General features: G+C 39.2%; 1 protein-coding gene across 1 annotated transcript; it reads right to left on the reverse strand.

Moving 5' to 3' along the window:
• Window positions 1-25513: 25513 nt before the first annotated feature.
• HORMAD2 (HORMA domain containing 2) lies at window positions 25514-120835 on the reverse strand. The gene is made up of 14 exons (XM_057492288.1): window positions 120706-120835; window positions 120510-120573; window positions 114750-114822; window positions 114214-114300; window positions 109009-109150; window positions 97886-97949; window positions 97415-97451; window positions 93584-93604; window positions 92849-92875; window positions 87550-87617; window positions 85501-85509; window positions 84424-84572; window positions 84013-84263; window positions 25514-26396 (listed from the first exon to the last, which is right to left on the reverse strand). Exons 4-14 carry the CDS (start codon window positions 114262-114264, stop codon window positions 26292-26294), a joined length of 924 nt encoding a protein of 307 aa, XP_057348271.1. The 5' UTR covers window positions 114265-114300; window positions 114750-114822; window positions 120510-120573; window positions 120706-120835; the 3' UTR covers window positions 25514-26291.
• Window positions 120836-121896: the final 1061 nt, after the last annotated feature.

Raw genomic sequence — 121896 nt, forward strand, 5'->3', positions numbered from 1 at the left:
ATGCAAGAGGACTGAGGGTGTATAAGTGTGGACATGTGTGCACAGAGTGTGTTTGTGAGGACGCACATATGTGTGAAAATGTGAGAACGTGTGTGGCCTTTTTTTTCTGCCTCTATTGGTTAATTTAGCTTTTTGGTTACTATTATTTTTATATTGAGGTACATACAATAAAATGCACAAATCTTAGTGTACAGCTTGTTGAATTTTGACACATGTATACACTAGAATGTGTTATTGTGTGGGAGGGTGGATGTGTGCACACGCATGTATACGTGTGTGTCAGGATGTGTTGGATGTGTGTGTGGAAGGGTGCAGCATAGGGTGAATGCATGCACAGTGGTGTGTATACACGTATGTGAGTGTGCGTGGCGCATGTTCACATGTCTGCATGCATCTGGAAGCAGGGCACAGATGGATGGTGGGGGCGGTGATGGTGATCATGGCCAGATGGAGACTTTGTTTTGCCAGACGACCTTGGTGTTGAGTACCAGGTGTTTCCCAGCACCCACGAGAGATCTTTCTTAAAAATGTCTTTATCTTCTCATGTGGTTAAAGCGTAGCATGCAAGCTGCCGGGTTTCTTTTCCTGGAGGACTGGAAAAGTCCTGCTCGACTCTGGCATCACGGTGCAAGATTTCCCTTGGCTGAGGCCTGCCTGCAGACCCAGCCACCGTGCTCTGGGCCTGCTCCCTCTCCACCTCGGGTTTGGCCTCCCCATCTCAGGGCGGATTAACTTCCCTGGCACCGGCTTTGCTTTGGCTCATCAAGGAGAACGGAGGCCTCTCCCTCCCACCCCTGGGCCTGGTTCTGCTGGAAGCCCTTGGTTTGGAGCCTCTTGCTTTGCTTTCCCTGGCTGGGTGTCTTGTGCAGAAGGGGAAAACCTAGGGCCTCGGCTGCTGAGACTGGGGAGAGGGATTCGGTTTCCCCACTGCGGTGGCCCCACTGGAGCAGCCGCGGTGGGCCTGGGCTGTTTGTTGAGCGTCTGTTCCTCAGGGTGGGTGGAGTGAGGCTGAGAAGGTAGCTCTAACGGGAAGCGAGAGAGTGCAGCCTCTGGCTTGTACAGCTGAAGTTCTCCTCTGCCGTAGACATGGCGTGGGGCCTGCCTTCCAGCCTGTGTCCTGCCAGGGAGAGCCCCTCTGGGTTCCTTTAAGCCCTGGGATTGTTTTGTTTTTAAAATTAATTCCATGCCCGTGCTCCTACCCAAAATCTGCACTTTCCTTTACATTTCGTCTGTCAGGGATCCTAAGACCACAGTGCCTTAGCTCTGATTGGACACGGTAGTCATCTGGCCATGCCCTCCCCATAGAGAATCTTCTCCAGAACACCTCCAGCACCCTGTCCCTTGAAGCCTGCGTGGACCCTTCTGGGGCCAGTAGGCTGTAAGCCTCCTGAGGGCAAGGCCTGGATCTCTCTGGAGCCCGTCATTGCCTGATACCGGTTGCCTGGCACATGATAGACATCAGTATGTATTTGTCAGACGGCTAAAGGCTGAGGTAATTTGCTATAGCTGCAGACAGACAGTGCTTGGTAGACAGCTTTAATCCAAAGATCCCTTAGATCTCTGAGTCAAATTATATTAAGCCAAAATTTGCTTCCCTCTGAATGCCACCCTCCTGGAAATACAGAGATTAGGTGTACCCCGAAAGTCCCATAATTAAGTGAAGGCACTCTAAATACCTCCAAATGCCTCCTGGATCCAAGCTGAATGTGGTTCTCATAGCCATTCCTCCTATCACACAGAGAGGAGCAATTTTTTCAGTGGATATCTTGAAATATGGTTCATGAGCTAGACCCCAAAATTCTAGATGGAGTCTGGTCAGAGAAAAACACATCAAGTGTCACAGGATTGAGTTCCCCAAAGAGATACATTGGAAGTCCTAACCTCCGGGACTTGCAAACACGACCTTGTTTGGAAATAGGGTCTTTGGAGATGTAATCAGGTTAAGAGGAAGCCATACTGGATTAGGGTGGGCACTAATCCAGTGACTGATATCCTCATGAAGAGAGACTTGGCGACACACAGACACACACTCCTGGGGAACAAGGCCCGTGAAGGCCGAGGCAGAGGTTGGAGTGATGCCTCTACAAGCCGAGGACTGACAGGGATCCCTGGCAACTGCTGGAAGCTGAGAGACGTCTGGAATAGATCCTCCCTCGGAGCCTCCAGAAGAAACCAACCCTATGATACCTGATTTCAGACTTGTGGCCTGCAGAACTGTGGGAGAATACATTTCTGTTGTTTTAAGCCACCTAGTCTGGGGTACTTTGTTACAGCAGAGCCAGGACACGGTTACACGGTTACACCACTACCCTCCGTGACTCTTACATTAATACAAAATTGCATTCTTTGCTACCCTGTGGTTGCATCCTTATAAAACTTAGGGGGACCAGATACAAACTACCAGAATTAATAATAAAAATATTTAGAAAAATGACTGGACACAAGCTAAACACACAAAGGTCAAGGCATTCCCTTGTGCCAGCAAGCCACCAAGAACCCTAATCACGATATCCCTTTCACAGTAGCACCTGAAGCCATAAACCACTTCTGGATAAATTTGCATGGGGTCTTGAAAAAAAATACTATACAATTTTATTGGGACATCTTAAAGCGATCTGAATAAGATGGGAAAATTCAGTTTGGAAAACTTCTTTAGCCCCAGATTAATTTGCTGATTTATTGATTCCAATCAAAACCCCAGAGGATTCATTGATTTGAATTTTTTAAAAATCCATATTTAATGAATGAAGGAAAATAACAGAATTTTGAAAAAGAGGGGTGAGGTGGGGTTGGGAGAATCTGGTCCTACTAGATGTAGGAACACACTGTTAACTAAAACTACGCATGTGACACAAAGCAGTATCGTCAACTGACAGACGCTGCTTCGATGTCTGTTCCTGCCTTCCAGAAACAAGTTCGAAGTGAGATGTGATGGGCAAGACGGCGCCCAAAGCAGGGAAGGTGGCAATGTGCAGAACTGGGGGCACCTACACAGACGGAAGGAAATACCCCTGTCTGCCATTTACAGCCTACAGTGTGGAGCATGACCCCTGCCCAGAGGGGTCCTGGTTTATAACTCCATCAACCAACAGCGTAGTTGTCCCCGGGTCCTGTTTCTGCAAGGACAGGAAATGCTGAACCCAGGAAAGACTCCTGAGGGGGAGAGTCTGGGCAGACAGACAAGGTGCAGATGGCATCTGCTGACAGCTGCTTTATTTCCTTGGCCAGCCTGCCCCTGGTGTTCTCTGAAAGGGCCGTGCGTAATCAGCAGGACGTCGTTTTCGCTTGAATTTCCAGAACCAGATTAGGTTGGGGAAGCACCCCGAATGCTTTCTCAGTTTCATCAGAAGTGTGCTGAGCAGCTCTGAGGGGCCAGGCTCAGGGCCCTTCAGGCTCATGATGCGTGTTATTTGTGCCATGCTCTGGCCCCTTAGGAAGCCGGGGCTCGGCCTCCCCAAGGAAGGGTCCAGCCAGGTAGTCAGGTGCCTCTGAACACAGCTTGGTATTTCTCACCTCATTACATAAGAATGACCAGATGTCCTGGAGTCTTTTTTTTTTAGAGTCATTTTTTACTGAGTGTGAACAAGTAAGTTAGAATGTTAAGTTACACTAGAGGGCATTTTCAGGAGAAATTTTTTGCTGTGGTGATGGTCAGAGGGGAGGCCAGGTCCCTAAGGCAAAGCCAGGGTTGGGACCAGGGAGAGAAGACTGGCTTGGGGGAGGAGGGATGTTGTGCAATTTGCTGGCAAGTGTGGCTGCCCTTGTGGGCCAGCAGAAGGAGGCTGTGCTGGGGGTGCCTGGCTTAGTTGTGGCTAGTGGCCCTGGGGAGCTTTAAAAAATCAGTGCCCAGATCCCAGCCGACCCAAATAAGTCAGAATCTCTAGGATAGACACTCAGGCGTCGTGTGTTGTGGTCTGCAGGTGATTCTAATGTGAAAGTGGTCTGAGAACAGAGCTACGGCCAGGAGGGAGGTTGCTTGTCTTGCTTGATTGTATTTGACCTAGTGCAAATGAAAACACAGACATATGCAGACCCATACACACATGTAAAAGCCCTGGTCAATACTGCAATTTTAAACAAATAAGAATACTTAGCATATATGCTGTCAGGTATCATTGTGACTCTTGGGGACATGTTGATGACAAAGCCATGTGCAGAAGATAAGTGCAATGGTATTTCAACTTCAGACTAATTTTTAGTGCTTATGCAATGTGCTTGACTTTTCTTCTTCCTTTTCCTTTTTTTTTTATCCATTATTGGTTTCTTTTCAGATACATAGGAGAAAAAAAAGATTCAGGAAATACAGAAGCAAACAAATTATGGCTTACCCATCTTACAAGGTCAGTTTCCCTGTCATTTACTTCTTTGTCATCCTTATCTGATTTCCTCTGACTAAACACAGTTGTGTCTGTGAACCTCTTTTTTCTTTGAGCGTCTCTCTTGGCCAATCCCTTGGCTGGGGGCATTGGCAAAAGGTTCAGAGAGTTCTTCTTATGCCTTTTAAAAAGAGTTTGTCTACAGAGGATGTCAAGAGATGGGGGAGACTGCAAAGCTTTTTCTAGGAGTTTCTAGCCTTCTCAAGGATTTGCACCAATGGAGGGTTGGGTCATGGTTCTGAGTTAGGAATCTTCTTGCTGATGCCGGTCGTTGGGCCCCCTCTGGCTTGAGAGTCTCAGCGCAATGTTCCAAATGCGAGCTGGTCACCGTGTGCTGCATCCCAAGAAAAAAAGCATTATAAGATTTGAGGATGGGGCTTCCCTCTGTGTGTGTGTAAGAAACAAACTATATCCAGATCAGAATTGAAGAAACCGGAGAGAAAAACTGAACCCTTTTCAGAAGATCTGACCCTTCCTTGTCCCTGGTGCTGGGGGAGGGGGCGGTGGACCCTGAGCCCATCACCCAGTGTCACCTCCAGGGAAAAGCCTTCCTAACACTCTGGTCCTAAGAAAACCCCTACTCTGAGAAGGAACCTGGACAAGACTGCTGGGCCTCAGCCGCTCCCATGGAAGGGGCTGACAAGGCAGGCCTCTGTGAACATCTTCCGAGGAGGTAAGGAGAAAAAAAGTAAAGATTCCTCATTTACATGCAGAGTAAACTTCCTGTCCTTTTGAACAATGAGGCATTCAAGACCTGCCTGAGTAAAAGTCCCCAGATGCGATGAGAGGGTGAGCAATTTCATGTCAGGCTGTTGTTACGGGATTTGTACATGTCCTAGCGAGGGCTTGGGGTGAAAACCGGAGCCAAAAACAATAGCCTGAACCCCACATGCACAGAAACCTCATTCCAGTGGAGTTTCCTTAAGAGGGAGCACAGCAGACTTTTCACAAACAAAGTGACTTCAAAGGTAGGCTTGCATCACTAGCCTCTCCCACTTGACACTTCCCTTTAGCCCAGACCTGGCCCCTCTGCTGCTTGGTTTACTTTATGAGGTTCTCACACACGCATCACAAAACAATTATCTGGGCTCACAGGCCAACAGGGAAGTGGCTGTAACTGAGAGCTTCCTTTGTCCAGCCCCAGCGCCGGCTGCTGCAATGGTGCTGGCAGCTGTGCGGGGCCACTGAGCACGCAGCGACGGGCGGCCCGACCCGACCCGCGGCAGCTCGACCCGCGTTCCCCGGGGGAGGAGGACGCGGTGGGAAGGGGAGCGGGGAATTTTCTTACATCACTTGACGCGCTTGCTTTCACTCCTCAAATCCTGAGTCATGCCTGAAGCCGATTGCCTCGGGTCTCTGGGTGAAACCAGAGGTTAGAGATTTGGAAACCTGACTCCATCAGCTGACTCCTGTCCTATTCATCAGAGGAAATGTGTATTATTTCAGTTGCCCCTCTTCAAGCTGAAGTGCCGACTAGTGGAGGGGATTACGTGAGGAAAGCGGCTCTCCAGCGGCTTAGTAAGCCATTGCCATGCTAGTGAACAATATTTGACGTTTGGTGAGTTTACAAAAAGGGCAGTCTCTGTGTTTGTTTAAACCGAGATTAAGTGAAAGGAAAAGTTTTTCTTTCCCATCCCAGCACAAATGTGAAACACATGTTCTCCCTTCTGACTTTGTAGTCCGAGGCTCAGACAGTTCTCCCTTCCCACCCCCCATCAGCTCTGAGTTTTCAAGGGCTGTTGGTCAAAGCCAATAGGAACCTGGATATTTCTGGGCAGTGGAGCTCCTGGTGATGGTCCTGTAGGTTCCAGGTAGTCCTGCTGCGGGGGTGGTAAGCGTATTATGGGAAGGTGGGATGGTAAGATCTAGTACCCAGAATCCCAGGAACTGGGCTCAAGTCCTAGCTAGGCCTTTGCCTGGGTGACCTCACTAAGCCTCACTTTTCTCATCTTTCCTGCAGAACGAAATTGGTTGAGCTTGAAATGCCATGGGTAATGTCCAATTCCGGAAAAACCGTTGGTTCAGGTTGGTTTTTCTGGTATGTGGGAGACATTCCTACTTGAGGCACCCCCAGCATGGGGTGGGGGCAGTGTGGGGGCCCTCAGTCAGGAGCCTGCCCTGCCACTGACTCACCGTGACCTTGAACAATTCACTGGCCCTCTCTGGGAGTCCTTCTCCTTATCCGAGAGCAATGGTTTGATATTCTTGACCCTGACATAACAGTTCAGATATGTGACAAGCCTGAATGAGGCTAGAGTGTAAAGTACTTTGAGTTCCTTGGTCTAAAAGGATCATTCATTTTGGGAGATAAGTTAAAAAAAAAATCCTAGCTCCAAAATATTTTTTGGATTATCTCAAGAATAAAGTAATGAAAATCAATATTCTTTATTCCTGGTTTTCCTTAAATTGCTGCTGGTTCAGGGATGCAGGCACCAAATGACCCGGGCTGTGAAAAATCAAGATTTGTCCTGCTTGTTGGCCAGTCATGTTCCTTACTTTTATCATGTTCCTCCTCTGCTCAGAAACCTTCGATATTTCCCTTGCCTCCAGCTTTCAATCCAAGCTGACATTCAATTCCCATGATGACCTGGCTTCAACCTGCGTCCTTTATTATCTCTCCTACCTAAAGTCCTAGTTGCGAGAATCTCCACTGAATGATGCCAGAATCACCCCTGTGAATGTCTGCTCACAGGTGGACAGCCAGACTGCTTGGATACGATGGCGGGGAGAAGCCTCTGCTACTCAAAGCCATGTGGAATTTTCAAATCATCCCTTATCATTAGAAACTTCTCCCCCACACTGAATGAGAATCTGCCTCATCATGAATTCTGACCCCCCGCAGGCCACACAGGAGCCACCACAGCCCTACTTCATCGTCCTCAGTGTTTGAAGATGGTCATCCTGACATCCCTGAGAAATCTCTTTCCAGTCAAAACAACCTTAGTGTCCTTAACAGATTTTCATAGACTTGATTTTCCAATTCGTAAACGTCATTGTCCTTTCCTTACCCCGGAGATACTTCCCATAGTCAGTATCTCTTTTTTAGAAGTACCTCTTTGAACTAAATGCAGTGTCCTAAATGTGGACAGGTTGGTGGAGCTTCTCCTGTGTTTCTGTAACGGTTAGGTAAGTGATGTGACATTGATTCAGGGGCTTAAAGAATACAGAACGTTTTTTCTCTCCCAAGTAACTGTCAGGGGTGAGTGATACGGGTTGGCAGGGGTGCTGCTCTCAGCAGTCACTCAGGGGCCCAGGCCCTTTCCCACCGAGGCTCTGCCGTTCCATGGGGCGGTTTGGTCCAAGCTGGCTCGCTGCCAAGTCCCGGATGCTGCCAGTAAGAGAACAAAAGAGCAAGAGGAGGGGCGTGCCTGCCTCTGAAGGGTGCCAGCTCCCAGCACGGACCGTTTGTCAGCGTGCACTAGGAGCACTCGGCCCCAGGTCCATAATCAACCACAAAGGAGGCTGGGCAACGGCAGCCCAGCGCCATGGACGACTGGGATGGTGGAGGTGGCCACAGACATGAAGAAGCCTCATTGGTTTTTCAGTTCTGGGAACACATCAGGCCCCTCCTGCACTCAGGGCCCTTGACTCCCTGTCCTGCTGGAACGTCCTGCCTCTGTGCCTGTCCCTCCCTTCACAGGGCCCCAGGGCGGCCTGCCCAACCCCTCCAGGAAATGCAGGTCCCTCAGTGCTCTCCTTCTGACCTGCCTGTGTGTCCCTCCAGGTCCCCGTCGCAAGTTGTGATTTTTTTTTTCTTTTTTTTGAGTTTGTGTCTTTGCCCTAGTAAACTTCAGGCTATATGAGGGCAGCGACTCTGCCTATCCTGTTGCAGTGCATTCACTGCCCAGCCCAGTGCCTGACACATACTGGGGACTAAATAAGGATGTGTTGAATTAGAGAATATGTAGACTATAGACACTCTGTTCTACTAAATAGGGTCTTCATCACCCAGAGCATCGCACTGTTAGGCCATAGTGTGGTGAACTAGAAGATATCTTTTCACCTCTACTGTTACTGAGACATATGTCTCATCTGCTTCTTGAGAAGTTGATTTTTTGACCCCAGGTACAATATTTTACATTTGTACCTATTGTATTTCAGCTACTTGTTTTCATTCTAGCCCCAAAGACATTTTTTTTGTTAAGGTATCATTGATATACAATCTTATGCTCAGGTTTCACATGAGCAACATTGTGGTTACTACATCCCCCCGTGTTATCAAGTTCCCACCACATACAAATCCTAGAGTCACTACTTGTCTTCTCTGTGCTGACTGCCTTCCCCGTGCACCCCCCCTACATTATGTGTGCTAATCGTAATGCCCCTTTTTCCCCCTTGTCCCTCCCTTCCCACCCATCCTCCCCAGTCCCTTTCCCTTTGGTAACTGTTAGTCCTTTCTTGGGTTCTGTGAGTCTGCTGCTGTTTTGTTCCTTCAGGTGTTGCTTTGTTGTTATACTCCACAGATAGGTGAAATCATTTGGTACTTGTCTTTCTCCATCTGGCTTTTCACTGAGCATAATACTCCCTAGCTCCATCCATGTTAATGCAAGTGGTAGGATTTGTTTTCTTCTTATGGCTGAATAATATTCCATTGTGTATATGCACCACCTCTTCTTTATCCATTCATCTACTGATGGACACTTAGGTTGCTGCCATGTCTTGGCTATGGTAAATGCTACGATAAACATAGGGTTGCATATGTCGACTGATAGATTTACTTTTCCCTTCCAGTTTCATATTATCTGAGACTCAGGTGGATGCGTCCTGTGTTTTCCTTATGTTACTGGCAAATGTCGGTGAAGATGAAAAAAAGAAATGGGCCAGACATGGTGCCCCTGTCAGTGCTGAGGCCCACCCTCCATCCCGTCATCAGTGCATCACCAGCTTGCTGTGGGGATGAACGTTTACTCATGTGAACCACGCTCTTCACAGAAGCCTCACTGAGCGTTGCTTTGCCACATGCCCTGCCGAAATGAGATGCACAGTACAACTCCGGGCTTGCCGACCCACCCCTGAACATTTCTGTTCCTCCAGAAACTTCCAGCCAATCCCAAGAATCCCCTCGACAATATCCTCTAGTTTACCAGTTTAGTAACCTTATAAAAAACAGGAAATGAGTAGTTCTTAGTGAATCCACGCTTAGTGACTCCTAACAATTATTGTTCTCTCATAAGTGTTTCCAAACCTTTCATTCATAATTTCTCCTGAAACTTTTCCAGGAACTACCCTCCTCTCCTTGCTGGAAACCCCACCACATGGGTCCACCTTCTGTCCCCAGACCCTCCTCCATCCTCACACCTCTGGGCAGGTGCTCCTTTGCTACTCCTGCTGGGAACTGCTCCTCCTGCCTGACTCGGAGTATCTGAACCCCGGGCTCCCCTCAAGATTGAGCTCAGGAGTCACCCTCTCTGTGAGGCAGTCCCTCCCCGTTCCAGGCTTCTCTGGACTCTGAGGCCCTGTGGTTTTTGCTGACCCTGTTCCTCCTGAGGGTTTGGTTCTGGGCTTGGGCAGACTTTCTGAAATGGTGCATGCCTTCCGCCCCTGCTGCCCAGCCTGTGCCTTGCATGAAACCCTCTCCACGACATGTGCAGATTGAGCTGACCACCGGACATCAGCATCCACGTACGCCCGGGGCCTAGCCCTGCATTCAAACTTCAGCCTGACCTGTGTTCAAAGGCCAGGTGACGCAGTCTTCCGGTGTGTTTAGAAATTTTGTAAAAAGCTTTTTTTCTTGTAGAAGGGAAATTGGTAAAATATTATAAAGTCCTAAGGGAGCAGTAGAATTATTGGATTTTCCACACTAAGGGAAACCGGTCTGTTTGATACAACATTCTGGGAAATCAAGATGGGTAATGACAGATGATTAACCTCGGCTACAACGTTTGCAACATCCTGAATGTTCCAGCAGCAAAGGAGACAAATAAAAATACAGAGCTACAAGCAAAATATTTTCCAAAGCTTTTCCTCATCTTTCAGAAACATATTTAGATTTACAAAAGATTTCAAGTAGGCCTTCTTTAACTACCTTTGTAGATTTAAAACAATTTGGTTTCCATATAACTTTGCAAGAGTAAGTCCATGCCATAAATGAAGCCCACGGGTGTATAACGTCTCCCAGGCAGCGCCGGGATCTGGCAGAGATACTGACGTCACATCAGACCATATTTGAGAGGGAGAAGTTAGCCCTATTACTCACCCACTCCAATCCTCTCAACTGAAACTGAAACTTTGTACCCTGGAGGGGAGGGGGCTCAAAAGGAATGATTCTGCCACTGCTGGGGTCCCCAGAACTGCCACCTGATTCACAGAGGGAGCCCCTTCCTCTTCCCCACCTCCTGGGGTCTGCCACCTCCTTCAGACCAGAGGGAAACTTTCCTTTCTATCGAAATGCTGATGACTCTCCTTATTTAAAAAATCCTCTCTGCTGCTTGCTCGCTGAGCTTTAATAAGTCCTGGATTAGTCCAAAAACCACCCAGGCACTGACTCTCCACATTTCCCAACGAGCAGTCTGCAGTTGGTTGCTTCCTCATGAGTAACTTCCCCAAATGTCTGGAAAATTGCCCAACGCCATGAACTTACAACCACCAATAAACTTCTCAGAGCAGGGAAAGAAAACTCATCACAAAGCCCGTCTTGAAAGCCAGCACTGACCTCCCCTTTCTTTTTTGCTCTTTCCCCGCTCTCTTTTCTTCCGTGGCCATTCATGCCCCCCTTTCAACAAAGAATGCAGTTTGGGTTCCCAGCTACGACCAAGAGCTTACAACATGTGGCTTCTCAGTCTGCTCCAGCTTCACTTTTTCTTACAACTTTCCGTGATAGGACATGCAGAGATGAGGAGGAAGCCTATTTTCCAGTTATTTCCATTCAGTGCTTCACTACCTTCAAACATGTCCATCCGTATTTCTAGGAAATGGCGATGTGACAGCTGTTCTCGCAAAAGGGCCACGTTCAAGTTTCTGCTCTAACACCTTCCCTGGCTTTTGCCCCAAGTGAACCCCGGGCCACTTGCACCATTTCCAGAGTTGCCTCCCAGCCTCAGCTTTCCTTCTCTTGCTTCCTTCTGTTCTTCTTTCCCTCTGGAGCGCCTCAAGCCTGGCCTGTTGCTTCTGTCACCCCCTGGGCAGGTGTTAGGCTGAGGCGTGAACAGGGGCTGCCTTGAACTCCATAACAGGCACCAAAAGGCGGCACCACGGGAGGGACCACAGATAGGACCATTCTGTGGCTGCCCGAAGGCATACAATTGAAGCCGCTGGGTGAACTCAGTGTCTAGAACCCACAACCAGAAAGCCAGCTGATTTGTAAATGCGTCTTCCCAGCTGCAAAATGGTAAATGAAATCTGCTTCAAGGGCGGAGAACATTGCGATGTTTTCAAAAAATTGCAATGTACTTAAAATGTACTATTTTAACTATTTTTAAGTGTACAGTCTGTGACATTAAGTACATTTGCATTGTTTGCAACCATCACCATGGTCCACCTCCAGAACTTTTTCATCTTCCCAAACTGAAGCATTGTATCCATTAAACACTGACTCCCATTCCCTCCTCCCTTGGTCCCTGGTAACCACCATTCTACTACCTTTATGATATTGATACTATAAGTACCTCATACAAATGGACTCACAATATTTGTCCTTTTGTGACTGGCTTATTTCACTGAGCGTAATGTCCTCAGGGTTCATCCATGCTACAGCACGTGTCAGAATTTTTTCCTTTTTAAGGCTGAATAATATTCCATTGTATGGCTAGAGCACATTTTGTTTATTCACTCACTGTTGACTGATTCTGCCATTTTTGAATAGTGAAGTTTGTATTTGAACAACAGGGAAGTTCAGGGGTCAGTGGACTATGGTGGGAAGAGCGCCGATCTGCGTGTCAGGAAACCTGGTCTGAGTTCTGGTTCTACCACTGTCCTTGGACAGACGGCGCCCTCCAAAACAGGTGGAAGGAACCCCCGCATCAGAACCAGCTGGGCTGCCTGGGGGAATCGCAGACTCCTCACTCCATCTCAGAGAGCGGAGCCTGGGAATCTGCATCTCCAAGAAGCTCCCCAATTGTTTTCCTATATTCAAGTCTGAGAACCACTGCTCTGGGCCTCATTCTGCCACCTGGGCTAGACCAGAGATTTTTCAGACAAAGCTGTATCCTTGCTCAGAAGAATGCCAGGGTTTCAGAGAGGGACAACAGGGACTCCCGGGTGGGTGGGCTCAAGGCCCAGGGCGAAGGGGAAATTCAGGAGCAGGACTCAGGCCCTTTCCCTGGCTTGCTTTATCTCTTTTACCTCTAAGAGTCTATAGAACTCTTAAAATCAAATTTAAAACCGACAGGATCAATATTAAGAACTACTTCTACTGAAATTAAATGAATTTCAAAATCACTAAACGTATTTTTGAAATTACAGAGTTTTAAACATACTTGTTATATGAAATTAATTGGTTTTGAATTCTCTTGTTTAGGATTTAACATAAGGTGGTTTTCATTTGATTTTAAGCTCTAGCAAAGGTTTCCACAGAGCCTTGGGTATCCCTCCTGCCAAGCTGCCAATAGGCCATTTCCACAAATGGGCACTCAGCACCCACATTCGGTGCCACATGGACACAGTACAATGCATATTTTGGCCCATATGTCATAACTATGCTAAATCTCAATATTTCTGATTTTTGATTGTAAAACATGATTGCAAACCTTGGGCAAAGCCGGTGCCTGACTCTACTCTCATTTTGGCGGCACCTGGGCCTCCTCTGCTCTCAGACAAACCCCTTAACCTCTTCCTAGAGGGGATCCTTTCCTCTGGGAGTCTCCCTCTTCTCCCAGCCACTCTCCCCATTGCCTCAGGGTCAGGAGAACGGGACCCTGCTCAGTGCAGTTCCCACACTGCCCTGTCATCGCAGTGGCTGCCTGGCCTGACTCAGCTGGGCCATCAGACCATCTCCCCTGAGGACCTGTGCTCCGGTCCAAGGGCAGCTGGTCAACCTCCCCATGCGGCTGGGCCTGTGACCGCCGACCGTGAGCCATGGACAGCCATCTCTGGCCAATGAACTGGGTATGAGAAAGGGGCATCATGAAGAGAGAGCAGAATGAGTTGCAGGAGTGGAAAGAAGCAGAAACAAGACCCGGGAGGCTTTGCAGCTTCTAGCTGCAGGCCCCTCCCAATGACTAACTACACACCTTGGGTTCCATGAGACGCCCCGGTTATAACAAGTTCTCTTCTTTTTTTGGCTTAAGCTTACTCAAAGTATGGTTTCTGCCACTTGCAATTATACAGTTATAATTAACTATAAAATATGAGCCCAGTCCAGTTCACAGGAGTATTAAAGAATCAACTGAGATATCAAAGAGGAGGGTGGGGATTTTGAAATGCAAATATTTTCAAGTAAATGTAACATACTTAAAAAGATAATTGAGCACTTTATGTGTTTCAGGAAAGGTGACCAGTATATTCATTTACTCCTTTCTTGCTTGCCTTGAGTCAGGAGTGGGCCTGGGGACCTGCACAGTTTGGGCCCCCAAGAGCTCAAAGGCGAGTGAGGGGTGGGCAGCCAGGTGGTCACAATGCACTGGGATGGAAAGACAGGAGAGGGCCACCAAGGAAGGCATCTGACCCAACTCAGGATGAGCCCCCGGAGGAAGTGATACTTACAGAATAAGGAGACTGAAAAGAATGAATAGAAATTAGAAAGTCCACTGGGAGAGAGAGTGCTGTAGAAGAGAAGACAGCCTGCTCAGCACCCCAAGAGTAGAGGACAGTGTGACATACAGCAGGTGCTGGGCAAGGGAGGCCCAGTGAGGCGAGCAAGGGCCAGAGCCTTCAGGGCTCATGGGCCACGCCAGAGAGTCTGGACTTGACTCAGGCCCTGGGGAGCTGCTGGAGTTTTTGGGTAGGGTCATACTTACACTCTGGAAAGGTAACTTTGGCCAGGGTAGAGAATCTTCATGACGCCCCTTTCTCATACCCAGTTCATTGGCCAGAGATGGCTGCCCGTGGCTCATGGCCGATGGTCACAGGCCCAGCCGCACGGGGAGGTTGACCAGCTGCCCTTGGACCAGAGCACAGGTCCTCAGGGAAGCAGGTCTGCTGACAAAGACACTGGCCCAGGCTCTGTAGTAATCTGGGTGAGAGGGTGGTGCCCTGAAATTTGCTTCAGGAGAGAAAGAAGGATTTACCTATCAGGTGATATATATAACATTCCGAAGGATTTCACTTGACCCTCACTTGGAGAGAATTATTCTCTCTTTACAAGTATAGGTCAGTGGGGCTGAATTGCTTGCCTGAGCTCACACCTAGCAAGTGGTTTCAGGGGGCTTGGGGTATTAGAATAATATGCCATTGCCCCTCTTAGTCTCTTAGCACAAATTGCCCCCCTAGAGGACTTGGAGAGATGAGACTCAGAGTGAGTTTAATTGTGGGAGAAAAGGTTTAGGTTCAAGGTTATCCTGGAGAGCAGGCTTGGCTGTGGCCTCAAGGAGTCTGGGGAGATGGGGGGAATGGGGACAGAAGGCAGCAGAAGTTTCCGGAGAGGAGCCTGCTGGACAGGTAGAGGGACACCAAAACCAAATGTGACCGTGGAATGATACACATTAGAAACGCTTTGTAAATGCCACAGAAAGGTAACTTCTATTTTGTCCTGAGTGTAAATTATCTACTCAATTCCTCCCCGGAGACCCGTTGTTAGTCTGGTTCTGGACCCTGGCTTCTCCCGGGTCTCCAGCCTCTCCCTTGAAGGAGTCTCCGTGGAATCTGAGAGAAGTGCTGACCCTCAACAGCTCAACAGGCTGTTAGTAGGAGAGTCGATCCCTTCCCTGCCCCTGTGCCTTGTCGTCCCCCAGGACGAGAAGACTCAGACTGAAAGTAAAACTAGTTCTCAGAAACACCTGTAACAAAAAGGAAGAGAAAATAGATATGACCTTAGTTTTATGACCTTAGGGTCAAAGAAAATTTTCAATTTATCCATTTAGCTGCCTGGTTTTTCATCTTAAATTCCCAAGAGTTCTTGCCTGCAACAGCTCCATGGGGACTTGGACCCAAGTGACTGTGAGTAAAAGGTAATGTAAAGGCAAAAAAGGCAGGGGGCAGTACATTTAGGGGCTCAAGTTAGTGAGTTCTGGTTTCTAGAAAGAAACAAGACTGACTTAGCAATTGAGATACACCTGATTTTCTGGTAGCACAACTCAAGTTAGAATATTGGACAGGAAGCTTGAAAGAGCAATTCAATTGCATGCAAACTCCAGAAGGTACTTATTGTGGAAATGTATGTGCATATGAAACTAAGTCCCCTCTGGAAACTTGCAAAAGGTTGGCCCTTGGCCCTCCTCCTTTCCACTTCCTCACCTGCAAATGGGTAAAACAGCTCGAGAGAGGATTGAGACAGCTGTGTTTCTAATGGCTTGATGACTCAGAGATGGGGAATCATTCTTTGACTTTCCCTTTTGAATATTGTTTTCTTTCTGCCTCTTTAATTAGAGCTAGAAATTCAATTAAAAAGGAGGAAAAAAGAAAAACAGTCTCTTCAATACAATTTCCTTGTGCTCCCAAGAGGTTCTGAGGTTAGGTCAGCACACCTCTATGCTGTTTACCTCTGTGGCTGTTGCAGGATGGCATGTGACTTGGCCAAAAGCTGTCGCTGGCCATAGCAATGACCTTACAGTCTTGGCTTCAGGGAGCACTCTTCAATGTCTTGGCATATAATAATGGTTTTGTTTACCAGGTAAATGGTTTTCTCAAACATTTGTTTTTATTATTTTTGCATCACCTATCAAAGAAAGAGAAAGCAGCCGTGCCAGGGTATGATCAGAGGCCACCTTGCTGTATCAAGGATTTCAGGTTTCCTGTTGACTAGCCTACATTTTTCTTTGCACCCAGACTCACCACCCTCCCTCCCCTGCCCTGCTGCTAAGAAAACCGAACAATGTGAAGTGGACATCACATGAAATGCTTTGTAGGGGAAAGTCACGCTATGTTTCTAGGCTACAACACTTTTTTCGGGTCTGTTAAAAGAAATCATGTGGAGTCTATGTTCAGGAAAGTTCTCTGAGCTTGGGGAAATAAGTCATCTGCCTAACCAGCAGCCCTCCTACCCCACCCCACCATTCGTAAGTGCTTGCAAACTTGGCTGGGCTGGTATTTACAAAGTAGACTAAGAAAATTGTTTGAATACCAGTCAAATTAATACCTTGCTATGGTACAATGTTCACAAGATATAACTAACTGAAAAAAAAAAGAGTGATTCCACCAAATGTAATGCTTTTGTACACACACGGGAAGGAAATACACTAAAATGAGTGGTAGACTCTGGGCAATTTTATTTCTTCTTTATGTTTGTCTAATTTTTCCAAACATCCCCCCATAAGCAGCTATCATACTCACAGAAGAGCCTGGTGTTTAAAAGTACAGACCAGAGTCGGACTGCGGGGTTCAAATCCCGGCTCCACCACCTCCTGTGGTGACATTAAGCAAATTACTTGATTTCTCTATGCCTTATGTCCCTCTCATAGGGTTGTTAAAAGAATTAAAGAGTTAATAGGTATAAAGTGCTTAGAAAATGTCTAGTTCATAGTAAGCACTATCGTGGTGTTTGTTAAATGGAGAAAACAATAATTTTTAATTTAGTCAAATTGTGGTTGATTTTCTCTGAAACGCTATTGGCCATGTTTCTGTGGCAATCCTATTTTATGATACGTGTTGCTGAAGAGTGGATACATATAAACCCAATGCCTACGTTTGTCCTCAACTAATAGAGTTGGGGTGGCTGCATGACATTTGATGGGTGGCTGAAGTTCTCCAAGTTATTTGCCAGGCCGTGGCAAAGAGCATGGAGTTCCCAAGGGTATACGATGACTGCCCCCTCCCAGTCCCGTCATAGCTGACTGTGGCAAGCCTAATTCTCTCCTAAACCACAAGTTATACTATCACAATTTGACTCATGACGTTCACAGAACTGGAAGGATCCTTGACCTTTGGTAAATTATGCCCCCTTGCCCAGGTTGAAATGCCCTGGGTAAACCTGTGTGCAGGGATACGTGCTTCTTCACTTCCCCACGTAGGCCTGGGAGGAGCAGAAAGAAATGAGAACTGGCTTTGTGGTGGATAGTCAAATAATTGTGAAATTGTTAATGACTGATTGGGGGAGACAAACAGAATCAGTTGGGAAGGATCTTTTTCCCCACATTAAGGGAGTATCCACACAAAAGCAAATCCATAAACATATACTTAGATTGTCTTGCAGACCGAAGAACTGACGGACTGAACTCGTTTTTCATTTTGTAATAAAAAATGTGCTGGTGAGGGATAGCCCAGGAACTGACAGAAATAAATAAATTGGGAGAAAAGAGACAGAGAGAAGAGAGAGTGAGACAGAGACAGAGACAGAGCAGGAGAAAGGAGGGAGGGAAGAGTGGAGGGAGGGGAGGGAAAGAACGGGCAGAAAGGGAGGGCCTCCGCCCGGATGCGGGGCACCAGCGCACTGAGAATCAGACAGAACAACACGAGGCTGCCTCCTTTCAGCCAAGGGAAAAATATTCTAGAAAAAGGAAACTCCAAATCTCTTGCTTACCAGTACAAAGTGAATTATTCATGATTAAATGTGAATAATAAACCTATGCAAATATTTGTTGTACTCTCAATTTTGAGGAGGTTGGGGAAGCAGCAGGCAATGAAGTCACTTTAAAATGATTTAATTAACTATCTTTTTTAGAAATATGTCCAGAAAAGAGATTTTTTTTTGTTATTTAAATATACACTCCCAAAGAAAACAAGGTTTGGTTTTATTTTTTTTTTAAGGAGGCTATGTCCTATTGGAAGTGACAATCTAAAGCTTTTCTCTTAGTATTATGACAGTTATATAATTTCCTTAGAAACTAATTGTGAAAGTTTTTTTTTTTTAATTTCTGACTTTAGAGAGTTAAAAAGCTTACAGCAGAAGTTCTTCTGTAATGGGAAACCTTAACTGACAAGTTTCCAAGTACCTGCTGCTGACTGTAAATTCTTACCTATAAATTTCAGTTACAGGTTTTTGATAAAGGGACCATTACAATAATACTGATACCTGGCAGTTTTAAGCTGTTTTTATCTTTTTGGTTACAGAATTGGTTTAACAGTTTCCATCAGAGCTGTTAGACTTTTAGCTAGAACTAGGTTGGATTTTATGTAGCTTGCCCATTCTAAGAAACACTTAAAACGCAAGTAATAGCAAGATAATGAAAGGTATTTTATCAACTTGTAACCTCTGTAACTTTTCAAAGTCACTTTACATAGTGTGGCATCACCATAATCTCTTAAACAGTGTTTTACAGCACGCAGATGCCTCTTGGGTATATACTGTTATCATAAATGAGTTGCATTAATAAAAAAAAATCAACATTCTCTTGAGCACATCCTTAAAGCTGAGTTCACTCTGAGGCCCGCGCTTCCGTTAGCCATAGACTAGGATCAGATGAATTTCACTTCTGCCCAACAATCACCTCAGTGTCCCGAGGAGGGTCCCGAGGACTGCCCCGGCCTCCCCGGGCTCTCTCTAGAACCATGATGAATGGGCTGGCCCTCCCCGGCAGCTCTATCCCTGCCCCACCGGTCCCGGAGCCCACACAGAGGGAGGGATTCCAGGCACCACACAGGTCGAGAGCAGACTGTCACGACCCACTGCTTCTACCTCCTGGTGGTTAAAAACCCTAGGTGGGTTACCATCCTTGTTTTGCAGCTAAGAAACAGAGGAAGAGGAGATAAACGACTTGTCCAGAAATAGAGATCCAAGGTTAAGATTAAAATGCAGACTTTGACTGAATTTCAGACAAACCATTAGTTAAATCCCCCGGATTACAACACCCGGCACCACTGTCCCCAGTCTAACTAGAAGCCAGCGAATTGGCGGTTTACCAGTCACTAGCATAGCTCCTAGCCCTGCAGTTAATCTTCTGCCATTATCTTTTTCTTCTGCTATTGTCATTTCTGGAGGTTTGGCCTGTGACAACGGGCCACACAGAGGAATCAGAGACCAGGAAGTCATCTGCTCGCCAGGTTTACATTAGCACTGTGTTGAAACCAATCTAGACTCCCAGAAAAGATGATTCTACCACCTTCTCTCGATTTTGAATGCCACCTAATGAATGAGTCCAAAGTCCATTTTCTTTTATTCTATGTTGACCAGAGATAACTATCTTTCTTATTTAAAAAACATATTAAAATTGCATTTTAAGGTTAACTGGCAATATTAATAAGTTGCAAACATAGGCCTCAAATGAGAGGTGGTAATAACTTGAAATTTTCGGAAAAATATGGTCTATATTTACTAAAACCCCATCAGTGAGTGAAAATTGGTTTCAGTGTGAACATTTTTTCACTATCTTGTTTCTCTGAGAGTCTGCAGTTATCGTAGTAAACTTGCCTCTCACTTTATAGGAACTTGTCTCCATTATGATTTAGTTCAGTGGTTTCTTTCTCATAAGATTACAGCTGGAGAGCCGTTTCCTTATGCTGGGAAGTTTCTGAATCTGTGATGTAATTAATTCCTTTAAAAGGTTCCTCTTTCAGGAGGCCCATTAGTAGACATCACTATGAATTAACATCTTAATCCAGTAGAAACGCTCTTCGGAGGCAACAGTGGAACAGATCAATCTTTGTTGTGAGATGGGACCAGGGGACTTAACCACATTCCTTGCGGTTTCAGAATGACATGCACACTCTGCGACCCACAGATAGGCAGAGATAGTTGTGTTCTCAGTAATGCCCTGACCACACTAGTTCCTTAACATAAAGAGATAGTTCTAGATATTATAATTTCTTAGAAGAAAGCAGCATGGCTGGTGTGCACACTGAAGGCAGGGGAGTGAAACTCTGCCCTCCGACTAAGGCCTGCAAAGAGAGGCTGTGGGCCACTTAAAGCCCACTTGAGGGCTGCTGGACAAATCCATTCTACAAGGACCTACTAAGGATTTTTCTTTCTCCATTGGTCTTGTTAAATAGTAATGAAGTCTTCTGGTTGGAGCTCAAATATTTTCTTGATTATTTTCACATGTGGTCTCTGCAAGCATGTTGTTTGGGGTTCAAAATTCTGGCCTTGCTATTTACTAGCTGTGTGACCTTGGGCAAGTGATTTAACTTCTCTGTACCTTAGCATCTCATCTGAAATCAAGATAACAGCAGTACCTGACTTCTGTGGTTGTGGAGAGGATTAAATGAATGGGCACAGGTAGGCGCCTGGCCCAGATTAAACACCCACTGATGTCGACTGATACCACGATTAGCTCTGCTGAGTGGAGGTCCTACCAAGACACGTAGGCCTGAAACACGTAGACTGAAATACTCAGACCAAGCAGAGGAGCAGGTGTGTGGGCCCGGGGAGGGGCTCTGGCTACAAAGGGACACAAGGGAACATCTGAGGGTGACAGGAACGCTCTGTATCTTGTGGTGGCAGTTACTCTGGTGTAAGCTTAACAAAAACCCACCCAACAATTCTTTCCGATTACCCCCCCTTTCATATACTTGTCCAGGCCCTAATCACTTTACATCTGGGTTAATGCAAAAACTCCTGGTTGATTTCCCATCTCTGAATTCTTTGTTTCCTAATTCCTCCTCAGAGCAACCATGCTCACCCCGCTCCAGGGACCACTTCAATAAACATGCCTTGAACAGCGCATGTTGCCATTTGTTTAAAAAATAGAGAAAGAAATGAATGTGCATATACCAGTATGTTTACTTATTTATGCCTAAAATAGCTCTGGAAAAGATATATGAGAAAGTTGGTTACGTATGGGGAGGGGAACTGGGTGGACAGGGTGGGAGGGATGTTTTTCACTAGAAAGCCTTTTGTTCCTTTTGAGTTTTAAATCATGTGAATGTATTACCTAATCAAAAATAAATAAATAAAATGTGGGAAATAATAAGAACCCTGCCAAGTTCATCTATTCATTCAACAAATATTTACTGGGCATCTACCACTTGCCAGGCATACATCAGGGTTAAGGTGTCCGCAGCCATGATTGTGTTTCATCAGCGGAATCCTTCATAAACAGTGTGACACGGGCCTTGTCTGCTTGGTTAGCTTTCAAGCTTGCTTACAGGAGATGGAAAGTGCACTGGTTAATTACAATGGCCATGGCGGGCACATGATTTAGGGAAAAAACAAGGTCAGAGTCAATTAGGCTACAAAGGACCTCCTTCCACATACTGAAAAGAGGTTTAGAAGCCCTAGAGTGGCAACAGGAACAGATGATACCTCATAACTAGCATGCACTGAGCATTAACCTTCATAACTAGCATGCACTGAGCATTAACTTTCTGTGGGCCAAGTGTTTGTCTAAGTGCTTTACTTCTATTAATTTAGTTCTAGTAATAACTTTGAGGAAGACACTGTTATTGCTCCCATTTTACAGATGGGTAGATTAAAGTAGAGAGAGAGCAAATAACTTGCCCAGAGTCACCCAGCTAGTAAGTAGAATGATCAGGGTTTGAATCCAGGCAGTGTCTAACTCCAGAACTCTTGGCTTTCACTGCTTCACTCTATTGCCTTTTGGGAAAATGATTTATAAGATGTTCCTTTGTTCCAAAATATCTCTATTGAATTTCTACCATTAACAAAAGTGTCACTGAATTTTACAAGCTGGAAGAGACCTCAGTGTATTCATTTGATTCAATTCTCATCCAAAGGGACACATCCTAGACAATTCAGCTTGAACACCTCTTGTGATGCGGAACTCATTACAGCCAGAAGCAGTCACCAGCCGACAGCCCTAACGGCTAATAAAAACAGTAAACTGTTGACTGCCTTCCATGTGCCAGGCACTTTGCTAGAGCATGGGCGACAAATTCTTCAATATGTTGAGTCCAAATCTGCCTCCCTGCACCTTCTTGCCACTAGGTCTGTGCTCTACTCTTGGGAACAGCACCGATTGTCTGTATTCTCTGCATTTCCTGACAGTCCCACAGGTACCTGGAGACAGCTACAGATGTTCTCCTCCTACTTTCCTCTTTCCTGTTTATTCAGTCTGTTCTCGTATCGCATTCTTTAGGTGAGATTCATTTTTCTTATTAACAAGCTTCTGTTTTAAAATGCAAATATGGGAGGGCATCACAGTCAGCTTGATCTGTGGCTGCCCTTCTATCACACCATCTTGAGGGAAAGGAAGTTTCGATTTGGGGAAAGGAGTGGGGAGGGTGCTGAGAACAGAGACAACTGGGAGTGTGGTTCAAGTGTGAGCCCAGGCTTGAAGAGGGTGTTGATGTAGGACCTCTGGGCAGGCAAGAAGCAGCACAGGGATCCTGAGCTCCTAACACTAAGGAAGGAGACATAAAAAAGAGCAGAAATGATGCACACCTGTTGAGCACTGACCATATCCATTCTGGGCCCTTAGCTTGAATCACTTCACTTAACTTTCACATCAGTGTCACCAGGTAGGTACCCTCATTAGCCACAAGCTATAGAGCGAATATTCTGAGGGATGGAAAGATGAAATAACTTGTCTAGAAAATGGCAATCAGGTTTTGAAGCCAGCAGCCTAGGCTTTTCCTCAATTATCTTGCTAAAAGGAAGAAGAAAACCTAACTTTGCCTACTTACCCTTGAGTCAATTAGTAATTATTCAGATGGAACCCAGAGGCCCCAGACTTAACCAGCCTTCAGGGGACCTGCAACACACAAATAATGACCCCCAAAGGCTACTCATTTACCATGTTTCTGTCTGAGTATTTGAGCCCCTCAGGAATGTTCCAGGCTTACCAGCGTTGTCTCAGGTGTATTGGGCTATCTCAAACAGCCTCTCCACCCCTGCTATGGGGGAGCTTTTGTTTACTACCTCACGGGCACAGTTAACACCAGACTGAAGTGTTTAGTGAGAGTTTTTCCCAGGGCCCCCTGTTGAGCAAATCTCACAGGCAACTTCCAGCCAGGTTTAAGGGATCAGTTTACCCATGCTTGTGGCAGCCAATTCTACTTGTGAGCCCAACACCTCCTACGAGAATCAGTCTCAACAACTTTGATGGAAGGTAAGACCCAATTTGCAGAGATGTAGTGCACCCAAGAGGAAGTTATATGAGCAGATTGGTACCTCAGGTCTCTTCGTTTTTGGATAGGACCTTGGCTTTACCACGGCATACCCAAAGAGCCCATTAACGAGGGCCCTCAATGGTGCTGTCACCTCTGCAGAAACTGGAAACTGCATAGTGGGTCTCAGCCAGGGCCCCAAGAACAAACATACATCACATGTAAAATATTGCCTTTTAAAAGAATGTAGACTAATAATTTCAAAAGAGGATACCTCTGGGACAAACAAAGGCATTTTCTGACTTGTATAGAATCTAGAATCATACAGTGTGGAGGATCTTGCATTAACTCTTAAAAGCACAGTGTGCTTAAGTCTCATTTTATCATCTGGATCTTCCTTCTGAATGATGATTATTATAACTGAGAATTATTTATACTATAAGAATCTGTGGATATCTCTAAAGATTTGATACTGTTGGTTTTGACCCATAAATTGACAATTTTAAGTCACATTGAAAACTGCCTCTAATGGTGTCATTTTAAAAACACACACACAACTTTGAACTTGTATGAGTGCAGCTTTGACACTGACGAACATTTCCAGCCTCTTCCTGGCAGAGGCGAACTGGGGATGAAAGAACCGAGACACCAGGGGGACCGGCAGGAGGGGAAACGAAGGCGTGGTTTCGGTGTGTGGCTTCAAAGGCTGGTGGCAGTCGTAAGCCTAACCCATCTCTTTCTAGCTAGACCAATTTTCTGTAAAGACAGAAAAAACCCCAAACAGCCAAAGTCAAGTTTCCCCTACATAATTTTTAATTTAATAATGTCCCAGTTTCCAAACTATTGTTACCTGACCTTTGTAAGCACACCGAAGAGCCGGGCACAGCCAGCTCCCTTCTTTTCACTGAAGTTACAGCCCCTTGATGAATTTATGTTTACTCATTCCTATTTATGTTTGCTCATGACTATTAAGGACAGAAATGAATAAAGAAAAGATTTGGTTCCTCCAAATAAATCCTTCAGTAAATAGAACTGAATACCCTCCATCTTGAGAGCTGGTTGCATATATGGGCTCTGCTATGGCTCTGAGATCCTCTTGCTAACAGACCTCCTTCTCTGGGCGCCAAGCAAGGGCGCAGGCCCTGCAGCTTGTCTCTGCTCCTCATACATGTGGGGCACCAGGCACTTACATTCCATCCACTGACACCAATAAAAGGCAGTTTCACTGGAAGGAGGAGGTGTTGACAGAGACAGTAAAATCAGTATAAACATTTTCTAGACAGATTCAGATTCTAGACTTTGACTTAAAGGATCTGTCAACCTTAGGATAAATTTATGAAAATTTTAATTATAGATTGAGAGCTGAATTTTAAACAAAATCGTTCCCCCTGAAGTCCAGATTGATAAACTACTCAGTATAATTAATTTGCTTTGAGAGTCAAGGCCCCTGGAGTCTTTGTAAAGTCCTTTGTGTTCCAACACTTTTAGTGGACATATGCTCACTACCCACAAGGCAGCCATTTCAAAATTTTCGCAACCTGTGGAGTTAAAAAGTTCCTCCTTAGACTGAGGTAAACTGATCTCCTGAAGCTTTCACCTATTCAGTCTCAGATATACCTTCTGGAGAGACACAAAATAAACCTAATCCCTCCAGGAGACAGCTAATCTCTTTATATGATTCTCTTAAAAGAAACTGTGGTGACTCAGGCTACACTTCTCTGAAGGGTATAATAAACCAATGCCTTTCCCCTCCTCCTTTCAGTGGCAGAGCCACCTTGTATGAGCAAACCTACTGTGCCGGGAGAAGGGACGGTGCTCCTCAGCGGGGGGCCCCTGTGAGTCTGGGGGTTGTGGACAGGTTCCTTCAGACTTTCCTTTGTTATGATAACCCACAGCCTTCTGCTGGTGAAGGTGCCTATCTGGTCCCAGAGATACTCCTCTTAGTCTGGGTCAAAGGTCCTGGTTCTCGATCTTTGTATGCATTAGAATTGAGGGAGTTTTCCACAGCCCTCCTCCCCAAAATTTTGATTTGGTAGAAATGAGGCAGCCCAGTAATCCCTGTTTTAACAAGCCATGGAAGTACTGGTGTCCTTACCACACTTGAAGAAAAAGAGAGGAGCATGGAAATACCTTGCATTTTGGGTTTATTTAGCCAGAAAGCACACACACTTAACATTTAACTATTTAAATTAAATTACTAAATTTCATACTAAATACAAAAAATGGCACTTTAAATCACTGAGAGGTGACTAGCAGCAGCATCTGCAGCTTACAAACAGATAAACTGAAGTGTTTCTTGGGAAACATTCAACATGGGCCTTAAGGGAGGTGGGCTCCAGCATTGCAACCTATTCCCTGTCTCAGGTTAGCCAGCAAAACAGGGCCTAGGGCCAGATTTGAGGAACTTTACAAGGAGAGTACATTTTGGTCCAACACTTAGCTGATTAACCTCGTGATTGAAGTTAACACAAAAAACACACTTGGATAAGCACCACCACACCCATCCTATGCAATTTTCTGTGGGAATTCTAATTAAACTCTAGAGGGATTCCAATACATGGGTTACAAGTTGAAATATTCCACAGCAATCTAGATACCTTGGTAATTTAATTGTGCAAAGAAAACCCTCTTTCCTTTGAGAACAACAGCTTATTTCTTTTCAAAATAGTTGTGATTTTTTAATAAATATAAAGTGTGTCTCCTCTCTAACTCAGGCTTGAAGTGATGCTATCTCAAGGCAGCTCTTGTGACCTTGTTTTCTTTGTGGCAAAGTGAACCCATATCCTACCCAGAAATTTAGCACTTAGTAAATTGACTAAAAAGTTGAGCAACAAATTTAGTAAAATGTTTTGGTGATAGGAGCTTACTTTCCTACTAAGACACTTCAAGAATGTTTGTTGCAAAATAAAATTATTTTAGTAGAAATGTAGCGAAGCCATCTAACTTTCATTTTCTGTTAGGGATGAAGACTTTCACTGGTTCGCTGATCTTCCTCTTCTTCCTGGAGCTCTCAGAACCTTGCTGTCTGTGCACAAAATTCATCCTTTGAATCTGTGAGAATCATCAGAGAGGTACAATTCAGCAGAAATTTTTTTTTTTGAGAAACATTACTAGACTCCCCCCTTCACCAAGTCCCCCCCACATACCCTATTACAATCACTGTCCATCAGTGTAGTAAGATGTTGTACAATCACTATTTGTCTTCTCTGTGTTGCACAGACCTCCCCGTGCCTCCCCCCACATCACACATGCTAATTGTAATGCCCCCTTTCTTCCACCCCCTCTTATCCCTCCCTTCCCACCCATCCTCCTTAGTCCCTTTCCCTTTGGTAACTGTTAGTCCATTCTTGGGTTCTGTGATTCTGCTGCTCTTTTGTTCCTTCAGTTTTTTCTTTGTTCTTATACTCCACATAAGAGTGAAATCATTTGGTACTTGTCTTTCTCCACCTGGCTTATTTCACTGAGCATAATACTCTCTAACTCCATCCATGCTGTTGCAAATGGTAGGATTTGTTTTCTTCTTATGGCTGAGCAATATTCCATTGTGTATAAGTACCTCATCTTTTTTATCCATTCATCTACTGATGGACACTTAGGTTGCTTCCATTTCTTGGCTATTGTAAATAGTGCTGTGATAAACATAGGGGTGCATCTGTCTTTTTCAAACTGGGCTGCTGTATTCTTAGGGTAAATTCCTAGAAGTGGAATTCCTGGGTCAAATGGTATGTCTATTTTGAGCTTTTTGAGGAACCTCCATACTGCTTTCCACAATGGTTGAACTAATTTACATTCCCACCAGCAGTGTAGAAGGGTTCCCCTTTCTCCGCAACCTCACCAACATTTGTTGTTGTTTGTCTTCTGGATGGTGGCGATCCTTACTGGTGTGAGGTGATATTTCATCGTGGTTTTAATTTGCATTTCTCTGATGACTAGTGATGCGGAGCATCTTTTCATGTGCCTTTCATTGGCCATCTGAATTTCTTCTTTGGAGAACTGTCTGTTTAGCTCCTCTGCCCATTTTTTAATTGGATTATTTGCTTTTTGTTTGTTGAGGTGTGTGAGCTCTTTATATATTTTGGATAGCAACCCTTTATCAGATCTGTCATTTATGAATATATTCTCCCATACCGTAGGATGCCTTTTTGTTCTATTGAAGGTGTCCTTTGCTGTACAGAAGCTTTTTAGCTTGATATAGTCCCACTTGTTCATTTTTGCTTTTGTTTCCCTTGCCTGGGGAGATATGTTCATGAAGAAGTTGCTCATGTTTATGTCTAAGAGATTTTTGCCGGTGTTTTTTTCTAAGAGTTTGATGGTTCCATGACTTACATTCAGGTCTTTGATCCATTTCAAATTTACTTTTGTGTATGGGGTTAGACAGTGATCCAGTTTCATTCTCTTACATGTAGCTGTCCAGTTTTGCCAACACCAGCTGTTGAAGAGACTGTCATTTCCCCATTGTATGTCCATGGCTCCTTTATCATATATTAATTGGCCATATATGTTTGGGTTAATGTTTGGAGTCTCTATTCTGTTCCACTGGTCTGTGGCTCTGTTCTTGTGCCAGTACCAAATTGTCTTGATTACTGTGGCTTTGTAGTAGAGCTTGAAGTTGGGGAGTGAGATCCCCCCCTCTTTATTCTTCCTTCTCAGGAATGCTTTGGCTATTTGGGGTCTTTGGTGTTTCCATATGAATTTTTGAACTATTTCTTCCAGTTCGTTGAAGAATGCTGTTGGTAATTTGATAGGCATTCAGCAGAGATTTTGATGTCTGCACAAGGCATATATGAGACAGGTAAACCAAGCATTAATCCCTGCAGCAGAGTAATGGATCTAAACCTGCTTTCCTGTGGGCTGGGCTGGCGCTGCACAGGGGCCCTGCTGCCAGTATCTGGTATTCCAAGATTTAGGAGCTGAGGTCCCCTGGAGGCAGCCAGTTTCAGGAACAGCTTCTTGGCTGTTTTTAGTGAATTCAGTACGTCCAACTCTTGAGGGAAGAGTTGTCAAGGTGTGGGGCCAACAAGGAGCAATTAAGGGTCAGGAGAGATCTAGAGCACTGATTGTTTTAGAGGCAAATATAATTTAAGTCCCAATTTCAGTTGGCAGAAACATAGAACCTTATCTTCTCCATCATATGTTTCAGATTAACAAATTAGGAAGGACCATTTCTGCTTAAAGAGAAGTATGTTACTGATTAAAGGGAAGTTGATTAGAGAATCATCATATATATGTATTTCTCCATTATGCTTAGCTTTGGTAAAGATTTTAGAACTTATTTTTTGCCTAACTAAGTAAACAACTGGATGTATTATTATCTGTCAGACAATCCCTAGTGCCTGGAATTCCAAGAAACACACAGAGGACATTTTTTATATTTTCTAACCACTAGATGGGAGAAAAGGTTTTTCCATGTTCTCTGTTCTTTCTTTGGTAGAAAAATGGAATAATATATATGTTTTTAAGCAAGATTTGTCAGAATATCTATAGAGGTTCCAAAATTATTCTTTTTTTTGGTTATAAATACAGGTTACTATTATGCTATTACTAGGTAATAGTGGGTATGTCAATAAAGCATTTATGTACCATTTAGAACCAAAAATTGGGTCTACAAATGGCTAATTTAATCACCAATTTTTCTTTTAGCTTCAGAAAGCAGTTGCATTTCTAATCTCAGAAACCGCAAATTCCCTGTGGCTTAAACTAAGACATCAACTATGTAGTATAGTAAAACTCTGAGAAAGTCAATAGACCTGCTGATCAAATAACTGATTTGCTTAGATATGTAAAAGTTTGAAATGGTCTGTTGTAGAGGAAAGGAAATAGCAACATAAAAACCCAAAGCACAAAAACCAATTTCTTCATCTAGGAGATGGATTTGTTTCAGTGTGACTGCAGGAAAAAGTACTTGGTAAAATTTAGCTTTTCAAGAAATGTTGCATTGGTATGCTTTCCATTCAGATGAAATTATCCTCACTTCTATAAAGTCTGGGTACACTGCGAGGAAAAGAAGATGGATGTACAAACACTCAAATGACAAGCTGGCCAGATGGTTCAATAGTTTTGCTCTTTTTCTTCTTTGTTCAAAAGTAAACCAGAGTTTCATTACAAGTTTCAGAACTCTAATTTTATTGCAGTGGCTTAATCAAAATATCTTTAATAATGTGGGCACTCTCAATGGCTTATAGAACTCTAGTGGGTACAAAAGCAAGTATGTGATCAGCCAGGGGACACTTCCTTACACAGAGGAATAATCTATATAAACTATATAAACCAGCGAATTTATCCATAAAAAGGAATTATTTGAGAAACATTTTTCAGGTGTACTCCAACTAGCTGAGTTTGCATATTTGATGCCAATCCAATGATTTGATGCTCAGTCCAATGATCAGACAGGCAACGCAGATTATCTGTGATTTGAGCAACATCAGATGATCATCAAATGATTTCTAATGTGTGTCATATTGTATTTAAGACACATAGCTTTTAAAGTGTTTCCTGTATACAGATCAACAAGATGCTACCGTGATTCACTTACAAATGGAGCTTCAGGAGTCGAGTATCTACATATATGTCTGCAAAGGTTATATACTTTCTGCTGTGTGGTATTTCCTTACTTTCCAGTTTTGAATTGGTAACATCATCTCCATTTGAAAAGACAAAGAGCAGGTTTTTGCCTTAAGCACAGATAGGACAGCTGGCTAACTTGGTAGCAGTATTTGAACAGCACTGGAAGGGGTCTTTTCTTCTACATGATGTCATTTATCACTTATTCCTCTATTCTAAAAAATGTTTGTTACTTGAATGTTCTACCAGAGTTTTGTATTTGGCCATCTATTCTCTTTATTCTCCATACTCTCTCTGAGTGTGGCTCCTCGGAATCAGTTGCCATCTATAAGCAAAGACTCCCACATGTATATATTTAACCGAGATCTTCCTTTGGAACTCCAAATCCATGTGGATAATCAATCACCTGCTTACTAAGTCTCCACATGGATGTTCCAAAGAAAACTCATGTGCAATGTGTACAAACTGTAATTCATCATCTGCCTCTCTAAGGCTGCTCCCCAATCTCTTTTCTCACTCTCTGTGATTCCCCTAGAGAATTTCCAAGTTAAAAATCTGGGAGTCATCCATGGCTACTCCATCATTCTCACCGTAACATCTAACTAATCACCAGTTCTTATTGATCCTACCTCTTTAATATCTCTCAAATCCATCCATTTTTCTCTGTTGCCGCTGTCTCTATTTTAGCCCAGACTGACATCATCTTTTCCAATTATAAAGCATTCAACTCCCACTATTACTTCTTCTCCAACCCATTCTCTACTCTTGGGCCTAAGTAGTCTTACATTAAATCTAACCATATCATTCTTCTGATTCATCATCTATCCATTAATGACTTCCCATTGTCCTCAGGATAAAGCCCAGACTCTCTGGGGCCATGGGCCACCTCCGCAGCTGCATCTTGCCCCCCAGACTTGCTTAGCCACTTGCAGTTCTCCACATGGGCTCTGCTTGCTCCCCTCTGGACTTTGCCTTTAATGCCCACTCCTGTGTTGCGCTCCACACTTCATCACCAGGCCCAGGGTCAGCCCTGGAGTTTCTCCTGCCTACTGGCCTTCCCTGAAACCCCTGGGGCTGTGCTCTGTTCTTACCCTTGGATGTGGAAGTTCCCAGATCAAAGGATTTTATGATTCAGAGAGGGTCTATGCTCTCAGAAGTAAGTTATATAGCAGTGATGTTAGTTTTGATTCATCTCCCTTAACATTTATCTTTCTTGTACAATGAAAGGTAGATCATGGGGGTTGTAAAACAAGTGCTGTTAGCTAAATGTAGCTCATGTTAACACTGTGATGAATGGGTAAGAAATCAGATGTTTAAAGAGGACATATTCCTTCAACTCTATTGGCACTGTGAGCTCTCTGGTATGTTGGGGAGTATCTCGTGTTTTACAGGGATTTATAAAGAATTTGTCTATTCATTTACTTCCTTCATTTTCTTTAGTTTATGACAGGGTTCTGACCCATGGCCATCTCTGTTTAGGAGGTAAAAATGTATTGTCTTTAGAGTCATAACCATGTATTTCCATTAATCTCCAAAAGTTATGATATCCTCCATATTTTATGATCCCTCCATATTTTCTAAGGCATAATATGGCTTTAAAAATTCTGTAATAATTCATTATTTGACAAATGTTTTGAGCACCTTCTCTGTGCCAAACATTGTGCTAAGTGGTAAAGATCCAAAGCTGATCAAGACATACTCCATGTCCTCAAAGAGACTCTGTAGGGGAAAACAAACTTATAGATGGAGTGATACAGTCAAGTATAAGGTACAGCGGAGGTTCCGAAAAGGTCTTATCATCTCTTCCTGGGGAGGTCTGGCAAGGCTTCAAAAGGGATTTGAAACTTGAACTAAGTAGTGCAAGATGAGCAGACATTAACCAGGCAAATGGCATTAGGGATTGAGGTTGCATGGAGAACATTCTAGACAAAAGGAGCACAGGTACAAGGATGGAAAGCAGGATCCCTCTGAAGAATTGGGAATAGTTCAATGGGACTAACAGGAAAGGCATAGGGTGGTGGTCTGGGTCAGACAATGTCATTCTCTGAAGTTTGGACTTTGGGCTTACTATAAGGGGTGCCACCAAAGGGTTCTAAGTGTTACAGAAGGGTCTCTGTGGCAGGAGTCTGAAGGGTGGACTTCAGAGGGTGAGATGAAAAGCAGTGAGGCTACTTGAGAAGAAAACTGACCAGAGCAAGAATAAGAACAGCACTAAGGTTGGAGAGGAGAGGACTAGTAGGGCAGAGGGTTGAGGAAAGAGAATGAATGACTGACCCAAACCCTAACATGACTTGATCATTAACTGGAATGGGTTCAGGGATGACAAAGGAAAGAAAGGAGTAAAAAATGACAAAAATTACCCAAGTTTCTGATAATGCCATTGACTAAGACTGGAAATAGAGGAAGCTGAGGGGGATGGGAGTGGGAACATGGTGGGGAGGATGGATGGAGAAATGATTGACTCTCTTTTCAAGATGCTGAACTGGTGGTGAGATTTCCAAATGAAGATGTCTACCAGGGCATTGACTATGTGACCTGGAGCTCAGGATGGAGGAAACTGCATCAAGAACACATAAAAAGATGTGTTCACTTTGGATAAAATATATGATATTACTTGACGTCTGGCAGGAAGGAGGTAGAAGTGGATATAGATACAGGCACATTTTTAAAAATGGGGGCAGGAAATTGATGATTCATACTGGATGGCCTTAATTATTTCTGTGAAGTGGAGTTTAGGTCAACTGCTTAGAAATGGGGGGAACTGGTCTTGGATGGTGCTTAAGATACTTTTGTGGTGGAAGTATGGACAGTGGAGAGAGAGCCAATAATAGACTTTGGTTTTCTTTTTTTCTTTTTCTTTTGTTACCATTAACCTACAATTATATGAAGAACATTATGTTTACTAGGGTCTCCCCTTCACCAAGTCCCCCCACAAACCCCATTACAGTCACAGTCCATCAGCGTCGTAAGATGCTGTAGAATCATTACTTGTCTTCTCTGTGTTGCACAGCCCTCCCCATTACACCCCCACACATTATACATGCTAATCGTAATACCCCCTTTCTTCTTCCCCGCCCTTATCCCTCCCTTCCCTCCCATTCTCCCCAGTTTCTTTCCCTTTGGTAACTGTTAGTCCATTCTTGGGTTCTGTGAGTCTGCTGCTGTTTTGTTCCTTCAGTTTTTCTTTGTTCTTATACTCCACATAACAGTGAAATCATTTGGTACTTGTCTTTCCCCGCCTGGCTTATTTCACTGAGCATAATACCCTCTAACTCCATCCATGCTGTTGCAAATGGTAGGATTTGTTTTTTTCTTATGGCTGAGTAATATTCCATTGTGTATATGTACCACCTCTTCTTTATCCATTCATCTACTGATGGACACTTAGGTTGCTTCCATTTCTTGGCTGTTGTAAATAGTGCTGTGATAAACATAGGGGGTGCATCTGTCTTTTTCAAACTGGAGTGCTGCATTCTTAGGGTAAATTCCTAGAAGTGGAATTCCTGGGTCAAATGGTATGTCTATTTTGAGCTTTTTGAGGAACCTCCATACTGCTTTCCACAATGGTTGAACTAATTTACATTCCCACCAGCAGTGTAGGAGGGTTCCCCTTTCTCCACAACCTCGCCAACATTTGTTGTTGTTTGTCTTTTGGATGGTAGCCATCCTTACTGGTGTGAGGTGATAGCTCATTGTGGTTTTAATTTGCATTTCTCTGATGACTAGCGATGTGGAGCATCTTTTCATGTGTCTGTTGGCCATCTGAATTTCTTCTTTGGAGAACTGTCTGTTCACCTCCTGTGCCCATTTTTTAATTGGATTATTTGCTTTTTGTTTGTTGAGGTGACTTTGGTTTTCCTTTAATAATAGACTTTTAAAACTAATGTTAAATGTTGCTCAGGATTCAGATAGTTCTATAATATATCACCTTAAAATTTAAATACTTGTTTGACATATTAAAAAACTTGTTCTTCTTTTTAAAAACATTTGAATGCTTTCAATAGAGCATATACTGTGTTAAGAACATCACAAATGTTATCTCATTTATTCCTTACAATAACTGTGTGAGAGCAGGAAAGGAGTTTTCATTCCTCTTTGATAGATGTGGAAACTAAGCTCAAAGAAGTGAAAATGACTTGCCCAGTTCACACATTCAGTAAGCTGAAGACTTGCACCCAGGTATCCTGATTTGAAATTTAGTGGCCCTTATAATTTGCCTCTTTAACCCAAAGGGGAAAAAACAAAGGTGGGAAATTGCAGGAGAGGTGATGAGAACTCTATATTGGGTTCACAGTCTTCTATCTGGGTTGACCTTTTTAGGGCATAGCCTGCTCAGGCCTCAAACTAAACAGCCAAAGCTGAATTCATTGTTTTTTCTTGGTAACCAATTTTCCTCATGACTTTTCAATTTCTGTTGATCACCATTCCCCAGTCATCAAAGGTAGAAAACAGAGTCACCTTAGATTCCTCTCTCGTCTCCTAATGCCCACACAGAGCTCTTGTAATGAGTAAATGGAATAGCAGAGATAGAGCACCTGGTACAACACCACACATATGCAAGTCATTCAGTACAGACAGCTGTTATCGTTCCTACTGCTGCAGGTATCCCCTACTATAGCCAAACTGGATCATTGTGGTAGGCTAAAAAATGAGCCACTAAAAGATGTCCACATCCTAATCCCTGGATTCTGTGAATGTTACCTTATATAGCAAAAAGGGGGGTGGTCTTTGTAGATGTGATTAAGAATCTTGAGTTGGAGAGATTATCTTGGATTATCCAGGTAGACCCTACCTATAATCACATGGATCCTTATAAGAGAGAAGCAGAGAGAGATTTGAACACAGACAAAAAAGGAGAAGACAATGTGACCACTGAGGTGGACTGGAGTGATGTGTCCACAAGCCACCAGAAGCTGAACAGGCAGAGAACAGAAACTCCCCTAGGGCCTCCAGAGGGAGTACGGCTCTGCCTACATCTTGATTTCAGCCCAGTGACACTGATTTTGGACCTTTGGCCTCTAGTGAGAGAATACATTCCTGATGTTCTAAGCAACCAAATTTGTGGTAATTTGTTACAGTAGCCCTAGGAAACTAATACATTCCCCAAACATACCTCATTCTTTTCCCTCTTCTCTATTTCCTCCATATTTCAGAAAACAGAAATCTTCTATTACTTACTCTTTCAAATTTTGAACAATTCCTAAGGCCAATCTCTAAAAGTATTTCAACCAACGTCTTTCTTGCTCCTTAAATCTGATATGAGGTTTGTTTCTTGGGCAAATCCTCACAGCACATTTTTGTGATTGTGTTTGTCTGACAGCATAAATATTTGTAAATAATTTGTCCTTTCCCTGGGACTGGGTTTTAAGATCCTTAGGAATTCATTTATATTAGTACTATAGTCTTTGGACTTTCTGTGATGCCTTATGCAGTGTCTTTCACAAAGCAGGTATCAATAATTATTCTGCTACTTACCTCTACTACCTTCAGAAGTGTTGAGTTGTACTTATTCACATATCCTAAAGCTGCACTGTTACAGTGGCCATTAGCCACATGTGACCATTTACATTTAGATTAATCAACACTAAGCTTAAAACTCAATTCATCAGTTGCATTAACACATTTAAGGTGTTAAAAAACTACATATTAGATATCATAGCATAGCACATTTTCATCATCACAGAAAGTTCTATTGGACAGAACTGCTTTACAGAGGAAATCTAGTAAACAGAAAGTTTCCTAGGAGTCATAGTAATAGGAATACAAAAGCAAGAAATAATTTTCACTCAAAATACAAAGATTTATTGTTGTAAAAATATTGATTTTCCCAAGAATATTTTATTAAGTCAATGAAATTGCAATAAAAATTCTAGTACTATGTCTGTGGGAACTCATTAAGTTGTATAGGAAAATATTAAAAATACTGAAAAAGAACTATGAAGGGAAAAGAGTTGCCCTTTCAGATAGCAAAACATAATGTAAGTTAGAGTAAAATAAATAAATAAATACTTTAGAATAAGTAAAACAACCTAGCAGTAATATAGAAGTAGACATATGGGTAACTAAAATAGAATAGCAAGTCGAAAAACAAACCAACATATGAATGGGATTTTACTTTATGATAAAAGTGGGATTTCTTTGTCAGGGAAAAGGAAGATCATTCAAATGGTACCAACACAATGGGAAAATGTTCTCACATGGGAAAAAAGGAGTCAAATGTAAAAGGCAAAACTACAAATTTATTAAAGAAAACATGGAAAAATTTTGTTATAACTTTAGCACTGGGAAGACATTCTTAAGAAAGATATAAAATAAAACCATGAAAGATAATTCTGTGTTCCTAAATAGGAAGAATTAATATCATTAAATGTCAATACTATCCAAAGCAATCCATAGATTCAGTACAATCCTTGTCAAAATCCTAATGACACTTTTTGCAGAAATAGAAAAGTCCATTCTAAAACTCATATGGAATCTCAAGGGACCTTGAAATGCCAAAACAACCTTGGAAAAGAAAAGCAAAGTTAGAGGCCTCACACTTCCTGATTTCAAAACATATTACAAAGCTATAGTAATTAAAACTCTTGTGTTACTGATACAAAGAGACATAGACCAAGGAGTAGAACAGAGAGCTCAGAAATAAACCCACACTTACATGGTCAAATGATTTTCATTTTTCAAGAGCATTTAGTGGGGAAAGTCTTTTCAACAAACAGTATTGGGAAAACTAGATATTCACATGCAAAAGAATGAAGTTGGACCTCTGTCTACACACAAAAATTTACTCAAATGGATCAAAGACTTAAATATAAGAGCTGAAACCATAAAACTTATAGAAGAAAACATAGGAGGAAACTTTATGACATTGGATTTGGCAAGGATTTCTTGGATATGACCAAAAACACAAGCAGCAAAATAAAAAATAGATAAAATGGACTTCATCAAAATTAAAAATGTTTGAAAGTATCCACCCCAAAATTACTAGAATAACTGAATTCAGCAAAGTTGCAGGATACAAAATTAATACACATTCCTCTATACTAATAATGAACTAGCAGAAAGAGCAATCAGGAAAACAATTCCATTTACAATCGCATCAAAAAGAATAAAATACCTAGGAATAAACTTAACCAAGGACATGAAAGACCTATACCATGAAAAATACAAGACACTCATGAGAGAAATTAAAGAAGACACCAATAAATGGAAATCCCACACTCATGGATAGGAAGAATTAATACTGTCAAAATGGCCATCCTGCCTAAAATAATCTACAGATTCAATGCAATCCCTATCAAAATACCAATAGCATAATTCAATGAACTAGAACAAATAGTTCTAAAATTCATATGGAACCACAAATGACCCCAAATGGCCAAAGCAATCCTGAGAAGAAAGAATAAAACTGGGGGGATTATGCTCCCCAACTTTAAGCTCTACTACAAAGCCACAGTAATCAAAACAATTTGCTACTGGCACAAGAACAGACCCATAGACTGATGGAACAGAATAGAGAGACCAGATATAAACCCATATATATATGGCCAATTAATATATGATAAAGGAGCCGTGGATACAGCCTCTTCAACAACTGGTGTTGGCAAAACTGGACAACTGTAAGAGAATGAAACTGGATTATTATCTAACTCCATATACAAAAGTAAACTCAAAAAACCAACAGTGTTCTTCAATGAACTGGAACAAATAGTTTTAAAATTCATATGGAACCACAAAAGACCCCGAATAGCCAATGCAATCCTGAGAAGGAAGAGTAAAGCAGGGGGGATCTTGCTTCCCAACTTCAAGCTCTACTACAAAGCCACAGTAATCAAGACAATTTAGTACTGGCACAAGAACAGACCCACAGACCAGTGGAACAAAATAGAGTCCAGATATTAACCCAAACATATATGGTCAATTAATATATGATAAAGGAGCCATGGACATACAATGGGGAAATGACAGCCTCTTCAACAGCTGTTGTTGGCAAAACTGGACATCTACATGTAAGAGAATGAAACTGGATCATTGTCTAACCCCATACACAAAAGTAAATTTGAAATGGATCAAAGACCTGAATGTAAGTCATGAAACCAACAAACTCTTAGAAAAAAACATCGGCAAAAATCTCTTGGACATTAACATGAGCAACTTCTTCATGAACATATCTCCCCGGGCAAGGGAAACAAAAGCAAAAAATGAACAAGTGGGACTACATCAAACTGAAAAGCTTATGTACAGTAAAGGACACCATCAATAGAACAAAAAGGCATCCTACAGTTTGGGAGCATATATTCATAAACAACAGATCCGATAAAGGGTTGACATCCAAAATATATATAAAGAGCTCACACACCTCAACAAACAAAAAGCAAATAATCCAATTAAAAATGGGCAGAGGAGAACAGACAGTTCTTCAAAGAAGAAATTCAGATGGCCAACAGACACATGAAAAGATGCTCCACATCACTAGTCATCAGAGAAATGCAAATTAAAACCACAATGAGATATCACCTCACACCAGTAAGGGTCGCACCATCCAGAAGACAAACAACAACAAATGTTGGCGAGGATGTGGAGAAAGGGGAACCCTCCTACACTGCTGGTGGGAATGTAAACTAGTTCAACCATTGTGGAAAGCAGTATGGAGGTTCCTCAAAAAAACTCAAAATAGAAATACCATTTGACCCAGGAATTCCTCTCCTAGGAATTTACCCTAAGAATGCAGCAGCCCAGTTTGAAAAAGACAAATGCATCCCTATGTTTATCACAGCACTATTTACAATAGCCAAGAAATGGAAGCAACCTAAATGTTCATCAGTAGATGAATGGATAAAGAAGATGTGGTACATATACACAATGGAATATTATTCATCCAGAAGAAGAAAACAAATCCTACTATTTGCAACAACATAGATGGAGCTAGAGGGTATTATGCCAGTGAAATAAGCCTGGCAGAGAAAGACAAGTATCAAATGATTTCACTCATCTGTAGAGTATAAGAACAAAGGAAAAACTGAAGGAGCAAAACACCAGAAGACTCACAGAACCCAAGAATGAACTAACAGTTACCAAAGGGAAAGGGACTGGGGAGAATGGGTGGGAAGGGAGGGATAATGGGGGGGAAAAAAGAAAGGGGACATTATGATTAGCATGTATAATGTGGGGGGGCACAGGGAGGGCTGTACAACACAGGGAAGACAAGTAGTGATTCTATAACATCTTACTATGCTGATGGACAATGACTGCAATGGGGAGTGTATGGGGGGAACTTGGTGATGGGGGGAGTCTAGTAAACATAATGTTCCTCATGTAATTGTAATGATACCAAAAAAAAAATAACACACACACAAAAAAAGTAAACTCAAAATGGATCAAAGACCTGAATGTAAGTCATGAAACCATAAAACTCTTAGAAGAAAACATAGGCAAAAATCTCTTGAATATAAACATGAGCAACTTTTTTCAGGACACATCTCCACGGGCAAGGGAAACAAAAACAAAAATGAACATATGGGACTGCATCAAACCAAAAAGCTTCCATACAGCAAGTTAGAGTAAAATAAGTAAATAAGTTGGAGTAAGTAAAACAACCTAGCAGTAAATAAGTTACATTAAGTAAAACACCACCAGCAGAACAAAAAAGGTATCCTACAATATGGGAGAATATATTCATAAATGACATATCCAATAAGGGGTTGACATCCAAAATATATAAAGAGTTCACGCACCTCAAAAACCAAAAAGCAAATTAATACAATTAAAAAATGGGCAGATAATCTGAACAGACACTTCTCCAAAGAAGACATTCAGATGGCCAACAGGCACATGAAAAGATGCTCTACATCACTAATCAGAGAAATGCAAATTAAAACCACAATGAGATATCCCCTCACACCAGTTAGGATGGCCAACATCCAAAAGACAAGGAAAAACAAATGTTGGCAAGGATGCTGAGAAAGAGGTACCCTCCTACACTGTTGGTGGGAATGTAAATTAGTTCAACCATTGTGGAAAACAATATGGAGTTTCCTCAACAAACTAAAAATAGAAATACCATTTGGCCCAGGAATTCCACTCCTAGGAATTTACCTGAAGAAAACAAGATCCCTGACTCAAAAAGACATATATACCCCTATGTTTATCACAGCACTATTTACAATAGCCAAGATATGGAAGCAACCTAAGTGTCTACCAGGAGATGAACAGATAAAGAAGATGTGGTACATATCTGGAATATTATTCAGCTATAAGAAGAAAACAAATCCTACCATTTGCAACAACATGGATGGAGCAAGAGGGTATTATGCTCACTGAAATAAGCCAGAAGGAGAAAGACAAGTACCAAATAATTTCACTCATTTGTGGAGTGTAACAACAAAGCAAAACTGAAGGAACAAAAGAGCAGCAGACTCACAGACTCCAAAGAAGGGACCAGTGGTTACCAAAAGGGAGGGGTGGGGTAGGGTGGGTGGGGAGGGAGGGAGAAGGGGATTGAGGGGCATTATGATTGGCACTCATGGTGTGGCAGGTCACGGGGAAGACAGTGTAGCATAGAGAAGACAGTAGTGATTTTTTGGCAACTTACTATGCTCATGGACAGTGACTGCAAAGGGGTGTGAAGGGGGACTTGATATGGGTGAATGTTACCACAATGTTGCTCATGTGGAACCTTCATAGGATTGCATATCAATGATACCTTAATAAAAAAAATGTTTGCATCAAAGGACACTACTAAGAGAGTGAATAGAAACCCATGGGAGAAAATATTTGCAAATCATTTGGTAAGATATTAATGTCCAGAATATAAAAATGGCTCCTATAATTCAACAAAAAAAAAACCAAACAACATGATTAAAAAGTGGTAAAAGGACTTGAATAAATATTTCTCCAAAGAAGATATGCAAAAGGCCAATAAGCAAATTAAAAGATTCTCAATATCTCTAATCATTATGTAAATACAAATCAAAACCACAATGAGATATCACTTCACACACATTAGGATGGCTATTATATAAAAAAAAAAAAAAGAAAGTATTAGGGATGATGTGGAGAAATTGCAACCATTGTTCATTGCTGGTGGGAATGTAATATGGCACAGCTGCTATAGAAAATAGTATGGCAGTTCCTCATAAAATTAAGAATAGAATTACCATATGGTCCAATAATTGCACTTCTAGGTGGAATTGGGGTATTTGCCCCAAAGAACTGAGAGCAGGAACTTGAACAGATATTCGTATACCCATTTTAAGAACAGCATTAAGTCACAATAGCTAAAAGATGGAAGCAACCTAAATGTCCATCAATAATGAATGGATAAACAAAATGGGGTATATACATACAATGTAATATTATTTAGTCTTAAAAAGGAAGGAAATTCTGACAAATGTTACAACATGGACGAAACCTGAAGACTAGGCAAAATAAACCAGTCAGAAAAGCACAACTATTGTATGACTTCACTTACATGAGATAGAGTAGTCAAATTCATAGGCACAGAAAGTAGAATGGTGGTTGCCAGGAGCTAGGGAGAGAGGTGGGGAGTTGTTTAACGTGAACGGAGTTTCAGTTTGGGAAGATGAAAAAGTTCTGGAGATGGGTGGTGGTGATGGTTATACAAAGTGTGAATATACTTAATGCCACTGAACTGTACCTTAAAAATAGTTAAAATAAGAAACTATAAAACTTGTAGAAGAAAACACAGGAGGAAGCTTCATGATATTGGATTTGGCAAAGATTTCTTAGATATGACACTGAAAACACAGGCAAACTGTGTTTACATTATATGTATTTTAACACAATTAAAAAAATAAAAATAAAATTGTCACATGATTTAAAAAGATGCAACTATAAAGGAAAACATTTCCTGTGGTGGTACAGTCTTTGAGCAGGACAATCTGGAGTAACTACAAAAATTTCAAATGCATGTATCCTCTGACCCCTAGCATCTATGTACTCTAGAGAAATGCTCCCATGTGCACACTCACAGTCTATTGAAGGACATTCCCTAAAGCAATGTCTCTAAGGAAAAGTGAAAACAACTTAAATCTTTCAGTAATAGCAGAAAATTGAAACAAACCAGAGCACTTTACTACTAAGGAAAACTATGCAATAGTTGAAAAGGAGGTTAATCTAAAAATATTGACAAGGAAAAAATCTCTAGGACAGATGTTAGCACCTTTCTGAAGCAAGCTTCAGAAAAAGACACTATTATCCCATTTATGCTTTTTATGTGTACACAAATTAAATATGTGTACATATATGTTTGTGTATATATGCATATATTATATATTTGCATATATATCTATACATAATACAGTGCTGTCCAACAGAAATAGAATGCAAGACACAATTATAAGCCACATATAAAATTTTAAATTTTCTAGTAGAAACAGTTTAAAAATTAAAAAGAAACTGATTAAATTAAATTTTAAGAATTATTTACTCCAATATATTGAAAATATTATCATTTCAATATAATATGTAACCAATATATTCAATATACACATTCAATAATATGTAACCAATATAAAAATTATTGTGATATTTAACATTGTTTTTTTCATATGATGTCCTCACAATCCAGTGTATATTTTACACTTACAGCACATCTCAACTCAAATTAGTTACATTTGAAATGCTTAATAGCCACATGTAGCCAGTGGCTACCAAACTGGACAGCATGTCTTATGTGTTGTGTGTATGTCTTAAATACAAAGTCAAAGGTATGGAATAGCCTTATTGATAGGTTTTGAATTATCCATGAGAATGTATTCATGCAGAAAAAAACACAGCAGAAAAGATAATTGCATAATTAAAGTTGTATTAAAAATGTAAAGTTCTGTATTAATTTGTTTAATAATTGTTAAAATTATGTCTTTTATTACTTGATATGTTTATAATCAACATGCTTATTACTTCCTCTCTTTGTTTTCCCTTATTTCGATGAGATAAAAGCTTTATTATGAAACTACTTTTATTTGTAAACTAGATAGGTAATAAAAGAACATAAAAAACCTGGAAGTTTATTTGGCTTAACATTTTTCAATTAAAAAATATTCTAAAATAGATACTTTTCAATAGAAAAATGTCAGTTATTCTACTTTCAAATGCTTGAGAAATTGATTATTAATTCTGTGGAAGTTAAGGTTAGACATATAAAACACATATAAACACTCAAGCACATACTTTTTAATTATAAAAATAAACAGTTGTTTCCTGGTTTGTGACATGTAGGAGGAAACCTACAGGCAATGACATGATGGCATTATTAGATCTGCTGAACTTGACATAGGTTTGCTGATTCTTCAAAAAGAGAGATGAACAGATAATAGATACGGATTTGGAAATGCAATACCCTGCTTCTTACAGACTTGCTATGTAGGTCATTTGCTTGAATCTGAGTCTTTATAAAGTGCTCTAGTAGGTGTTGAAAGTAACACAGTATAACTGTAAGTACAGAAATGACTACAGAGATAGTTCCATAAAATATATAGAAAAAGACCACTTTGGTATGAAGACTGTCTGAGATGGAAGATCTCTATCAGTGTGATACCCAAACCTCAGGTCTTTCCCGCCTACTCTCACTGGCAGAAAGGAGAGGGCGAGGTAGAAAACACTTAGGAGCTCCGGCCTCCCATGAATTCTTCCATACAAGATGGAGTCAGAGCGGCAAAGCCACATTCGCTAAGAGGTCAGGTTTTCACTTTGATTTGTTCCTCAGTTCACTTGAAGAGATAAAGAAAATCCATAAAAAGAAGTAATTGGGTATTTAGAGTGAAGGGTAAGTTTTACAGGAGGGGACAGACACTTAAACTTAATTTTTATTTTACTTTTCCAGCAGATGGTGAAACATTTTCAGTTTCTAACATAAAATTTAAAAAAAATCTTCTCTCTGTTCTACTTTATTCTTAAATATGTTTGAATCCTTTCCTATAATTAACAGAATTTTCTATTGCATCACTCTAGTTCACATCTAATTGTTTAATTGCCTGCTTCCATTAAAAAAGATTTTTTAAATTAAAGTATCATTGATATACAATTTTATGAAGGTTTCACATGAGTAACAGTGTGGTTTCAACACTCAACCATATTATCAAGTGCCGGCCTGCCCCATTGCAGTCACTGTCCATCAGCGTAGTGAGATACTATAGAGTCATTACTGGTCTTCTTTGTGCTGTACTGACTTCCACCATTTAAAAAATTTTATTATAACTAACTAATACAGTCACATAATATGAAATCCAAAAGGTAAAATAAAGGTGCACGGTGACACTATCCCTGCCACCCCAGAGCCACTCAATTCCCTGCCTTGAAGACAACCAGTTATGTTTCTTGTACATTCTTTCAGAAACTGTTCTGTTTTCATTTTGAAATCAACTGCACCACTAAAAAATTTAAACTGCTATAAATTCACAATATCACTGTCTTCAAGTCATTTTACTAAAACTGGACCAGGCCTGGCCACAGTAATAGTAAATGAGGAAGTGGAGAATCGTTTTCAGACCTATTTGCAGGCTCACGCCTTGTCTCACAGGGTATGGAGGCGGGCTTTCTTCCCATTGCCTCCAGTTATCTTTCCAGTCTAAAGACCACATGTTTTCCTCCTGACTAAAGGAAATGAAAGAGAACCAAAGAATGGAACGGTAAAAGAGTAGGGTCAGGAAAGCAGAGATTCAAGGTACCATGCTCAGTGCCATGGTGTGATGGGAGCAGCAGGGAAGCATGGCAGCAAGAATGTTTTAAGGTAATGAGGACACAGATGTGCAAACAACAAACTCTAACTACCATCTAACACAGAAATCTGGACTAAATGAAAGTACAAGCAGTGTGCTGTAGGAATGTAGAGGGAGAAGGAGAATGGGGGGAAGGACTTATATTAGTCCAGGGCTGGTTGAGCATGTCGGACGAGCTTCTCAAACTGCATGTTTTCCCTGACTCATGAAAACCTAGAGCTGGGAGAATGCCAAACCAGCATGCTGAAGCTCAGTGAGTACGGAAGTCTTTTGGAACCAATATGGAGAGGAAGAATGAAGAACTTTGCACACACACAAAAAGGAAAATCATGAAAGGCGTATTGCAGCTTACAACTGGTCTTCAGTTGTGAAAACCACTGACTCAGAGAAAAAACATAAGCATTTGCAAATCTTTACTATTCAGTTAAAATCAGGTGAGCCAGGTATTGCTCACCTCCAGGGTGTGCCATTCACATTGTTTTCTATGTTTTAGGGATCCCTAGAATTGTGCAGTGCACAATCAACACAACCATGCATGACAACCTTACTAAGGCGAACATCAGTTTTTTGATTATCACTTTTTTATTTTTCCCATCACTAAAATTTTACTCAGGATACAGTGCTAATACATTGGCTAATATTTCCTACAATAAGGTAAACACATTTAGGATGTTATGAAAATATATTTTCTTAAAAATCTAAGGTATTTGAGCATAGACTGTATTATAGCTATGCTACAGAATATGGCTAGATTATATACCTGAAATATGACATACTGTACATATTTTCCGACCTATAAAGATTTTCCATGATGGGGTAGGCTGCTCAGTTTCAAATTAAACACCATTTACTTAGAAATGTAGGACTATTTCAAACCAGGCTGGGCCAGAGAGCAGAGTGGAATAGTATTACTGCTGCAGGGCATCTGGCACATTTTCACTCTGAGGCTTTCAGAGTTCAATGATTAAACATTGAAAGTTTCTCCTTGTTTTAGAAGAGTTTTTCTCATTTTTTTCCAAGTATCTCTCTTTTCACTGACATTATCTAATTCAGCAATGTATAGACATCCACCAATTTGGAAAACAACATGACAGTGTATCATATAAAAGAATTAAAAAATGAGATATGAAACTGATTTTTGTGAGTATTTAAAGTTATGCCACTGTGGTTCATAATTCCAATATTCCTGATTAGCAAGTGTCTAACCAAGTGAAATAAAAAGTATTTATTATCATTAGATATGGCTGTGTTTTGTTCTCTTCTCTGGGCTTTGCATTAATTATTGAGTATGCAGAAACCAATCTTTTAATTTTTGTTTACTTTGTGGTATTGAGCTAATTCCTGGCGGTTTTTAGAATTTATCCACATATTCCCTTTTTGTGGAAATATTTACACTGGGGATTTCCACTAAGGGATCTAGAGTTTCATGAGTTTTTCTTTTTTGAGGGATGTAGCAGCTGAGGCCATATTTCTATTCGGGTTTTTTTTAAATTTCCCTACTCTAAGTGTTTCCATACACATAAGACTTAATCTAACAGGTTCTCATGGAATATTACATATGTAAAATAAGATCATGCATTTGAAAATGTTTGGCACACTATCTGGTACATGTTAATCACTCAGTATAAATTGGTTGTATCTAATTGAACATTACCTGATTTTGTTAAATACATGGTGTATTTGAAATACATGCTGTAAATGAAATGTACTCTGAGCTGGAATGGGGATTTAGGAAAATCTAACCTATCTTGGGGTATGAGACATGTAAGGGATCTCTGAGTGATACGTGAGATTACATATTCAATAACAGTCTTTCACTTCAAATTTAAGCCACAAACTTCTGGTGTTTTTATAAATGCAACAGTGGAAGATGAACTATATATACTTGAAAATGCTTGACTCAAAAATGAAGAAGAAAAAGAGGAGCACAGAACCTGGACACACTGAAAATTGAAATGTATACAAACTGAGATCCTCTCAAATCCCACCCAAGAAGCAATGAATAAGTTTGAAAATTTATTCATCTGGTGTTTTTCATGGTATAGTGCAAAGCTTCAGAACTAGGAGGCTGGGTTCCATCACTGACTTGCAAGTTTCCATCACAGTAAAAAAAAATGGGAGGGGGATCATATTTGCTATGTACCAAACAGTGATGCTTTGAGGATTAATGACATAATGTCTGTAAAGAGGTTGGAGTTCCTTGGAAAAAAGACACTACATAAATATAAAATAGTATTAATATTTAGGCTTAGTCCACAATGTGAGACCTGCTTTCTTTGGCTCATGAAGTCATCAGCAGTTCTATAAAGTGTGCTCAAACACCCACAGAGGAGCCTTGTTAGTTTCCTTGTAAGTGGACTGTAAAGTTAATCTGACATACCTGGTTGGAGCAGTCACAGAGGCCATGTTCCCTTTTCACGGTCTCTGGGAGGGTACAGATGGAGAGTGCCTGACTCCCTAAAGGAATGAGACATAGCCAAGAGAGCACTTCAACAGCATTTAGGGCTTCCCAGGAATGCAGTGGGAGTTTGGGAATGTTTTGACTTAGAATTAAACAAAAGTGTAGTCATACCATATCTTGATTTAGAAGAAAGGCTAAATTTGTCTTTCTCAGACAAAGAAAATTGGAGTAAGAATAGGAATGAGAAAGCTACTTCTTGGAATGGTTAGTTTATATCTTTAAAGGATTTAGAGGCAAACTTGGATACTTTTGTCCTGGGAAAGTTGTAGTCCCCAGGGCTGTAGTCTCTTTTATGGCAATATCCTGACTCCTCATCAGTACTTTGCCTCTGTGAAATGGTTATCAAGAGTGATCTTGCAGAGGTTTTAGTTCTGAAGTTTCAGAGGACAATCATTCAATGTAGGCACTGCCTAGTAAAGTCTTGTGATATAACCGAATGACAGCAATGTTATTGTGATGAAATATGTACATCTCTGTTTCAAAAGATAAAATTTTGATCCAAGGGCCTTAAACATCAGAAACCCCATCTTCAAAATATAAGGTTCATGAACTTGTAATCATTAGTGCTCAATAGTGATTCTGAAGTTGTGTCCATAACACCAAAACATTTGAACAAAAGATGAAAAACTAAAGGAACCTTTCTTTTTTCTCTGGCTGTTTTATTGTACATCGATGTAGGTTGGGTGGTCTTTCAGAAATGAATTGGCTTCTTGTCCACTGATTGCAATGGTATTTCGAACTGATCGTTATTGATAATACATGCTTTTCAGGGGAAAGGGAACAGAAATGTTATACCCTTCTCAACTTGTAGCCAAATCTACACTATGTAGAAAGCATTTTCTAAATGGAATATTGACCTTAGTGTTCTTCCTCTTTCTGTCCCTTTATGAACAGTTCAATCATAATGCCAGTGTTAGGTGTGGCAGAGCAAGATGGGCACCTGCGTGGAGGACTGTCAGGGCCTGCACAGGGTAAGGAGGGAGACCATGTGGAGGACAGGCCTGGCATGGGGCGTCAGAAGCTGAATAGAGTGAGGAGAGCCTCACAAGTATGGGTGACCCACAAAAGGGTGTACGAGTCCAAGCAGGGTGAAGAGGACAGCACATCTATGTGGGGAAAAGGTTCAGCGCAGGAGAGCCAGAGCCCCAGAGGGGTTATACTGCTGTCTATATGTGTGTGGGGGGAAGACGGTAAGGGTGGGAGTTTGTTTACATTTGAGAGGACTGATAAGTAAGTATGTTAGGTGTAATGGGAAGTAGGTTTCTCACTGATGGAAAAAGTAATTACAATTATGGAATATGAGCAAACTAAAATTATTTCTATAGTATTGGGTTAGAATTTGCAGTATAGATGTGAACTCATGGATTTCCATATAGAGATGTAAATATAGATGTTTGTATATGTGTGCATGTGTTCACACATATATTCTTTAGCTCTGTCCACTGAAAAAGCCCATATCTTATCTAAAAGGAACCACTGAAGAACCAGGGGTCCTTGGAGAAATGGCTGATTCCAGGACTGGGACAGGGAAAGTTGAAGATGAGCCTAGAGCAGCTTATTGTGCAGAATGTAAGGAACTACTCAAAGAATTAGGGAGACATGACAAAGAACACAGGAGCCAGCTTGACGGGGCTCTCACTGGCAAAATCTAAAACAATGGGAGCCTCAAAATAAATAATGATAATAATGGATAAAATAGGCACCTATGAGCCTATACTAATATAAATAAGTAATGAATAAACGGGAAGTTTGATGAGGAACAGTACAATTTACATAGTTTCAAAGGACTTTCCTACAAACTATTTACTAATTACAAAATGGATGAGAAAACTTTACAGTAGAGAAGCCTGGTAGAAACCACCTTAATTGAGTGATCAAAATAAACATCATCAGCAATGGACAGATCAAAATCATGTGCCACTTGAGAGGAAGCAATGAATACTCAGCACCACTTCTGTGGTATTCCTCAAAAAGAAGCATACCTGAGTCTAACCATGAGGAAATAAGAGATAAACTCAAATTGAAGGACATTCTACAAAATAACTAGCCCATTCTATAAAAATATGTCAAGATCATGAAAAATCAAGGAGATTTAACAACTAAATGCAATACATCATCTAACCTAGATCTTTTTGCTATAATGGACAGTACTGGGGCAAAACTTGGAGTTTGAGGCAATATATTAAATTTAATTTCCTGGTTGTCATGGTTGTATTGTGATTATGGAGGAGAATGTCTGTGTCTAGAAATTCCATACTGTAGTATTTCAGGAGTAATGAAGCAATTGGTTCAGAAAAAACATTTGAGTTATGCTTGCAGCTTTTCTTTAAGTTGGAGATTATTTCAAAGTAAATATAAATTTACACAAAAATATTATTTTAGAAAAAAAGATTGTATATTTTAATTTTTTCCTGTTGGTATACATATTATATCTATGCCTATATGTATTATATAAAGACAAACATTGTGGAAACTGAAGACACTTATTCTGCTCAAACCTATCTAGTGATTATTTTGAAATGTATCCATGTGTAAATTGGGTGTCAATAAGCTTGGCTTGTTCTAGAAAGAAAAAGACCAGAGATGCTGGAGAAGAAAGAATGAGGGGAATTGGCAGGAGCTAAGGCTGGAGCCTTGAGGGGCTGGAGCCTTGGGCTACAGCAGATCAGGTATGGCCTTGAAGTCCGTGGAAAGTGAAGTGACATGCACAGATTCATATTTTTAATAGAAGATTCTGGATGCTTTGTGTCAAATAAACTGTGCAAGGGCAAAAATGAAAGCAGGGAGACCACTGCAGGGGTACTGTTTACTTGGGCTCTAGTAGCAGCAATGAGATTCTGAGAAGTGGTCAAATTTGAAATATGTTTTGAAAGGAGAACCCACTGGATTTGCTGATGAGCTGGATTATACAGAAGAAGAAGATTATGAGGGAAAGAACCAAAGTTGGCTCCTAGGGTTTTAGTTAGAGCAACTGGGTAAATGATGGCATCATTTACTGAGATGGGAGACTGAGGAAGTGACTACTGATAGGAAAATAATAAGAATTGTGTAATGGATGATGGAGTGGTGGGGATGAATGTCTGATTAAATTGGGTTAAAAAGAATGGAACGCAGGGAAACAGACACAGCGAGCACAGACAATTCTCTTGCAAGATGGATATGATTTGGTCAATGGAAAAAAGAAAGGCTTTTCAGACAAAAGAGAGAATATTTTTTAAGATACGGAGGCATAAATGAACTTGGCTTGTTCTCATGACAGTAAGAAAACTGACCTGACTAAAAGAAGAGGAACATGTTGGGTAATAGTGGGAAATAAGACAGATTAACATGGAGCCAGATCATGAGCAGCCTGAAAGCCAGGTGGAGGTGTTTAGACTTGACGAAGTAGAAAATAGGAGCCATGAGATATTTTGATGAGGAAAGTGTTATGATGAAAGTTATATTTAAGGAAGATCAGACTAGCAGTGGTATGCAGGACAGAGGAGGAGGCTGTGGGAGACCCTGGAGGCTGTGTCCGCTGTTCACATGCGAGAGGATGGAGGCCTGCACTGCAGTTTTGGTGGTAAGAACAGACTGGAAAGGGAAGGCCTGGGGAAATATCTGACTAAATAAGGAGAATGATTTCAAGACTCTGAACTTAAGACACTGAGAAGATAAAGGTGATGCTGAGAGGTAGGGAAACTTGTTCTGGAAGGGGAAATGCAGTGGGGAATAAAAAGGTGAGGATACTGGATTTGACACGCCAGTGGGACATCAAAGTGGAAATGTCCAGTAGAAGGTTAAAAGACGTAGAACTGGAACTCGGGGGCATGGCCAGGGCTCAAGACATCTGGGAGTCAACAGCGCACATGTGATGCTCGAGCCCTGAGAATGGGTGAAGCCTCCAGAGGAAATACGCACGTGAAGAGAAATGCATGAAGAGGATACGGTCACCTACGTGGAGATGTTGGGGTGTGCCCACAATTAGAGGCGAGAGGAAGAATGAAAGTGACAGAAAGAAACAATTACAGATCAGACAGATGGAAGGACAATGAGAACAGTGTAATATCATAGAAATAAGAAGGAATATTTAAAATAAAGTATGTAATCAACATCACAAAATAGGTCAAGAAGAATGAAAAAAGGAGTAAAGACTCTAAGATCTATTAATTCAAAAGTTATTCTTGATTTTGAAAAGAGTAGTTAGGAAAGTGAGGATGAGTTAGAAAGCCAGATTTCTGAGTGGGAGAACAGGTTAGGAGGAGTGCAATAGAGGAAAGCATATTGCAAGAAATTTGTTAAGGAAAAGAAGGAAATAGCCCAGTAACTAGAGGGGTAATCAGGATCACATGAAGGTTCTTTTCTGCCTAATATTAGCTAATAGCTAATTGCCTTATAGACCAACTTCATTCAAAATTTCCTCCTCTCTTATTCTGGGAATTTCAAAGTCCTACTTTTGAACAAAGTCAGGATCATGACACAAAGCATCTAAAACCAAGTGAAGGAATTCGATCTGTGTTCTTATAAATTAATAAGAAAGTACCTTTGTAGACTTCCAAACTATCTTTTACCAATATATTTTTCCTAAATTGAGACTACAGGTGTTCTGGCAAGCTCTGAAAGATACAGTATGAATAATAAATTTTAAAACATGCAAATATTTTCAGATAATGTCATTATTATATCCAGTTGCCTTCTACTCAGCTGAGATGTTTATTTCCAAGTGGAAGACTATGAGCTAATATTCTCTTCTTGAGACTGTTTAGACTTAAACACTTTAAATATAATTTTGTAGTGTTTTAATAGTATTATGAGTGTTTTTCTTGTTAAAATTGTTAAGCAATATTTATCAATTTTCAGAAATCCTATAAAAGCAAATAATATTACCTTTATTCTTTAGATCAAAATGCTTAAAGGAAAAGTGCATTGCTTGTCCTATAAACTAGTTCTTGATTTCTTTTTAGAGACATATTTACTGACTTCTGGGTAAAGATGGTACATTGACGCAAACATTTAGTTAGTTTCCTCCCAAACCCCAACTAGAATGACAGTAAAGAGATTTATTTAAAGAGTAGAAACCTGAAAGGACAGGAAGAGTAAGAGAGAAGACAACAGCAATGAAATTTTGGAAGCTGAAAAGCAGATGGATGAGTGGTAACTAACACAGCCGGTAACTTAAACCAACATTGGAGCAAACCAAGCCCCATCCAAATGTACACAAATCTAATGAATTTCCAGCATCAGATACTTTTGGAAGAGGAGACAAAAAGGGTGAGTAGAGGAAAAATATAAGACCAGCTGAAAGATATTCACAAAGGAGTTGAAATCCTCAGATCACTTCCTCAACTTTGCAGAACCTAACAGTTACCCTTTGCCCACTCGGTATAAAATTAGAAATTTATTCACTAGAGAGGGTGACAGAGATCTTTAGACAGTGGGTTACAAAGCACAGTTGAAACAGAGTTGTGTTAGAAATGGGGAATTAAGTGAAAGTATGCATACTGAATATGGAGACCCTCAGCTCTCTATCTGTATTTGGTTCCCCAAACACTAGCAACCAACACAGATTCAGAGTAAACTGACCAAGAGGAAATATTTAAAAATACAGATACTGAGAATTCTCCCAAACACCTGACCAGATCACTCTACAATGAAGGCCACAGCTCAGGGCTTTCTACTCCCTCCACTCTTAAATATGAGCAGACTATCAGCCATCTTCAGACTTCTGAGGAGACAGAGGTAGGGGAGGTGGACAAGAGCAAACAGCAAAAAAACAAAACAAAACAAAAAACCCACAGACATAAAGAGAGAAAAAATCTATCTAGAGATCATTAATACCTTTGGATATAAGAGTGCTGTAAGCATGAACAACAACAAGATACCATAAAAAGGAACATTCAGAGAACAATAAAAGTCTCTTGGAAATAAAAATACAATAGCACAAATGAAAACTTAATAGAAGAGTATGATTATGGGATCATGTTGAGTTACTGAAGAGAGCAGAACAAAAGCACAAAGAGATGAGGTCCACTATCCTAATATTAGGAGATCCAGAAAGAACAAACAGAAAAATTTAAGGAAACAGGATTTTCATCAAGGAGATAATTCAAGGAAATATCCCATCAAGGAGATAATTCAAGAAAAAAGAGATACTTCATCAAGAAAAGATAATTCAAGAAAAAACTCCTTCAAGAACTGAAGGAGTACCCGTTACCAGATTTAAATGGGCAATTGAGTGACAAGCACAAATAATGAATGAAAATAGACTTATATAAATGAAGAAATTTCAGAAACCTGAAGAAAAAGCTTTAAGACAGGAAAAAACAGATAACATACAAAAACTCAAGATTCATAATGGCTTGGAAATTCTTAACAGCAACACCAGAAGCTAGAAGACAAAGGAACAATGCCTCAAAATTTTCATGAAAAATAACTGTCCACCTAGATTTTTATTTCCAGCCAAACTCTCAATTAAATATGAGTAGATCAATGAATATTTTTAGGATATGTAAGATTTCAAAAACTTATCTCTTATCACTCCTCTCTCCTCTCTAAGGAAGTTACCAGAGAATATGTTTCATGAAAATGAGGGAGCAAACCAATAATAAGAAACAAGAGATCTAATATAGGAGAGGCAAATAATTCCCTGGAAATTGGTTAAGGGAGATTCCCGGATGGGAGCCAGGCACTGGGCAGAGAAGGCAATCATCCAGATTCGGCCAAAGGTGAAGAGCTCAAGGAGAAATTTCTCAGTGGATGAAATTATTGCTTCTGAATATCTGAGAGGAGATTTAGACCAGCACTATCCATTAGATCTTTCTTGATGATGGAAATGTTCTGTATCTGCACTGTCCAATACAGTAGTCACTACACAGAGCACTAAAAATGTGGCTAGTCTGAGGAACTAAACATGATTTTATTTAATCAAAATTAATGTAAATTATAATAGCCACATGTGGTTAGTGGCTAATATCGGCAGAAACTTTGGCACTGAATTACGAATAAGTATAGAGAAAACTAAACAAATGAAGAACAATTACTAACTACAGGGAAAACAAAAACTTATGCAAGAAAGGAAAAGCAATCATGGCTTATTACTTAACTCAGCTCTGTATAGAATTATATAGTAATAATAATATAAGCACAAATTGTGGCCATAACCCAAATTATATTATATATTGGGAGGCTATTAGGTGGCCTGTTTTATTTTATCTTCATTTACCAAAGAAGTACATATATTTTCTCTAGATTAATAATTTTATTTCTCTAATATGTTCTTAATGGTTACATAATGCCTTTTTTACTGGTTCTCCAAAATTTATTGAACTAATCCTTCACTGAACATTTAAGTTGTTTCTAATTTAAGACAATTATCAATAGGGCTTTAATGATTAGCACTGTGGATCATTGCTTTTTTTAAAAATTTAATTAATTTTATTTTATTTTGGTATCATTAATCTACAATTACATGAAGAACATTATGTTTACTAGGCTCCCCCCTTCACCAAGTCCCCCCCACATACCCCTTTCACAGTCACTGTCCATCTGCATAGTAAGATGCTGTAAAATCATTACTTGTTTTCTCTGCGTTGCGCAGCCCTCCCCGTGCCCCCCCATGCACTATACATGCTAATCTTAATGCCCCCTTTCTTTTTCCCTGCCCTTGTCCCTCCCTTCCCACCCATCCTCCCCAGTCCCTTTCCCTTTGGTAACTATTAGTCCATTCTTGGGTTCTGTGATTCTGCTGCTGTTTTGTTCCTTCAGTTTTTCTTTGTTCTTATACTCCACATAAGAGTGAAATCATTTGGTACTTGTCTTTCTCTGCCTGGCTTATTTCACTGAGCATAATACCCTCCAGCTCCATTCATGTTGTTGCAAATGGTAGGATCTGTTTTTTTCTTATGGCTGAGTAATATTCCATTGTGTATATGTACCACATCTTCTTTATCCATTCATCTACTGATGGACATTTAGGTTGCTTCCATATCTTGGCTATTGTAAATAGTGCAGCGATAAACATAGGGGTGCATCTGTCTTTTTCAAACTGGAGTGCTGCATTCTTATTCCTAGAAGTGGAATTCCTGGGTCAAATGGTATTTCTATTTTGAGCATTTTGAGGAACCTCCATACTGCTTTCCACAATGGCTGAACTAATTTACATTCCCACCAGCAGTGTAGGAGGGTTCCCCTTTCTCCACAACCTCGCCAACATTTGTTGTTGTTTGTCTTTTCAATGATGGCGATCCTTAATGGTGTGAGGTGATATTTAAAGAAGGAAGAACAAACCCAAATGAATAGTCTAATGTCACAATTATCGAAATTGGAAAAAGAAGAACAATGATATCTCATTGTGGTTTTAATTTGCATTTCTCTGATGACAAGCGATGTGGAGCATCTTTTCATGTGTCTGTTGGCCCTCTGAATTTCTTCTTTAGAGAACTGTCTATCCAGCTCCTCTGCCCATTTTTTAATTGTATTATTTGCTTTTTGTTTGTTGAGGTGTGTGAGCTCTTTATATATTTTGGATGTCAGCCCTTTATCGAATCTGCCATTTATGAATATATTCTCCCATACTGTGGGACACCTTTTTGTTCTATTGATGGTGTCCTTTGCTGTACAGAAGCTTTTTAGCTTGATATAGTCCCACTTGTTCATTTTTGCCTTTGTTTCCCTTGCCCGGGGAGATATGTTCATGAAGACGTCACTCATGTTTATGTCCATGAGATTTTTGCCTATGTTTTTTTCTAAGAGTTTTATGGTTTCATGAGTTACATTCAGGTCTTTGATCCATTTCGAATTTACTTTTGTGTATGGGGTTAGACGGTGATCCAGTTTCATTCTCTTACATGTATCTATCCAGTTTTGCCAGCACCATCTCTTGAAGAGACTGTCATTTCCCCATTGTATGTCCATGGCTCCTTTATTGTATATTAATTGACCATATATGCTTGGGTTAATATCTGGAGTCTCTATTCTGTTCCACTGGTCTATGAGTCTATTCTTGTGCCAGTACCAAATTGTCTTGATTACTGTGGCTGTGTAGTAGAGCTTGAAGTTGAGGAGCGAGATCCCCCCCACTGTATTCTTCCTTCTCAGGATTGCTTTGGCTATTTGGGGTCTTTGTTGGTTCCATATGAATTTTTGAACTACTTGTTCCAGTTCATTGAAGAATGCTGTTGGTAATTTGATAGGGATTGCATTGAATCTGTATATTGCTTTGGGCCGGATGGCCATTTTGACAATATTAATTCTTCCTAGCCAAGAGCATGGGATGAGTTTCCATTTGTTAGTGTCCTCTTTAATTTCTCTTGAGTGTCTTATAGTTTTCAGGGTATAGGCCTTTCACTTCCTTGGTTAGGTTTATTCCCAGGTATTTTATTCTTTTTGATGCTATTGTGAATGGAATTGTTTTCCTGATTTCTCTTTCTATTAGTTCATTGTTGATGTATAGGAAAGCCACAGATTTCTGTGTGTTAATTTTGTATCCTGCAACTTTGCTGAATTCCGATATTAGTTCTAGTAGTTTTGGAGTGGAGTCTTTAGGGTTTTTTATGTACAATATCATGTCATCTGCAGATAGTGACACCTTGACTTCTTTAACAATCTGGATGCCTTGTATTTCTTTGTTTTGTCTAATTGCCATAGCTAGGTCCTCCAGTACTACGTTAAATAACAGTGGGGGGAGTGGGCATCTCTGTCTTGTTCCCGATCTCAGAGGAAAAGCTTTCAGCCTCTTGCTGTTCAGTATGATGCTGGCTGTCGGTTTATCATATATGGCCTTTATTATGTTGAGGTACTTGCCCTCTATGCCCATTTTGTTGAGAGTTTTTATCATGAATGGATGTTGAATTTTGTCGAATGCTTTTTCAGCATCTATGGAGATGATCATGTGGTTTTTGTCCTTCTTTTTGTTGATGTGGTGGATGATGTTGATGGATGTTTGAATGTTGTGCCATCCTTGCATCCCTGGGATGACTCCCACTTGGTCATGGTGTATGATCCTTTTGATGTCTTTTTGAATTCGGTTTGCTAATATTTTGTTGAGTATTTTTGCATCTACGTTCATCAGGGATATTGGTCTGTAGTTTTCTTTTTTGGTGGGGTCTTTGCCTGGTTTTGGTATTAGGGTGATGTTGGCTTCATAGAATGAGTTTGGGAGTATTCCCTCCTCTTCTATTTTTTGGAAAACTTTAAGGAGAATGGATATTATGTCTTCTCTGTATGTCTGATAAAATTCCGAGGTAAATCCATCTGGCCTGGGGGTTTTGTTCTTGGGTAGTTTTTTGATTACTGTTTCAATTTATTTGCTGGTAATTGGTCTGTTTAGATTTTCGGTTTCTTTCTGGGTCAGTCTTGGAAGGTTGTATTTTTCTAGGAAGTTGTCCATTTCTCCTAGGTTTTCCAGCTTGTTAGCATATAGGTTTTCATAGTATTCTCTAATAATTTTTTGTATTTCTGTGGGGTCCATCATGATTTTTCCTTTCTCGTTTCTGGTTCTGTTGATGTGTGTTGACTCTCTTTTTCTCTTAATAAGTCTGGCTAGAGGCTCATCTATTTTGTTTATTTTCTCAAAGAACCAGCTCTTGGTTTCATTGATTTTTTCTATTGTTTTATTCTTCTCAATTTTGTTTATTTCTTCTCTGATCTTTATAATGATGTCTCTCCGTCTGCTCACCTTAGGCCTCATTTGTTCTTCTTTTTCCAATTTCGATAATTGTGACATTAGACTATTCATTTGGGATTGTTCTTCCTTCTTTAAATATGCCTGGATTGCTATATACCTCCCTCTTAAGACTGCTTTCGCTGCATCCCACAGAAGTTGGGGCTTTGTGTTGTTGTTGTCATTTGTTTCCATATATTGCTGGATCTCCATTTTAATTTGGTCGTTGATCCATTGATTATTTAGGAGCATGTTGTTAAGCCTCCATGTGTTTGTGAGCCTTTTTGCTTTCTTTGTACAATTTATTTCTAGTTTTATACCTTTGTGGTCTGAAAAGTTAGTTGGTAGGATTTCAATCTTTTGGAATTTTCTGAGGCTCTTTTTGTGGCCTGGTATGTGGTCTATTCTGGAGAATGTTCCATGTGCACTTAAGAAGAATGTGTATCCTGTTGCTTTTGGGTATGTTCATACAGAAGTTGCTCATGTTTATGTCCAAGAGATTTTTGCCTATGTTTTTTTCTACAACAGGTTTTTATGTATTGACCTTATATCCTGTGACTTTGCTAAATTTATGTATTCTTTGTAGTGTGTTTCTTGAAGATTTCTTAGGATTTTCTACTACACAATCATGTCATTTTCAAAGACATTCAATTTTACTTCTTCCTTTCCAATCTGTATGTCTTTTATTTCTTATTCTTACTTTAATCCACTGACTAGGATCCCCTAGTATAATGTTGAATCGACATAGTAAGAAATGATATCCCGTTTTATTCTCTGTCTTAGGTGCAAAGTGTTTAGTCTTTCACCTTAAGTGCAATGCTACCTTTAGGTTCTTTGTAAATGTCTTTTATAAGGTTGAATTTCCCAATTATTCTTTGTTTTCTCAAAATTTCTTGTTAAAAATTACAAGTGGATGTTGAATTTTGTCAAGTATTTTTTCTGCATCTATAGAGGTGATCATGTGGTTTTTCTCCTTTATTTTGTTAATATGGTGAGTTACATTTGATTGATTTTAAAATTAAACCAATTTTGCATTCCTGGGATAAACCACATTTAGTCATGATGAATTATCCTTTCCATATATTTCTGGATTCAGTTTGCTAATATTTTGTTAAGGACATTTGCATCTACAGTCATGAAGGATATTGGTTGATCCACAGCTTTCTTTTCTTGTAATGTGTTTGTCTGGTTTTATTATCAGAATAATGCTGACCTCATTAAATGAGTTGTGAAGTCTCCTCTATATTCTTAAAGAGTTTGTTTAAGATTAGCATTATTTCTTCCTTAGTTATCTGATAGAAGTCAGTAGTGAAACTCAGGAATTTCATGTATATGAAATGTTTTAGTTATGAATTCAATTCCTTTAAAGCAATATAGGATTATGAACTTTATTTTTACATGTGTTTGGTAATTTGTGACATTCAAGGAATGTGTTTATTTCATGTAAGTTGCAAATATGTAAGAAAAGAGTTTTCATGGTTTTATTTTGCTTTTAATATCTGTAGGATATGTAGCAATATCCTATCTCTCATGTCTGATATTGATAATTTGTGACATCCCTATTTCTTAACCAGTCTAGCTAGATGTTTACCAGTTTTATGGATGTTTTCACTATTTTCCAAAACTTTGCAAACTTTCTAGATGTTGTATTGTTATTGATTTCTAATATACCTGTTGTGGTGAGAGAAATATTCTGATTACAGTCCTTTCATATTTACTGAAACTTGTTTTATGACTCAGAATAAGGTCTTAGTTAATGTTTTACAAATACTCGAACAGAATATGTATTCTGTAGTTATTGGACAGAAAGCTTTTTAAGGTTAATGAGGTCTAACTCATAGTGTATTAAGTTTTCTATAGGCTTACTGATATTCTGTTTGTTCTATTACTGAGAGCAGAGCACTGATATCAGCTAGTTGATGGTTCGTTGATTTCTCCTTTAGTTCTGTTACGTTTTGATTCATGTGTTTTGAAGCTCTGTTATTGAGTGCATATACACTTAAGATGAGTTCTTATTATTTTGTAATAACCCTGTCTATCTCTGGTAATATTCCTTATCCTAAAATCTCCTTTGTCTGATATTAATATTGTCATTCCAGCTTTCTTACAAGTAGTCTTTGTGTAGTATATCTTTTCCATTATTATACTTTTAACTTACCTGGCTTTTACATTTCAAGTGTGTTTCTTATAAATAGCTTATGTTTATTCATTTTACAGTCTCTTGCTTTTTAATTAAAGTATTCAGGCCTCTTACCATTAAATAAATTGTCTACATGATTGGGTTTAAGTCTACCACGTTCTATTTGTCTCTATTTATCCCAGCAATTCTTAGTCCAAACAGTTCATTTTACATCATCTATTGACTTATTAGCTATCCTTATTAGCTAAAGTACTTTTTAATGATTGCTTTAAGGGTTTATAAAATGTATATTTGACTTACATAATTTACCTTCAATTAACATTATGCCACTTCATACATAATCTTTTTACTTTTCTTGGTATAATAGAAAAACATTTTTATTTTAAAGAAATAAGAAGTTACTTAGGAAAATTTTCTTGTGTAGTATTTAGACAAATGAGATTTTAAAAGCAAGTGCAAACACTGGATAAAAAGCTGATAAAATTGATATTTCTGAGAAAAGTATGCACTTGTACAACAGAGTAATTAGCTTGATTTTCTATTTTGCCTTTCAGAAAACTAGTAAACAATTACATTTTAGATTCTTTTTTTTAACTGAATTATTGTTGATATATAATCTTAGATGGTTTCAAATGTACAATACAGTGGTTCAAAAGTTACCCATATTATTAAGTCCTCCCCCTCTCTAGTGTGGTTACTATCTATCAGTGTAAAGATGTTCCAGAATCATTGACTATATTCTCCATGCTGTCCTACCATTCCTTTGACCAACTTACATTGATTGCAAATTAGGGCCCCTTTATACCCCTCCCACATGCAACCACCCCAATCCCTCCTCCTTGATAAACTTCTCAGTGTCTTTAAGTCTACTGCTGTTCTTTCTGTTTTGCTTTGTTTTTATATCCCACAAATAAGTGAAATCATATGGTATTTATCTTTCTCTGCCTTGCTTATTTCATTGAGCATAACACCCTCTAGATACGTCCATGTTGTTGCAAATGACAGGATTTCTTTACTTTTTATGGCTCAATAATATTCCACTGTGTTTATATACCATATCTTCTTTATCCATTCATCTATTGATGGACACTTAGGTTGCTTCCATATCTTGGCTATTGAAAATAGTGCAGTGATAAGCATAAGGTTGCATGTATCTTTTCAAATCAGGGATTTTGTTTTCTTTGGGTGAATTTCTAGGAGTGGAATTCCTGGGTCAAATGGTATTTCTATTTTTAGTTTTTTGAGGAACCTCCATAATGCCTTCCACAGCAGTTGCACCAATTTACATTCCCACCAACAGTGCAGGAAGGTTCCCATTTCCCCACATCCTTGCCAATGTTATTTCTTGTTTTTTGGATAGTAGCCATTCTAACTGGTGTGATATATCACTGTGGTTTTAATTTGGATTTCCCTGATGATTAGTGATGTGGAGCATCTTTTCATGTGCCTCTCGGCCATTTGTATTTCTTCTTTGGAGAAATGCCTGTTTGGGTCTTCTACCATTTTTTAATCGGGATATTTGTGTTTTGGGTGTTCAGGCGTATGAGCTCTTTATATATTCTGGATGTTAACCCATTATTAGATGAGTCATTTACTAATATATTCTCCCATACTATAGGATGCCTTTTTGTTCTGCTGATGGTGTCCTTTGCTGTACAGAAGCCTTTTACTTTGACACAGTCCCACTTGTTCATTTTTGCTTTTGCTTCCCTTGCTCTAGGAGATGTGTTCAGGAGAACGTTCATGTTTCTATTCAAGAGATTTTTGCCTATGTTTTCTTCTAAGAGTTTTATGGTTTCATGACTTACATTCAGGTCTTTGATCTGCTTCGAGTTTACTTTTGTACATGGAGTTAGACAATAATCCATTTTCATTCTCTTACATGCAGTTGTCCAGTTTTGCCAACACCAATTGTTGAAGATGCTGTCATTTCCCCATTGTATATCCATGGCTCCTTTATTGTATATTAATTGACCATATATATGTGGGTTTATATCTGGCCTCTCTATTCTGTTCCATTGATCTATGGGTCTGTTCTTGTGCCAGTAGCAAATTGTTTTGATTTCTGTGGCTTTGTAGTAGAGTTTGAAGTTGGGGAGCATAATCCCCCCCAGCTTAATTCTTCCTTCTCAGGATTGCTTTGGCCATTTGGGGTCGTTTGTGGTTCCATATGAATTTTATAATTATTTGTTCTAGTTCATTGAAGAATGCTATTGGTATTTTGATAGGGATTGCATTGAATCTGTAGATTGCTTTAGGTAGGATGGCCCTTTTAACAATATTAATTCTTCCTATCCATAAGCATGGGATTTCCATTTATTGGTGTCTTCTTTAATTTCCCTCGTGAGTGTCTTGTAATTTTCTGGGTACAGCTCTTTCACATCCTTGGTTAAGTTTATTCCTAGGTTTATTCTTTTTGATGCAATTGTAAATGGAATTGTTTTCCTGATTTCTCTTTCTGCTAGTTCATCGTTAGTATACAGGACTGCAACAGATTTCTGTGTATTGATTTTGTATCCTGCAACTTTGCTGAATTCAGTTATTCTAGTAGTTTTTTGGTAGATTCTTTAGGGTTTTATATGTATAATATTATGTCATATGCAAATAGTGACAGTTTAACTTCTACCTTACCAATTTGGATGCCTTTTATCTCTTGGTGTTGTTTGATTGCTGTGGCTAGGACCTCCAGTACTATGTTCAATAAAAGTGGGGAGAGTGGGCCATAATCTTATAATAATGTACTCTCCTTTCCTGCCTCCTGTCCTATGTACTATTGTTTTCATATATTTTGTTTCTGCATCTTATATATCTCCAATATATTTGTATCATTTTTGCTTTAAACAGTAAATTATCTTTAAAGAAATCTTTAAAGAAATCTAAAAACAAGGCACAAACTCTTTTAATTTAACCATATATATATGTAGATCCAAGTATCTCATATAATTTTCCTTCAACTTGAAGTTCTTTAATAATTTCTTGTAGTGCAGATCTACTAGCAACAAATTCCCTTAGCTTTTTTTTTTTGCCCTAAAAAAATCTTTATTCCACTTTAATTTTTTTTTATTCCACTTTAATTTTTAAAGGATATTTTTGCTGGGTATACAATTCAAGGTTGAAAGTTCTTATCTTTCAAGCACATAAAAGATGTTATTCCACTGTCCTATGGCTTTCCTTATTTCTTGAAAGTGTGTTTATAATTTTCATCAAATTCGTGAAGTTTATAGCCGTTATATTTTCAACTCCCCACCAAATTTCTGGGAATCCAATTACACACTGATTGGACTGCTTGATATTGTCGCACAAGTCACTGAGGGACTATGTTTTTGTTTGTTTCATTTTCAGGGTGTTATTTTTCTTTCTCTCTCTGTGCTTTAGTTTAGATATTTTCTATTGCCCTAGGTTTGAATTCACTGATTCATTCTTTTATAGCTTGTTATCTGCTGTTAAACCCATCTAGTGATATTTTAAAATTTCAGGTATAGTGTTTTTAAGCACTATAGTCTATTTGCCCTCCCCCTTCAAACACTTTCCATTTTTCTCCTCACTATATATGCATGTTTTCCTTCAAATTCTTGAGTACAGTTATCATAGTTTTTTCCCATTTGGTTTATTGAGGTGTAACTTACAGTAAAAACAATCCTTTTTAGTGTTTATAGTTCTATTTATTTTTGACACATACACAATAAAAATATAAAACAGTTCCATCACCTGGCCCCTAAATCCATTACACCCCTTTGTGGTCAGATGTCACATCCAGCCCTAGAACCTACTGATCTATTTGCTTTCCCTACAGCTTTGCCTTTGCAAGAATTCTGTATAAGAAATCAAATTCCGGCACATCTGTATGAGGAGCTTTTGCAGATGTGCTCCCCAGGAAAACTGGTGAAAACTATTTTTAGAAGTTTAAGTCTCTGAAATAGCCCCAACAGCATACAGCTAATGAAGTAACTCTATTCTAAAGAAAATTTACTAAAATTTGATAAGAACAACCAGGGTCTGTGCTGTCTGAACCAAAAACCACTTCATCCATCCTTCTAGCTCAGTGTGACTTCATTCCACTCCACTCCAGACTTGTGCAGCCAAGAATGAATGTCTGCCTCTCACCAAGTTCTCATTCAGAGGCAATGTCTTCATGAGAGGAGCAAGATGCCAGCATTTCTTATTCTGGCCCTAACCATGCTTTGCTAAAGTTAAATTCTATGTCAATATGGTCAAGAGTTGGGGGATCCCTTTCATCACCCAGCTCCCATTGGTGAGATGGAGGTTCTACTTTGGGTGCAGCACTGCTGAGAGTACCAGGGCCCCAATCTCTCTTGCTCTGGCTCATAAGACAGTGGTTCCACACTGGATGAGGTAAGCTGAGAAGACTTAAGTCTAATGCCCCATCTCCACCTAGTACTCAACTCCTAGAGCAGGTGTCACTCAATGAGATGCAGGTCACTGTCCTCAGCCCCAGCTCCAGAGCTGTGGTTTGGATATTTTACCAGGGAGTAGAAGCAGTACATAAAACAGATAGTTCCTAAGCTTTACCCAAGGAAAGCAACTTGGTCAAAGTTAACAGAGCATGGAGAAATTCAAGCTAAACGGTGCTCTCAAATACAACCGCGGTAGTGTTGAAAGGAAATTGAGAGGTTATTGGTAGATTCATTGGAGATAAAGGCTACTAAACAGTAGGCTGGCTAGTTTGCCGGAAAGAATCAGGAAAAGAGACAGCTGAGAGAAGCCCTCCTGTCTCAAACACTCAGGAACTGTTCCTTCAAAGGAGCCCAAATTTGATTGAACTAGCCCCTGAAGCAATTTGTGCCTGGAGCACTGTTGAAAACAAACACAAACAATCAGTTGCTTAACAGCTGAGTGTAGTAAGGGAAAGAGAATCAAACCCCTGATAAAACCATCATCATTCCAAGGTGATTGTGGGCATATCCAAGGCTATACTAACCCAACAGCAACATCAGAGTCTTATTACTACAAGGGAGAAGTAATTTCACCAAAATAATCCAGCCAGTCGCTAAACAAATAAAGAAATAACAATAACAAGCCCCAGGAGCAGGTGAAAGAAGGACCAGAACTAGCACTGCTATATTATCTAAAATGTCAAGTTTAAAAAAAATGACAGGACATGCAAAGAAAACATCCCAAAACTGGACAAAAATCAAGTAACTGATAATGGCTGTGAGAGCAACCAGATACTAAATTTAACAAAGGCTTCAAAGTACCCATTATAAATGTGATTAAAGAAGTAAAGGAAACTATCATTAAAGAGATAAAGTAAGGTGTGCTGACAATGTCCCCTCCAATTGAGAATATCAGCAAAGAGATAGAAATTATAAAAAGTACCAAATGGAAATTCTGGAGTTGAAAAGTACAGTAACTGAAATGAAAAATTTACTAGAGAGGTTCAGCAGTAGAGTTGAATTGATGGAATAAAAACTTAGCAAACTTGAAGACAGAGATTATGCAATCCAAGAAGCAGAGGAACAGAAGACTGAAGAAAAATGACTAGAGCATCAGAAATATGTAAGACATCATTAAGCACACCAACAAACACATAATGGGAGTACCAGAAGGAGAGAAGAATGAGCAAGAAATAGTTAAAGTAATAATGACTGATCCATCCCAAATTTATTGAAAAACACTAATCTATACATTCAGGAAGCTCCACAAACTACAAATAAGATAAATGCAAAGAGATCCACAAACACATCACAGTAAAAAGACTAAAAGCCGAAGACAAGTGTGGATAAAATGAGACTTCCTGTGGCCAAGATTCTCACCTGGCCCTGGTTGGCTAGCTCACTGCACACGTGTGGGCAACATGTTGCTATTGACTCAATCTAAGGAGCTCTGCTCAGTGCTCTGGGCAACACGGGGGCATGGCTGCAAGGCTGCAGGAAAGCAGAGCAGAGGCTGGAGTGGTAGAGCGCTGAGGACAGAGGCCCCAGAGGACAGCTGTGCAGGATGACCACGCAGGCAGAGAGGCCCAGAGGATGGCTGCACAGGCAGAGGCCCAGAGGACGGTTGTGCAGACAGAGGCCCAGAGGACGGCTGTGCGGACAGAGAGGCCCAGAGGATGACTGTGTGGACAGAGGGGCCCAGAGGCAGAGACCAGCTTGCTGCATGCAGACTCGCTCTGAGGGAACAGGATTTTAGTGATTGACCTGCCACCATGGAAATAAAGTTGGGTATAACCCTTTCACCCCAAGAACATTCTACTGTCATTTCTTTGGTCACACTGAATCCATAGCGAACTTGCCTGGGGCTGAAACCCATTGGCAAGACACAAGAAGAAAATCTTTTAAGTCAACAAAAGAAAACTCATTGCTTGCAAGATAATCCCAATAAGGCTACCAGCTGACTTCTCAGCTGAAACAATGGAGGCCAGTTGGGCCATAGCAAGGTAGGGCACAGACATGGGAAAAGCATCATGATTAATTTTTCCTGCCTAATATAAAAATGCCAAGATATAAATAGTATAGTGAGAACAGAAGGAACTCCATCTTAAGCCTAAGATTCCATTTGAAAAACCAGAGATTTGGGAGGTAAGATTCCTAACATATTTTATGGCAATCAGCCAATACCTGACCCGATCTTAAGGCAGGGCAAGCAGTCCTAAATGATATGTCCCACTGCTTGAGGGTAACCACTATCTTGGAGAAGAACAAGATCAAGGAATTCCTTGTGTTAAGTTTATCTTACAGAATATCTTGAGGACTATGGATGGTGACATAATGTCCCTCACTAGAGATAAATATCATGAGATCACATGTCAAGCTACTCCCCCTTGGCCCTTTGCCCCATTCTTGAGAGCCTTAAAAGATAGAATCCTAAGCCCTAAAGGGCACCTCATCTCTGAGATTGACCACACTCCCCTTTGAGTGTGTATGTTGCTTTAAATATGACTTCTCACTGCTCAACTTCCTGCATTTTGTCTCTGAGCTCTTGCAGTGGTAAGCATCTTTGTTACTTTGCTATTTCATTCAGTTTTCTAGACTTAAGCACAAGTCTCCACTCTCTCTGTCCCACCTCAGTAGGGAAGGGCTACTCAAATCTCTGATTTGGGCTTGCAAGTTCCCATTACCTGAGTGATCCAGACAGAACTGCAGCTGTACGATCATGCTCTTTAGTAGCCTACCCAAAAATCTACTTCCTTTGCTTTTGGGAAGTTCTCAGAACATAATCTCAGTTCCTCCAGTGCTCTGAGGCTCCCCCAAATCCTGGGATGGTAGGGGCTTAGTTCCCATGTCATGCAGATTCAAGTGGACACTCGATGCCAGGTGACTCTGGCTTCAGGAGTTGGTAAGAAATTTGCCCTAAGCTGATCAGGAGTTCAATGAGCTTCCCTTTCCTCCCTTTGTTCTTCCTTGCTCTCTATTGCCTGCATGGCTGCTGCCATACACTACTACTCTACCTTTAATGAATCCTTCCTTACCTATACTTGTATGACCCATTCAAGAATTCTTTCTTGATCAGAGTCAAGAACCCTACCCTGACCAGGATGAGGTTTCACCTCGCATCAGGGAGACACCTCTCCAGGCACAGATACCCACAACAGTAGGACAACATATTCAAAGTCCTCAAAGAAAAACTGTCAACCAAGAATCCTATATCAAGCAAAGCTATCTTTAAAACACAAAGATAAAATAAAAAACACCCCCAAATTAACAAAGATTGAGAGAATGGGTTGCTAGCACATCTACCTTACAAGAAATACTGAAAAAAATGCTTCAGGTTTAAAGCAAGTAATCACAGATGGCAATTCAAATTGACATGAAAAAACAAAGAGCAGCAGTATTTTAAATTTTGTTTTATAAAAGACAGTGTAAAGGCACATTTTTTTCTCCTTTCTCCTCTTAACTGATTAAAAAAACACAATTGTATAAAATGTATATAATGTATGGTTCAATCTTTAGCATAGGGAAATGTAATATATTTTTCCAGTATCAGCACAAAGGAGGTAACTGGGAAAAAAGCTCCACTGGGCTAAGGAAACTACTACAGATGGTAAAGTAATAATTATAACAATGTACTGTTGGCTTTGTAACATTATAGATGTATTATGTATGACAATAATGCCAGAGAAAGGGGAAACATAAATAGACTATATAGAAGTAACATTGCTACATCTCCTTGAAGCTAAGCCAGAATAAACCTGAAGCTAATTCTGATGAGTTAAGAAATATGATAAACCCTAGAGTGACCAAAAAAAATATGTGTATATATATTTTTATACACATATACATAGTGAAAAAATCATTAAAGAAATTTAAATGCTTCATTAAAAATATTCACTAAATGTAAAAGAAAGCAATAAAGGAGGAATAGAGGAACAAAAATGACATGAAGCACATAGACAATAAAAAGTAAAATGGCACTCATTAATCCAACTATATCAATAATAATATTAATGTTAGTAGATTAAAGAATCCAATAAAAAACAATCCAATCTATCCAATCAAAAGACAGAGATGGGTACTGGAGATAATGAGGGATATTTTATGATGATAAAAAGGCCAATCCATCAAGAAGATAGAATAATTATAAACATATACACCTAATAATAGAACACAAAGTCACATGAAACAAAAATTGATAGAAATGTAGAAACAGACTATTCAACAATAATAGGTGGAGACTTCAATACCCTAATTTCAGTAATGAGTAGGACAAATAGGCAGAAATTAACAAGGAAACAAAAGACCTGAACAATAAATATTATAAACCAACTAGACCTAATAGATATCTATAGAACACTATGCCAAATAAGAGCAGAATATATATTCTTCTTAAGTGCACATGGAACATTCTCTAGCATAGACTGCATATTAAAGCATAAAACAAACCTCAATAAGTTTAAAAGGACAAAAATAATAAAAAGTATGTTCTCTGACCACAATGGAATAAAATTAGAAATCAAGAGCAGAATAAAATTGAAGAAACTTGGTAAATACACAAAAATTGAACAACACACTCATAAACAAACAATGGGTCAAAGAAGAAATCAAGAGAGAAATCAGAAAATACTTTGAGATTAATAAAAATGAAGACAAAATATAATAAAACATAATACTGCTAAAGCAGTGCTTAGATGAAAATGTACAGGTGTAAATGCCTATATTAAGAGAGAAAAAAGATCTCAAATAACCTAACCTCCCACCTTAAGACACTGGAAAAAGTGCGAACTAAATCTAAAACAAGCAGAAGAAAGGAAATATTAAAGATTTCACTGGAAATTTAAGAAATGGAAAATATAAAACAATAGAGAAAATTGATGAATCCATAAGCTAGTTCTTTATTTTTTTAAGGTATTATTGATATACACTCTCATAAAGGTTTCACATGAAAAAACAATGTGGTTACTACATTTACCCATATTATCAAGTCCCCACCCATACCCCAGTGCAGTCACTGTTCATCAGCATGGTAAGATGCCACAGATTCACTATTTGCCTTCTCTATGCTACATTGTTTTCCCCGTGACTCCTCACACCATGTGTACTAAACATAATACCCCTCAATCCCCATGTCCCTCCCTCCCGACCCGCCCTCCCACACCCCTCGCCTTTGATAACCACTAGTCCCTTCTTGGAGTCCTTGAGTCTGTTTTGTTCCTTCAGTTTTGCTTCATTGTTATACACCACAAATGAGGGAAATCATTTGGTACTTGTCTTTCTCCGCCTGGCTTATTTCACTGAGCATAATACCCTCTAGCTCCATCCATGTTGTTGCAAATGGTAGGATTTGTTTCTTTCTTATGGCTGAATAATATTCCATTGTGTATATGTACCACCTCTTCTTTATCCATTCATCTACTGATGAAAACTTAGGTTGCTTCCATATCTTGGCTATTGTAAATAGTGCTGTGATAAACATAGGGGTGCATATGTCTTTTTTTCTTATTAAGGTATGATTGATATACACTCTTATGAAGGTTTCACATGAAAAAATAATGTGGTTACTACATTTACCCATATTATCAAGTCCCCACCCACACCCCAATGCAGTCACTGTTCATCAGTGCAGCAAGATGCCACAGATCCACTATATGCCTTCTCTGTGCTACACTGTTCTCCCTGTGATCCCTCACACCAGGTGTACTAAACATAATACCCCTCAATCCCCTTCTCCCGCCCTCCCTACCCGCCCTCTCACACCTCTCCCCTTTGGTAACCACTAGTTCATTCTTGGACTCTCTGAGTCTGCTGCTATTTTGTTCCTTCAGTTTTGCTTCATTGTTATACTCTACAAATGAGGGAAATCATTTGGCATTTGTATTTCTCCACCTGGCTTATTTCACTGAGCATAATGTCCTCCAGCTCCACCCATGTTGTTGCAAATGGTAGAATTTGTTTCTTTCTTATGGCCGAATAGTATTCCATTGTGTATATGTACCATCTCTTCTTTATCCATTCATCTACTGACAGACACTTAGGTTGCTTCCATATCTTGGCTATCATAAAAAGTGCTGCCATAAACATAGGGGTGTATATGTCTTTTTGAATCTGAGAAGTTGTATTCTTTGGGTAAATTCCAAGGAGTGGGATTCCTGAGTCAAATGGTATTTCTATTTTTAGTTTTTTGAGGAACCTCCATATTGCTTTCCACAATGGTTGAACTAGCTTACATTCCCACCAGCAGTGTAGGAGGGTTCCCCTTTCTCCGCATCCTCGCCAGCATTTGTTGTTCTTAGTCTTTTCGATGCTGGCCATCCTTATTGGTGTGAGGTGATATCTCACTGTGCTTTTAATTTGCATTTCCCTGATGATTAGCGATGTGGAGCATCTTTTCATGTGTCTGTTGGCCATCTGAATTTCTTCTTTAGAGAATTCTCTCTTCATATCCTCTGCCCATTTTTTAATCAAGTTATTTGCTTTTTGGGTGTTGAGGCATGTGAGTTCTTTATATATTTTGGAAATTAACTCCTTGTTGGATATGTCATTTATAAATATATTCTCCCATATTGCAGGATGCCTTTTTGTTCTGTTGATGATGTCCTTTGCCATACAGAAGCTTTTTAGTTTTATATAGTCCCATGAACACATATTTTTTGCTTTTGTTTCCCTTGCTCAAGGAGAGCCGTTCAGGAAGAAGTTGCTCATGTTTATGTTCAGGAGATTTTTGCCTATGTTGTCCTCTAATAGTTTTATGATTTCATGACTTACATTCAGGTCTTTGATCCATTTTGAGTTTATGTTTGTGTATGGGGTTAAACAATAATCCAGTTTCATTCTCTTGCATGTAGCTGTCAAGTTTTGCCAACACCAGCTGTTGAAGAGGCTGTCATTCCCCCATTGTATGTCCATGGCTCCTTTATCATATATTAATTGACCATATATAGTTGGGTTTATATCAGAGCTCTCTAGTCTGTTCCATTGTGCCAGTACCAAATTGTCTTGATTATTGTGGCTTTGTAGTAGAGCTTGAAGTTGGGGAGCATAATCCCCCCAGCTTTAGTCTTCCTTCTCAGGATTGCTTTGGCTCTTGGGGGTCTTTTGTGGTTCCATATGAATTTTAGAATGATTTTCTCTAGTTCATTGAAGAATGCTGTTGGTATTTTGATAGGGATTGCACTGAGTCTGTAGATTGTTTTAGGCAGGATGGCCATTTTGACAATATTAATTCTTCCTAGCCAAGAGCATGGGATGTGTTTCCATTTATTGGTATCTTCTTTAATTTCTCTCATGCGTGTCTTGTAGTTTTCAGAGTATAGGTCTTTCACTTCCTTGGTTCGGTTTATTCCCAGGTATTTTATTCTTTTTGATGCTATTGTGAATGGAATTGTTTTCTTGATTTCTCTTTCTATTAGTTCATTGTTGATGTATAGGAAAGCCACAGATTTCTGTGTGTTAATTTTGTATCCTGCAACTTTGCTGAATTCCGATATTAGTTCTAGTAGTTTTGGAGTGGAGTCTTTAGGGTTTTTTATGTACAATATCATGTCATCTGCAGATAGTGACACCTTGACTTCTTTAACAATCTGGATGCCTTGTATTTCTTTGTTTTGTCTAATTGCCGTAGCTAGGACCTCCAGTACTACGTTGAATAACAGTGGGGGGAGTGGGCATCTCTGTCTTGTTCCCGATCTCAGAGGAAAAGCTTTCAGCCTCTTGCTGTTCAGTATGATGCTGGCTGTCGGTTTATCATATATGGCCTTTATTATGTTGAGGTACTTGCCCTCTATGCCCATTTTGTTGAGAGTTTTTATCATGAATGGATGTTGAATTTTGTCGAATGCTTTTTCAGCATCTATGGAGATGATCATGTGGTTTTTGTCCTTCTTTTTGTTGATGTGGTGGATGATGTTGATGGATGTTTGAATGTTGTGCCATCCTTGCATCCCTGGGATGAATCCCACTTGGTCATGGTGTATGATCCTTTTGATGTATTTTTGAATTCGGTTTGCTAATATTTTGTTGAGTGTTTTTGCATCTATGTTCATCAGGGATATTGGTCTGTAATTTTCTTTTTTTGTGGTGTCTTTGCCTGGTTTTGGAATTAGAGTCATGCTGGCCTCATAGAATGAGTTTGGGAGTATTCCCTCTTCTACTTTTTGGAAACTTTAAGGAGGATGAGTTTGAGTCTTCATGAAATGTTTGATAAAATTCAGTGGTGAAGCCATCTGGTCCAGGCATTTTGTTCTTAGGTAGTTTTTTGATTACCAGTTCAATTTCATTGCTGGTAATTGGTCTGTTCAGATTTTCTGTTTCTGGGTCAGCCTTGGAATGTTGTATTTTTCTAGAAAGTTGTCCATTTCTTCTAGGTTATCCAGTTTGTTACCATATAATTTTTCATAGTATTCTCTAATAATTCTTAGTTCTGTGGTGTCCGTAGTGATTTTCCCTTTCTCATTTCTGATACTGTTTATGTGTGCAGACTCTCTTTTTTTCTTGATAAGTCTGGCTAGGGGTTTATTTATTTTGTTAATTTTCTCGAAGAACCAGCTCTTGTTTTCATTTATGCTATCGTTTTATTCTTCTCAATTTTATTTATTTCTCCTCTAATCTTTATTATGTCCCTTCTTCTACTGATTTTGGGCCTCATTTGTTCTTCTTTTCCTAGTTTCGTTAATTGTGAGTTTAGACTGTTCATATGGATTGTTCTTCTTTCCTGAGGTAGGCCTGTATTGCAATATATTTCCCTCTTAGCACAGCCTTCTCTGTGTCCCACAGATTTTGTGGTGTTGAATTATTGTTGTCATTTGTCTCCATATATTGCTTGATCTCTGTTTTTATTTGGTCATTGATCCATTGGTTATTTAGGAGCATGTTGTGAAGCCTCCATGTGTTTGTGGGATTTTTCCATTTTCTTTGCATAATTTATTTCTAGTTTCGTACCTGTGGGGTCTGAGAAACTGGTTGGTACAATTTCAATCGTTTTGAATTTACCAAGGCTCTTTTTGTGGCCTTGTATATAATCTATTCTTTAAAATGTTCCATGTACACTTGAGAAGAATGTGTATACTGCTGCTTTTGGGTGTAGAGTTCTGTAGATGTCTGTTAGGTCCATCTGTTCTAATGTGTTGTTCAGTGCCTCTGTCTCCTTACTTATTTTCTGTGTGGTTGATCTGTCCTTTGGAGTGACTGGAGTGTTGAAGTCTCCTAAAATGAATGCATTGCATTCTATTTCCTCCTTTAATTCAGTTAGAATTTATTTCACATATGTAGGTGATCCTGTGTTGGGTGCGTAGATATTTATAATGGTTATATCCTCTTGTTGGACTGACCCCTTTATCACTATGTAATACCCTTCTTTGTCTTTTGTTACTTTTACTTTCTTTGTTTTGAAGTCTATTTTGTCTGATACAAGTACTGCAACTCCTGCTTTTTTCTTCCTATTAGTTGAATGAAATATCTTTTTCAATCCCTTCACTTTCAGTCTGTGTACGTCATTGAGTTTAAAGTGAGTCTCTTGTAGGCAGCATATAGATGGGTCTTGTTTTTTTTAATCCATTCAGTGACTCTATGTCCTTTGATTGGTACACTGAGACCATTTACATTTAGGGTCATTATCAATAGGTATGTACTTATTGCCATTGCAGGCTTTAGATTCGTGGTTACCAAAGGTTCAAGGTTAACTTCCTTACTATCTAAAAGTCTAACTTAACTCACTTAGTATGCTATTACAAACACAACCTAAAGGTTCTTTTTTTTCCCTCCTTTTTCTTCCTCCTCCATTCTTTATATATTAAGTACCATATTCTGTACTCTTTGTCTATCCCTTGTTTGATTTTGGGGATAGTCAATTTAATTTTGCATTTGCTTAGTAATTAACTGTTCTACTTTCTTTACTGTGGTTTTATTACCTCTGGTGACAGCTATTAAACCTTAAGAACACTTCCATCTATAGCAGTCCATCCAAAATACACTGTAGAGATAGTTTGTGGGAGGTAAATTCTCTCAGCTTTTGCTTATCTGGAAATTGTTTAATCCCTCCTTCAAATTTAAATGATAATCTTGCCAGATAAAGTAATCTTGGTTCAAGGCCCTTCTGGTTCATGGCATTAAATACATCATGCCACTCCCTTCTGACCTGTAAGGTTTCTGCTGAGAAGTCTGATGAGAGCCTGATGGGCTTTCCTTTGTATGTCATCTTATTTCTCTCTCTGGTTGCTTTTAATAGTCTGTCCTTATCCTTGATCTTTGCCATTTTAATTACTGTATGTCTTGTCTTCCTTGGGTCCCTTGTATTGGGAGATCTGTGCACCTCCATGGCCTGAGAGACTATCTCCTTCCCCAGATTGGGGGATTTTTCAGCAATTACCTCCTCAAAGATACTTTCTATCCCTTTTTCTCTCTTCGTCTTTTGGTACCCCTATAATGTGAATATTGTTCCATTTGGATTGGTCACACAGTTCTCTCAATATTCTTTCATTCTTAGAGACCCTTTCTCCTCTCTGTGCCTCAGCTTCTCTGTATTGCTCTTCCCTAATTTCTATTTCATTTATCGTCTCCTCCATCATAACTAATCTGCTTTTAAAACCTTCCATTGTATGTTTCATTTCTGATACTGTGTTCCGTAATGATTGGATCTCCAACTGGAATTCATTCCTGAGTTCTTGAATATTTTTCTGTACCTCCATGAGCATGTTAATAATTTTTATTTTGAAATCTCTTTCAGGAAGATTCATGAGGTCAGTTTCATTTGAATCTTTCTCTGGTGTTGTATTCATAATTTTGCTTTGAACCAGGTTCCTCTGACACTTCATATTTATATGTGGAGCCCTCTAGTGCCCAGAAGCTCTACTCTCTGGAGCTGCTCAGCCCTTGGGGCAATGTCGGGGGTCACAGGGGAGTGGTGTTAGTGCCTAGGGGGAGGAAAGAGTTGCTTCCTGCTTCCTGGCTGCTATGCCTGTCTCCACTGCCAGAACCAGTGGGCCAAGCACAGAAGTATAAGCCTCTGTGCTTTGTGTTTATAGTTGCTGTAGACAGGGCTTCCCTCTGGCTAGCCAAATGCCAGGGTAGAGTTTGCCGGTTGTGAGCCAGGTGGGGCTGGCTGGAAGAAAGGTGCAGTAGGCTGCATATCACGGAGGGGGGTCCTTAGAGCTGTGTAGCCAGCCAGAAACTATCGTGAAAGTTCCCAACCTGCTGGGCAAAGTGCACCCAGACAATTTTGTCTACCTGTCCTTTCTCCTGAGCAGTAAGCTCTATGCAATCCTTGCCCCTTAGCAGCCCTCTCACTGTTAGGAAGTCTCTCAGACTGCCGACCTTTCTTTTGTCCCAGATGTGTATCCCTGCTTTCCACAAGCGGCTGGAATCTCAATCTCTCCAGGTATTCTGCCTGTCTTAGCTTTCCAACCCCTGTAATCATGAGAGTACCATGAAAGCACCATGAAATGTAGGTTTGTGTTCCCAGAGCAGATCTCCAGAGCTAGGTGTTCAGCAGTCTCAGGCCTCCAATCCCTCCTGGCTCCATTTCTCTTCCTCCTGCCAGTGAGCTGGAGTGTGGGAAGGGCTTGGCTACCATGGGCCACAGCTTTGGTACATTACCCTGTTCCGTAAGGTCTGCTCTTTTCTCCAGGTGTATGCAGTCTGGCACCGTCCTCTTTCCTGTTGCTCTCTCAGGATTCATTGTATTAATTATATTTTCAGATTACATGTGGTTTTAGGAGAAAGCCTTTATCTCACCTCTGACATCACCATCTTTAATCCAATTGATCACCAGAAAATAAATAGCACAAATATTGAATAATTCCAACTAGTGGTAGAAATTTTTTTATATTTGTCTTTCTGTGACTGAAATAATAATGTGAAAAGGAAAATTGTATTAAAATATTTGTTTTCAGTCTTACAATGGTCTTACAAGATGATTACGTTAAATCACTTCTTTATTATGGACCACTGGTGAAAAAGCAGTATAAGCTCTCTGATCAGTTTTGTAAATTTTCTATTTTAATAGAAAAATCATATGATTTAAAAATGCTTTAAAAATTTTTTGAGTTAAAACAAAATGGCCATCCTGCCTAAAGCAATCTACAGATTCAATGCAATCCCTATCAAAATACTAACAGCATTCTTCAACAAACTAGAACAAATAATTATAAAATTCATATGGAACCACAAAAGACCCTGAATAATCAAAGCAATCCTGAGAAGGGAGAATAAAACAGGGAGATCTCACTTCCCAACTTCAAGCTCTACTACAAAGCCACAGTAATCAAGACAATTTGGTACTGGCACAAGAATAGACTCATAGACCAGTGGAACAGAATAGAGACTCCAGATATTAACCCAAACATATATGGTCAATTAATATACGATAAAGGAGCCATGGACATACAATGGGGAAATGACAGTCTCTTCAACAGATGGTGCTGGCAAAACTGGATAGCTACATGTAAGAGAATGAAACTGGATCACCGTCTAACCCCATACACAAAAGTAAATTTGAAATGGATCAAAGACCTGAATGTAACTCATGAAACCATAAAACTCTTAGAAAAAAACATAGGCAAAAATCTCATGGACATAAACATGAGTGATGTCTTCATGAACATATCTCCCCGGGCAAGGGAAACAAAGGCAAAAATGAACAAGTGGGACTATATCAAGCTGAAAAGCTCTGTACAGCAAAGAACACCATCAATAGAACAAAAAGGTATCCTACAATATGGGAGAACATATTCATAAATGACAGATCCGATAAAGGATTGACATCCAAAATATATAAAGAACTCACATGCTTCAACAAACAAAAAGCAAATAATCCAATTTAAAAATGGGCAGAGGAGCTGAATAGACAGTTCTCCAAAGAAGAAATCCAGATGGCCAACAGCCACATGAAAAGATGCTCCACATCGCTTGTCATCAGAGAAATGCAAATTAAAACCACAATGAGATATCACCTCACACCAGTAAGGATCACCATCATCGAAAAGACAAACAACAACAAATGTTGGCAAGGTTGTGGAGAAAGGGGGACCCTCCTACACTGCTGGTGGGAATTAAAACTAGTTCAACCATTGTGGAAAGCAGTATGGAGATTCCTCAGGATGCTCAAAATAGAAATACCATTTGACCCAGGAATTCCACTTCTAGGAATTTACCCTAAGAATGCAGCACTCCAGTGTGAAAAAGACAGATGCACCCCTATGTTTATCACTGCACTGTTTCCAATAGCCAAGATATGGAAGCAACCTAAATGTCCATCAGTAGATGAATGTATAAAGAAGATGGGGTACATATACACAATAGAATATTATGCAGCCATAAGAAAAAGATCCTACCATTCGCAACAACATGGATGGAGCTAGAGGGCATTATGCTCAGTGAAATAAGCCAGGTGGAGAAGGACAAGTACCAAATGATTTCACTCATATGTGGAGTATAAGAACAAAGGAAAACTGAAGGAACAAAACAGCAGCAGAATCACAGAACCCAAGAATGGACTAATAGTTACCAAAGGAAAAGGGACTGGGGACGATGGGTGGGAAGGGAGGGATAAGGGCGGGGAAGAAGGAAGAGGGCATTAAGATTAACATGTATAGTGCATGAGGGGCATGGGGAGGGCTGCGCAACGCAGAGAAAACAAGTAATGATTTTACAGAATCTCACTATGCAGATGGACAGTGACTGTGAAGGGGTATGTGGGGGGTACTTGGTGAAGGGGGAACCTAGTAAACATAATGTTCTTTTTGTAATCGTAGATTAATGATACCAAAATAAAAAAAATTCTTTAAAAAGTTTTTGAGTTAAAACAAAATGGCCATCCTGCCTAAAGCAATCTACAGATTCAATGCAATCCCTATCAAAATACTAACAGCATTCTTCAACAAACTAGAACAAATAATTATAAAATTCATATGGAACCACAAAAGACCCTGAATAATCAAAGCAATCCTGAGAAGGGAGAATAAAACAGGGAGATCTCACTTCCCAACTTCAAGCTCTACTACAAAGCCACAGTAATTAAGACAATTTGGTACTGGCACAAGAATAGACTCACAGACCAGTGGAACAGAATAGAGACTCCAGATATTAACCCAAGCATATATGGTCAATTAATATACGATAAAGGAGCCATGGACATACAATAGGGAAATGACAGCCTCTTCAACAGCTGGTGTTGGCAAAACTGGACAGCTACATGTAAGAGAATGAAACTGGATTACTGCCTAACTCCATACACAAAAGTAAACTCGAAATGGATCAAAGACCTGAACATAAGTCATGAAACCATAAAACTCTTCGAAGAAAACATAGGCAAAACTCGCTTGAATATAAACATGAACAACTTCTTCATGAACATATCTCCTAGAGCAAGGGAAACAACAGCAAAAATGAACAACTGGGACTAAATCAAGCTGAAAAGCTTCTGTACAGCAAAGGACATCATCAGTAGAACAAAAAGTCATCCTACAGTATGGGAGAATATCTTCATAAATGACATAACCGATAAGGGGTTGACATCCAAAATATACAAAGAGCTCATGCGCCTCAACAAACAAAAAGCAAATAACCCAATTAAAAAATGGGCACAGGATCTGAACAGATACTTCTCCAAAGAAGAAATTCAGATGGCCAACAGACACATGAAAAGATGCTCCACATCGCTAATCATCAGAGAAATGCAAATTAAAACCACAATAAGATATCACCTCACACCAGTTAGGATGGCCACCATCCAAAAGACAAACAACAACAAATGTTGGCGAGGATGTGGAGAAAGAGAACCCTCCTACACTGCTGGTGGGAATGTAAATTAGTTCAACCATTGTGGAAAGAAGTATAGAGGTTCCTCAAAAAACTCAAAATAGAAATACCATTTGACCCAGGAATTCCACTCCTAGGAATTTACCCTAAGAATGCAGGAGCCCAGTCTCAAAAAGACAGATGCACCCCTATGTTTATCACAGCACTATTTACAATAGCCAAGAAATAGAAGCAATCTAAGTGTCCATCAGTAGATGAATGGATAAAGATGTGGTACATATACACAATGGAATATATTCAGCCATAAGAAGAAAACAAATCCTACAATTTGCAACAACATGGATGGAGCTATGTTTATGGGTATTATGCTCAGTGAAATAAGCCAGGTGGAGAAAGATAAGTATCAAATGTTTTCACTCATATGTTGAGTATAAGAACTAAGCGAACACTGAAGAAACAAAACAGCAGCAGACTCACAGAACCCAAGAATGGACTGATAGTTACCAAAGGAAAAGAGACTGGGAAGGATGGGTGGGAAGAGAGGGATAAGGGGGGAAAAGGGGCATTACAATTAGCACACATAATATAGAGGGGGCATGGGGAAGGCAGTATCATACAGAGAAGACAAGTAGTGACTCTATAGCATCTTACTATGCTGATAGACCATGACTATAATGGGGTATGTGGTGGGGACTTGATAATGGGGGGAATTAAGTAACCACAATGTTGCTCATGTAATTATATATTAATGATACCAAAATAAAAATTAAAAAACCAAACCAGAGAAATAGAAGAAGGCAAGGAAAAAAGCAAAACATGAGTGAAATAGAAAACACCAAGAAAAAGCGTTAGAAGTGATCAGCACAACCAAAACATGACTTCAAAAAGACTAATAAAAATACCAGTTTTTGGCAAATATAAAACAAATGGGGCACAAATAAGCAGCACCAATAATATCTATTAAAGCTAAATATACATGTACTTTGATCCATCAATTCTACTCTTAGTAATTTTATTCCCACCAGAAATGTGTACTGATTTCACTAAAGAACATGTTTAGGATGTTCAGAGCAGTACTATTCATTATAGTTAAAAAGAGGAAATTACCCAAATACCCGCCAGTACTAGACGGGTATTTAATACTAGATGGGTAAATAATGAGAGTGGTCTACAACAACATGCAAGAATATGGATATATCTCATAACCTAATGTTTTCATAACATAATGTTGAGTGAAAAAATGGTTCATACTAATAAACAGTTCAAAAATTCATATGGAAACACCAAAGACCCCGAATAGCCAAAGCAATCCTGAGAAGGAAGAATAAAGTGGGGGGGATCTCTCTCCCCAACTTCAAGCTCTACTACAAAGCCACAGTAATCAAGACAATTTGGTACTGGCACAAGAACAGAGCCACAGACCAGTGGAACAGAACAGAGACTCCAGCTATTAACCCAAACATACATGGTAAATTAATATACGATAAAGGAGCCATGGACATACAATGGGGAAATGACAGCCTCTTCAACAAATGGTGCTGGCAACACTGGACAGCTACAGGTGTAAGAGAATGAAACTGGATCACTGTCTAACCTCATACACAAAAGTAAATTCGAAATGGATCAAAGACCTGAATGTAAGTGATGAAACCATAAAACTCTTAGAAAAAAATGGTTCATACTCTATGACTCTGCATCTGTAAACAAAAACTAGAGAAACTAATCTATGTTAACAGAAGTCAGGACCGAAATAATCTTGTTGAGTAGACTATAAAGTAAGACTGGGTTTTTGGGGTGCTGGTAGCATTTTGTTCCTTGATCTGGATGTTGATTTCAGAAGTTTATTCAGTAGGACTGAGACAGAGGTGAGACAAACAAGATAACCTAAGGAACAAAGTTTATGGAGGCACTCATTCTCACCTTGCTTGTCTCACCCTCATTCCAGCCCAGGTGTTCAATTTATGGATATTTATTTAGCTACATCATGAATTATATATTTTTCTGTATGTACATTATAAATGTTATAATTGTTCTAAAAATGTTAAATGGGTCTGGTTTACCTCATACCACAAAAATAAACTGAATGGAATAAAAACCTAAATGTAAAAAGAAAAACTGTAACTTTTAGAATTAAATTTAGGAAAATACAGAAGTCCTCTGTTCCAAGACCTCAGTAGATGCCTGTAACCTGTAACCACAGATAATACTGAATCCTTTATATACTGTTTTCTCCTATACATACATACTTATAATAAAGTTTAATTTATAAATTAGGCACAGTAAGAGACTAACAACAATAACTCATACTAAAATAGAACAACTATAACAATGTACTGCAATGAAAGTTATGTGCCTATGCTCTCTCCCTCAAAACATCTTACTGTATTGTATTCACCCTTCTTCTTGTGATGATGTGTGGTGATAAAATGCCTGCATGATGACATGAAGTGAAGTGCATTGTGACAAATCAGTAGGCTTCTCCTGACCTTCTGGGGAGGATCATCTACTTCCCTGACAGCAGTTGACAAGGATAACCAAAACCTCGGATAAGGGGAGGACTACTGTATTATAAATGACCTCAGGTAAAGAAGGATTTCTTAAGAATATTTAAAAGCACATATTAGAGGAAAAGATCTGACTATATTAAAATCAAACCTGAAAAATATATTGCAACATAAATGAGTTATTATTTTGAACATATTTTTAAAATCAATGAGGAAAAGAAAAATAACCCACTAGAAAAATGCATGAAAAACTTGACAGTTACTTTATACATAAGAAAACAAGAATGAAAACATGCTCAAATTCACTAATAGTCAGGGAAATGTAAATCACATCATGAGGTATCACCATTTCACAAATCTACCAGTAGATAAGCAGAAAATATAAATTCAGATAATATCGGATAATACTAAGTGCTGACAAAAATGTGGGGCACCATTCTCCATTGTTGGTGGAGTATAAATTGATATAATCACTTTGGAAAACAGTTTTGCACTACCTAATAATATGGAAAATGTGCAAGCCCAAGGACTTTTTTGGTATATTCTCTAGAGACACTCTTGCACATTCAGGAGGTGTGTACATGAATGTTTGTAACAGTTAAAAAGAAACAAAGAATGTCTATCAAGAGTAGAGTATTCTATATCAGTGAAAATGAATAAACAACTATACACAAATGGATGAATCTCATTTTTGATGGTCAAGCAAAAGAAGCAAATCATAGAATACTTAGAGTATGACTACATTTATATAAAATTTTTTTAAGCAAGCAGATATAAATAGTAAAATTATAAAGAATAAGGGAAAGATCATTACAGAAGTCAAGAGAATGGTTACCTTTGGAGGAGGAAGAGGGGGTACAATGAGGAAGGGGCACATGATGGCTTCCAAGGTAATGATAATGTTGCACTTCTTAGCATGAATGGAGTGTGGATGTTTTCAACATTTTTTAAATTATACTACTATTTTTATGTACTCTGCTGTATGCATCATACATTTCAAAATAAAATTTTAAAAGCAGTAAGAGTCTACATATATATATGCACATGTATAAATGTGTGTGTGTGTGTATGTATTCTATGAAGGTAAACAACAAAAATTCTTAGTGGAAAAATGTCAGTAAGCACTTCACTAGATTTACTAAATTCTCTCACATGATTGGCTGGCTGAAAGAGGAACTGGAATGGATTGAATTTACCACAAAGTCCAAATCTTTGTGTATGTATTTCCCACTAAACGTATTCTTGTAAATTGTTATTACATGTCTTATTTAATCTATCAGTTGAATCACTCATTCTCAAGTTGTCCTGCTTTCATTTCAGTTGGTAAAAAAGAAAGAAATTCTTAATTTTAAAAGATAAAAACCCAGTTGAAACATGCTCATTCTTTTCTTAACCTTTATTTTTTTTTACCAATCTATGTTAACTATATCTTCCTTGTGTGGAATCAGAAGAAAGCTGCACCAAAACCTAAAGTCATCAGCATGTGTGACATTGTGAAAATATTTACTAAAAATGAAAAAAAAGTCCTATTGTTTGTTTGGTTATACTATTTACATTATGTGAATTAAGAAAAAAAGCACATCTTTAATGTGCTTAATATAACGCAGAGTTAAAGAACCAGAAGGAAACTTCAAAACTTACCTACATAGTCATCTGTCTTTAAGGAAGACTCAAACTACCTCAAGAAAACAAATTATCATCCTAATCTGAAAATAGCTTCTGCAAAAATTTAATAGCATCCCTTCCTCCTATACAGTCTTAAAATTCTTTATGTCTAACTCAGAACCCTTTTAATACAATGTTAGCATACATAAGCTTTATCACCCAGACAAAAGGGTGTAGATTTACCCAGGGCCCAGGGACCCTAGCAAGTACCGAACTCCAAGTCTCTCCTGGAGAAAGTAAGAAGGTAAAGGGCTCAGAGCCCTGCCTGTTTGGCTCCAGTGGCTCCAACCTCCCCAGTCCCCTGGCTTTCCCCAGGAACCTAGCCCCAAAGGTTTTCTCTCTCCACATAAGTAACAGTTAACTATATTTTGTTTCACTTTGACTCAAGTTTATACATAACTTTGTCCTCCCCCACCCCTTTCCCACCCAATTACCCTTGTAATCAATAACTTATTTATACTTCCACTGGAGTATGAATAAAAACCTAGGATATTTTTTAAATCCTAAAAATATGTTACTTACAAATGAAAGAAAGAAAACCCAAAAATTTCTAAATTAATGGGTACCTTTTATAAAAGAATTACATTGGAAAGTCTTTTTCTTCTCCTGGTCATGGACAATTTCATCTAACAAAGCATCTTAAAGACAGCACTTGTTTAGAATAAAGACTCCCTGAGGTCAGGGGCTAGTTTTGTTTCAGTTTTTATACCTGGCACATTCCTTGGACCCTAGTACTGTGATATGACCTGTGCAGGAACAGAAAAACGTCAGCTGTGCTTAAGTGACACAATGGAAGCTCGTTAAAGCTTTGCCTTACATGATCGTTGCCTTCCTCTTCTTCCTCATCGCAGTCCAGACCCTGATGCACAATCTCAGTAGTGCTGTTCTGGAAGACACTGGTCTCCATATCTGACACTCTGCTAGCCTCTGTTGTGACTTTTACTTTCATGCGATGAAAGCCAGTGGAGACCAATCCCACTTGCAGGTTTACAGGCTCCCCTTGGAACAACAGGAAGTGTGACTTTACCTCTTCTTTAAAACCAGGGGGTTGGTAATCATTTGGGGTCACTACAAAATTGAAAAAGGCAGAACACCAAGAAAACTGTGAGTTTCAATAGAAGTAGATTAGTCTTTCATGTGTAGCAACAGATGCTTGCAAAATCCTTTTATTTATATAAAACATTACTTCAACACTTATGAAGGAATTTGACTAGAGATCTGCACCTACCTGCATTATAGTAGTGGAGTTTCATAGTAAGTGTAACATCATTAGGAAGGGGTCCAAGGTTCTGCATCAGTACATACAATTTACGGATCAGTAGAATACTGGCTTTCTTAATATCTGCACTGTTTGTCCTACTTTCAAAGCTTGTACTACTGCTGTAACCACATGGAAAAAAACAAACTTTTCAATAATATGGCATATTGAAATTCTATTCCAAAAAGAACAAAACATTTTACTGTATGATCAAATAAATATAAATTTAATATCAGGATGCTCTGGGACTATTTTTAGAATGTAAATTAGAGGAGGGATTGTACTTTCTGCAATGTATATCCAAAGGATTTTTTAAGTAACAAGTTCCCTCAAAGCATTTTAAATATGATCTGATCTTTTAAAAATTTTATTTATAAGTAACCACATATTAAAATAGTGAGAACAATGGATTTGGAATTAAGAAACATCTAATATTGGCTCTGCTGCTAACTACCTGAATGACCTCCATTAAGTCACTCAGACAGTCCAGGTCAGATAGCTCATTTGTAAGATAAGCTTGCACACATTTCTACACCATGTATAAAGTCAATCATTAGCTCTGGGTCTTTCTACCATCTGGTAATCTCTCAGATGCATCCCCTCCTTACTCTTACATGGATTATGACAGTGGTTTATCTACTCATCCTGCTTTTCTTCTTGTCTACATTGCAAAACATTCTCCATACCACTGCCGAAATAATATTCCTAGTAGGAAAATCCACTCACGTGTCACTCTCGAGTAAAATTTTTTATTATACTCATCACCTTCCAATCAAATTCAAAATTGGTGTGTGTACAATGCCTTTTACATCCAACTGTGCCCTCAGCTCCACCTTCATCTGCACCTACTACCCAGTTTCTTCTTACCCAAGTGCATTTGCATATGCTGTTCACTTTGCTTGTACTGTACTTATTCCACTTCTCTTCCTGACTCTCCTGAATCCATCCCTTAATCCTAGCTGACATGTCATCTTTTCAAGGAAGTCTTACCTGGTAATCCCCATACCTTACCCTTGTTAATAATTGTATGTCCCCCCCACCCCAGACTATGAATGGCTCTATCTTTCATCTCCACAGTACTAAGGTTGGTTCCCACCTACAGTAAGCACTCAATCAACATATATTGAATTAATGAATAAATGAACAAGTTAGACTAAATTACCTTCCAACTTTAAATGTCTTTTATTTCTCTCCAAAGTTTTCTTCCCCAATTAGTCTCACATTTGAGTAGTTTTCAGAAAGGAAATGACTATATTTGCACAATGCCTTTCACAAAATAAGCACCCAATATGCAAAAATAATCCTAAGTAATTGAACTACTGGAGGCAGTGTGCATTCATAAAACAAACATTATTAAGTGAATATATTTGCTCCTTTTTCAGTTTTGAACAACTTAAAGTTTTGTCTACCAAGATGTAGCCAATTTGAAATAGGTAACCAGGGTGAAGGGCTATAGAATGTCACTCATGGGATCCTTCAGTATACATCATAATCATAAGATCATATCCATGTAAAATCATTCAAGATTCACTTGCACTCTTTTAAAAGGGAAATTATCTTTATTATGGAAGAGGTGATAAAGTAATTTTGTCAGGATGATCATTTAAACAAATGCCTACCTTTAGTTTCTAGGAAATAAGTCATATGCATTACCTTCTCTCCTCCTTAGTAGCTGAAAGATTTGGCCATTTCTGTTTTACTGCTCATCTCCTGGCATTGTGCCTTCATAATAAAGGAGATTAATCTGGTTGTCAGTAATACTAACATTTGAATTTTAGAGAGTAGAAGTTCAACTGTTTAATGAAAAGGAGTATGTATGAAAAGTGGTGTACAATCTGTAAAATGCTATAAATGTTAGCTAATGATAGTTAATATTTTAATTCTCATTCCTAGAACTTCCTCTTTACATCTTAGTACTGTCTGTAAGTCTTACAAATGAGAGGATAATTAAGGAAGTGAATCTTGGAGAGAAATCCTCAAATTTGCAGCAAATGATGAGACAAAGCTAATAGCATGAAAATTTGAGAATTAGACCACATTTCTCTCCAGAGTCATTCTCTTTGGGGTCACCTATCCCCCTGACTTCACCCTTTACCACACAGGGCTCTTCACCAACATCTGCCCCCTCCATTTCTGTTTCATGTTATCAGGAAAACTTAGCACCATCTGAATCCAAACGCTATTGGGAAGGAAATAAACATTGCTCTTTGAGAAAATATCTACATCTGCACTGGGGACCTTCTGAAGCAAATGTCCTTGTCTTTGATATTTAACCCTTTAGTATATCTAAAACTAGGCATTTTTGACTTGATAGGAAAATGCAGTGAGTGCTTTCCAGTCTTTTCTATACAGGGGCACACATAAAAATTATATTTATATGACATACTGGGGTAAGAAAATGAGAGTGTTTGTCTTTATAGGCAAATAGTTCAGGGGTTTCATCTACTCCAGGCTGAGGCTGGCTATATTGAGGGCAAAGAGGATGAATATCTTGGCCTAGCAATTGAGAAACCTTGGGTTAGTGGCTGGATAGAAACATAATTTCTACTGCTGTGCCACCCACCAACCACCACTTCCAACGACCACCACCACCACACCACTCCCACTAGGTACTATGTACTGAGTTTTTATTATGTGCCAGGACAGCTTTATATATGCATTATAATTTAATAACCACAGCAACCATATGAAGTAAACATTATTTATTCTACTGTGCAGATAAGAATACTACTACTTAGGGAGGGTAAGTAATCTGTCCAGAGTTATACGACCAGTAATAGAGCAAAGGTTCCAAGCAGGGTCTTTCTGCCTTAGGAATCAGAATTCTTAACTACAAAGCTTAACTACCTCTAGACCCTATAACATTATCTGTGAGCAAAAGAGGGAAAAAAGCAAAGGAATACTCTACTCCCACCAACTTCATCCATGGATTTCTGAGATTTAAATAATTATTACAGACCCTTTTCATAAAGTGGTTTTTTATAGGATTAGTGGGGAAGTTACAAAGGAAATATAAAGCCTATCTCTGGCCTCAAAAAACTTATGTTTATCTCAATTCTGTATGTTTCTAATGCCCATTAAGCACTTAGATTCTACCTGTCAAAATCCATACTGGCGCCTTCTTTTGCATATTTGAATTTGAACTGGTATATCTCAGTCACTTTCTAGAAACATCAAAGAGAATAGAGAAAGTACTTTTAAAGAGAAATCCAAAGTCATATCTGATAATAGGTAAGGAACATTTTAATTGTATACCTACTATAACTTCCTACATACCTGTTTGTTTGACAGTATATAAAGATAAAGATAATTTTCCTCCTCTATGCTAAAAATAAGTTAGATGGTAAATTCTATTGTTAGAACTTTAAACCTGGAGAAACTATCAAAGAGTCAAGTATCTGACTTGATATAGGTAAATGACAGTGGAACCAGTTGAGAAACCATTCATCATGTAAAAGATATTTACTGAATATCTGCTTTGTGTTAAGCACTGGAGTTAAAGTGGTGAATATGACAGAAAAGGTCCCTGTTTTTCTGGAACATACAGCCTGGTGGGAGATACAGTCAATAAATAAGTAAACAAAATAATTTCAGACAGTAACAAGTGCTGTGAACAATATGAGGCACATCTTGTGACATAGAATAGAAGCAGGGAGGTACTGATTTGGTCTGGAAAGGCCAAAGAAGGCCTCGCTGAAGAGGTGATGTTTGAGCTGAGCCTCAGTGACAAAAGGGGTCAGTCATGTACACATCTGGGGAACGGTGACATTTCCCAGGCAGAGGGAACAGCAGTGCAAAGTTCTCAAATAGGAAAGGAAGTCTCTTCCAGGATCAAAGAGGAAGCCAAGTGGCTGGCAATCAGTGAGGAAGGGGAAGTGTATAGATGATGAGGTTGTGGGGCCTTTTGGCCACAATAAAGGTTTCAGATTTTATTCTAAGCAAACATGGAAGTGATTTGCATTTTTTAAAAGATCATCTTGGCTATTTTAAGAGGGCAGAGGGGAAGAAGTGGAAACCATGAGAACAATTAAGAGGCTACTGCAATAATTCAGGGAAGACTAGAATGGCAAGGGGAAAACCAGAAAAACTCAAAAAGGAACCAGGATCTTCAGCATCAGGTCTTGTTTATTTGATCCTGAAATAAAGCTAGAAATAAGGAGGGACATATTTACTCATGAAAGACATAGTCCATTTAAAATAAAATGATTGTACAGTAGTTGAAGTAAATGTTTGGCCCAGATACATTATATCATTTGTCCACGGAGCTGGAGAAGATGCTAAAGACAGGTAAAAGGTAGAGTTTAAGTCAGAACACAAAAAATGCTTTTCATTCATCTGTTTCAGTATCGTTTCTTGACACTGTGGGAATGAGGATGTTATAGATTGATCAGAAAAAGTCTCAATGTTCCTGTTAATTTTCTCTACTCTAATATTTGGTTCCCCAGCTTTGCAGATCTTTAACAAATATCTGAATCATAGATGATCAGGTCCTGGGGAAATTGGTTCAGGCTGCCTAAACTCTAAGAAGACTGATTTGTAAGGGAGTTAATTTTAAGAGAAAAATATCTTTCTAGTAAGACAGCCTACTAGAGAAATCAAACCAAGTTTAGAAGACTGCTTTGTGAGTGTAACAGGAAAGGTATGCACGACTAGAGGTGCCTAGAACAATAGGTCTGTTCCACCCAGACTAGGCACACATCATCCGATTTCACTGATGGTAGGTGTAATTGCCCTGTAAGGCAAACAATGTCTGTTCTTTCTGTCTGCCCATGTTTCTCAACCAACTCTAGCTTTATAACGCTCTGAGCTATCTTATATTTTTTAACTGTCACAAGAGTAGCTCCTTTAGTAGTTGATAATTTTATTAAGACTTTATTATTTGGTCCCTGAAGCAATTAATAAGAGAAGTATGTCTGTAATCATTTTACAGCAAATGCTAACTCCTAATATTCAGTCTGACTCTGATTGATAGAGGATGTATATCTACAGCAAGCATTAGTCTCTTCATTAAATATTCTCCTGCTTTTCAGATTAATGTGTTGCCTAGTAAAGATGAGCCTTTAAACCACTGATTTCTATTAATAATAGTGAATATATTCACACAGACCAAAGCAACAGCAACACCTTCTCTCTCCACACCTCAATCCATTGTCAAGACTTTTCAGGTCTATCTCCAAGCATAGCTCAAGTCTACCTATTCTCTTCCTCTTCACGGCTATCACCCTATCCAAGCAACCACCATTTCTCTCCATCTGATCTGCTTCCAAACTACTCTTCCTGTAATTCATTCTCTGTTCTACAGCCAAAGACAGTTTTTGAAAATACAAACCAGACCATGTCACTCTTTTGCTTAAAACACCCCAGTGGTTTCCCACTGCCCTTAGATCAAAATTCAAAAATTGCCTTGGTCCACAAGGCCTTACACATCTGTCCTCTGTCTCTCATACCTTATCTCCTGCCCCTTTTCCCTCCAACTCACTAAGCTCCAGGCTCAGGGCACCCTTTCTGTCCATGAACACACCACAAGATGCCTTCCTGCCTTAGAACCTTTCTTTGCACAGCTATGCTCTGGAACATGCTGTCTCCAATTGACGATAATAATGGTAATATTTGGGCACTGCCCTAAATGATCTCCATCTATTCATTCTAATGTAGGAAACATTCTGAGGCAGGTATTATTATCCTCATTATAAGTGAAGCTAGTAAGTGGTAGAACTGGTATTTGACTCCAGAAACTACTATGTTAATTACCGTGCAGTTCTGCCAGTCACGCTGCACTGCTACATACCTGCACAGGCTGATTCCTCTGGCCACCCCATCTCAGGCCAAATAGCGGTCCCTCCAGGGGCCTTCCACAGACTGCCCTCCAACCTGCCCCCTCCATTCCCTGCCTCAGCACTCTCCAGCATACCACCTCCTCTTATTTTCTTCATAGCATTATGACTATCTGAAACTGTTTTGCTAATTTTTGTTTATTATTTATCCTCCCTCATAAGAATATAAGCTTCCAGAGAGCAGGGACCTTGTCTATCTCATTCACTCCTATGTGTTTATACTTGAACAGTGCTAGACATATAAAGGGAACCCAATTAGTATTTGCTGAATGAATAAATGTCCAGCCAGAATAGAGTTCACATTCAATTAGGATTTCATCCTACACGGATTTTTTTAAAAAAACAAAGTCTCTAAAAGCAAATCATGGCTAGAAACAGAGGCCATCTATAGTTCAGTTCCTGAAGCAGTCTATTAAAAGTGGGTGTTCCCCACCTCCAAGAGGCACAAAGGAATAAGATTTGTGTCCTCACAATAGTCATTATGGTAATTCTCTGTAGTTGTTGTGTAAACCTTTCCTTGCATTTACATATCTTATTAATTCCCTCTGCACATGTTGTAGTATGTGTCTGTAGAAAAGCTACACTATCCCTCTTCACTATCTACCTTTGTCAGATCATCTCTTTCATGAGATGGAGCAACCAGAGTAGAACTTCAAGTGTGGAAACACCACAGCTCTGTGTATTGCCCAGAACTCTGTTGGCCTCTGGATGGGTAAGCACACTTATTTGATTTATGAGTGAGGTTCTCAACTGTTATACCATGAAAGATTCCTCACAAGAGTGCTGCAAAAATGTTAATCCATGTGTAAAAGGCATTTTTGCTCCAGGTAAATATTAATATTGTTGTTTGTACAGGTTTGTTTAGAGGAGAACATACTTGTATGGATATGAGTCAAGAAACATAGCATAATATCAGATAAATGCCAAAGAAAAACTGTGTTTATGTAAGAATGTTGTCTTGTGAGCCTATAAAAGAATGAGATGAGAGAGATAAAGAGTTTTATCAGTGACTTGATGCTAAGCAGCAACCATAAAACAGTATAATTCCATGGATACTTTTAGATACTATGCACATTGTTATCCCATAGTTATACTGTAATTATTGCTGACTTGTTTGGTGTTCTTTTGAGTCTTTGAGTCTTTTAATACCATCAAACATGCCACCAAATTTTCTAGTAATCAAAAGTATGCCATGAACAACTAGAGGTTAGGGATCACTGCTATAGGGAACCACCTCTAAGTGGTCAAATACTTTTTTCTGGGTCATAAATCGTGGCTCAGAACTTCATATAATAAGCTTTTGTTTCCTAACTTCATTAGTATATATATATATATATATATAGTATGTGGCCACCTCGAAGCTCATTTAACAATTTTCCTCCCACTCTGTAGTTAAGCACAATTTGCTCAGCATTTCACTACCTCAAAACTACTGGTTTCAGACTATATTTGCATGCTTAAAACATAATAATCAAATGCATTAAAGGAATTACCAATTTATTAACAATTTATCAGGAGGTTTTAGTTTGGGAAACTTTCCCTTAAACCTACAGAAAAAAAGCATATTGAAACTAAACAACAGGTGAAGATAATAAAAAGAGGTAGTTTGGGCACTGAGGAATTGCTGCCCACTGTATGCACCACTTTTCATCCACCTTGCTCAAACAGCTATTTAGAATTTTGCAAAGAAAATATATTAAAGGCTAAAAATGCATAATCTAGTCTTGAGTGCCAGATAGGCCAAATCTACAGGCTTAGAGAAGGAAAACTGAAAGCAAACACAAAGGAAAGGGAAGGAGGAGAGCCAGGAAAAAAATAAATAGAACGAGGAGAAAGAACAGAGGGCTTCTCCCTCCATTTCTGTGCCATCGCCACAGCTGCCCTTCAGAGTAGCACAGGTAGCTATTAGGTGTCCAGGACTGATCTCACTCTGGGAGACAAGACAAGATGCCTATCCTCAAGAATTCACAATCTGGTTGGGGAGATGAGGTAATCTATATGAATCAATTGAGAGCTGAAAAAGGAATTTAGAGAAGGAATAAATCAGAAGGAAGAGACAGAATAGGTACAGAGGCTTTCATTGAAGATTTGGACATAAGTTGGCCTTTAGGATGAGTAGGATTCAAAAAGCAGAGGGAAGAAATTTAGACAGAGAAGTGAATGAGTAAAGCTCTGAGAAACTCTGGTAAGGTCAGTAAGGGGAGAATTTAGTTGGGAAAAAAGGTTTAGAATTACGCCATATCTTCCAAAAGGTCACAAACAGAAAGAATTTAGAATTAGTTAAAATAAATAATAAAATGTGGTTTTTATACAAGTAGAGATTCTTAACGTTTACATGCTAGGAAACAGGCTCAGTTCTACTCAGTGCTTTTTTTCAACACCCCTAAGTAGTTTTTAAAATCTCTTAACAAAGAATTGGTAATGTTTATAATAAAATACACTGAAAGAACTATGAGTTACTTTGCTCATATAGTTTTCTAGTAACATAATCTATAGCCTCAATTCAGGTAAACATTTAAATGAAATAGAAACATACTGCTCATCTCTATGTGTGTTCTTACCTCAGGTTCCTTGGGATTTGTGTAAAGCTGTTTAAGGAAAAACAAACAGTATTTAATTTCCAGAACTTATTCGATTACTCCTCACAGAATATATTTTCTATGTGAAAAGTTCAGTTTGTGCTCTATTAATTGAGTCCTGAGATATATATTTTCAAGTTAGGGGCAGAATAAATTCTTATTTTGTGAACACAGAGAATCTTTAGAGTATTCTGTGAACACTAACTATAAGGAAATTGATAATCAAGTATTTATGATTATTGTAACTGAGCTACAAATTCTAAATAATTTATTATGGTTTAAAACTTTTAAAATAAATCATATATCTAAGACTCTCAATGGTATCTTCCTATTTTCTTTCAAATTTTAACTACATATAACATGTTATACCCAGAAGTATATAAAACTTCAAAAAAGTCTAAGAAACTTGCTAAACAAAAAACTTTGAGTCTATAAATTAACTCAAAAATTAAATCCTAATAGCCAATAGACTAATATGACTAATATGTATACTATATATTTTCCCATATATTGTAATATACCAAAGAAATATATAGTTTGTGATCTTTTATTAAAACTTCTGATTCTATTTTTTAACCCAAAATGTCATAAATGATAATAATAAATGACACAGATAAAGAAATCCAGGAAGGCATGGGGAGAGTACTGTTTGGATGTTTCACTTGCCAAAGGACAATGAAGTAGAGACAGAGGTTTTGTACTTAAATATGTACTTACTATAAGTACTGCCATGTGTAGCTTCAAGAAAAAAGAAAACTATTGTTATTAAATACTTGTACCTGTATTGTTATTTTCAATAAAGTCTAATTAAAATACAACTTCAGAGAGATTCCAAAGATTTGAGTAGAAAAAATATTACTTAGAAGATCAGAAAAAAGGAATATTGATTATTCATCCATTCAAGTGAGTGCTTATTACAAACACAGGGCTCTGCTGGAGAGGAGGAATGCAAAAGAAGATACCTATCTATACTCTCTAAAAGTTACGTTTTTATTTGGGAGGGAAAAGATATACAAAATAATTCTTTATTACTAAAAATTATGCCACAATTATCTCCAAAAAAAGTGTGCCTTTTGAAACTAATCTACTGAAGTAAAAATTTTAAAGTCTGGCATAAGTCTATAAAACTCTTGCCCTACGTACATTTATATTACTATAAAGAGATTCTCTCTGATGGAAAGAGTAAAGAATATATAGATATACAGAGACCCAATCAAGCCTATGATGAATTCTGAAAACTGGAATACAAATGAGAAAATTTCAGGACCATAATTTCATATTAAATTATTCACCTATTAAAACCCAAAGGACTAAAACTTTAGTGACACTGTGTGGCTATTGTGGTTACTGCATGCAATTGGTATTAAAACTATACAGTGAAACTCTAATTTATATTAATTATTTGATTAATAACCATTCATTCATTCAAAAATAGACATGGCCCCTGATCTCAGGGAACCTTCAAATCAACAGGGGAGAAAACATTAAACAAAGCACACATTACAACTGTGTTAAATGCCATGAAGCAGCAGCACAGAGCGCTTGGAACATTAAGCAGAGGGACAGTCTAGCTTGGGTGTCCCTGAGGAACTAAATATTTAGGCTGAGACCTAAATATAAAGGATAAATTGGAGTTAGCCATGTAAAAGATGTGGGGTAGAAAATAGAGAAGGATGTGGGCATTGTTCTTTGAACAATATGTACAAAGGTAAAAGACACTTGGCATGCTGTAGAATCCTTGTGTGGTTCCAACATTGTGAGCAATGGTGAGAGTGAAGACTTGGAAAGGCAGATGTGGAGTGGATCATACAAGTTTTGCAGATCACATGAAGGACTCTGAACTTAATTTTAAAAGCCATGGAAGAATTTTAGGCATAAGAATGATATGATCAAACTTAGATTTCTGAAAAAACATAATGTGGACAGTAGGTTGGAATGGTAGGCAATTGAGAATGGGAATAAGAAGACAAATTAGGAGGCTATGTACAAAATAGTCACTTTCTTACAACAACTATCCAAAAATATGTGTATGTGCATATTTTAAAGAACTCATGCTTAGTATGAAGTATGAAGAAAACAGTGCAAAAATCACCCAAAATTTCACAACTAGAAATTATCATCATCTTAATAGGAGAACATCTCTCAAAATCTCTAGACACTCAAACTAGACTATTTCTAAAACATTAACTATATCCCATAAGGAAAAGTTATATGATATTAACAAATAAAAAATAAATACTATTAAGAGTCTAGGTCATTAATCTAAGGGGTTGTCTTTTAATCTCTCAAAACAGTAAATTTTATTCAGTCATACAAGTAGTTATTTGGTAAAATAAATCCATCAAACTAGGTAGAAATCTTTTTTACATTACATTGCTATTTTAGTATTATTGTAATTATTTATTCGAGAAGTGACCCTCTCATTAAACTGTGACCCCTTGAGTGTAGGAATCATCTTTCTCTCCTTTTTAATCTCACCGAGTACCTAGGTATAATGTCTGACACAGAGTAAATAAGAAAGAAAGGAAGGGAATAAAAGAGAAAGGTAGGAAAGCAGAGAAGGAAGAAGGGAAAGAAGAAAAGGAAAGAGAGAAAGAGAAAATGAGAGAGGGAGGAAGGTTGGGAAGGAGGAAGTCACAGTTAACACTTGGCTTATTATGTGCTAGGCATTGTTCTAGATGTTTTAGATCAGTGGTTCTCAAAGTATGGTCACTAGACCAGCAGTCTCAGCATCACTTGGAATTTGTCTGAAGTGTAAATTCTCACATCAGAAATTTTGGAGTGGAGCCTGGCAATGTAAGTTTTAACAAGTCTTCCGGGTGACCTGGTTGCAAAGCTAACATTTGAAAACCATTGCTTTAGATTAATTCATTCAATTCTCAAACAAGAGGTAGATTCTATTACTATCCCCATTTCATAGATAAAGAAACTAAGGTACCCAGAGGAAGTTTATTTGGCCAAGATCACATAAGTATTAAGTGCCAGAACTGGGATTCATTTGACTGTCTGATTTCAAGACTTATGCTCTTAACTATATTGTACTGTAACTCAATTATGGACACTCAAGAAATGTTGCTAAATGAATGGATGAAGGAAAATGAATGAGCACTGTTCAGTATAACCGGTGATATGACCTTCTCCCCCTCTCAACCTGTCCAATATTAAAGGGCCTTCAAAGATCAAAAGCATTTCCTTCCTAGGATTTGCCTCATGTCCCTCACTGGACAGAACCCCACCTTTCCCATATTTATCTTTCCATCAGTATCTTTCCTTCGGCATGCGTTGCTTTCTAATGAGTACTATGGTTACTTACACTTGTGGTATAGATGATAGTAAAAATATTTCTGATATTTTTATATAAAAATTTCAAACTGATACGAAAAAAAATCCATATTTAACAGCCTAATATGGCACAGGAACTAACTAGTCAGAAAGAATGCCAACTTAGTCCTGGAGTTGGGTTCCTGGAAGCTCTCCACTAGCCAGGTATTTACCCTTTGGTTGCTAGATTGTGGAGTGGTCTGGGGTGATCCTAAAAGAGACACTGGTGGGGCGAGGGGAGAACACGGTGGAGGTCCTTCAAGGTCTCAGGGAAGCAGCTATTCACCATCCAATATGGAATATTTCAATATTTTAACAACAGGTACAGCTGGGCCAGTGTGTAATAGCCAATCATCAGCCACGTATACAAACATCATTTCTCTTCTGCCACGGTCTGTAAGTTCTTTGTGTGCACAATCACCTATCTGTTTTATTTTTGCATCCCTCAGTTCCCCCAGGTCAGTGAATAAGTCATGAGTAATAACTGTTTGATACAAAAGGAAATGCGTGAGTTCAACTAAATAAACTCATGTAAGGCTGACTCACCTCAAGATTTCTTAAAGGAATAGGAATTGAGAGGGAGTAAAAAGATACAGATGGGGAAAAGGAGGGGAAGCAGTGTTAGAAAGTTTATTTATATACATCTTGTCTCTTCAATCAGGACTAGAACCTCTAATTTTTACACCCTCATAGCTGTCATAGGCAACAAGAAAGATTAAAATTTTTAAAAACTTAAAATTCAAGCTGCGTTTTTTAAAAATTCAAGCTACACTACTAGCTATTTTGAGGGAACAGGTTATGTACACAAACATAGTTAACAAAATAACTAAGAGGGATTAACAACTGATTATTCAAGTCTGTTTTTTCCTTTTATGTCATGAATTGAATCACCACTATTTTGAACATGTTCAATGTGCTAAATGCCAGATTCTTGTCTCCCTTGTCCCATATACTCTGGATCTCTCCCAGTGACATGAGAGGAAATTCTGTGGTCAAAAAGATAGGAGTATGTAAAAGAGAAAAATGAGGGGTGTCACTTCTAATTGATATAAATGAGACATCAACAGGACAACAAAGACACAAAATAAAAAGAAAGTCATACATCCATGCAAATGTAGACACCAATACACTGTTAAAATGCAACAACAAAAGAAAGGCTGAACTTTTTTTTAAGAGCTAAAAGATGAGTCTTTGATTCTGGTATAAATTTAAAAACATATATCTTACGTATCTCTTTTCCAAAGCATCAAAACAACCTTGAATCCTGTCAAGAAATAAATGTTTGATGTCAGTTTGGGCCAGATGCAAAGCCAAAAAAATTCCAAGTACAGAATTGACTTACATTTTTTTATCTGGAGTACATTAAACTGATAATCATTTTTCCTTCCCCATTTAATCATTTTTTAAAACTCAGTATCTTTTAATATGTTGATAGAACTATATCAATAATAGTGAGCAATATCAAGGTAGGGAACCACATCTTATTTTTCTTTTTGCCTCCCATAATGTTAAGGGTACTGACATGCATATGATGAGCAATCAGATTTTGATTGATATTTTTCTTTCTTTTTATACAAGTCCATTTTCTTCAAAACAAAAAGAAATGGCTTTAAGAACATGATCTTACCAAATAAACTTTTATGGGTAATTTCAGCCAAAATAATGTTGTTCAACTTTTGTGAAATTTCAGTTACTTACCATTTGATAATATGCAATGACCCAGGACATTTTTTATCTTCTCGGAGGATTTTTAAATTGAGGTCTACAAAAATATAAACACAGTCTATTTTCATCTCCTAAATGACTGCTGTACTAAAATTGTGCATGCCTTTAACTATTTTATTTCTATAACTGACTTAGTTTTATAGCATATAAAAACATTTTTAATCTCTAAGTATCTGCTTTAAAACTAAACCCTATATTGATAATTGGCTTAGTGCCAATTTTGATTATGGTTTAGCGGTCTCTCTTTCTGCAATGTAGCACAACTAACTTGGCTGCAAAATCAATTTGTGTCATTTCTTTCCTTCTATTGAATTCTAAGTAATCATAAGGTTATACTGAGACCATCTCTGCTAATCAATGTAAAACCACACCTCAATCTCAAGATCACTTCTAATATTTCTCTCCCTCTCAATGAAAAAAAAGTGAGAATTTTTTCTACAGATTATTCTCAAACATTAATTTCACCTTAAACTCAACTACCTTACTATAGTTAGGGAAGAATAGGAAAATCAAATGAAAAGAGTTTTAGTTCAGATGAGTCAAAAAAATCAATGACTGATTCATGTATGACTCCATGTAATGCACTTTACCTTTTCATATTGTTTTTCTATTATAAAATTGATGTCACCTCTACCTGTATTCAAGGATATGAAAATTAAGTACACATTGGTATAACATTTAAAGATTACCAAAAAGAGAATGACATAGGAGTACTGAGCACTTTCATAATATATGCTACTTTAAGTACAAATATTGAGGAGACATATAACTTCCATTAAAACTCACAAAAAATAAAGCTATATGAAATGGTATTACCCCTGTTTAAAAAAGAAAAAACAAAAAACATAAAAACAGACCCCAAAGGAATTCACTTGTCCCATACTAGCAAACCAAGACTTAAATGCAAGAATGTGACCTCTATCCAGTCAATCTGGAATTTCCTGAACAGCAGTAGTGAGGTAATCTGCATAATAGAGTATTGCCCTTTCCCCAAAGGAAGGTGACCTTGCCTGAAACAATCCTTTCTTTTCTTTTACTAATAACTTCCTTGTCCTGCCCTGTTTCTGCCTATAAAAGTCTTCCACTTTGTACTGCAATTCAGTTTCTTTTTACCTGCTGGATGGGAGGCTGCCTGATTCATGAATAAAGCCAATTACATCTTCAAATTTACTCCATTACATTTTGTCTTTTAACAGACTTGGTGGCAGAGGTGGGATCTGAAGCAAACTCTGACAACTTTAGGGAAAATGAGAAACATAGGAGGGTACCACATGAACTCTTGGGCTCCCTCTTTCTCACCATTTCCAGGGGTCATAGGTAAGTTCTTGTTTTGAGCTCCACTCTTTTGCATCAAGCTCCCCATCTAACTGACTTTCCATAGGTACCTATTTGGTTGGGAACCCCAGACCTTGGTTTTGTCCCAAGATCCCCAGATTTCATGTTGGGAACTGCTGGTGGCAGCTACGCTTCCCATCTGTTTGGAATCAGTCCACAGTTCCCATTCTTTGGGGGTCTTCTGGTTCAGTCCCTCCCCCAGTTCCCAGATTCCATGTTGGGAACTGGTATTTACCGGCCAGAGTTGGACTGGGTTTGACATTAAAACTGGACTGGATCTGGAACTGGACTGGGTCTCACTTAACTGGGACTGTGTCCAGCAAGTAAAAGCTATTGCTAAAGGGAATCTCAAAAGCAAAAAAAGCCACAAAATTGGTGGGCAAAGGTTGAACATTCAAAATCTGTTACAGTAGCTCACCACCTAACCCAAAGACTCCCATTATAATGATAAGTTGGTCACAGAATGGGTTGTATTGACATTAGATCACTCACCAACCTTAAGAAATTTTCCACACAACAAGGTACACTGTAAACCATCACACAATCCCCAACACAGCAGCACATTCCTCCTAGGTATTAATCTAGCTCCAAGAGACCCAAAAAGGCTTAGCTAAAAGAAGTGGAATTTTTTTTTTCTTTTCAAGTCATGTTTATTGATGTATACTTGACATTCAGTGAAAAACTCACCCAGCAATTTAATAAATGCAATTGCCACCATAATCAAGGTGTAGAACAGTTCCTCCCTCATGCCTTTTTGCAGCCAACCTCTCCCCAATCCCTAGGAATCCATTGGTCTGTTTTCTGGCACAAGGGTCAAGTTTAATCATTAAAATGACCTATTATGGAAAAATGTGAAAGCATATAAAACCAAGTTTTCTTTTTTTTAATTTATTTTTCTTTTTTCTTTTTTCTTTTGGTATCATTAATCTACAATTACATGAAGAACATTATGTTTACTAGGCTCCCCCTTCAACAAGTCCCCCCCACATACCCCTTCACAGTCACTGTCCATCAGCATAGTAAGATGCTGTAAAATCACTACTTGTCTTCTCTACATTGCACAGCCCTCCACGTGCACCCTCCAACCCTATACATGCTAATCGTAAGGCCCCCTTTCTTTTTCCCCACCCTTATCCCTCCCTTCCCACTCATTGTCCCCAGTCCCTTTCCCTTTGGTAACTATTAGTCCATTCTTGGGTTCTGTGAATCTGCTGCTGTTTTGTCCTTCAGTTTTCCTTTGTTCTTATACTCCACATATGAGTGAAATCATTTGGTACTTGTCTTTCTCCGCTTGGCTTATTTCACTGACCATAATACCCTCTAGCTACATCCATGTTGTTGCAAATGGTAGGATCTGTTTTTTTCTTATGGCTGAGTAATATTCCACTATGTATATGTACCACATCTTCTTTATCCATTCATCTACTGATGGACATTTAGGTTGCTTCCATATCTTGGCTATTGTAAATAGTGCAGCGATAAACATAGGGGTGCATCTGTCTTTTTCAAACTGGAGTGCTGCATTCTTAGGGTAAATTCCTAGAAGTAGAATTCCTGGGTCAAATGGTATTTCTATTTTGAGCATTTTGAGGAACCTCCATACTGCTTTCCACAATGGTTGAACTAATTTACATTCCCACCAGCAGTGTAGGAGGGTTCCCCTTTCTCCACAACCTCGCCAACATTATTTGTTGTTGGTCTTTTGGATGATGGCCATCCTAACTGGTGTGAGATGATATCTCATTGTGGTTTTAATTTGCATTTCTCTGATGATTAACGATGTGGAGCATCTTTTCATGTGTCTGTTGGCCATTTGAATTTCTTCTTTAGAGAACTGTCTATTCAGCTCCTCTGCCCATTTTTTAATTGGATTATTTGCTTTTTGTTTGTTGAGGTGTGTGAGCTCTTTATATATTTTGGATGTCAACCCTTTATCGGATCTGTCATTTATGAATATATTCTCCCACACTGTAGGATACCTTTTTGTTCTATTGATGGTGTTCTTTTCAGCTTGATATAGTCCCACTTGTTCATTTTTGCCTTTGTTTCCCTTGCCCGGGGAGATATGTTCATGAAGAATTCACTCATGTTTATGTCCATGAGATTTCTGCCTATGTTTTTTTCTAAGAGTTTTATGGTTTCATGACTTACATTCAGGTCTTTGATCCATTTCAAATTTACTTTTGTGTATGGGGTTAGACAGTGATCCAGTTTCATTCTCTTACATGTAGTTGTCCAGTTTTGCCAGCACCATCTGTTGAAGAGACTGTCATTTCCCCACTGTATGTCCATGGCTCCTTTATCATATATTAATTGGCCATATATGTTTGGGTTAATGTTTGGAGTCTCTATTCTGTTCCACTGGTCTGTGGCTCTGTTCTTGTGCCAGTACCAAATTGTCTTGATTACTGTGGCTTTGTAGTAGAGCTTGAAGTTGGGGAGCGAGATCCCCCCCACTTTATTCTTTCTTCTCAGGATTGCTTTGGCTATTTGGGGTCTTTGTTGGTTCCATATGAATTTTTGAACTATTTGTTCCAGTTCATTGAAGAATGCTGTTGGTAATTTGATAGGGATTGCATTGAATCTGTATATTGCTTTGGGCCGGATGGCCATTTTGACAATATTAATTCTTCCTAGCCAAGAGCATGGGATGAGTTTCCATTTGTTAGTGTCCTCTTTAATTTCTCTTAAGAGTGTCTTATAGTTTTCAGGGTATAGGCCTTTCACTTCCTTGGTTAGGTTTATTCCTAGGTATTTTATTCTTTTTGATGCTATTGTGAATGGAATTGTTTTCCTTATTTCTCTTTCTATTAGTTCATTGTTGATGTATAGGAAAGCCACAGATTTCTGTGTGTTAATTTTGTATCCTGCAACTTTGCTGAATTCCGATATTAGTTCTAGTAGTTTGGGAGTGGAGTCTTTAGGGTTTTTTATGTACAATATCATGTCATCTGCAGATAGTGACACCTTGACTTCTTCTTTAACAATCTGGATGCCTTGTATTTCTTTGTTTTGTCTAATTGCCATGGCTAGGACCTCAAGTACTATGTTGAACAACAGTGGGGAGAGTGGGCATCCCTGTCTTGTTCCCGATGTGAGAGGAAAAGCTTTCAGCCTCTCGCTGTTCAGTATGATGTTAGCTGTGGGTTTATCATATATGGCCTTTATTATGTTGAGGTACTTGCCCTCTATACCCATTTTGTTGAGAGTTTTTATCATGAATGGATGTTGAATTTTGTCGAATGCTTTTTCAGCATCTATGGAGATGATCATGTGGTTTTTGTCCTTCTTTTTGTTGATGTGGTGGATGATGTTGATGGATTTTTGAATGTTGTGCCATCCTTGCATCCCTGGGATGAATCCCACTTGGTCATGGTGTATGATCCTTTTGATGTATTTTTGAATTCGGTTTGCTAATATTTTGTTGAGTATTTTTGCATCTACGTTCATCAGGGATATTGGTCTGTAGTTTTCTTTTTTGGTGGGGTCTTTGCCTGGTTTTGGTATTAGGGTGATGTTAGCTTCATAGAATGAGTTTGGGAGTATCCCCTTCTCTTCTATTTTTTGGAAAACTTAAGGAGAATGGGTATTATGTCTTCCCTGTATGTCTGATAAAATTCCGAGGTAAATCCATCTGGCCCGGGGGTTTTGTTCTTGGGTAGTTTTTTGATTACTGTTTCAATTTATTTGCTGGTAATTGGTCTGTTTAGATTTTCGGTTTCTTTCTGGGTCAGTCTTGGAAGGTTGTATTTTTCTAGGAAGTTGTCCATTTCTCCTAGGTTTTCCAGCTTGTTAGCATATAGGTTTTCATAGTATTCCCTAATAATTTTTTGTATTTCTGTGGGATCCATCGTGATTTTTCCTTTCTCATTTCTGATTCTGCTGATGTGTGTTGACTCTCTTTTTCTCTTAATAAGTCTGGCTAGAGGCTCATCTATTTTGTTTATTTTCTCAAAGAACCAGCTCTTGGTTTCATTGATTTTTTTTCTATTGTTTTATTCTTCTCAATTTTATTTATTTCTTTTCTGCTCTTTTTTATGTCCCTCCTTCTGCTGACCTTAGGCCTCATTTGTTCTTCTTTTTCCAATTTCGATAATTGTGACATTAGACTATTCATTTGGGATTGTTCTTCCTTCTTTAAATATGCCTGGATTGCTATATACCTCCCTCTTAAGACTGCTTTCGCTGCATCCCACAGAAGTTGGGGCTTTGTGTTGTTGTTGTCATTTGTTTCCATATATTGCTGGATCTCCATTTTAATTTGGTCGTTGATCCATTGATTATTTAGGAGCATGTTGTTAAGCCTCCATGTGTTTATGAGCCTTTTTGCTTTCTTTGTACAATTTATTTCTAGTTTTATACCTTTGTGGTCTGAAAAGTTGGTTGGTAGAATTTCAATCTTTTTGAATTTACTGACGCTCTTTTTGTGGCCTAGTATGTGGTCTATTCTGGAGAATGTTCCATGTGCACTTGAGAAGAATGTGTATCCTGCTGCTCTTGGGTGTAGAGTTCTATAGATGTCTATTAGGTCCATCTGTTCTAGTGTGTTGTTCAGTGCCTCTGTGTCCTTACTTATTTTCTGTCTGGTGGATCTGTCCTTTGGAGTGAATGGTGTGTTGAAGTCTCCTAAAATGAATACACTGCATTCTATTTCCTCCTTTTTTTCTGTTAGTATTTTTTTCACATATGCTGGTGCTCCTGTGTTGGGTGCATATATATTTATAATGGTTATATCCTCTTGTTTGGACTGAGCCCTTTATCATAATGTAATGTCCTTCTTTATCTCTTGTTACTTTCTTTGTTTTGAAGTCTATTTTGTCTGATACTAGTACTGCAACACCTGCTTTTTTCTCCCTGTTGTTTGCACGAAATATCTTTTTCCATCCCTTGACTTTTAGTCTGTGCATGTCTTTGGGTTTGAGGTGAGTCTCTTGTAAGCGGCATATGGATGAGTCTTGTTTTTTTATCCATTCAGTGACTCTATGTCTTTTGATTGGTGCATTCAGTCCATTTACATTTAGGGTGATTATCGATAGGTATGTACTTATTGCCATTTCAGGCTTTAGACTCATGGTTACCAAAGGTTCCAGGTTACTTTCCTTACTATCTAAGAGTCTAACTTAACTCACTTAGTATGCTGTTACAAACATAATCTAAAGGTTCTTTTCTATTTATCCTCCTTTTTATTCCTCCTTCATTCTTTATATATCAGGTATCAAATTCTGTACTTTTGTCTGTCCCTTGATTGACTTTGGGGATAGTCAATTTAATTTTGCATTTGCCTTGCAATCAGCTGCTCCACCCTCCCTACCATGGTTTTACTACCTCTGGTGACAGCTATCCACCCCTAGGAACACTTCCATCTATAGCAGCCCCTCCAAAATAGACTGCAGAGATGGTTTGTGGGAAGTAGACTCTGTGTCTTTTGATTGGTGCATTCAGTCCATTTACATTTAGGGTGATTATTAAAAGATATGTACTTATTACCATTGCAGGCTTTAGATTCATGGTTACCAAAGGTTCAAGGTTAGCTTCTTTACTACCTTAATGTCTAACTTAACTTGCTTATTGAGCTATTATAAGCACAGTCTGATGATTATTTCTCTCCCTTCTTATTCCTCCTCCTCCATTCTTCATATATTGCATGTTTTGTTCTGTGCTCTTTTTAGGAGTGCTCCCATCTAGAGCAGTCCCTCTAAAATACCCTGTAGAGGTAGTTTGTGGGAGGCAAATTCCCTCAACTTTTGTTTGTCTGGGAACTGTTTAATCCCTCCTTCATATTTAAATGATAATCGTGCTGGATACAGTATCCTTGGTTCAAGGCCCTTGTTTCATTGCATTAAATATATCATGCCATTCTCCTCTGACCTGTAAGGTTTCTGTTGAGAAGTCTGATGATAGCCTGATGGGTTTTCCTTTGTAGGTGACCTTTTTTCTCTCTTTGGCTGCCTTTAGTACTCTGTCCTTGTCCTTGATCTTTGCCATTTTAATTATTATGTGCCTTGGTGTTGTCCTCTTTGGGTCCCTTCTGTTGGGAGTTCTGTGTGCTTCCATAGTCTGAGCAACTATTTCCTCCCCAGTTTGGGGAAGTTCTCGGCAATTATTTCTTCAAAGACACTTTCTATCCCTTTTTCTCTCTCTTCTTCCTCTGGTACCCCTATAATGCGGATATTATTCCTTTTGGATTGGTCACACAGTTCTTTTAATATTGTTTCATTCCTGGAGATCCTTTTCTCTCTCTCTATGTCAGCTTCTATGCGTTCCTGTTCTCTGGTTTCTATTCCATCAATGGCCTCTTGCATCTTATCCATTCTGCTTATAAATCCTTCCAGGGATTGTTTCATTTCTGTAATCTCCCTCCAGATATCATCCCTTAGCTCTTGTATATTTCTCTGCAGCTCTGTCAGCATGTTTATGATTTTTATTTTGAATTCTTTTTCAGGGAGACTGGTTAGGTCTGTCTCTGCAGATCCTCTCTCAGGGGTTGTCTGAACTATTTTGGACTGGACTAAATTTTTTTGCCTTTTCATGGTGATAGTGGTGGCTGTAGGCAGGTTGCGGGTGTGTCAGCTGGAAGAAAGTCCTTTCCTGCTTGCTGGATGCCTTGCCCTTCTCCGCTGCCTGTGTCGGTTACCTGCACTCCTGGAGCAGCTACCGGATTAATCCCCTAAGCTGCTGTGGGCGGGGTCTCTGTCAGAGCAGCACGGAGCCCTGTGGGGAGTGGCAGGCACGCCAGGTGCGCTCCTCTGCGATAGCAGCACCCCTGCCGGCCAGCTGTGTGCCAGCAGCGGCCTTTGGGTCTGCCCCGGGCAGCTGTACGTTGGGCTGGGACTCCGGTCAGCTGCTGGGAGCGTGGCTGCTCCCTCTGGCACTGCTGGAGGTGCACACAGGCCTCTCCCGTGCCCCTTTGGTGCTGCCGCCGCTGGCACACATGGGCCTCTCCTAGGCCACTCGGTCGCCGCCACTGCGGGCTCACGTGGACCTCTCCCGGGCTCCTCTGGCACCACAGCTGCCAGCATGTGTGGGTCGCTCCTGGGCTGCTTGGTTGCTGCCACGGTGGGCTCACACAAGCCGCTCCCGGTCCCCTCTGGCACCACCGGTGCACGCAGGCCACTTCTGGTCCCCTCTGGTGCCGCCACCCCCCGGCGCATGCTGCCACTCTCCCACTACTGGGCCAGTGTGTCTGGGTCCACGCCAGTTGGGGGAACAACTGGCAGGCTGCTTAGTGCCGTGAGGGGCTTCAGAGCTGCGCTGCCACCCAGGGGGTTAGGGCACCTAAAGTTCCCTGGGATTCCCAGCTGCTGGCTAAGTGTGCCGGGATGACTTCATCCAGCTGTGGGGTCCCTGTCTCTTTAAGACTTGCAGAAAGCACTTGCTTTTCTTTTGTCTCAGGGGCGCCAGTTGTGGGGACCTGCCCGCAGGTTTTGCTTTTCCATTTCTCTAATATCCGGCACCCCATACGCCTTGTGTCTGCGCTCCAGGTGCGAATTTCTAGAGTTGGTTGTTTAGCAGTCCTGGGCTTTCACTCCCTCCCCGTTCCGATTCCTTTCTCCCCGCCGGGTTCTGGGTGGGTGAGCGTTCGGGTCCCTCCTGGCCGCGGCTTGTATCTTACACCCTTCATGTGATGTTGAGTTCTCGCAGATGTAGATGTATCCTGGCTGTTGTACTGCATCCACTGGTGTCTCTTTTAGGAATAGTTGTATTTATTGTATTTTCATAAATATATATGTTTTTGGGAGGAGATTTCCACTGAACTACTCATGCCGCCATCTTCCCGTGATCAGAAGTGGAATTTTTTAAAGAGTTAAGTGCCTCCACCTTCTCACATACCTCTTTATTTTATGCCTATAAACTAGTTTCAGAAGCTGTAGATATTGACAAAAATGGCAAAATCTTACTAAAAACAACCTAGAATTACAATGGCCATTACAGGGAACATTCCAACTAGACAAGATCATTTATGTAAGAAGTACACTTGAAAGTAAGGATTGCTGAATTAAACAAATGGAACTGGATGCCTATTTTAATTGACATGCAAAAGCTTCCAAAATGCTTCAAGATTCCAAAATAGCTTTATTTAAAAACTCAGTGCAAAAGACCAATGAAAAATTAAAGACACGATAGGTACCTAAAACAAAAAATGGTAGAACTTATGTGCTCCTACTGTTCCCCCCTATCCTTTATCTGAGTACTCATGCTTTATTCTTTGTCTGAAGTGCCTTTCCACTCTGAAGAGACTGTTGATAGTTACCTTTCAAAATAAAACTGCCTGAGGTTACAGGCAATCCCCCACATTGGTCAAAGGCCAAACTTAGGACCACAGTTAAAGAATTTCCTAAACCTAGGAAGCATCCCTACAAGTTTTTTGAGAAATTTAGAGTCATTATTGGGGCCTATGACCCCAAGCTGCTAGATCTTTGTCAGCCGTGTAGAAGCTGGTAGGACCCAGTAAAGCCCAAAATTGAATGCAGGAAGCAAAATGGCAAAACCCTGAGGATATCTGACATCCTTGATCTTCAGTATGTTCCCCTCATAGACCAGAAAAGCTTGCAAATTAGCAACTGATCTTTCACAAGTCATTCCTAGAGTCTTCCTTTTATTGTTGAACAAAGCCAATTAGATCTTCAAATTTACTCAGATGAATTTTGTCTTTTAACACCCCCCCATGCCTAGGGTAGGGATTGGCACATAATAAGCATTTAATTAATTATTCTAAACATGTCCTTTTTCAATTCCAAATTCCAAATAAGGGGAGAAAGTGCAACTATGTGCTACATACAAAGATATTAACTATTACAAATTTATATCCTATAGACCAAAAGAGGATATAATACAAATAAGATTGTCAGATTTCAAATATCATGCTTTTGTGTTTATAGCACACATGCATATCATTGATGCTCATGTAGAGAACCAAATGTTTAAGAAAATTAAATTGGAATGAGGCCAAGGTATATCAGTAAATACAGATGTGAGAAATTTAAAGTTAGACTTTGAAAATAACATCTTACAAGGAAACTTGTAGCTCTCTGTATTTATTTTCCAAATGGAGAGTTCCCATTCTAATGAAAAATCAGTAAGATTTTCTGAATTGTTTTCACAATTCAACTTTTTAAAAAATTATATAATTTTGAGAAATTGGGGAATCCTAGGTACTTTGTTTTTTTTAATACCAGAGAAGGAAAGGAGAAAGAAACAGCTTATAATATAAGGAAATAAGGTCATAAATTTAAAGGCATAAAAAAAGAAAAGAAAAGAGCTGTTTAGAATAATTGTCTAAATATCCATGCTAATCAACAAATGGGTTTGGCCTGAGTATGCTTTTTTTTCCCCAGCATATTTATATGTGTTAACAGAAAGTAGTTTTTTTATCTGGCTCTGTTACACTTCCTCAAGGCCAAAGTATACCTCAAAGAACAAATTCAACTAAGGTACAAAACAGTGCAAAGCTATATGACCCAAAGAGATTTTAATCTGATTGCTGCTTTTATAGGTGCAGTTTGGAAATTACTGGGCTTGTCCATACAGATTCCTGTTCCCCTCAGTCTGTCATTTGGTATCTAGCCAGGACACTAATGGTTTCTATAAGTAAAGCCACTACATATAGTGAAATTAAAATGGAAAATGAATTAGCAGCTGATCTTAAAAAGAATAGGCCCATGACTAGGAATTAGCATACTCTGTGAGAAATTAAAAGTTTACTCCTGCCAAACAGAGAAATGGGCTACAACAACCAAAGTAACCATTTAGTTAAATTTTACCATCCAAATGGTGTTCTCTGTAAGAGCTCTCTGGAAACAATCCCCTTAGGTATGTTATGCATGAGATAGAAGTAGCAAAAAGTTTCTTCACCATTATCATTGACTCATGCTCATTAGTGATTTGTGATGGGAAAATTGTTTCCTGGGGGAAAAAAACCAAAGATGAAAAATATTAGTATCCTTTAATATATTCAGCCCATCACATCATAATCACAGATATGATGGAAAGATTTCTCAAGACTACAAATCTGAAACCTTTACAGGTAATCAAATGGAAACAGGGCTTTGAAAATTACATTAAATTAGATATCCACAGATAAGGCAGAGCAGAAAGGCAGAGACAGTTATCTAAGGAATTCAAGGCTAACATAATTTATTTCACAATGATCCACGGATTTGAGGCAAACCTAGAGTTTTACTATCATATACTTCCTTCCCTTTCACACACTCCTCAGAACCCACTGCAGTCTCTTTTACCCTCTCCATTCTATGCTGTTCTCTCCAGTCATCAAGTACATCCTGTTGTTGATCTCTTGTTCTTGTGTTACATCCTTGTACATCTCACATTCTTCCTCTTCTCCATCTGCCATAGCACTGTTTTCTTTTGGTTTTTCATCTATCTCTCCGTATCTGTCTTGAGCTCTTCTGTTTTTTCCACTTTTTCCGCCCCTTAAAAATTGATCCTATCCCAGCATTCTGTCTTCAGTCCTTTCCTCTTTTCATAGCTCTCTCTCCTTGGGTAATCTCTTCTAGTCTCAGTGCTTCAGTTACAGCCTATACACAGAAGACTTTAAGTCCTTATTTCTGTTCTGAGCCATACTACCATATGTCTGTTTTCTGCACATTTGTACCTAGACCACTTTGTAGATCCTTCAAACTCAGTTTATCTCTATCACCCTGATACCTGATTCCAGTTCTCAGACAAATGAATCAGCATCCACTCCAATCATACAGGATAGAAACAGAATCATCTTTGGCTTCTCTCTCTCCTTCATAATCCATATCCAATCACTAAATCCTATTAATTTTCTCTAAAAGTGTTCTCAAAACTGTTTTCTCCTTTCCCTTCTCACTGCCATTGCTCAGGACATAATCCTTATACCTTTTATTATTGCAGTATCCTGAGTGCTCTGTCAATAGTGCCTACCACTCAATCTGTCCTTCATATTGCCATCATTATTAACTTCAAACAATACAAATCATATCATGACGCTACACTTCATACAGGATAGAGTTCAAGTACCTTAGTGTGGCATTTGAGAACTGTCAAAATCTTATCCTTGTCTAGCTCTCCTGCCTCCTTTCCCACCTTCTCCTCTCTCCCCCACTCCCTTATCCTCTCCTATTGCACCCTAATCTAGCCACAAGGAACTATTATCTACTGTTCTTCTACCCTGTATTTCCACATCTTTGTGGTTTGCTTAAGCTAGAGTTCTACAGAATACTAAGGTTCTACAAAAAGTATCGATGCTAAGATTCCTTCTAAAGTTTGTATATGTGTGTATGTGTATATGTATATATATGACATAGTAAATCACTTACATAAGTTGTTAAATGATTAGTCTACCATAAGAAATGGTGTGCCACATTAGCAATGCCATATTAGCAATGCCGACAGATGCATGAATCTTAGAAGTTTCTACTGTCATCTTACATACAGAATATTTGCTGATTGTTTTGTATCTTGAGTTATGATTTCAATGAAAGTTTGTCATATTTTATTGTGTACATATATTAACATAAAAATAAAAATTTGATCATTTTTGTTACAATTAATCTATGAGACTGCTTTTTGCTGTCTTCTTTAATCTTAGCACAAATGTCTCACGAACTCCAGCTGGTGTTGCCTCAATACATTATAATTTTAAAGTATTTTCCAAGTATTGATGAATTAGACTATTTTAAACTTAAGAACTTCTGTTCAAAGAGGCAACTCAAGAGTGGGAAAATATATCCTCAAGAAATATGTCCAACTAAGGACTCATATCCAGAATGTGTTAAGAACTCCTAAAATTCACTAAGAAAAAGACAGACAACCAAAAAGAAAAATGGGCAAAAGACATGAACAGACCTTCACAAAAGAGGATATCCAAATGGACAATACACAGTGAAAAAGTGTTTGAACTTCCATCAGGGAATGCACATTAACATCTTAATGAGATGATACTACACACCCACAAAAATGGCTAAAATTTTTAAAAATCAGAAAATATCAAATGCTGACAAGGATGTAGATCAATCAAAACTTTTAAAGCTGGTTGTAGGAATGCAAATGGGTATAGCCTCTTTGGAAAATTGCTTGGTGGTATCTACCAAAGCTAAGTATATACATATCCTATGACCCACATTCCACTCATAAGTATAAACCTGACAGATATGCATATATATGTGCACAAGAAGAATGTTCATAAAGCATTATTTGTAGTAGCCCCAACCTGGAAACTACCCAAATGCCCATCAAGAGAATGGATAAACAAATTGGTATATTCCACAATGGTATACTATATAGTGATGAAAATGAATACACTTAACACTATAGATGGCTCTATGACGTGACATTACAGATGATACATAAAGTTTAGCAAAAAAAAACAGATATAAATAAATACTATTGTATGATTTCATTTTATAAAGTACAAAAACAGGTGAAACTAATCTATGCTATTAGAAGTTAGGTTGGCAAGTCTCTGATTCTCTCACTCAAATTCAAATTGTCTCACTATTTAAATTTTACTATATTATACAGTTTTGACTGTTGAAGCTTTAATTATTCTTTTACTTAAAGGCAGATACTACCTACAAATACCTTGAGATGAAAAAGAAGTCCCCAAAAGCTTTCTGTATCTAGATCTGGTTCTAGAATGTCTTTTGGACATGATTCTAAACATGATGTTGCTATATAATCTTGCTTCTTTGGTATACCATATGGTGGCAATGAATTATCAAACCATATATATTCAGTTATTTTAAAAGGCATATAATAAATTATTACTCTTGCATGTATGATAGGAACTTTAGTGCCAGATTACTATGGATCAAAAGCCAGGCTAAGGAATTTTGCTCTGTTCTGTAATCAATGGAAAGTCAGTGGGTTTGGGCAGGAAAGTAAGTAAAATAATTGTTTCGGGAAGAATAAGCTGTAGCAGAAGTAGGATTGAAGTTGGAGGAGAACTAGGTGTGTATGTGGTGTGAACGTGTAAAATCTTTCAAAAAATTGATTTTTGTACCCATAAATCCTGAGAAATCAAGGTTCTTTTGGACAATTGGGTAGTAGCTGGCATGGCATACATATATAGTAACTTATTGAAAACAGGCCAAAACTTGGAGGCAATACTTGAGTAATAACCATTTGTAAAATTAAATAACCTGAAAGTATAAAGACATCGACTTTAAATATAGAATCTAAAAGGCCATTTGTAGTAATGAAAATCAATGTTTGGAAAGGGCCTCCAGAATTCTGCTACTTCCCTATTCTCCAGGGAAATTTTTTCTCAGCTCAGCTAATTTAATACTTTAAGGGTCATCATTAATGTTTTTAAAAATGTATAATACATGAATATACTGTAGTTTGATCTTAGAAAAACACTATTATAAATTATTTATTAAGATAATGTGCTAATGACTGAAGTGATGTTTGATGGCTTAGCCGTCAAGCTATGTGACCTAAGGAAAGTTACTTCACTTCTTTGAGCTTCAGTACCCCCTTAATGTGAAATTTAAATGAAATAATAATATAAAGCCTTGGCACAGTGCCCAGTACATGGTAAGTCTGAATAAATGTTAGCTTCTATAATTATTATTATTGTTGTTTTAAGTATTAAATAGCAAAATAATGCAGTCACTTAAAATGTACGAGAAGTAGTTCGCAGTCCAAATGACAAAGATCTGTTTATTTCAAAAGTCAACTTATTAATTTACAGTGAGAAGAATAACTACCAGGCTTACGGCAATTCATATACCCAGCTCGGCATTTCCCCCCCAGGAAGGAAGCACACTTAAGAAACCAAATGAGATCAGGAGGCTATTTGATGAGTATATGGAATTTGAGCCAGAAAGATAATTACTTTCGCTCTGCCTTAATTCTCCTGCAACCTTAATCTTTCCTATTTCTACAGCTTAATATTTCTAAAACAATTTTATTATTCACTGTCCTGATCAAACCCACTGACTTTCCATTGATCGCAGAATAGAGTATAAATTCCTTAGCCTCACTTTTAAGATCCTTATTAATTTGTCCCCAAAGTTCCTATTTAATAGTATTCTCTACTTCTGTCCATCGTGGAACTCCCCTCCAGCAAGGATGGGTTCTACACTGTTCTCTGAAACATGCCATGCTTATTTCTGATTCTGAGACAAAGCATATCCTAGGTTTTCCTGATGGAATTCTCTCTCTTCTATCCAAATCCTTTTCATTATTCAAGGTCCACTTTAAATCACATCTCATTAATGAGTAATATACAAACCATTCCAGACTATACAAAATCTCTAAACTCCTATGATTTGTATTGCTTTACTCTTTCTCACACATATGTAATGTAAGGCATATTCTGCTTTATTGATTTAACTCCTGTAAAATCTTATTTCCCTAACCAGATTACAAATTTCTGGAAAATGAAGATTCTGGTTTTTTTTTAATTCTCCAAGAGAGTAATACAGTATTACACGTATATTATATAATATATAAATAAATACTATTGTATGAGCCTGGCTCTCATTGAATAAATGGCTGATTCACTAATGGATGTCATGGGACAAGATACAACTTGCCCAGGTGAGCCAGGAAGGTTGCCTGGCCCCAGCATGCTCCCGCAGGGACCCAGCAGCTAAGTTTCTCTCAGTGCTCTCTCCCTCAGTTCTTATAATTACATTACAGTGAGCAACAAATTTTCCTAATTACTTCAGGAAGTGAATGTCTAACAAAAAACCATTCTCTTTAAACATCTTTTTTCTTCTTGATTTCTTTTACTCTAGAAAATCTAAATATGTAAACATGAAACAGGCACCCAGTAAATTACTTTGTAGGTTCTAGTCTAATTTCCTGATCATCCTCAGTCCATTAAGCAGTTAAAATATAGACATACTCTGCCAGAGTATTCTGTACCAATTAACTGATAAAACTGCTGTTTAAAAAAACACTAAAGATTAAAGTCAAGATTCTGAACTAACTCACTAAATAGTCATCGATTTTATTTTAATTCTTAATACCTTAGATGCCTTGCGAATTTTGATAGAGTGGGAGAGCTGAGCAATTGCCATTGTAGTAATGTACAGGATTCTCTTAAAAAGTCTAACCTGTAAAAAAAAAAAATTAATTACAGACCTTGCCCAACCTAAACCTTATTATGCATTTTCAAAGAACTATATAATTAGGATTTGACTGTATTCTTTGAAACATTAGCTTAATACATATTTTTACCTCTTACCAATTTTCTATAAGTTTGGCATGAGGTCTTTGGATTAGTTTTTTCAACCACCTGATGAAAATTTAAGTTGATTTACCTGTTCTGAAATACATTTTAGAGGTGAAAAATAAAGTGTAAGTCACCTAAAGATTCAATAGTGTATTTTATTCATACCTGTTACTCTTTCAAAGTGTAACATTATCTGTGTATATATAGGGGCTCGAAAACATTCCTTGAATTAATTTATGTGTAACTGACTTTCAGAGTCAACCCAAAAGTTACTGTAACACTTCACACCCATTAGGATGAGTATTCAAAAAAAAAAAAAACGGGAAATACCGTATGTTTGTCAAGATGTGGAGAAACTGGAACCCTTGGGCACTGCTAGTGGGAATGTAAAATGGTGCAGCTGCTGTGGAAAACAGTATGGCAGTTCATCAATAAGTTAAACAGAATTACCATATTATCCAGCAATTCCACCTCTAGGTACATACCCAAAATAATTGAAAGCAGGGATCCAGATACTTGTACACCAATGCTCATAGCAGTGTTATTTATGGCTTAGCCAGAAAGTGGAAACAACCCAAATATCCATCAACAGTTGAATGGATTTCTTAAATTGTGGTATATACAATGAATATTATTCAACCATACAAGGAATTAAATTCTGATACATGCTATAACACAGATGAACATTGAAAACAATAAAACATTCAAATTCATAGAGACAGAAAGCAGAATAAAGGTTACCAAGAGCTGGAGGGTGGAAGGAATGGGGAGTTTTAATGGGTACAGAGTTTCTGTTCAGGATGATGAAAAATTTCTAGAATGGACAGTGTGATGGTTACACAACACTATGAATGTGCTTGGTGCCACTGAATCATACACATGGGGTAGTGAATTTTTTCATATACTTTACCACAATAAAAAATGTTAATGTTTAAAATACATCTAGTTTTCACTTCTAGTGCTTCACTAACATACAAAAAAGAAGTAAATTTCCCCTTTCCTTTTCAAAGGTCTTAATTTAATTTAAATTGGGGCTTCTTTTCAAGGTTTTATGGAGTTGTGACCAAAATATTTGTAAAATAACCTATTTAAGGACATTCCATTATAGACCCCCCACCCCCACTCCCACCCAGGATAGCCTGTGACTTGTTTTTGTGTACAGATTAATCAAGATTCTGGAAGATTTTCCAAGAGGGCAGAATTATTTGAGGACACTGCCACAAGGTGGTGATAGCGATTATAAACAAGTAATACTTAATTTCTCTCAAATTACTTCTTCAGAGCAGCGCTAGGGGACACTGTTTTACATCTTATAAAAGACAGAAAATCACCAAATAGTCCCTTTGGTCCTTAAAGATTACAAGGTATCTTTTGTTGACTTCAGAATATAACCTTCACTTCTGAGTATAACCTTCAAAGCTAACTCAATACATCAACTGCCTCCCTTACTTCAAGAAATAAAATGGGAAAAGTAACTACAGGAGTTTAAGTTCTAGTTCCTGCCCATTAAACCACAGTAAACCAACCCCTACCGGGTTAATTATTAGTCTTAGAGATAATAAGAGGAATAATGATTTTTAAGTATTTTCTATATTGATTTTTTAAAATTTCTCTATGATCATAAGACATTCTGATGGCTTTCTAGAGAATCAAATCCTGAAAATAGCATCAGCCAATTAGAACACAAGGCATTACTACATTCCTACTTTTGAATGTATGAATAACCTGGATTAAATTGATATCAACACTGAAAATTCTGAGACATCCAGGGCACTTGCTTTTGAGAAAGAATTCAAAAGTAGCCACTACTAGCATTTGGTAAATACCTGAGGAATTAACATTTATAAAATAAGCAGACTTAACTAAAGTTGATAAACACATATGTATATATATATTATATATAGATATACAGAGAAAAAATAACCAGCAGTATAATGTAGTAGAAAGAGGCTTTGGAGTTAAGGAACCTGGGTTCAACTTCTGCACAACTACTTAGTAGCTGTGTGATTTGGTCAAATTAAATCTCTCTGGGCTCCAGTTTCTTTTGTGTAAAATGGAGACAATAAATCCAGCTTTTCAAGGCTCTTACAGTATTTATCCAAGCATGCATTTATGTGGAGAAGTAACATAATGTAATGGTTAAGCACACGGACTCTTCTGGAGCCAGCCTGTCTAGGATCAAATCTCAGCCTGCAATTCACTTGCCATGTCATTCACAACTTGAGGTTGTGTACCTCAGTTTCCCCATCTATAAAATAAAGATAATAGTACCTACTTTAGTGGACTGCTGTGAGGATAAAAGGAGTCATTATTTGTAAGGCACTTGGAATACTGTCTGACACTTTATTATATGTAACAAAGGATGTCTATTTTTTTAATGTTGTAATACATTGTATTTGAACTCCTGATTTTCTTCCAGCCTCCCTATTGTTCCTTCTCACTGCTTTCTTCAGACTTTTTCCCTGGCCTATTTCTAAGCTTTTGGTGTTTTCAGGGTTCTGTCCTATGAGCTCTTCTTCTTTACTTCTAAACACACTCCCTGCTCAAACTAATACATTCCCATTGTTTCACTTACTATTTCTCTTCTAATGATTCTCATACGTATACACCCCAGGTCTCTCTGGGGAGATGCAGATCTATACCTCCATGAGCCAGTTTCCCTTTGACGGTCCCAACAAATCCAAATGAGAGCTCTTTTCCCTGAAAAACTATTTCTGTTCCCTAGCTCAGTGAATGATCTATCAAATACCTCAAGCCTAAAAACTGTGACTCAAACCATTTTCTCCCTTATTTCCACATCCAATCTCTTTAATATTTCTTAAATTTGTCCACACCTCACTTTATTCCCATTATTGTAATCTCTGCTTTAGATCACATCAGCCTCATCTTTTGCTTGGACTGCTACAACCACCAGTCTGCCTGTCACCGGTCTTAACCCTTCTCCAGTCTGTTCTTTGTACTGCTGTCAGAGTTTACTTTTAAAATTATAAACTTGATTATGTAACTTCCCAGACTGAAATACTGCAATGACTCCTCAATTCCCTCAGAATAAAATCCAGATTCCTTATCATGGCTTCAAGATCTGGTTCAGGCCTCCTTAGTCACATCTCTGTTTTCCCTTACACTCTTCTGCATCAGTTATTCTTATCTACTTTAATTACCTTAAAGGATAATATTCTTTCTAGCTTTCAGGCTTTTGCAATACTCCTTTGACCTGAAATTCCCTCCTCTGATCCAATTCCTACTCATCTCCTAGACATGGCTTAGTATAATTTTTCTCAAGGAATTATTTCCTGATTCACCACCACCACCAAGTCTAGGGTTACATGCCCACTGTAACATATACTTTATCATTGTCACATTTAAGTATTCACCCCACTCTACTGTGAGCTAACATGAGAGCAAAGTTGTGTCTGTCTAGCTCATTCCTTATTTCCTTAAATTTTTTTAAAAGGTATGATTCAGTGGGTTTTAGTATGTTCACAAAGTTTTGCAACCATCACTACTATCTAATTCCAGAAGATTTTTTTGTTACCCCATGTACATTAGCAATCACTCCCCATTCTCTCCTCCCCCTGACCCACTGTAATCCTTAATCTACTTTTCATCTCTATGATTTGCCTATTCTGGACATTTCATATAAATAGAATCATATAATATGTGACCTTTTGTGTCTGGTTTAGCTCATTCTTAAATCCTCATCACCACCACAGTACCGTAACAAAGTAGATGCTTAATAAATATTTGCTGAGTCAATAGAGAACACTATAGGAACAAGGAAAAATTAAGGGTCTAGAAAAGAATTACAGAATTTTAGAGGTAGAAGGAACTTTAAATATCATCTAGTCCAAACATCTCATTTTCTAAATGAGGAAATCAAGGTTCAGAGAAGTCTATTGATTTACCCAAGGTCAATCAACCACGTAGTGGCAGAACGGAGAATAAAACAGATTTTGGGTTTTGGTACAATGAATCCTCAAAATGAAATTCCCCTTTGTTTTCATTCCATCTAAAATGATATGCTACCAGCACCTTCCTAATTGTTGGGCTTGCTTATTTGTAAACACAATAGTGTCTCTGGTGTTCTAAAACGAGCTTGCTTCAGGAAGGCAAAAAAGATCTCAATTTTTTTTCGATAGCCAGGTTCCTTTCAACCTCTATTTTGTTGCTACTGTCATTTTCCCTTTGAGCAGGTGTTTTGTAGAGGTCTCCTATTCAAGTACAAATGGCTTAATTTTGAAAGTTCACAAACTGACAGCCCCGGGAGGTATGACTCTACAGATCAGGTATTCTCAGAGAATAACTCTGATCTTTTTTATCACCTTGTTCTGACTCATTATCTAAAAACCTAGGAGAGGTTTCATACTGTGCATTTTAAAAACAAAACTCTAACTTTCAAATGTCTTTGACTTATGTATTCACTTGCGTATGGATCCACAAACATCTGATACTTCGCAGGAAATCAAGCTATTATGCTTGATATATCCATTCTGTGACAAGAACTGAGAAAGAGGCAAGTTTTCTAGGTTTTCTCAGATCAAGTCTCACTCAGGGCTTACCTCTTAACCTACATCTCAAATTGCTCAACCTATTTAAAATGGTGGCACAATTACTTATTACTTTAGCCTTTAACGTGCAAATCCAAGATTTAGATAAAGGTTAACCAGTTGTTGTTCAGTTTATTAAGGCCTAGCCACTTTTTGTGTGTGTGTGTGGCCTTTCCCAAGTGAAGCAAAAACCAAAGTTTTAAAATATCTACCCAAAGACAGTGTAATAGTTAACTTCCTAATGCCCTCCACCCATCCTTCCCACTCTTTCAAAACCATTTTTTAAATAAACAGAAACCCTTTCTATCAAGTGAATGATATCTAACAGCTGGATTCTAAAATGCAACTAGGTGGCCTTCCATACATAACACGTAAATGATACGGAGGACGGCTTAATGGAAGTGCTTGAATGGACTCAACATCATAGAGTGAGAAGGGAGAGGAGACATCCTCTACAACTAATCCATCCCTCATTTTAAAGAAAAGTCAATTCAGTGGAGGACAGATCATCTTTAACACATGGTGCTGGAACAATAGGACATCCACAGGCAAAAAAATAAGAAAGAACCTCGATCGAAATCTCACACTGTATACAAATAGTAATTCAAAATGGATCACGTATTTAAATGTAAAAATAAAACTATAAAGAGGAAAATGAAGTCCAGCAAGGGGACTTGGTTTGCCAAAGGTCACCCAGTTACTCAGAGGTCTCACAGAGTTGGCTTCCACAAATTACCTTTCGCCATTTTAACCAATCCCATTCGGCCCTGATAATTTCCCTACTCTGTGTTTAGAGTAAGTGGTTTCCCCCACATCAATTGGACTTTTGTGGATGCTCTTTTGGTTTTCCAGTATGTTCTTCATGCTACTTCAATTAATCATTCGCTCAGCATTTGCTGGGGCATCGCGCGGCATTACAAAGATGAAAATCTCTGTGCACATCTCAAGAGATTTATGGTCCAGTGGGAGGCAGATTATCATCATAATTAGATTAAAAACTCTGGAGACAAGAACCATATTTTCTCTTCGTTTTCACCAGCGAGGTATATGATGTGCTGCACACCCCGGCCCATGCTCTGCACACTTGAACACAAGTTCGTGACTGGCTAATCTTGATTTTTCAAGACCCTGTCCCCTGTAGTGTTTGGGAACTGAAGTCCACGGAGATCAGACGGCAAATCGCGGACAAGGTGGCGAGAGGCTGAGGCCATCCCGCGGGGCCTCATCCCCTCCTCGCCCACCTCTGGGGCGCGCCAGGCACTGACGCCGGCGCAACACCCCAGGGGCTGGAGAAAACCTCACCGGGCCAGGGGCACCCCCGAGAGCCGCAGCAGGCTCCCCGCAGCAGAGGTCCCCGGCCCAACCGGGGGCAGGCGGCCAGCCGCCGCGGCCTCCCCTCCCAGGCGGAGTCCTTCCGCACCAACTCCTGAATTAAAACGCGGCCCCGACCGCAGGGGCGCGGGCTGCTCCCTGCTCCCTGCCCTCCGCGCTTCCCCCGGTCGGGGTGAAATGCGTCGTCGTCCGGCGTGAGGGGAAATGTTACCTAGAAGCTCCCCTCTTTCTCCTGAGCTCTGGCCTCGCCGCTTCTCCTTAAAGTCCTTCAGCCTCTGCGAAATAATTTAAATCAAACGTAAAGCCTCAAGTCGAGAGAAGAGGAAAAAAACTAACATACGGCTGGAGAGCTGACGGCGCGGGAGCGCCGTTTTTCCGTGGAACCCCCGCGCCCGCCCCGCCCTCACCTCGGCGGGTCCCCGCTTCCCCCCAGGGACTCAACGGCTGTCTCCGGCGCGACCCCGCCTCGCCGGCCCCGCCCACGCCCGAGTCCGCGAGGGCCTCCTGGGCGGGGTGCGAGACTTCCTCGGAAAGAAGGCTTCCCCTCGCCACGGCTCGCGTGGGCTGCCGGGCTCGCGCGCCCGGCCTCATGAATATGCAGAACAGGAGAGAGGCCCGCCCCGCCCCCGCAGCTTCGGGGCGCGCGCGTAGCGGCTCGGCTGCGGGGTTTCCCGCCCTCCTCAGGGTTTGCTCCTCGCCCTGGGGCCTGGGCCACCTGCGCCCGGCTGGCGGCGCCGTCGCGAGCAGAGGGCCGCGGGGCTGCACCCCGACGCCGACGGAGCCTCCAGCTCGGGGCCGACACGCCGGGCAGCTAGTACTTTGAGGGCAGCCCCGGCGCGGCTTTCAGAGGAGGCCCCTGCTCCCAGTTGGGGCTGCGGCCGGGAGCAGCTCGCGGGCCTCGGGTCGACACGGGCGGGGCCAGGCCAGAGCCCCAAGGCCCCTGGAGTGAATGAGGGCCGAGGCCCGGAGACCAGGGGGTCCCGGAGAGGCCGGAGGCCGGCGCGGGGCGGATGAAGCCCGAGCCTGGAGGATCAACGCGGAAGGGGGTGTTTTACGAAAGACAGAGGTTTCCGTCTTTGAGAGCATCTCCACTTCTTCCCTACGCGTGGACCCAACTTCGCGTATTTTCTTGAACATTGATTTGTAATTATGCAAATGAAATATGCCTCTGTTCCCTTACAGTGCCCCTCAGCCCGGTGTCTTCTGCAGACGTGGCCCTGGGGAGCAGTTAGGTGTGGGGCTCCCCAGATCCCTTGCCACACCGTCAGTACCCTGTGGAACTCTGCAAAGCTTTGTGGAGTCCCTGTGATGGGATTTTCCAGGAGAAGATGACGCAGCGGGCCCTGTTCTTACTTTGTTTCTTCAGTGAAGGAAAAAAAGGCTCAAGTCGATAAAAACGTAGTTTATAACAACGACTAAAACCAAAATTTGGGCTGAAATCCTACTTCAGTGCAGGATTTCTCACCCTCAGCAGTAGTAATGACAAAATAGCTCCAGACATGTCACCTGTTCCCTGGGGGGCAAATTCGCACGTGGTTGAGAACGAATCTGCTTTAATCTACACTTTCCGGAAGTAACTGCTCTCTAACCTCCCACCT

This window comes from Manis pentadactyla, chromosome 14, assembly GCF_030020395.1.
Source record: "Manis pentadactyla isolate mManPen7 chromosome 14, mManPen7.hap1, whole genome shotgun sequence".
NCBI lineage: Eukaryota > Metazoa > Chordata > Mammalia > Pholidota > Manidae > Manis > Manis pentadactyla.

What these genes read in the sequence shown, in the direction of transcription:
- HORMAD2 (XM_057492288.1), bottom strand. Translation starts at nt 114,264, where the DNA reads ATGGCAATTGCTCAGCTCTCCCACTCTATCAAAATTCGCAAGGCATCT. An exon ending in CAAATCCCAAGGAACCTGAG is followed by an intron (nt 87,618 to 92,848) that starts GTAAGAACACAC and finishes TGATGTTTCTAG; the next exon opens with AAAGTGACTGAGATATACCA. An exon ending in AAGAGGAAGGCAACGATCAT is followed by an intron (nt 26,397 to 84,012) that starts GTAAGGCAAAGC and finishes TGATTCTCACAG; the next exon opens with ATTCAAAGGATGAATTTTGT.